This window comes from Aegilops tauschii, chromosome 7 (genome assembly GCF_002575655.3).
Source record: "Aegilops tauschii subsp. strangulata cultivar AL8/78 chromosome 7, Aet v6.0, whole genome shotgun sequence".
Lineage (NCBI taxonomy): Eukaryota > Viridiplantae > Streptophyta > Magnoliopsida > Poales > Poaceae > Aegilops > Aegilops tauschii.
The window spans coordinates 24,524,865-24,660,772 of record NC_053041.3 but is presented as its reverse complement, the minus strand read 5'-3'; the positions used below and the strand labels follow the sequence as shown (position 1 = coordinate 24,660,772).

Here is a 135,908-nt window from a genome sequence, read left to right as displayed (position 1 = left end):
TCCCTAACCTTATGCATGTAGTATTTTAATCCATATATAGAGAAAGCAGATGTGCCCTTATTAGCGCAGAACATACATATATCTCTTTATCATGAAAGAACATCTTGGCCCATTCCACCTTCTCAGGGCTACTGGGAATGAATCAAATCATGGTGGAGTGAAATCCAACAGAAAATTAGTAACAATATAATAGAGAATTATTGGCACGTGAACACAGTCAATACCATGGTAGCAACAACTGGAATTTCTTTAGGAGGAGTTTAAATCCAGATACCAAAGGAAAAAGAATGGAAACTCAAAAAGGATCGTTCGATTCTCAAAAGAATGTCCTGAACGGGTTATGACAAGTGCTTCAGAGAGAGGAGAACGGGTTATTCACTTTAATTGGATGGCCAGAGGAGAATTCAAAGTTAAGTTGCTAATGTATGTACAAAAACTTGAAGTGGGACGAAGGAGTCTTGGTTAGCCAAAATTTGGTTATAGGTACGCGCAAGATATTTCGTCTTCCCCTGAAACCGATGGAAAAAAAGGCCAGCGGGAAAAGCATGAAAAAAATGCTCGAATGCATCAAGTGGTTGATTTTAGTAATTCCTCACAGAGAATTATTGACTCCCCAGCTTGTTGCTTGCGCATTGTGAACAAAAGAAGTCAATACAAGAAGAGAGTCAGAGTAGGCCGTAGGGTGACCGAGATGCTTTTGGCTAGTGCTGGCAAAACTAAGCAAATAGTCACCGATTCTTCTTGTAAATAAGAAATAAATTTCATGGGGTCTAGAGATCATTAGCAATGCATGCAATTATTGATCACCGGAAAACACAATTTCCTTTTCTTTTTTTAGAGCTAGGGCATGAAATAGAGTCACCGAATAAAGCGGATTCATTAACAACTCAATTTACAGATACAAAAAAAAAGCCATTGCATTAGCATCTTCTAGACCTTTTCTAGAACGATCCATTTTTCAAGGAACATGGATAGTATTGGGATATTCTACCCTATTTTTTCTCGGAGACAATGAATTCGTGTAGACTCCTAGTAGAGTCTGGAAGACCATGAATAAATTGGAAAGAAACATAAAGTATTAGACGTAACTGAAGCTTATAAGTGGGGTCACAATAGTGGTGGACATAGCCTGGGCACCGCCACAACTATTTTGAGAAAGTTCTAGTGGCGGATGAAAAAGGCGCATGTCACTGCTAAATGCTCAGCAGTGGCGAGCAGTAGTCGTCACCCGGTGCAAAGTGTCAAGTTTTGAAAAGTGGTGGTTTTCCTAGAGCTATGACATGAAAGTGGTGGTTTTATGCATTTTACTCGTCAATCCCAGAATACTCAGATCACGCGGAACTACGCTACCGAAGAATAACACGAACAGATCTGAGAACAACGTCACAATATGCCTTAGTACATCTAAGCTCCACGACAACGCCCTCAAGAGGAAGAATGACGCAAAGTGTCGCCGCTGCCTAGTCCACAATGGACAAAGGTTTTCATCCGGAACCCAGACACAAGAGGAACACTACGATGGCGTTCAAGAAGAGAGCGGCGCCTGCGAGCATCGCCGTCGGTTGCGGCAAAGCGCTGAGCTTTCCCTCGGCATGCCTCTCATGCCAGCATGAGGACTTTAGGAGAAGCGCGGCAAGTTCAGATCCCCGGATTTGGATCCCACTGCAAGAGACAGAGAGCGCGCCCGAGCTATCCGCCGCTATATCTCTCATCGCCCACATGAAAGAGACATAGCCACCACTGCGGCCGTGATGCCCGCGGGAGAGCCACCCATGCTAGGGGACTACAAAACTCTCAGTCAAATTGCCTACCTAAAAGCACTGAAAAAAATAGCGCGCTATAGCGCCGCTAATAGCACGCTATAGTATATAGAGAATTGACTCGCTAAATAAATAAATGTACAATGCCTTGCTAATAGCACGCTATAGCGCGCTATAGCGCGCTATAGCACGCTAATAGCATATTTTCAGGGGTCACGCTATTTTATATAGCGCGCTATTTTTTTCATTGCTAAAAGCGACGCACCGATTTTTTTCAAACTAATGCATATCCAGGGCACCAATAATAAGAATCCAGGTCGTTTGGAGTCGTGCGCACGTACGTCTACCCTATCTGTCTGTGCGTAGGGTGCAATATATCGATCGAATCCAACAGAACAATTCTTCTTCCGCGGCTGCTCTTTCTTCTTCGGCACGTCAAACATGTTGCGGAAGGACGAGGTGGCCGCGATCCTCTCCGGCGCTGCTTTTGTCTGGTCAGCGTGGAAGTTATACAACGTCGACAATGATCTGTTGCCTCGGTTCCCCTTCAGACTCACCATCTTGGACGCCAACAGTGTTGATCCAGTCATCGGCCGCGACAACGAGATCGACCGCGTCATCTGCATCCTCTGCCGCCGGACCAAGAACTGTGCCGCGCTCGTCGGAGCCGCGGGAGTCGGCAAGACCGCCATCGTCGAGGGCCTCGCCCGACGCATCGCCGCCGGGACCGTCCCCGACCTTCTCCTTGGAGCGCGCGTCGCGGTGCTCGATGTCGGGGCGATGATCGCTGGGACCTCGTTGCGCGGCCAGTTCGAGCAGCGCTTGAAGGAGGCTATCAAGCAGGCCGAGGATGAAAGCAGTAAACTGATCCTCTTCATCGACGAGATGCACATGCTTATTGGCGCAGGCGATGGAAGTGGCACCGCCGACGCCGCTAACATCCTCAAGCCGGCGTTGGCCCGAGGCCGCCTCCGTTGCGTCGGTGCTACCACCTCTCAGGAGTATTACAAGTACATTGAGCAGGATGCTGCGCTTGAGCGGCGGTTCCAGAAGGTCGAAGTCGGAGAGCCGAGCATGCAAACCACCGTTGCCATCCTGCAGGGGCTGAAGCACAAGTACCAAGAGCACCATGGCTTGAAAATCGACGACGAGGCTCTTGTTGCTGCTGTAGAGCTCGCTGCCCGTTATATTACTGGTACGTCCGTGAAATCGTCGAGAATTGGTTTGGTTTATTCTTTTAAATTGGTGCACCTTGAAGAAAATTATTGACCTCTTTTTCTTCGTTCCAGGTCGCAAATTCCCTGATAAAGCAATTGATCTCATGGACGAGGCATGCACTACGGTAAAGTTGCGTGCCAGCAAACAAAGAGAAACAAACGCGCCTGGGGAGGTACTGGTTGGTCAAGGCCATGTCACAGAGGTCATTCCTAATCACATGTCTTACCTAGCTTCTACTATTTCATTATTATTATTATTCTCTTCTCAATTACCATTTTCTAATATTGTTTGAAGATTGTGAGCCGGTGGACTGGAATTCCTATCACTACACTTGATCAAGAGGAGGAAAAACTGACTCATCTAATAGATAGGCTCCATGAGCGAGTTGTTGGTCAGAATGAAACGGTTAGTTTGGTTGCACAAGCAGTGCTACGTTCTAGGGTTGGCATTGATAAATCTGGTCAACCAATATGTTCTTTCCTCTTTTTGGGCTCGATTGGTGTTGGAAAGACGGAACTTGCTAAAGCTCTTGCCGAGAAGCTATTTAACAATGAGAAAATGTTAGTTTGTTTTGACATGTCTGAATATGCTGAGAGTGGATCTTTGTTGCGTCTCATTGGAGGACCTCGAAGGTTTGACTTGTACACTTGTTTAAGTGTTTTTTTTACACTTCATCATCATGTCTCACCTTTTCATTGGACTTCCTAAAGCTATGAAGAAGAGGGACAACTCACCGAGATAGTCAGGCGCCGGCCATATAGTGTTATCCTTTTTAACGAGATGGATAAGGCAAACCCTTCGATACTCAAGCTTTTTGTTCAACTCCTCAATGATGGTATGTTGGTTGATGGCAAAGGAAGAGACGTAGATTTCAAGAATACAATCATTATTATGAGTTCAAATCTAGGATCAGAGCACCTATCTGCTGAAGTGGGAGGAGAAAACACAATGGAAAGTGCACGTGATTTTCTCATGAAACAGGTATGCGAATCAATTCAAACGGTCCCTTGTAATGTCCTCAGTGATTGATCATCATATAATACTTGTTTGTGCAGGTTGAGAAACGTTTCAAGCCTGATCTTATGAACAGATTGAGCGAGATTGTGATATTTGAGCCGCTTTCACACCATGAACTGAGGGAAATTTTGAAAATCCAAATGAAGAGCATTGTCGCTATGATGGCCAAGAAGCGTATTTCTCTATCTGTGGCAGATGCCGCGTTGGAAGTCATTTTGTCGGAATCACACGACAAGGTAAGCATAGCTTCTTACCACAATCAGCGTACGAGAAAGACATAATATCTATTTTTTAACAGGAAAATATTTATTTGAGTATTTGTTAGTATGACTTGTTAATCCATGCATCCTTCATGGATGCTCATAGGTGAACGGTGCGAGGCCTATAAAGATGTGGGTACGAAAGCATGTGGCGACAATTCTTTCAAATATGTTGGTCAATGGAGAAGCATGTAAAGGCTCAACGATTTCCATAGATGCTAGTGACGATAAGAGGGGGTTGAAGTACCGAGTATTGAAGAAGCAGGAGATGGCAGATCCATTAGGCCTGCTACAAGTTATGCTGTAAACGTCAGTTTAAGAACAAAATTAGATGACAAAGAAGATGAACTTGCATATACTTGTATTTTCGCAAAAGTAAAAGACTTGCATATACTTATATTAGCGGGAGCTGATATGTGGGTTGTTAGTGATTTACACAGGTTTATATGTAACAGGACTTTGCTATCTTCCAATCGTTCTGAAATATAGCATTAGATCTGAACGATTGCTTGCATGCATGCAGATACTAGCGCTAGGGCGGTAACTTGTATGCGTGGGTGCCCAGGAGTAGTCATTGTTTAATTAGAAGGGCCTAATTACATGCATGTAGAAAAAAACAAAAGTGATGGTGTCAGCCTTGATTCCCTTTAAAATTGAAATTTCAAAATGTTTTGTAGCTCAAATCATTGGCCCGATTGAAAAATTGTTTTCACATAAAAGATTCATCGTGACAAGACCTTGAAAATTAGATCACATGTTGCTATGTTTCGACATCTTTTTCGGATAAAAACTTACCATGCTTGTGCTACGCAAATTATCACCTTTGTGTTATATAAGTTATCATGTTGTTTATCCAGAAATTACCGGTCACAAAAATGGTTCCACCAAACTTCTTTCCACATGCACATGCATGCATGCACTAGAGGACAAAAATCTAGTAATGTCATTCTAGATGCTTCCATTCCAAAATTTCAAAATGATTTATAAGCTAAACCGCCGGTTCAATCAAAAAGTCGTTTTCACATAAAAATACGTCGCGGTGAGACCTTCAAAACTAGATTCCATATTGATATGTTCCAACGATTTTTTTAATCAAAAAGCTACCAGGCCTGGCTAAAGTGTTTATCAGTTCTGCTGTGCGTATGTTACAATGCTATTCATACATGAGTTATAGGAGTGTTTTTAACATTTTTTTTGGGGTCAGATAATTACCACCCCTGGGCTAAGTAAGTAACCAGCTTTGTTATGCATCTATTACCATGCGCATGAGTTACCGAGGGGTGTTTTTAAATAAATCAATACCCATGTCAAAAGCTATCCTGGTGTTTATATGTGAATTATCAGCTTTGTTGTGCATATAGAACAATGTTATTTACACAGAAATTATAAGGAGGGTCTATGGATAACTAAATTGTTAGAAGGCTGATAACTAGAGGATGAGAAACATGGTAACTTTACCATGATAATGTTGATAACTTCAACATTAGCACCCTCATAACAAATAAGTAGCATGGTAAGGTTGATAACTACATCGTTAGAAGGCTGATTACTACATCGTTCGAACCATGGTACGGTTGATAACTTCAACATTAGCATTCACAAAAAGCATGGTAAGATTGATAGCTACATCGTTAAAGGGTTGATAACTAGAGCGTGAGGGGTATGTTTCCACACCCCCCCCCCCCCCCCCCCCCGGTCAAAGTTACCATGTTATTTTGTATGTAAGTTATCAGGTCTGTGGTGCGTAAAATTACCACGCTACTTACATAGAAACTATCAAAGTTATGTTTCAAGAACATTTTTTGCTCGGGTCAAAGTTACTATGATGTCTATGATGTTTTATAAGTTCATTGCCCATTTAGATGATTTCAAAACAGTGTGCCAAAGCTTTGACACTGCCAAAACTTTTTTGTTTGCCAAAGCTTAGATGAACTAGCTAGTGTTTTTTTTTTTTGCATTCATATACTCTAATTCATCCTCTAGTTCATATATTCTTTTAGTTGCATTCATATACTCTAGTTCATCCTCTAGGCCATCATAGGCATATGTTCTAAAGTGCCAAAAACAGTTCATCCTCTAGTTCATATACTCTAGTTCACATACTCTAGTTCTTCCACTAGTTCATCCTCTAATTGTTGTTATTTTGTAGTTGACGCCGATGAGTACCTACAGGTCTTCTTGCAACTTGGCGTGTTCCGATGTCGACGGAGGCGAAGCGGGCACCAACCAGGCAATTAAGATTCAAAACACACCCATGATCATTGCAAACACATGCATACATCTAACCATTCATGATGATTGCAAACACACATGCATACCTAGCAATTTCAAACATTTGACTTGGTAGGCATACGTGCCGGATCCGATACCTGTCGAGGAGAAGGTATATGATGTCGACATGCTCAACCGCCAGCTGATAGAGTCTCATGGAAGTACCATCAAGGCCCTGAAGGAGGTGAATGCCTCGCTGAAGGCGGAGAGGGATCAGCTGATCACCGAGAAGACTGATCTCTTCAACAAGACTCTTAGGCTGAGAGACCAGAGGGATCATGATGTGACCTTTAATAGCAAAATGAAGGATTCCACATGTGTTATAGGAGCTATGCCACACATTAATCCCGAGAAAAGCGACACATGTTACATGAAGGCCTCTGTACATGCAAATACACAAACTTTAGCTGCGTCACCTGCTAGTCCAAAGAAAGATACGATGAAGCCAAACTTCAGAACTGCTCTAAGATGGTGGTCTAGAGCGTGCCAAGAAATATCTCATTTATCTTTTGATTAGGTACTATGTGATCAATGTGGCCGGAATATTTAATTAGTTTCCTTACAATTAGAGAGTCCTAGAGAGTCTGTACGTGAGCTTTTAAAATCGGGAAAGGGGTATAGGTCCGTTGCTAGATGTTGGCAGGTTTATTTGGATTTGTACGAGTCAAATTAGGAGTTTTCGAGAGTCCAATTAGGAGTCAGCATGAAATATTTAGTCACGTGCTTGTGTGCACTATGAAAAGTATGAGTAAGTCGATCGTGCAAGGGGGCCAGAATAGGTTGAATAAAATACATAAAAAGGCAACGATATGGTTGCGCCAAACATGTTTGCTTGCTGATCCATGAGGGATCCGAGAGTTGCTTGGCGTGGAATTAATCTGCGATTGATTATATGCTAGTGTTTTCTGCACTTTCTTCTTCTAGCGTCCTGCTTGATTCAGAGAGTTGTTCTTCTATTTCTTCATCTATTTCTGCTATTACGAGAATTGTTTGTCGTGGTCCGTCGCTGAATTTTCGTGTACCATGAAAGATTGGACCATCAAATGACTCGTCCTCTAGTAGAAAGCTCATTCCAGAAAGAGGGAGAGAACACAGATACAAGATTCGACAATTGAAGTTAATCCTTGATCAAGAAATGTGATCGACCACCAAGACTAGCTATATATGGATGATGTAATTTGGTTGTTCAACGGTTTGTGAAGTTGAACTAGTTTAATTAGTTCTTGAACTACTAACTTCTGTGAAGTTGAACTAGTTAAGTTGTTGAGTACCTAACTAGTTTGTAGAGTTGAACTAGTTGATATAGTAGTATATCTCAAATTAGTTGATGGTTTACATAGCTGCATATAAATTTTTTATAAGCGAAAAAACAATTTGTTGGCATTGGGCCAACAAGGCACGTTAGTGGTAACATACACTTACTGCTGGCATTGGCCATGCGGCATTGCCATCAATATCTAAAATATTGTTGACATGTGCTCCAACACCATCAGTAAATTTTTTTACTGGCGCCGTTTTGGTGCGGTTGGAACCCAACGCCAGCAAGGCCAATTTTGCCATGCAGTAACTAGGCTTTTCTGCATTAGTGAATGAAATGGGGAAAGAGCAGGGAGAACATTATTCCTACACTGGAACGACACTATCGTCTTGCCATCACAAACCAAACTCAAAGACTCTCTAAAGAAAACATGAAAAAATCACCCATGCCACTGCACGATACGTCTGAGTATGATACTGAGCTCGCCGCCATCCAGGACCATGCACTAGCTCCCTCTTCTTCGATGACTTAGCGAAGTCGGGTCGCCGTTGAAGATCACCGCGCTAGATTACGAATGAAATCGCCGAGCACTGCCTGACGAAGACTGCAACTGGAGCACACATCTCCTTCGCCATCTCGCCGCAACCCTCCAACTCCTCCACAAACAAGCGGCCCCAGGTCAGGATCTCCTTGCTATCATTGGCGCTGCATGGGCTTTGCCGGCTGGCGGCGGCGAGAAGGGAAGTACATGGGGAGGTGGCTAGGTTTTTGGTAGCCCGCCACCTCTCCACGAAACGGTACATCCCTGTTGTGCTCTATTTTCGCGAATTTTACCATCGGGTAGTTTTTGTAGAATTAAAAAAACGTGTGGAATTTGCAATCAAAAAATAACTAGTGCATATTTTTTTTAAGTCTGGCATAGAAATAGGATTTTCGGAAATTAGTACTTACAAATGCTATTCTATGTGCTACTTTTACAAAAGCTTTACATAATGTGTTATTCTATGTTAGGTCCAGCGTCTTGGTTGGGGCGGTGTGGCGGCGGCGATGTCCCTCAGCAGGAATAATGTCTCCCACGTTGTATCCCCGTCCTAATGGTTTGTCTGGCATCATCGGAGGGCGTGTGGAGTTGTGTCCACGTCGGATCTCATGGGATTCAATCGGTGCTGGTCTTCGGTGGATCTGTTTGGATTCGGTCTTCGTTCGTCTCTGTTTGGGTGTTTACAGGTAAGATCCTTCTGTTCTTCATCGGTGATGGTTGCTACTCTGGTGCGCTGGTCCTATGGGGCCTTAGCACGATGACTTCCCTACTGTATATTACAACAAGGTTTGCCTGGCTCCAGCGAGTAAGGGCTGACAACTGCGGCGCGCCTTCGGCTCGCTCTAGTGCATTAGTTATCACTAGGTGGTACACGGACCTGGTTGTAATTTTTATTACCTCTGGTGTTTTTTGTACTGCCATGATTGAAGATTAATAGATTGGAAATTTCTCTCGTAAAAAAATATGAGACAAAAGTAACTTTTTTTAGAGAGAGACAAAAATAACTACCTACACCAAAACAGTTGTTAAGAGTTTTTTTCAGCGAACCAACATGTGGTTGGATGGTTAGGAGGATAGTGGTATTCCCATTCCACTAGAGTTCAAGTCCTAAACTTGATATTGGTGTTCATATTTTCCTGGATTAATTTTAAGTCTTAAAACGATATGCGTGCAGTGGGTCGAGATGTTCTCGTCGATTACAAAGACGTCTATGGCTATCTCGCCAATCTTTTTTTTTTAGAATAGAGTAGAAAGCCTACTCAAAACGGAGCAGTACATTCAGAGATCATTAGAGATCGAAGACTACTCGGGACGTTCGCGATCCAAACCTGCTCTCCTATGCTCCTGGTCAGCGCAGCCAGTCCATAAGCCAAAGTGTTTCTGCTCCTCTTTACATACTGCACACTGCAATCTGAGAAAGCGGCCATGCACTTCTTAATGTATGTGATTAGGCCATAATGAGGCGAGCGTGTAGGCTTCAGTGCTAGCAGTTCGTTCGCGATGATTTGGTTGTCCGTCTCAACAATCACTTGGCCATTGTAATTTCCTTGCATAGCCTGCAGACCTACCAGGATGGCTCGGGCTTCGGCTTCCTCAGCGCTCCGGCACATTGGTAGCCTCTTGCAGACTGACTTCAAGACAACACCACGGTAGTCTCGTCCAACAACTCCAGCAGCACTTTCGCTGATCTCAGCTAGGAAAGATGCATCGGTGTTTATTTTAACTGCACCTCGAACTAGCGGGATCCATTTTTCGTCGAGTCTTTTGGTCATACAGACTGGTTGTGCAGTAGCCCGGGTGCAGTTCCCCTGATCGTTTTCTACAGCCTTCCCCCCATACTGGTCAGCTGAAACCTCTGCCTTTCTTAAATCTTCCTCGTATTGTTTCAGAAACTGCACACACCCTTTGATCGTCTCCCTACCATTATTTCTCAAGCAATCCTCCCTGTGGTGCCAATATCGCCAGAGTAACAGCAGGATTTTGGCGCGCGTTTCCTCGTTCTCTGTGTCCAGTACTACTTGTAGCCAGTTCTCGCCTGTGAACCAGAATTTATTTTCAGCAGGTAGGTTCCAGACCTCTCTCATGGCAGCTCTCAACGCTCTACTCCTTGTACACATAACCACGTGGTGTTCATTTCTATCCCATTTCCACAAATGTTGTAGGTAGCATCCAGTTCAAGTGTTCTTTTCCATTTGTTCTGTTTTGTTGCTAGGGTATCGGTGGCCACCCTCCATCCAAAGATTCGTACTTTCCCAGGCACCTTGGATTTCCAAATTAGGTCCCATATGCTCCGGTCGTTTGGGTCCCTAGCCGAACTTAAGGCATTTCGGGCTAGTTGGGGAAGGCTCATCACAGCAAGTTTGTAGGCGCTTCTCACCGAGAACTCGCCATTTTTCTCGTGATGCCATGCCACGCAGTCCTCCACATCCGAGGACGGAATATGAATTTTGCATATTTCATCTGCATCAATCTTATGATGATGTGTCGCCTTAGTCTTTCGGAGGTGCTCATAAGGGTAAAGTGTGCATGCATGCGTTCATAGGGTTCATTGGAGCGATCGATCGAGCATCACACATTGGAAAGCTCCTTCCATGTAATATCCAAAATTCTCTCCCCCGTGAATTCTAGTGGTAGGGCTAGCATGTACTACTTTCATAAATCTCTCCTACTGAAATCAACACGTGGTCACCCGCAAAAAAAAATTAAAAAAATTCAACGCGTGGTGCGGGCATCTCCTTCCATAAATCTCTCTCGGTCCCTGAATTCTACGGGTGGGGCCCGGCGCATCATTTAATTTTCTCTCACGCTGATTATGTGTAAAAGGAAAGTTGACTTCTGAAGTTTCCTATCAGAAATTGGCCGCTGCAAAGCCAATAGCATCTCCCGTACATATGTATACTAGCATACATGTACTCGTGCAAATGCACGCATTGACTTCGGTCATTACATTGGATCGGCTCTAAAGTCACACTAATGCCAGCTCTAAACTCTAGAGAAAAAAAAACCTCCTCGTTGAGGCGATTAGTGTGCACGTCACCGTAGCTCGGATGCAACGTAATAACATCTTGTTTAGCAATGCATACCATAAAAGGAAAATATCTTAGTCACATTTGTTATTGAAAGACGAATATTTTTATGGTTGCAAAACTTGAAACACGAAAAAAAAAAACAAATCACAGGGTAGAAAAGAATACATTGTTATACACTAATCACAACTTAATAAATGTACTGCCATAAGTGCTATATATTCTCTAAAAAACAGCTATATGACGCACAAACACGTTACAAAGTGATGCCTTGGTACACGTGGAACTTTTCATGCTGACACCATTCTTGCTTTCTGCTTTTGCCAGCTAAAAATAAGAGTATGATAGAGATAGGAGTACAGAAGAAGTCTGGCGTGGCTGCAAACTGTTGTGCTACAGGTCCACGGGCCATGGCCGGCTGGTTTGTTCTGCCTGCGTGGCCAGACATGCAGTGCACCAGCGAGACGTCCGTATACAATAAACAATTCAGAGTGACCAAGATTTCTCTAGAATGAAGTGCAGTTGCCTGGTGGATACTGTAGACGCGAATCCCTCCACTTTGGACCATAGGATTGAGCCCATCAACGGCTGACATTGCTTCTTAGGCTTAGGTTTCAAAATTTTAAAACTCGTACACTATAGAGTAGTATAGATATAGATAGTATAGATGTATGAGTGTCTATGTCTGTACTGTGATAAAAAATTAATCTTTTAGGGTGTCGTCATAGTAAAACTACTAGTAGTAACCTAAGATTTTGTCTAACTTGTTTTACTACCCTCCGTTGTTAAATATAAAATGTTTTGACAGTTCAATTCCTTTCGATTTCATCCACGTCAGCGCATAGGGTAATCCCGTAAACCAAAAATCCCATAACAGGATTAGGTCTTTGAAAAGGTTCATATGACTCCGATCAACCCAATCATTTGGAAGACATTTGAAAAATCCCGTAACTGAAAATATTCCGGTGCACTATTTCACAAGACATTTGGAAAATGGATGCAAGAATTAATTGATGCAGAGATTGGTGTTTTTCCCTTTTAAATTTTTTACATCGCCAACTTTAATATTTTCATGTTTCTCGAAAAAATCTTGAATATTTTCATGAAGTTCACCCTGCTAACTAATATGTGATGCGCAAGGTGATCAAGAAGGAGCCTTAGCTAACGACATCCCAATAGTTGCGTTGTTAATTTAAGGAGATTTGAGAAAGTAATGAGGAATTTTCAACAAAATCTAGAGGACGGAATAGAGTACCAATGTAGTACGAGGAGAGTGCCTATCCCACTCGTATGGTACGGGATAGCCAGCAAATACGATTGTGTTGTTGCTAGAAGCTAAATGGGTCGGCCCAATTTACTAGGTTGAGCCAAAATTGCTTTTAGTTTTTTTAATTTGCAGTTAAATGTTAGTATTTGGTTTAGGAAAAAATATTTGAAAATGTCTCTAAATTTTTGAACAATTTAGGAAAATGTTGGAAAATTTTAGAAGTTCATGAATTTAAAAGATATCCATGAAATTTTAAATACATCTGCACATTAAAAAATGTATATGCATTTTTAAATTTGTTCCTAAACTAAAAAGATGGAAAATATAAAAAATATGATTTTAAAAAATGTAGAAGGTTTTATATTTAAGAGCTTTAAAAGTATTGATAAAATATTGATGAATTTCAAAATGCATATGATGTATTTTTAACAAATTTTAAAAAAATGTGTGGGGATTTGGACGCGTATTAACCGCACACAAACCCGTCGAGTGCCATGTGCCCCGAGATGTTAGACCTACTGGCTACTGACACACTTATGGATCGACTTACGGGCTGATTGGCATATTTTGGTAGGAAATTAGGTAGGAGGAGAGATACTTTCCGCCATGTGTGGTTGGGCAATCCTTAGCTAAAGCTTCTTCTTCTCTTGATATGAAATTTTGAGGTGCCCATGATGCCCTATATCGCGAATGTAAATTTTGAGGCGCATTCTTTATAATTAGCTAAAGCTTCTTCTTCTTCTCTTGATATAGGGCATCATGTGTGGCTGGGGAATCCTCATGAGATTGCATGTTTTATGATGACTTTGAGTGTTGAATAAAGAACTGTGCTAAAGGTGAGCATCTAAACAAAAGGTGGGAGGACCGGAGGAGAGAGTCCGGTAGTTAAAGCCAGGAGGAGTTTTGTCTCAAAGAGAATCAGGAGGACTTTTGTCCTTTCAAAAAAATACGAGGGATACATTTGTCCCTGATAGTACTTTTTTTTATTGAAATCTCTAAAAAAAATCCCTAAAAAAAAGAGAGAGAGGGGCCAACGTGGAAGAATTGGATTGGTGTTTAGGGGAGTGAGGGGCCCACACCCCTGAAAATCAGGGATGGGGAGGTTTAGATTAGGATAGTCCCGTAGAGCTTCTAATTCGCACAACAACATGCAGGACGCACGCATCTTGCCACCACACAACCCTCGTCGTTGTCCGTCTCTTCTGGTCTACCAGTGTGCCTCGTTATCTTTCATACTCAGCTCGGCTGTCCATCCTATTTGCCCATGTATATTAATTCTTGAAGCAGCTTACTGATTTAAATTCATACATGTATATAAATCGGTGTAGAGGGGCGTAAAGAAGCGAGGTGGTACTATTTAATAGAAGCACAAACCCTCTATTGTCTAGGGAATCAGGCATGGCTCAGTAGGATTGTGCCTTCATGACTTGGAGGCAGGTATTGAGTTTGATCCCAACAGAATACGATTTTTTTTGGGCCTAATCTCTTGGGCTGCCAGGGTCTGCTTCGAGAGGTCGAGGCCCACAAAGGTGAACGGAGGCGTATGACGGTAATCAAACATCGGCGGTGTCAGGTGATAGGATTATTAAGACGTTGAAAAGGTTGATACGACTCCGATCGAGACACAATCAGCGGTCGCTCCAAATCGCACGGCGCACGTCGATCGCTCACAAGTTGGGTACGGCGCGCGCCGGCCCTAGCTAGCGAAGATCAATGGAGACGCTGCCGGAGGACGTGGTCGCCGAGATCCTGGTGCGCGTGGCGGGCGTCGCCGCCCTCTTCCGCTGTGCCGCGACGTGCAAGCGGTGGCGCCGCCTCATCGCCGACGCCTCTTTCCTCTTCCGCCGCTGGCCGGAGGGCGCGCTCCACCCGTCCTTCCTCCTCGGCGTCCTCGTCACACCACTGCCCCGTGAAGAACGACCAGCACGAATCATCTCTGCGCCCGCGCCGTCGTTCGCCCTGGTGCCATGGTCGCCCCTCGGAGACCGCTACCGCTTCCTCGGGCATTACATCCGCGGCCTTCCCAAGGATGGTCGCTTGCACACGGTGCCGCTCACCGCGCGTCGTGGCCTTCTTCTCAATCACATCGTCGAACTCGTCTACCCCAACAATCTGACTATCGAGGGAAGCTTCAGTCTGGCATTGTGCGATCCGCTCGCGGGCGTAGGTCGCGTGCTCCCCCCGCTGAAGTACAATGGAAAATTCACGATGGTAGGGTATACCATCCTAACCGATCTTGATTGCTGCTCCGGCAAACGGCGATGGCCAATCTACTCGGTCTCGTTCAAAGTGCTAATCATCAGTGTCGACGAAGGTCAGCCCGGGTACAATCTCCATGTGTTCATGCCCGCTGAGTGGAGCTGGAGCACGCCTAGACAGTTCTTTGGCACTCTGGAGCACGGCGTGCATGTGGCGCCCCAGCAGGCCAACGCCGTCGTGTGCCAAGGCGCGGCACACTGGCTTTTCAGGCGGACGTCAAGCTTTTACACGCTCAGTGTGTGCGCTAAGACTGCCCACATGTCCTTAACAAGGCTCCCAATCACGCCGAACCAAACCGACCTCAACTTGTATAGTGAACCAATGCTTAGTGTCACCAATGACGGGATGCTATCGTTACTTCGTTTGTATAGGAAATTCACCATGCTGGAGATCTGGACATGTCAAGGTGACTATAAAAGTGAGGATGACAACGTGGACCGCTGGTACCGCACAAAGATGATCAAGCTAAAACGACCCACGCAGATTAAGATCGACCTTGTGCGATGCGTGTGTATCGGAGAGATGAGTGGCAAACTGCTGGTCAATGACAATCAAGGTTGTGTGTACATTGCAGACTTCCAAACTGGTGCAATGGAGACGGTCACCGAGTGGTTTCGCGGCAGTGTCCAGAGTGCTATACCCTTTGAGATGGATTGGCCTGCCTACTTCATGTCTAAGTTGGCTGGTGGCAGGATCAAGCGGACTAAACCGGGAGGAGCTATACAGAAAATTGCGAAATCTTTCTGGGGACTAGTAGTTGTGTCAGTAATCTTTGGACCAATTGCTATGAGGTGGGCTTGGGCCTAGTAGGAGCTACAAGAATCTTAGGTTTTTGTGTGGCAGACTTGGTGAACACCTAAGTTAATATACTACGTACGGGCGCAATGGCTACAAACTTTTCCATTGACTTTTTTCATCAGATCAACAGCTTGGAGTTGACATATTCAGATCAATTGCCTCTGCATTCTGTGTTCTGTTTTGATATGTGTTTATCAGGACTGCTTGGTGTGCTTGCTGAACCATTGATGTTCTATATTAAGCAAATCGTAATGATGTTTTAAATGGGTGTTTAAGCTATGTGCATTTCCAGTTCTCCAGTATCTAAGAAGTAAAGTTTCAGTTCTTTAAGATTAAGTATACAGTTAATTGTGATTATAACTGATAGTTCAACTAAACCTGCATGCTATAACACTATATACTGCATGCTGCTTAATTTGTTCATTATTTCATGGCTAAAGTAGAGATCAAGATAAAACTTGTAATTAATGTACTTGACTATGAGAAAAGCATGGCCGAGTAAGCATTTGCAAGGTCCATCAAATTTGAAATATGAAAAATGACTCGATAGCCGCCAATCCATGGATGAATTATTCGGTAATTAAAAAAATTACCTCCAGAAGAAAAATTACCCTTCCCAAAGGATGGATGCATCTCTGGGGTCGCCATGCATCAATTTACCAGCAAATACTCCACACACTTAAACCCAAGCGGATGGCCAACTTGAAATATACTACGTAGAGCTAACTACAATATTGCAAGAGACTCAGGGACGCGGCTTGAGAGTTTCATAAGAAGAAAAAAAAACTTCATTTTTCTAATCAGTCAATCAAAAGCTCTTGGTTGTTGCAGGGGTCAGTCCGCTAATTGGCTTGGATCTCTTTCAACTTAATTATAGACAACTGAAGCACATGACCAGCAATCCAGCATCACAAAATTTTCATTTAGAACACATTAGTAATATTATAACTTTATTTTCTTATTAGCATGTAAAACATGCAAAAACTTGAAATGACATGTGTTGTTGAACAAAGGGAGTACTTAATACAAGTGACATTTAGAAATACACAATACAAACATTGGTCATAATTTGATCACATTTTTTCCATGATAGATACCACATAGTTATATCTGCAGTGTATCAATAACCATCGTTCCCTGAGAGAAATGTTCATACAGCCCGGCAATGTAGTCCTTAACCTTCACTTTCATGTACAGTGCTGGTCTCTTCTCATCAATCAGCTGAGCCGATGGCTCGATTTCTCTCTCATGGTCAACAGAATAGTCTAGAGCCACTGATAGCCTCTCTTTCTTTGCATTTGTCACAACCCTATGCACAGGGCTCTTGAAGAACCCGTTGCTCATTATCTATTAAACAAAACATTTAACTCAATTAGTCCATGACCTTAGAAACTTTTGACAAAATGGTTTTTTAATCCGTAAACCCTGGCATTTAATTTTGATTGTTTTGTTCCATTATGGATATGCTAGCAAAGACTATAAATTTGTTATACCATGGAAGTATTTTTCATGGAAAACACAAACGGTTTCGTTCTGACCTGACCATACAAAATAGTACTTCTAGTTTATAAAGAAAACGCACCTCAGTCTGATCTCCTATAATGACCAGCAGTGTGTGAGGTACGATCGGTACATCCCACCACACCCCATCTCTTAGAACTTGCAAGCCACCGACGCTGTCATCGACCATGAGAAGTGTAAGAACGGTTCCATCGCAGTGAGGCTTGAGACCAAATACAAGCTCTGGCCTTGGACACTCTGGGTAGTAGCTGCATCTCACGTTAGTTTCAGCCTTCTCCCCGAGCTGGTCCACAAAGTAGTTGTCATCGTCAAGCTTCAATAGCTTCGCCATTGCCAGGAGGAGATCGTCCTTCACTCCCCCACATTTTTTCGTGAAGTTGTGCAGAATATCCCTGCAAAGAAAACAATATATGAGCTTATGATACTTAAACCCCAAGCCTGGAAATTTGGAAAGTGATATCTCTGATCAATAGGTGACCCGAAGTTTTCAGGATGTGTTGGCCAGAGGGCAATGCGTCGCTCGTCCTCGGGCTCCACCTTGAGGTAGAGGCGGTCAGACCAGTCTAGGATCTGGTCCGGCGACCTCACCTGGTCGTTCCCGTACCCCTCAAACTGGAATTGCTCACCGCCAATTAGGTTGGTGTACCTCTTCTTGTCTTCGAGTGGCCGCTTGAAAAACTCCCTCGAAGCAATCATCATGCCATCCATCATGGTGGTTTCTATACCATGGTTACTGAGCTGCATGCAGGTACATATATATAAGCAAGATGAATATGAACGTTTGATCTTGTACTAAAATTGTGGAGTACTACTAAGTACCGTGGGCTGATAGGATAGTTACTTACCAGGAAGAGGCCCCATGACTCGAGCGCTGCTCGAAGCTTCGATGCCTCATTAGTGGCTGCACCATCTTCCGTGAAAAGGCTGCGGAGGTCGATGACAGGGATAGGTGCTGCGATGGCTGTGGCGAGCTGCTGGCTGTGGTGCCCGCGCACCACGTACTGGGCTGGCACCTCGGGCTTGCCGAGGACGTTGGCGAGCTCCTGCACCATCATTGCTCGCACTTCTCCCATGCTTCCCATAGTTGCACTTGCACGACCTTCACGTATACTGCATGGGTCTTATAGTAAGAGGGAGTACCAAACAGAAGAATCTGAAATGTATTCTGATTACACTTAAAAATCAGATTGATACTGCAAATCAGACATACGGGTAAACTAGATATGATTTGAACAGTTGCGAGGCAACGTTAAATCTCATGCATTTTCTCGGCTAGCTCATGCATATGAGCTTAGATCAGGAACTGCCAGACGAAATTACCTGCAATAGTGGGAGAGATCTTAGCTAGATGGATCTGTGATCAATATCCTTGACCAATTCCTTGGGTCAGTACTTGTGCTCTACAACAAGTAATGCAACTTAGCTGTGGAAGTACCACAGCATGGTGCCCCGTTTATATAGACTTTGGAGTAACAGGTAGCGCCTCTAACAATTGAAGAATATGACAAAAGAACTTCATAGCCGGCCAGCCATGGATTAATTATTGGGTAAGTACGCTCTCTGTCTGAAAAAGTTTGTCCCTCCCTCGAATGGATGTATCTAGCACCAAGCTTCTTCGGACGGAGGGAGTAGAAGATTACCGCCCACAGAAAATCTAGTCTTCCCAATACACATGCGCTTCCCAAAGGGATCGATGCATCTGGTCACCATGCATCTAAGTTCGAACTGCCAGCAAATACTCCACAATTAACCTAACCCAAGTGGATGGCCAACTTGAAACATACGACGTATGAACTTTGAGGTAACAAATTGAAAATATGACAAATGACTTAATAGCCGCCTAGCCATGGATTAACTATTCGGTAAATTTAAAACTACCACCAAAGGAAAATTTACCCTTCCTAGAGGATCGATGCGTCTGGTCAGTATCCGTCAATCTACCAGTAAATATTCCCCACTTAAAGCCAAGTGGACAGCCAACTTGAAATATACCGTGTATGTGCCACGTAGGAACTTAGAGCTAACAACAATATTGCAAGAGACCCAAGGACGCGACTCGAGAGTTCCTTGAGAAAACTTAATTTCGTATGAACACTTGCTTTGAACGCCGACGTGGAATGAATTCTTTTAATCGGCCGGTCAAGAGCGCTTGGTTGCTGCAGGGGTCAGTCCTAGATTCCTGCGGCTGGCTGGCTTAGATCCGTTTTAGTTTAAATATTGACAACTGAAGCCCATGACCAGCATGTGTACGTCAATTTCAAACTATTTATGCATCGGAGACGTCATTAGTGCTAATTACTATTACGTCAGCAACTGAAGCACAAGCTGCTGCTACGTCGGAGTTAGAGGAACACTTATGTGCTAAGCATCATGTTGATGATTGTTGTTCGAATGTGTGGTATGTTACACCTCCAGCCTTCCTTTTAAAGTGTACTAGAACATGGATGTGCGCTTTACTGCACCCGTCTATCTACAAATGTAATAATATAATACCTGAGAACATTTAGCCGGTAGAAAGGTTCGGGAAAGAAATGAACAATTTAAATGATGTTAGGGTTTAAAGCAGTACATATTTTACATGTTTACATAATTGTTTGTACTTCCTCCGGTCCAAATTAATCAACGCGGTCTCTATACAGCATTGTACAGAGGTTGCGTCAACTAATTCAGTTCAGAGGGAGTAACCAAAATTTGCTAAATAATGTAGCATGCACATTTCAATTTTACTCTATGCTCCAAATATATATTATGCAGATGCCACTAATTTCATTGGTTGAAAATGGGTCATAATTACAATTACCTTTCATGCTCAAATTAATATTGATGAATATCATTCCATACATAAATTTTTCTAATCAGTCTATCAAGAGCGCTTGGTTGTTCCTGGGGACAGTCAGCTAACTGGCTTGGGCCCGTTTCAACTTAATATTAACAACTGAAGCACATGACAACCAATCCAGCATCACGTATTTTTCATTTAGAACACATTAAGAATAAATAACTTTGTTTTTCTTATTAGCATGTGGAACATGCAAAAATTTGAACATGATACAAACATTGGTCATAAAATGATCAAAGTTTTTGCATGACATGCATGATACCACATATTTATATCAGAAGTGTATCAATAACCATCGTTCCTTGAGAGCACAGCCCGGCAATGTAGTCCTTGACATTCACTATCATGTACAATGCTGGTCTCTTCTCAACAATCAGCTGATTCGATGTCTCGAGATATCTCACATGGTCAACATAATAGTCTAGAGGCATCGATGGCCTCTGTTTCTATGCATTTGTCACGACCCTATGCACAGGGCTCTTGAAGAACCCATTGATCATTATCTGTGCAACAAAACATTTAACTTCATCAGCCCAAGACCTTAGAAACATTGAACAAAATGATTTTATGTTTAAAATACCTAGCATGTAACTTTGATTGTTGTGTTATATATGGATATGCTAGGAAAGACTCTAAAGTTTTTATAGTATGAATGTGTTTTCATGAAAAACACAAGCAGTAACTTTCTAACATGACCAAACGAAGTAGTAGTTCATAAAAAAATGCACCTCAGTCTGATTTGCTATAATGATGAGCAGTAATTGAGGTACGGTCAGTACATACCACCACACGTCATATCTTAGAACATTTTTAAATAGACTTTCGCCCTGCTTTATAAATAAAGAGCAACTGTCAGGTCCATACAACAAGTTCAAGTGCAGAAAGTAGAGAAATAGTATGATGTGGCATCAGCACAAATAGGCCCAAAGAAAGCATAAAAAAAGACCACCAAGTTCTAGGAGTCTCGAGCTGCCTGCAACGAGGCAAGTCGGCGAACAACATCAGTCGTCGCTTCTATCATAAGGCCCAGCCGATTGCAATTCGTTGTTTAGACAACAGGTACCAGTGCTGCAAAAGTGCATGGAATTTGAGGATTGAGTCAGAGGCCCGCCTAAGAAAGACTTGTTCAATGACCATCTTGTTGCATGTCGTCCATAGGGTCGAAGCTAGTGACACAAGCAAGAAGAGGTGTCTCCTCCTACCGGTCTGGTTGCCATAGGTTTGAAGGAACCCGGTCAGGTCCAGGGCCTCCCAGTCAGCCCTAGAGCCTCACGGACAAAACTCCAAAGTACTCTCGCCGCCATGCAAGAGAATAGGATGTGGGTCCCAGTCACCGAGACATCACAGAGAGGGCACATCCCATTTCCAGCGACGTGCCACTTGATCACCTTTATCCCTAATGGTAGGCGATCCCGCAACAATTGTCAAACAAAGATTTCAATCTTAAGGGATAAGGGCACTTTCCAGAGCAGAAGAGTCTAGGAAATAGATGGCCTTCGGCACAGGGCATGATATGCCGAGCCGACAGAGAAGTCTCCCGAAGAGGCCAGTTGTCGGGATATGGTATCCGGATAATCTGCAAGCACCGGTGAGAGGGCCGCCCGCAATCCAGCCCACACTGTGTTCTCCCGTGGCCCAAATATCCGTCGGAACAAGATGTTCCACTGGCCATCATAGGCGAACATGGAGACCAATACCATCCAATCCGAGCAAACGATAAACAAGATTGGAAACCTCATACATAATGGTGTCCCGTCCACCCATGGGTCGAGCCAGAATAGGATCCCCTCTCCATTGCCAGTGGAGAAGGACACCCCGGGGGATCTCATGCTTGATCCGTTGGATGGACCTCCAGAATTGGGATCCCTCCCTGTGCCCACTAGTAAGCAGGGGTTGGCCCCTCATGTATTCTGCTTGGGAAAGGCCCACCATACCCCGCGCAGCATAAGGGCCACGTTCATGCGACGAGACGCTAGAATGCCTATCCCTCCCAATTCCTTTGGCATGCATTCTTAGGCAACTTTACTATATGATATTTTTGTCGGCCATCCATCACTTGCCATAAGAATCGGCAAATTTCTTTATCAAATTAGCTCTGAACCCCTTCCAGTAAGATATAAAGCCCCATCATATACATCGGGAGACTAGAGACATTGGAATCTATAAGCATGGTATTACTCCCCTTGGATGAAAAATGTCTGCACCAAGGTTCCACCCTAGATGCTACCCATCCCATAAGAAGGTCAAACTCACTCAAGGGATCCATCCAGTCAGATAGCAGGATCCCCAAGCATGGGCGAATCTACTAGGGGTGGCTTTAACAGGCTCGAGCCCCCCCCCCCTCTCCAGCACCGCAAAATATATTGTTACTACTAGTCTCGAGGCCCGGCCCCGCCACTTCCTAGCCCAGCCCAACCCATGTGCGCATGACACAAGCAACCGAACCCCCCCCCCCCCTATATTTATTTGTAGATTCGCCACTATCCCCAAGTACGCAACGAGGAAGGAGGACAACCTGCAGTTTAAGTTGTCTGCTATACGTTTTTGCTCATCCTCAGAGTAACCTACAACTACCACCTCGCTCTTGTCGAAGTTGATCTTAAGACCATACATGGCCGTGAAACAGAGTAAGATGAACTTGAGATTTATGATGACAAGTTCAGAGCCCTCGACCATAATCATGGTATCATCTGCATCCTGAAGATGGGTGACACCAGCTCTAGGGATAAGATGCCCAACCATCCCAGAGTGCAACCAGCATCCATGCTTTGTCCAGGATGACCGCAAGGGCGTCGACCACAAGGTTGGAGAGAAGAGGGGAAATAGGACCCCCTTGTGTCTTACCCCAAGCTAAGACCTAAAGAAGGGCCAACGTCCCCATTAATATTGATCGATGTGATGTCAATCCTAACCAACTGCATGATCCAGGAGCACTATAGGTCATCAAACCTCCTCCACTCAAGCACCAAGTGGAGGAAGGCCTGGTCAAGGCGGTCATAGTTCTTCTGGAACTCTAGCTTAAGAAAGACACATCTATGGCGGTGTATCCTAACCTCATGGAATATTTCATAAAGAGCTAAGATCCCATCATCAGGGTCAGAGAAGCAGTTGGTAGACTTTCTGACAAAGCCTTTGGGTCGCATCAGGGTCCTCCAGCTATGTGACAAGATTGGAATGCTCAAGATAAGGTAGGCACCACAAGTTTTAGGGGGTGATTGTTAGCAAATAAAACCTTGCTGCGCGTCGGTACTTAATCTGCCATGGCAAGCTATTTTTGCTCGCATGGCAGCGCTTTTATAGGCTACCATGGCAGTGTTTTCTGGCTGATGTGGCAAGTCTTTTTGTTAGAAGTTTTTACGGTTTAGGGATCAACTACTTTGAGCGATTCTTGTGGCGTGATTGGTTTGTTAGTGGGATAGCGTGATCGGTTTGTTCGTGGGATGGCAAAAACCACTCTCTGCATCTTTGTTCTCTTAGGGCATGTACAATGGTGCTATTTTAGGAGTGTTACATAGGATAAATGATGAGGTGGAGGAGAGAGAACTCATAAGAAAAGATTTGTCTTCTCTTATTTAAGAGATAATCTCTTAGCACAATTTATCTCACCACATTTATAGGAATTGCTAGTTATTAAAGATAAATCTAAGAGATAACCCATTGTAGACATCCTTTTATTGTCATCTCTAAATTACATGCAAAGCTTAAGATAACACCGTCTTATCAACCACTGTACACGAGCAAGTGTGAGTTGAGGGCGAAGGGATTCCTAACAGGTAGCCGGCCAGACATGGATTAATTATTGGGCAAATAAAAGATTGTCACCCACTGAAAATCTAGTATTCCCATGCACATGCTCTTCGCAAAGGAGGGATGTATCTGGTCGCCATGCATCTATCGACAAGCAAATACTCCCCATTTAAGCTAACCCAAGTAGATGACCAACTTGGAATATACCACGTAACTATTCTGTAAATTTAAAACTACCACAAAAAAATCTACCCTTCCCAAAGGATCAATGTATCTGGACACTACAACAATCTATCAGCAAATACTCCACATTTAAACCAAGTGGTCGGCCAACTTGAAAATATACTGTGTATATACTTCTTTTTTTGCGGGAGTACTGTGTATATACGATGTATGAACTATGAGCTAACAGAGTAACAGTATTGCAAGAGACCCAAGGACGCGAGTCAGGATTTTTATAAGGAAAAACTTAATTTCGTATGAAGACTTGCTTTGGGCGCCGATGTGGAATGAGTTCTTCTAATCGGTCAGTCAATAGCGCTTTGTTGTTGCAAGGGTCAGTCCTAGATTCCAGCAGCTAGCCGGCTTAGATCCGTTCCAAGTTAATTATTGACAACCAACGCACATGACCAGCTTGTACGTCAATTTCACACTATCGTGCGTCGTCAGCAAGGACGTGGTCAGTGCTTAACTACTAATCACGATTACCTCTGCAGGTGGATTTGGGCTAGTTGTTGTATCATGAAGATCAAGGTCTTTTCGTTGATGATTGTGATGGATAGATTGAACACTCAAGATCTACTTGCAAGAAGGCATTGGAATGTCTGATCCTAATACATGTGTTCGGTGTCCAACTCACACCAAAGAAGACAGGGATCATCTTTTCTTCATGTGCAACTTCAGTTGCAGAATCTGGAATTATTTGCAGATTGATTGGCCATAGGGAGTGGATATGAGGGACAATGCTTTGGTGCCCAGAAGGAATTTTGCTAAACCTTTCTTCACTGAGGTGGTGTTCACTGCATGTTTGAATGTCTGGATCATAAGGAATGCTAGAGTCTTCAGGAATGAAAAGCCTAGCTTCAACAGATGGAGGAATGCTTTCATTCATCACATTTCTCTTCTAGCTCATAGAACTAGCAGAGATATAGAGAGGAGCTAGTTAGATGGGTTTCCTTTACCACCCTGAGGTGAGTCTTGCCGTTTTTTGGTACACATTTCCTTTCTCCTTTGCCTTAGGACGTGTACATACTATATTGTGTTCTCTTTGAAATAAAAATGAGAGGCGGTGGGGTGATTTGCCTCTGGTGTTTATATGTGAATTATCAGCTTTGTTGTGCATATAGAACAATGTTATTTACACAGAAATTATGAGGAGGGTCTATGGATAACTAAATTCTTAGAAGGCTGATAACTAGAGGATGAGAAACATGGTAACTTTACCATGATAATGTTGATAACTTCAACATTAGCACCCTCATAACAAATAAGTAGCATGGTAAGGTTGATAACTACATCGTTAGAAGGCTGATTACTACATCGTTCGAACCATGGTAAGGTTGATAACTTCAACATTAGCATTCACAAAAAGCATGGTAAGATTGATAACTACATCGTTAAAGGGTTGATAACTAGAGCCTGAGGGGTATGTTTCCACCCCCCACCCCCCCCCCCCCCCCCCCGGTCAAAGTTACCATGTTATTTTGTATGTAAGTTATCAGGTCTGTGGTGCGTAAAATTACCATGCTACTTACATAGAAACTATCAAAGTTATGTTTCAAGAACATTTTTGCTCGGGTCAAAGTTACTATGATGTTTTATAAGTTCATTGCCCATTTAGATGATTTCAAAACAGTGTGCCAAAGCTTTGACACTGCCAAAACTTTTTTGTTTGCCAAAGCTTAGATGAACTAGCTAGTGTGTTTTTTTGTTTGCATTCATATACTCTAATTCATCCTCTAGTTCATATACTCTAGTTCATATATGATTTTAGTTGCATTCATATACTCTAGTTCATCCTCTAGGTCATCATAGGCATATGTTCTAAAGTGCCAAAAACAGTTCATCCTCTAGTTCATATACTCTAGTTCACATACTCTAGTTCTTCCACTAGTTCGTCCTCTAATTGTTGTTATTTTGTAGTTGACGCCGATGAGTACCTACAGGTCTTCTTGCAACTTGGCGTGTTCCGATGTCGACGGAGGCGAAGCGGGCACCAACCAGGCAATTAAGATTCAAAACACACCCATGATCATTGCAAACACATGCATACATCTAACCATTCATGACTATAGAGGAGAAGGTATATGATGTCGACATGCTCAACCGCCAGCTGATAGAGTCTCATGGAAGTACCATCAAGGCCCTGAAGGAGGTGAATGCCTCGCTGAAGGCGGAGAGGGATCAGCTGATCACCGAGAAGACTGATCTCTTCACAAGACTCTTAGGCTGAGAGACCAGAGGGATCATGATGTGACCTTTAATAGCAAAACGAAGGATTCCACATGTGTTATAGGAGCTATGCCACACATTAATCATGAGAAAAGCGACACATGTTACATGAAGGCCTCTGTACATGCAAATACACAAACTTCAGCTGCGTCACCCGCTAGTCCAAAGAAAGATACGATGAAGCCAAACTTCAGAACTGCTCTAAGATGGTGGTCTAGAGCGTGCCAAGAAATATCTCATTTATCTTTTGATTAGGTACTATGTGATCAATGTGGCCGGAGTATTTAATTAGTTTCCTTACAATTAGAGAGTCCTAGAGAGTCTGTACGTGAGCTTTTAAAATCGGGAAAGGAGTATAGGTCCGTTGCTAGATGTTGGCAGGTTTATTTGGATTTGTACGAGTCCAATTAGGAGTTTTCGAGAGTCCAATTAGGAGTCAGCATGAAATATTTAGCCACGTGCTTGCGTGCACTATGAAAAGTATGAGTAAGTCGATCGTGCAAGGGGGGCAGAATAGGTTGAATAAAATACAGAGAAAGGCAACGATATGGTTGCGCCAAATATGTTTGCTTGCTGATCCATGAGGGATTCGAGAGTTGCTTGGCGTGGAATTAATCTGTGATTGATTATATGCTGGTGTTTTCTGCACTTTCTTCTTCTAGTGTCCTGCTTGATCCAGAGAGTTGTTCTTCTATTTCTTCATCTATTTCTGCTATTACGAGAATTGTTTGTCGTGGTCCGTCGCTGAATTTTCGTGTACCATGAAAGATTGGACCATCAAATGACTCGTCCTCTAGTAGAAAGCTCATTCCAGAAAGAGGGAGAGAACACAAATACGAGATTCGACAGTTGAAGTTAATCCTTGATCAAGAAATGTGATCGACCACCAAGACTAGCTATATATGGATGATGTAATTTGGTTGTTCAACGGTTTGTGAAGTTGAACTAGTTTAATTAGTTCTTGAACTACTAACTTCTGTGAAGTTGAACTAGTTAAGTTGTCGAGTACCTAACTAGTTTGTAGAGTTGAACTAGTTGATATAGTAGTATATCTCAAATTAGTTGATGGTTTACATAGCTGCATATAAATTTTTTATAAGCGAAAAAACAATTTGTTGGCGTTGGGCCAACAAGGCACGTCAGTGGTAACATACACTTACTGTTGGCATTGGCCATGCGGCATTGCCATCAATATCTAAAATACTGTTGACGTGTGCTCCAACACCACCAGTAAATTTTTTCACTGGCGCCATTTTGGTGCGGTTGGAACCCAACGCCAGCAAGGCCAATTTTGCCATGCAGTAACTAGCCTTTTCTGCACTAGTGAATGAAATGGGGAAAGAGCAGGGAGAACATTATTCCTACACTGGAACGACACTATCGTCTTGCCATCACAAACCAAACTCAAAGACTCTAAAGAAAACATGAAAAAATCACCCATGCCACTGCACGATACGTCTGAGTATGATATTGAGCTCGCCGCCATCCAGGACCATGCACTAGCTCCCTCTTCTCCGATGACTTAGCAAAGTCGGGTCGCCGTTGAAGATCACCGTGCTAGATTACCAATGAAATCGCCGAGCACTGCCTGACGAAGACTGCAACTGGAGCACACATCTCCTTCGCCATCTCGCCGCAACCCTCCAACTCCTCCACAAACAAGAGGCCCCAGGTCAGGATCTCCTTGCTATCATTGGCGATGCATGGGCTTTGCCGGCTGGCGGCGGCGAGAAGGGAAGTACATGAGGAGGTGGCTAGGTTTTTGGTAGCCCGCCACCTCTCCACGAAACGGTACATCCCTGTTGTGCTCTATTTTCGCGAATTTTACCATCGGGTAGTTTTTGTAGAATTTAAAAAAACGTGTGGCATTTGCAATCAAAAAATAACTAGTGCATATTTTTTTAAGTCTGGCATAGAAATAGGATTTTCGGAAATTAGTACTTACAAATGCTATTCTATGTGCTACTGTTACAAAAGCTTTACATAATGTGTTATTCTATGTTAGGTCCAGCGTCTTGGTTGGGGCGGTGTGGCGGCGGCGATGTCCCTCAGCAGGAATAATGTCTCCCACGTTGTATCCCCGTCCTAATGGTTTGTCTGGCATCATCGGAGGGCGTGTGGAGTTGTGTCCACGTCGGATCTCATGGGATTCAATCGGTGCTGGTCTTCGGTGGATCTGTTTGGATTCGGTCTTCGTTCGTCTCTGTTTGGGTGTTTACAGGTAAGATCCTTCTGTTCTTCATCGGTGATGGTTGCTACTCTGGTGCGCTGGTCCTATGGGGCCTTAGCACGATGACTTCCCTACTGTATATTACAACAAGGTTTGCCTGGCTCCAGCGAGTAAGGGCTGACAACTGCGGCGCGCCTTCGGCTCGCTCTAGTGCATTAGTTATCACTAGGTGGTACACGGACCTGGTTGTAATTTTTATTACCTCTGGTGTTTTTTGTACTGCCATGATTGAAGATTAATAGATTGGAAATTTCTCTCGTAAAAAAATATGAGACAAAAGTAACTTTTTTTAGAGAGAGACAAAAATAACTACCTACACCAAAACAGTTGTTAAGAGTTTTTTTCAGCGAACCAACATGTGGTTGGATGGTTAGGAGGATAGTGGTATTCCCATTCCACTAGAGTTCAAGTCCTAAACTTGATATTGGTGTTCATATTTTCCTGGATTAATTTTAAGTCTTAAAACGATATGCGTGCAGTGGGTCGAGATGTTCTCGTCGATTACAAAGACGTCTATGGCTATCTCGCCAATCTTTTTTTTTTAGAATAGAGTAGAAAGCCTACTCAAAACGGAGCAGTACATTCAGAGATCATTAGAGATCGAAGACTACTCGGGACGTTCGCGATCCAAACCTGCTCTCCTATGCTCCTGGTCAGCGCAGCCAGTCCATAAGCCAAAGTGTTTCTGCTCCTCTTTACATACTGCACACTGCAATCTGAGAAAGCGGCCATGCACTTCTTAATGTATGTGATTAGGCCATAATGAGGCGAGCGTGTAGGCTTCAGTGCTAGCAGTTCGTTCGCGATGATTTGGTTGTCCGTCTCAACAATCACTTGGCCATTGTAATTTCCTTGCATAGCCTGCAGACCTACCAGGATGGCTCGGGCTTCGGCTTCCTCAGCGCTCCGGCACATTGGTAGCCTCTTGCAGACTGACTTCAAGACAACACCACGGTAGTCTCGTCCAACAACTCCAGCAGCACTTTCGCTGATCTCAGCTAGGAAAGATGCATCGGTGTTTATTTTAACTGCACCTCGAACTAGCGGGATCCATTTTTCGTCGAGTCTTTTGGTCATACAGACTGGTTGTGCAGTAGCCCGGGTGCAGTTCCCCTGATCGTTTTCTACAGCCTTCCCCCCATACTGGTCAGCTGAAACCTCTGCCTTTCTTAAATCTTCCTCGTATTGTTTCAGAAACTGCACACACCCTTTGATCGTCTCCCTACCATTATTTCTCAAGCAATCCTCCCTGTGGTGCCAATATCGCCAGAGTAACAGCAGGATTTTGGCGCGCGTTTCCTCGTTCTCTGTGTCCAGTACTACTTGTAGCCAGTTCTCGCCTGTGAACCAGAATTTATTTTCAGCAGGTAGGTTCCAGACCTCTCTCATGGCAGCTCTCAACGCTCTACTCCTTGTACACATAACCACGTGGTGTTCATTTCTATCCCATTTCCACAAATGTTGTAGGTAGCATCCAGTTCAAGTGTTCTTTTCCATTTGTTCTGTTTTGTTGCTAGGGTATCGGTGGCCACCCTCCATCCAAAGATTCGTACTTTCCCAGGCACCTTGGATTTCCAAATTAGGTCCCATATGCTCCGGTCGTTTGGGTCCCTAGCCGAACTTAAGGCATTTCGGGCTAGTTGGGGAAGGCTCATCACAGCAAGTTTGTAGGCGCTTCTCACCGAGAACTCGCCATTTTTCTCGTGATGCCATGCCACGCAGTCCTCCACATCCGAGGACGGAATATGAATTTTGCATATTTCATCTGCATCAATCTTATGATGATGTGTCGCCTTAGTCTTTCGGAGGTGCTCATAAGGGTAAAGTGTGCATGCATGCGTTCATAGGGTTCATTGGAGCGATCGATCCAGCATCACACATTGGAAAGCTCCTTCCATGTAATATCCAAAATTCTCTCCCCCGTGAATTCCAGTGGTGGGGCTAGCATGTACTACTTTCATAAATCTCTCCTACTGAAATCAACACGTGGTCACCCACAAAAAAAAATTAAAAAAATTCAACGCGTGGTGCGGGCATCTCCTTCCATAAATCTCTCTCGGTCCCTGAATTCTACGGGTGGGGCCCGGCGCATCATTTAATTTTCTCTCACGCTGATTATGTGTAAAAGGAAAGTTGACTTCTGAAGTTTCCTATCGGAAATCGGCCGCTGCAAAGCCCGAGCACGAAATAGCATCTCCCGTACATATGTATAGTAGCATACATGTACTCGTGCAAATGCACGCATTGACTTCGGTCATTACATTGGATCGGCTCTAAAGTCACACTAATGCCAGCTCTAAACTCTAGAGAAAAAAAACCTCCTCGTTGAGGCGATTAGTGTGCACGTCACCGTAGCTCGGATGCAACGTGATAACATCTTGTTTAGCAATGCATACCATAAAAGGAAAATATCTTAGTCACATTTGTTATTGAAAGACGAATATTTTTATGGTTGCAAAACTTGAAACACGAAAAAAAAAACAAATCACAGGGTAGAAAAGAATACATTGTTATACACTAATCACAACTTAATTAATGTACTGCCATAAGTGCTATATATTCTCTAAAAAACAGCTATATGACGCACAAACACGTTACAAAGTGATGCCTTGGTACACGTGGAACTTTCCATGCTGACACCATTCTTGCTTTCTGCTTTTGCCAGCTAAAATAAGAGTATGAGAGAAATAGGAGTACAGAAGAAGTCTGGCGTGGCTGCAAACTGTTGTGCTACAGGTCCACGGGCCATGGCCGGCTGGTTTGTTCTGCCTGCGTGGCCAGACATGCAGTGCACCAGCGAGACGTCCGTATACAATAAACAATTCAGAGTGACCAAGATTTCTCTAGAATGAAGTGCAGTTGCCTGGTGGATACTGTAGACGCGAATCCCTCCACTTTGGACCATAGGATTGAGCCCATCAACGGCTGACATTGCTTCTTAGGCTTAGGTTTCAAAATTTTAAAACTCGTACACTATAGAGTAGTATAGATATAGATAGTATAGATGTATGAGTGTCTATGTCTGTACTATGATAAAAAATTAATCTTTTAGGGTGTCATCATAGTAAAACTACTAGTAGTAACCTAAGATTTTGTCTAACTTGTTTTACTACCCTCCGTTGTTAAATATAAAATGTTTTGACAGTTCAATTCCTTTCGATTTCATCCACGTCCGCGCATAGGGTAATCCCGTAAACCAAAAATCCCGTAACAGGATTAGGTCTTTGAAAAGGTTCATATGACTCCGATCAACCCAATCATTTGGAAGACATTTGAAAAATCCCGTAACTGAAAATATTCCGGTGCACTATTTCACAAGACATTTGGAAAATGGATGCAAGAATTAATTGATGCAGAGATTGGTGTTTTTCCCTTTTAAATTTTTTACATCGCCAACTTTAATATTTTCATGTTTCTCGAAAAAATCTTGAATATTTTCATGAAGTTCACCCTGCTAACTAATATGTGATGCGCAAGGTGATCAAGAAGGAGCCTTAGCTAACGACATCCCAATAGTTGTGTTGTTAATTTAAGGAGATTTGAGAAAGTAATGAGGAATTTTCAACAAAATCTAGAGGACGGAATAGAGTACCAATGTAGTACGAGGAGAGTGCCTATCCCACTCGTATGGTACGGGATAGCTAGCAAATACGATTGTGTTGTTGCTAGAAGCTAAATGGGTCGGCCCAATTTACTAGGTTGAGCCAAAATTGCTTTTAGTTTTTTTAATTTGCAGTTAAATGTTAGTATTTGGTTTAGGAAAAATATTTGAAAATGTCTCTAAATTTTTGAACAATTTAGGAAAATGTTGGAAAATTTTAGAAGTTCATGAATTTAAAAGATATCCATGAAAATTTAAATACATCTGCACATTAAAAAATGTATATGCATTTTTAAATTTGTTCCTAAACTAAAAAGATGGAAAATATAAAAAATATGATTTTAAAAAATGTAGAAGGTTTTATATTTAAGAGCTTTAAAAGTATGGATAAAATATTGATGAATTTCAAAATGCATATGATGTATTTTTAACAAATTTTAAAAAAATGTGTGGGGGTTTGGACGCGTATTAACCGCACACAAACCCGTCGAGTGCCATGTGCCCCGAGATGTTAGACCTACTGGCTACTGACACACTTATGGATCGACTTACGGGCTGATTGGCATATTTTGGTAGGAAATTAGGTAGGAGGAGAGATACTTTCCGCCATGTGTGGTTGGGCAATCCTTAGCTAAAGCTTCTTCTTCTCTTGATATGAAATTTTGAGGTGCCCATGATGCCCTATATCGCGAATGTAAATTTTGAGGCGTATTCTTTATAATTAGCTAAAGCTTCTTCTTCTTCTCTTGATATAGGGCATCATGTGTGGCTGGGGAATCCTCATGAGATTGCATGTTTTATGATGACTTTGAGTGTTGAATAAAGAACTGTGCTAAAGGTGAGCATCTAAACAAAAGGTGGGAGGACCGGAGGAGAGAGTCCGGTAGTTAAAGCCAGGAGGAGTTTTGTCTCAAAGAGAATCAGGAGGACATTTGTCCTTTCAAAAAAATACGAGGGATACATTTGTCCCTGATAGTACTTTTTTTTATTGAAATCTCTAAAAAAAATCCCTAAAAAAAAGAGAGAGAGGGGCCAACGTGGAAGAATTGGATTGGTGTTTAGGGGAGTGAGGGGCCCACACCCCTGAAAATCAGGGATGGGGAGGTTTAGATTAGGATAGTCCCGTAGAGCTTCTAATTCGCACAACAACATGCAGGACGCACGCATCTTGCCACCACACAACCCTCGTCGTTGTCCGTCTCTTCTGGTCTACCAGTGTGCCTCGTTATCTTTCATACTCAGCTCGGCTGTCCATCCTATTTGCCCATGTATATTAATTCTTGAAGCAGCTTACTGATTTAAATTCATACATGTATATAAATCGGTGTAGAGGGGCGTAAAGAAGCGAGGTGGTACTATTTAATAGAAGCACAAACCCTCTATTGTCTAGGGAATCAGGCATGGCTCAGTAGGATTGTGCCTTCATGACTTGGAGGCAGGTATTGAGTTTGATCCCAACAGAATACGATTTTTTTTGGGCCTAATCTCTTGGGCTGCCAGGGTCTGCTTCGAGAGGTCGAGGCCCACAAAGGTGAACGGAGGCGTATGACGGTAATCAAACATCGGCGGTGTCAGGTGATAGGATTATTAAGACGTTGAAAAGGTTGATACGACTCCGATCGAGACACAATCAGCGGTCGCTCCAAATCGCACGGCGCACGTCGATCGCTCACAAGTTGGGTACGGCGCGCGCCGGCCCTAGCTAGCGAAGATCAATGGAGACGCTGCCGGAGGACGTGGTCGCCGAGATCCTGGTGCGCGTGGCGGGCGTCGCCGCCCTCTTCCGCTGTGCCGCGACGTGCAAGCGGTGGCGCCGCCTCATCGCCGACGCCTCTTTCCTCTTCCGCCGCTGGCCGGAGGGCGCGCTCCACCCGTCCTTCCTCCTCGGCGTCCTCGTCACACCACTGCCCCGTGAAGAACGACCAGCACGAATCATCTCTGCGCCCGCGCCGTCGTTCGCCCTGGTGCCATGGTCGCCCCTCGGAGACCGCTACCGCTTCCTCGGGCATTACATCCGCGGCCTTCCCAAGGATGGTCGCTTGCACACGGTGCCGCTCACCGCGCGTCGTGGCCTTCTTCTCAATCACATCGTCGAACTCGTCTACCCCAACAATCTGACTATCGAGGGAAGCTTCAGTCTGGCATTGTGCGATCCGCTCGCGGGCGTAGGTCGCGTGCTCCCCCCGCTGAAGTACAATGGAAAATTCACGATGGTAGGGTATACCATCCTAACCGATCTTGATTGCTGCTCCGGCAAACGGCGATGGCCAATCTACTCGGTCTCGTTCAAAGTGCTAATCATCAGTGTCGACGAAGGTCAGCCCGGGTACAATCTCCATGTGTTCATGCCCGCTGAGTGGAGCTGGAGCACGCCTAGACAGTTCTTTGGCACTCTGGAGCACGGCGTGCATGTGGCGCCCCAGCAGGCCAACGCCGTCGTGTGCCAAGGCGCGGCACACTGGCTTTTCAGGCGGACGTCAAGCTTTTACACGCTCAGTGTGTGCGCTAAGACTGCCCACATGTCCTTAACAAGGCTCCCAATCACGCCGAACCAAACCGACCTCAACTTGTATAGTGAACCAATGCTTAGTGTCACCAATGACGGGATGCTATCGTTACTTCGTTTGTATAGGAAATTCACCATGCTGGAGATCTGGACATGTCAAGGTGACTATAAAAGTGAGGATGACAACGTGGACCGCTGGTACCGCACAAAGATGATCAAGCTAAAACGACCCACGCAGATTAAGATCGACCTTGTGCGATGCGTGTGTATCGGAGAGATGAGTGGCAAACTGCTGGTCAATGACAATCAAGGTTGTGTGTACATTGCAGACTTCCAAACTGGTGCAATGGAGACGGTCACCGAGTGGTTTCGCGGCAGTGTCCAGAGTGCTATACCCTTTGAGATGGATTGGCCTGCCTACTTCATGTCTAAGTTGGCTGGTGGCAGGATCAAGCGGACTAAACCGGGAGGAGCTATACAGAAAATTGCGAAATCTTTCTGGGGACTAGTAGTTGTGTCAGTAATCTTTGGACCAATTGCTATGAGGTGGGCTTGGGCCTAGTAGGAGCTACAAGAATCTTAGGTTTTTGTGTGGCAGACTTGGTGAACACCTAAGTTAATATACTACGTACGGGCGCAATGGCTACAAACTTTTCCATTGACTTTTTTCATCAGATCAACAGCTTGGAGTTGACATATTCAGATCAATTGCCTCTGCATTCTGTGTTCTGTTTTGATATGTGTTTATCAGGACTGCTTGGTGTGCTTGCTGAACCATTGATGTTCTATATTAAGCAAATCGTAATGATGTTTTAAATGGGTGTTTAAGCTATGTGCATTTCCAGTTCTCCAGTATCTAAGAAGTAAAGTTTCAGTTCTTTAAGATTAAGTATACAGTTAATTGTGATTATAACTGATAGTTCAACTAAACCTGCATGCTATAACACTATATACTGCATGCTGCTTAATTTGTTCATTATTTCATGGCTAAAGTAGAGATCAAGATAAAACTTGTAATTAATGTACTTGACTATGAGAAAAGCATGGCCGAGTAAGCATTTGCAAGGTCCATCAAATTTGAAATATGAAAAATGACTCGATAGCCGCCAATCCATGGATGAATTATTCGGTAATTAAAAAAATTACCTCCAGAAGAAAAATTACCCTTCCCAAAGGATGGATGCATCTCTGGGGTCGCCATGCATCAATTTACCAGCAAATACTCCACACACTTAAACCCAAGCGGATGGCCAACTTGAAATATACTACGTAGAGCTAACTACAATATTGCAAGAGACTCAGGGACGCGGCTTGAGAGTTTCATAAGAAGAAAAAAAAACTTCATTTTTCTAATCAGTCAATCAAAAGCTCTTGGTTGTTGCAGGGGTCAGTCCGCTAATTGGCTTGGATCTCTTTCAACTTAATTATAGACAACTGAAGCACATGACCAGCAATCCAGCATCACAAAATTTTCATTTAGAACACATTAGTAATATTATAACTTTATTTTCTTATTAGCATGTAAAACATGCAAAAACTTGAAATGACATGTGTTGTTGAACAAAGGGAGTACTTAATACAAGTGACATTTAGAAATACACAATACAAACATTGGTCATAATTTGATCACATTTTTTCCATGATAGATACCACATAGTTATATCTGCAGTGTATCAATAACCATCGTTCCCTGAGAGAAATGTTCATACAGCCCGGCAATGTAGTCCTTAACCTTCACTTTCATGTACAGTGCTGGTCTCTTCTCATCAATCAGCTGAGCCGATGGCTCGATTTCTCTCTCATGGTCAACAGAATAGTCTAGAGCCACTGATAGCCTCTCTTTCTTTGCATTTGTCACAACCCTATGCACAGGGCTCTTGAAGAACCCGTTGCTCATTATCTATTAAACAAAACATTTAACTCAATTAGTCCATGACCTTAGAAACTTTTGACAAAATGGTTTTTTAATCCGTAAACCCTGGCATTTAATTTTGATTGTTTTGTTCCATTATGGATATGCTAGCAAAGACTATAAATTTGTTATACCATGGAAGTATTTTTCATGGAAAACACAAACGGTTTCGTTCTGACCTGACCATACAAAATAGTACTTCTAGTTTATAAAGAAAACGCACCTCAGTCTGATCTCCTATAATGACCAGCAGTGTGTGAGGTACGATCGGTACATCCCACCACACCCCATCTCTTAGAACTTGCAAGCCACCGACGCTGTCATCGACCATGAGAAGTGTAAGAACGGTTCCATCGCAGTGAGGCTTGAGACCAAATACAAGCTCTGGCCTTGGACACTCTGGGTAGTAGCTGCATCTCACGTTAGTTTCAGCCTTCTCCCCGAGCTGGTCCACAAAGTAGTTGTCATCGTCAAGCTTCAATAGCTTCGCCATTGCCAGGAGGAGATCGTCCTTCACTCCCCCACATTTTTTCGTGAAGTTGTGCAGAATATCCCTGCAAAGAAAACAATATATGAGCTTATGATACTTAAACCCCAAGCCTGGAAATTTGGAAAGTGATATCTCTGATCAATAGGTGACCCGAAGTTTTCAGGATGTGTTGGCCAGAGGGCAATGCGTCGCTCGTCCTCGGGCTCCACCTTGAGGTAGAGGCGGTCAGACCAGTCTAGGATCTGGTCCGGCGACCTCACCTGGTCGTTCCCGTACCCCTCAAACTGGAATTGCTCACCGCCAATTAGGTTGGTGTACCTCTTCTTGTCTTCGAGTGGCCGCTTGAAAAACTCCCTCGAAGCAATCATCATGCCATCCATCATGGTGGTTTCTATACCATGGTTACTGAGCTGCATGCAGGTACATATATATAAGCAAGATGAATATGAACGTTTGATCTTGTACTAAAATTGTGGAGTACTACTAAGTACCGTGGGCTGATAGGATAGTTACTTACCAGGAAGAGGCCCCATGACTCGAGCGCTGCTCGAAGCTTCGATGCCTCATTAGTGGCTGCACCATCTTCCGTGAAAAGGCTGCGGAGGTCGATGACAGGGATAGGTGCTGCGATGGCTGTGGCGAGCTGCTGGCTGTGGTGCCCGCGCACCACGTACTGGGCTGGCACCTCGGGCTTGCCGAGGACGTTGGCGAGCTCCTGCACCATCATTGCTCGCACTTCTCCCATGCTTCCCATAGTTGCACTTGCACGACCTTCACGTATACTGCATGGGTCTTATAGTAAGAGGGAGTACCAAACAGAAGAATCTGAAATGTATTCTGATTACACTTAAAAATCAGATTGATACTGCAAATCAGACATACGGGTAAACTAGATATGATTTGAACAGTTGCGAGGCAACGTTAAATCTCATGCATTTTCTCGGCTAGCTCATGCATATGAGCTTAGATCAGGAACTGCCAGACGAAATTACCTGCAATAGTGGGAGAGATCTTAGCTAGATGGATCTGTGATCAATATCCTTGACCAATTCCTTGGGTCAGTACTTGTGCTCTACAACAAGTAATGCAACTTAGCTGTGGAAGTACCACAGCATGGTGCCCCGTTTATATAGACTTTGGAGTAACAGGTAGCGCCTCTAACAATTGAAGAATATGACAAAAGAACTTCATAGCCGGCCAGCCATGGATTAATTATTGGGTAAGTACGCTCTCTGTCTGAAAAAGTTTGTCCCTCCCTCGAATGGATGTATCTAGCACCAAGCTTCTTCGGACGGAGGGAGTAGAAGATTACCGCCCACAGAAAATCTAGTCTTCCCAATACACATGCGCTTCCCAAAGGGATCGATGCATCTGGTCACCATGCATCTAAGTTCGAACTGCCAGCAAATACTCCACAATTAACCTAACCCAAGTGGATGGCCAACTTGAAACATACGACGTATGAACTTTGAGGTAACAAATTGAAAATATGACAAATGACTTAATAGCCGCCTAGCCATGGATTAACTATTCGGTAAATTTAAAACTACCACCAAAGGAAAATTTACCCTTCCTAGAGGATCGATGCGTCTGGTCAGTATCCGTCAATCTACCAGTAAATATTCCCCACTTAAAGCCAAGTGGACAGCCAACTTGAAATATACCGTGTATGTGCCACGTAGGAACTTAGAGCTAACAACAATATTGCAAGAGACCCAAGGACGCGACTCGAGAGTTCCTTGAGAAAACTTAATTTCGTATGAACACTTGCTTTGAACGCCGACGTGGAATGAATTCTTTTAATCGGCCGGTCAAGAGCGCTTGGTTGCTGCAGGGGTCAGTCCTAGATTCCTGCGGCTGGCTGGCTTAGATCCGTTTTAGTTTAAATATTGACAACTGAAGCCCATGACCAGCATGTGTACGTCAATTTCAAACTATTTATGCATCGGAGACGTCATTAGTGCTAATTACTATTACGTCAGCAACTGAAGCACAAGCTGCTGCTACGTCGGAGTTAGAGGAACACTTATGTGCTAAGCATCATGTTGATGATTGTTGTTCGAATGTGTGGTATGTTACACCTCCAGCCTTCCTTTTAAAGTGTACTAGAACATGGATGTGCGCTTTACTGCACCCGTCTATCTACAAATGTAATAATATAATACCTGAGAACATTTAGCCGGTAGAAAGGTTCGGGAAAGAAATGAACAATTTAAATGATGTTAGGGTTTAAAGCAGTACATATTTTACATGTTTACATAATTGTTTGTACTTCCTCCGGTCCAAATTAATCAACGCGGTCTCTATACAGCATTGTACAGAGGTTGCGTCAACTAATTCAGTTCAGAGGGAGTAACCAAAATTTGCTAAATAATGTAGCATGCACATTTCAATTTTACTCTATGCTCCAAATATATATTATGCAGATGCCACTAATTTCATTGGTTGAAAATGGGTCATAATTACAATTACCTTTCATGCTCAAATTAATATTGATGAATATCATTCCATACATAAATTTTTCTAATCAGTCTATCAAGAGCGCTTGGTTGTTCCTGGGGACAGTCAGCTAACTGGCTTGGGCCCGTTTCAACTTAATGTTAACAACTGAAGCACATGACAACCAATCCAGCATCACGTATTTTTCATTTAGAACACATTAAGAATAAATAACTTTGTTTTTCTTATTAGCATGTGGAACATGCAAAAATTTGAACATGATACAAACATTGGTCATAAAATGATCAAAGTTTTTGCATGACATGCATGATACCACATATTTATATCAGAAGTGTATCAATAACCATCGTTCCTTGAGAGCACAGCCCGGCAATGTAGTCCTTGACATTCACTATCATGTACAATGCTGGTCTCTTCTCAACAATCAGCTGATTCGATGTCTCGAGATATCTCACATGGTCAACATAATAGTCTAGAGGCATCGATGGCCTCTGTTTCTATGCATTTGTCACGACCCTATGCACAGGGCTCTTGAAGAACCCATTGATCATTATCTGTGCAACAAAACATTTAACTTCATCAGCCCAAGACCTTAGAAACATTGAACAAAATGATTTTATGTTTAAAATACCTAGCATGTAACTTTGATTGTTGTGTTATATATGGATATGCTAGGAAAGACTCTAAAGTTTTTATAGTATGAATGTGTTTTCATGAAAAACACAAGCAGTAACTTTCTAACATGACCAAACGAAGTAGTAGTTCATAAAAAAATGCACCTCAGTCTGATTTGCTATAATGATGAGCAGTAATTGAGGTACGGTCAGTACATACCACCACACGTCATATCTTAGAACATTTTGAAATAGACTTTCGCCCTGCTTTATAAATAAAGAGCAACTGTCAGGTCCATACAACAAGTTCAAGTGCAGAAAGTAGAGAAATAGTATGATGTGGCATCAGCACAAATAGGCCCAAAGAAAGCATAAAAAAAGACCACCAAGTTCTAGGAGTCTCGAGCTGCCTGCAACGAGGCAAGTCGGCGAACAACATCAGTCGTCGCTTCTATCATAAGGCCCAGCCGATTGCAATTCGTTGTTTAGACAACAGGTACCAGTGCTGCAAAAGTGCATGGAATTTGAGGATTGAGTCAGAGGCCCGCCTAAGAAAGACTTGTTCAATGACCATCTTGTTGCATGTCGTCCATAGGGTCGAAGCTAGTGACACAAGCAAGAAGAGGTGTCTCCTCCTACCGGTCTGGTTGCCATAGGTTTGAAGGAACCCGGTCAGGTCCAGGGCCTCCCAGTCAGCCCTAGAGCCTCACGGACAAAACTCCAAAGTACTCTCGCCGCCATGCAAGAGAATAGGATGTGGGTCCCAGTCACCGAGACATCACAGAGAGGGCACATCCCATTTCCAGCGACGTGCCACTTGATCACCTTTATCCCTAATGGTAGGCGATCCCGCAACAATTGTCAAACAAAGATTTCAATCTTAAGGGATAAGGGCACTTTCCAGAGCAGAAGAGTCTAGGAAATAGATGGCCTTCGGCACAGGGCATGATATGCCGAGCCGACAGAGAAGTCTCCCGAAGAGGCCAGTTGTCGGGATATGGTATCCGGATAATCTGCAAGCACCGGTGAGAGGGCCGCCCGCAATCCAGCCCACACTGTGTTCTCCCGTGGCCCAAATATCCGTCGGAACAAGATGTTCCACTGGCCATCATAGGCGAACATGGAGACCAATACCATCCAATCCGAGCAAACGATAAACAAGATTGGAAACCTCATACATAATGGTGTCCCGTCCACCCATGGGTCGAGCCAGAATAGGATCCCCTCTCCATTGCCAGTGGAGAAGGACACCCCGGGGGATCTCATGCTTGATCCGTTGGATGGACCTCCAGAATTGGGATCCCTCCCTGTGCCCACTAGTAAGCAGGGGTTGGCCCCTCATGTATTCTGCTTGGGAAAGGCCCACCATACCCCGCGCAGCATAAGGGCCACGTTCATGCGACGAGACGCTAGAATGCCTATCCCTCCCAATTCCTTTGGCATGCATTCTTAGGCAACTTTACTATATGATATTTTTGTCGGCCATCCATCACTTGCCATAAGAATCGGCAAATTTCTTTATCAAATTAGCTCTGAACCCCTTCCAGTAAGATATAAAGCCCCATCATATACATCGGGAGACTAGAGACATTGGAATCTATAAGCATGGTATTACTCCCCTTGGATGAAAAATGTCTGCACCAAGGTTCCACCCTAGATGCTACCCATCCCATAAGAAGGTCAAACTCACTCAAGGGATCCATCCAGTCAGATAGCAGGATCCCCAAGCATGGGCGAATCTACTAGGGGTGGCTTTAACAGGCTCGAGCCCCCCCCCCCCCTCTCCAGCACCGCAAAATATATTGTTACTACTAGTCTCGAGGCCCGGCCCCGCCACTTCCTAGCCCAGCCCAACCCATGTGCGCATGACACAAGCAACCGAACCCCCCCCCCCCCTATATTTATTTGTAGATTCGCCACTATCCCCAAGTACGCAACGAGGAAGGAGGACAACCTGCAGTTTAAGTTGTCTGCTATACGTTTTTGCTCATCCTCAGAGTAACCTACAACTACCACCTCGCTCTTGTCGAAGTTGATCTTAAGACCATACATGGCCGTGAAACAGAGTAAGATGAACTTGAGATTTATGATGACAAGTTCAGAGCCCTCGACTATAATCATGGTATCATCTGCATCCTGAAGATGGGTGACACCAGCTCTAGGGATAAGATGCCCAACCATCCCAGAGTGCAACCAGCATCCATGCTTTGTCCAGGATGACCGCAAGGGCGTCGACCACAAGGTTGGAGAGAAGAGGGGAAATAGGACCCCCTTGTGTCTTACCCCAAGCTAAGACCTAAAGAAGGGCCAACGTCCCCATTAATATTGATCGATGTGATGTCAATCCTAACCAACTGCATGATCCAGGAGCACTATAGGTCATCAAACCTCCTCCACTCAAGCACCAAGTGGAGGAAGGCCTGGTCAAGGCGGTCATAGTTCTTCTGGAACTCTAGCTTAAGAAAGACACATCTATGGCGGTGTATCCTAACCTCATGGAATATTTCATAAAGAGCTAAGATCCCATCATCAGGGTCAGAGAAGCAGTTGGTAGACTTTCTGACAAAGCCTTTGGGTCGCATCAGGGTCCTCCAGCTATGTGACAAGATTGGAATGCTCAAGATAAGGTAGGCACCACAAGTTTTAGGGGGTGATTGTTAGCAAATAAAACCTTGCTGCGCGTCGGTACTTAATCTGCCATGGCAAGCTATTTTTGCTCGCATGGCAGCGCTTTTATAGGCTACCATGGCAGTGTTTTCTGGCTGATGTGGCAAGTCTTTTTGTTAGAAGTTTTTACGGTTTAGGGATCAACTACTTTGAGCGATTCTTGTGGCGTGATTGGTTTGTTAGTGGGATAGCGTGATCGGTTTGTTCGTGGGATGGCAAAAACCACTCTCTGCATCTTTGTTCTCTTAGGGCATGTACAATGGTGCTATTTTAGGAGTGTTACATAGGATAAATGATGAGGTGGAGGAGAGAGAACTCATAAGAAAAGATTTGTCTTCTCTTATTTAAGAGATAATCTCTTAGCACAATTTATCTCACCACATTTATAGGAATTGCTAGTTATTAAAGATAAATCTAAGAGATAACCCATTGTAGACATCCTTTTATTGTCATCTCTAAATTACATGCAAAGCTTAAGATAACACCGTCTTATCAACCACTGTACACGAGCAAGTGTGAGTTGAGGGCGAAGGGATTCCTAACAGGTAGCCGGCCAGACATGGATTAATTATTGGGCAAATAAAAGATTGTCACCCACTGAAAATCTAGTATTCCCATGCACATGCTCTTCGCAAAGGAGGGATGTATCTGGTCGCCATGCATCTATCGACAAGCAAATACTCCCCATTTAAGCTAACCCAAGTAGATGACCAACTTGGAATATACCACGTAACTATTCTGTAAATTTAAAACTACCACAAAAAAATCTACCCTTCCCAAAGGATCAATGTATCTGGACACTACAACAATCTATCAGCAAATACTCCACATTTAAACCAAGTGGTCGGCCAACTTGAAAATATACTGTGTATATACTTCTTTTTTTGCGGGAGTACTGTGTATATACGATGTATGAACTATGAGCTAACAGAGTAACAGTATTGCAAGAGACCCAAGGACGCGAGTCAGGATTTTTATAAGGAAAAACTTAATTTCGTATGAAGACTTGCTTTGGGCGCCGATGTGGAATGAGTTCTTCTAATCGGTCAGTCAATAGCGCTTTGTTGTTGCAAGGGTCAGTCCTAGATTCCAGCAGCTAGCCGGCTTAGATCCGTTCCAAGTTAATTATTGACAACCAACGCACATGACCAGCTTGTACGTCAATTTCACACTATCGTGCGTCGTCAGCAAGGACGTGGTCAGTGCTTAACTACTAATCACGATTACCTCTGCAGGTGGATTTGGGCTAGTTGTTGTATCATGAAGATCAAGGTCTTTTCGTTGATGATTGTGATGGATAGATTGAACACTCAAGATCTACTTGCAAGAAGGCATTGGAATGTCTGATCCTAATACATGTGTTCGGTGTCCAACTCACACCAAAGAAGACAGGGATCATCTTTTCTTCATGTGCAACTTCAGTTGCAGAATCTGGAATTATTTGCAGATTGATTGGCCATAGGGAGTGGATATGAGGGACAATGCTTTGGTGCCCAGAAGGAATTTTGCTAAACCTTTCTTCACTGAGGTGGTGTTCACTGCATGTTTGAATGTCTGGATCATAAGGAATGCTAGAGTCTTCAGGAATGAAAAGCCTAGCTTCAACAGATGGAGGAATGCTTTCATTCATCACATTTCTCTTCTAGCTCATAGAACTAGCAGAGATATAGAGAGGAGCTAGTTAGATGGGTTTCCTTTACCACCCTGAGGTGAGTCTTGCCGTTTTTTGGTACACATTTCCTTTCTCCTTTGCCTTAGGACGTGTACATACTATATTGTGTTCTCTTTGAAATAAAAATGAGAGGCGGTGGGGTGATTTGCCTCTGGTGTTTATATGTGAATTATCAGCTTTGTTGTGCATATAGAACAATGTTATTTACACAGAAATTATGAGGAGGGTCTATGGATAACTAAATTCTTAGAAGGCTGATAACTAGAGGATGAGAAACATGGTAACTTTACCATGATAATGTTGATAACTTCAACATTAGCACCCTCATAACAAATAAGTAGCATGGTAAGGTTGATAACTACATCGTTAGAAGGCTGATTACTACATCGTTCGAACCATGGTAAGGTTGATAACTTCAACATTAGCATTCACAAAAAGCATGGTAAGATTGATAACTACATCGTTAAAGGGTTGATAACTAGAGCCTGAGGGGTATGTTTCCACCCCCCACCCCCCCCCCCCCCCCCCGGTCAAAGTTACCATGTTATTTTGTATGTAAGTTATCAGGTCTGTGGTGCGTAAAATTACCATGCTACTTACATAGAAACTATCAAAGTTATGTTTCAAGAACATTTTTGCTCGGGTCAAAGTTACTATGATGTTTTATAAGTTCATTGCCCATTTAGATGATTTCAAAACAGTGTGCCAAAGCTTTGACACTGCCAAAACTTTTTTGTTTGCCAAAGCTTAGATGAACTAGCTAGTGTGTTTTTTTGTTTGCATTCATATACTCTAATTCATCCTCTAGTTCATATACTCTAGTTCATATATGATTTTAGTTGCATTCATATACTCTAGTTCATCCTCTAGGTCATCATAGGCATATGTTCTAAAGTGCCAAAAACAGTTCATCCTCTAGTTCATATACTCTAGTTCACATACTCTAGTTCTTCCACTAGTTCGTCCTCTAATTGTTGTTATTTTGTAGTTGACGCCGATGAGTACCTACAGGTCTTCTTGCAACTTGGCGTGTTCCGATGTCGACGGAGGCGAAGCGGGCACCAACCAGGCAATTAAGATTCAAAACACACCCATGATCATTGCAAACACATGCATACATCTAACCATTCATGACTATAGAGGAGAAGGTATATGATGTCGACATGCTCAACCGCCAGCTGATAGAGTCTCATGGAAGTACCATCAAGGCCCTGAAGGAGGTGAATGCCTCGCTGAAGGCGGAGAGGGATCAGCTGATCACCGAGAAGACTGATCTCTTCACAAGACTCTTAGGCTGAGAGACCAGAGGGATCATGATGTGACCTTTAATAGCAAAACGAAGGATTCCACATGTGTTATAGGAGCTATGCCACACATTAATCATGAGAAAAGCGACACATGTTACATGAAGGCCTCTGTACATGCAAATACACAAACTTCAGCTGCGTCACCCGCTAGTCCAAAGAAAGATACGATGAAGCCAAACTTCAGAACTGCTCTAAGATGGTGGTCTAGAGCGTGCCAAGAAATATCTCATTTATCTTTTGATTAGGTACTATGTGATCAATGTGGCCGGAGTATTTAATTAGTTTCCTTACAATTAGAGAGTCCTAGAGAGTCTGTACGTGAGCTTTTAAAATCGGGAAAGGAGTATAGGTCCGTTGCTAGATGTTGGCAGGTTTATTTGGATTTGTACGAGTCCAATTAGGAGTTTTCGAGAGTCCAATTAGGAGTCAGCATGAAATATTTAGCCACGTGCTTGCGTGCACTATGAAAAGTATGAGTAAGTCGATCGTGCAAGGGGGGCAGAATAGGTTGAATAAAATACAGAGAAAGGCAACGATATGGTTGCGCCAAATATGTTTGCTTGCTGATCCATGAGGGATTCGAGAGTTGCTTGGCGTGGAATTAATCTGTGATTGATTATATGCTGGTGTTTTCTGCACTTTCTTCTTCTAGTGTCCTGCTTGATCCAGAGAGTTGTTCTTCTATTTCTTCATCTATTTCTGCTATTACGAGAATTGTTTGTCGTGGTCCGTCGCTGAATTTTCGTGTACCATGAAAGATTGGACCATCAAATGACTCGTCCTCTAGTAGAAAGCTCATTCCAAGGGAGAGAACACAAATACGAGATTCGACAGTTGAAGTTAATCCTTGATCAAGAAATGTGATCGACCACCAAGACTAGCTATATATGGATGATGTAATTTGGTTGTTCAACGGTTTGTGAAGTTGAACTAGTTTAATTAGTTCTTGAACTACTAACTTCTGTGAAGTTGAACTAGTTAAGTTGTCGAGTACCTAACTAGTTTGTAGAGTTGAACTAGTTGATATAGTAGTATATCTCAAATTAGTTGATGGTTTACATAGCTGCATATAAATTTTTTATAAGCGAAAAAACAATTTGTTGGCGTTGGGCCAACAAGGCACGTCAGTGGTAACATACACTTACTGTTGGCATTGGCCATGCGGCATTGCCATCAATATCTAAAATACTGTTGACGTGTGCTCCAACACCACCAGTAAATTTTTTCACTGGCGCCATTTTGGTGCGGTTGGAACCCAACGCCAGCAAGGCCAATTTTGCCATGCAGTAACTAGGCTTTTCTGCACTAGTGAATGAAATGGGGAAAGAGCAGGGAGAACATTATTCCTACACTGGAACGACACTATCGTCTTGCCATCACAAACCAAACTCAAAGACTCTAAAGAAAACATGAAAAAATCACCCATGCCACTGCACGATACGTCTGAGTATGATATTGAGCTCGCCGCCATCCAGGACCATGCACTAGCTCCCTCTTCTCCGATGACTTAGCAAAGTCGGGTCGCCGTTGAAGATCACCGTGCTAGATTACCAATGAAATCGCCGAGCACTGCCTGACGAAGACTGCAACTGGAGCACACATCTCCTTCGCCATCTCGCCGCAACCCTCCAACTCCTCCACAAACAAGAGGCCCTAGGTCAGGATCTCCTTGCTATCATTGGCGCTGCATGGGCTTTGCCGGCTGGCGGCGGCGAGAAGGGAAGTACATGAGGAGGTGGCTAGGTTTTTGGTAGCCCGCCACCTCTCCACGAAACGGTACATCCCTGTTGTGCTCTATTTTCGCGAATTTTACCATCGGGTAGTTTTTGTAGAATTTAAAAAAACGTGTGGCATTTGCAATCAAAAAATAACTAGTGCATATTTTTTTAAGTCTGGCATAGAAATAGGATTTTCGGAAATTAGTACTTACAAATGCTATTCTATGTGCTACTGTTACAAAAGCTTTACATAATGTGTTATTCTATGTTAGGTCCAGCGTCTTGGTTGGGGCGGTGTGGCGGCGGCGATGTCCCTCAGCAGGAATAATGTCTCCCACGTTGTATCCCCGTCCTAATGGTTTGTCTGGCATCATCGGAGGGCGTGTGGAGTTGTGTCCACGTCGGATCTCATGGGATTCAATCGGTGCTGGTCTTCGGTGGATCTGTTTGGATTCGGTCTTCGTTCGTCTCTGTTTGGGTGTTTACAGGTAAGATCCTTCTGTTCTTCATCGGTGATGGTTGCTACTCTGGTGCGCTGGTCCTATGGGGCCTTAGCACGATGACTTCCCTACTGTATATTACAACAAGGTTTGCCTGGCTCCAGCGAGTAAGGGCTGACAACTGCGGCGCGCCTTCGGCTCGCTCTAGTGCATTAGTTATCACTAGGTGGTACACGGACCTGGTTGTAATTTTTATTACCTCTGGTGTTTTTTGTACTGCCATGATTGAAGATTAATAGATTGGAAATTTCTCTCGTAAAAAAATATGAGACAAAAGTAACTTTTTTTAGAGAGAGACAAAAATAACTACCTACACCAAAACAGTTGTTAAGAGTTTTTTTCAGCGAACCAACATGTGGTTGGATGGTTAGGAGGATAGTGGTATTCCCATTCCACTAGAGTTCAAGTCCTAAACTTGATATTGGTGTTCATATTTTCCTGGATTAATTTTAAGTCTTAAAACGATATGCGTGCAGTGGGTCGAGATGTTCTCGTCGATTACAAAGACGTCTATGGCTATCTCGCCAATCTTTTTTTTTTAGAATAGAGTAGAAAGCCTACTCAAAACGGAGCAGTACATTCAGAGATCATTAGAGATCGAAGACTACTCGGGACGTTCGCGATCCAAACCTGCTCTCCTATGCTCCTGGTCAGCGCAGCCAGTCCATAAGCCAAAGTGTTTCTGCTCCTCTTTACATACTGCACACTGCAATCTGAGAAAGCGGCCATGCACTTCTTAATGTATGTGATTAGGCCATAATGAGGCGAGCGTGTAGGCTTCAGTGCTAGCAGTTCGTTCGCGATGATTTGGTTGTCCGTCTCAACAATCACTTGGCCATTGTAATTTCCTTGCATAGCCTGCAGACCTACCAGGATGGCTCGGGCTTCGGCTTCCTCAGCGCTCCGGCACATTGGTAGCCTCTTGCAGACTGACTTCAAGACAACACCACGGTAGTCTCGTCCAACAACTCCAGCAGCACTTTCGCTGATCTCAGCTAGGAAAGATGCATCGGTGTTTATTTTAACTGCACCTCGAACTAGCGGGATCCATTTTTCGTCGAGTCTTTTGGTCATACAGACTGGTTGTGCAGTAGCCCGGGTGCAGTTCCCCTGATCGTTTTCTACAGCCTTCCCCCCATACTGGTCAGCTGAAACCTCTGCCTTTCTTAAATCTTCCTCGTATTGTTTCAGAAACTGCACACACCCTTTGATCGTCTCCCTACCATTATTTCTCAAGCAATCCTCCCTGTGGTGCCAATATCGCCAGAGTAACAGCAGGATTTTGGCGCGCGTTTCCTCGTTCTCTGTGTCCAGTACTACTTGTAGCCAGTTCTCGCCTGTGAACCAGAATTTATTTTCAGCAGGTAGGTTCCAGACCTCTCTCATGGCAGCTCTCAACGCTCTACTCCTTGTACACATAACCACGTGGTGTTCATTTCTATCCCATTTCCACAAATGTTGTAGGTAGCATCCAGTTCAAGTGTTCTTTTCCATTTGTTCTGTTTTGTTGCTAGGGTATCGGTGGCCACCCTCCATCCAAAGATTCGTACTTTCCCAGGCACCTTGGATTTCCAAATTAGGTCCCATATGCTCCGGTCGTTTGGGTCCCTAGCCGAACTTAAGGCATTTCGGGCTAGTTGGGGAAGGCTCATCACAGCAAGTTTGTAGGCGCTTCTCACCGAGAACTCGCCATTTTTCTCGTGATGCCATGCCACGCAGTCCTCCACATCCGAGGACGGAATATGAATTTTGCATATTTCATCTGCATCAATCTTATGATGATGTGTCGCCTTAGTCTTTCGGAGGTGCTCATAAGGGTAAAGTGTGCATGCATGCGTTCATAGGGTTCATTGGAGCGATCGATCCAGCATCACACATTGGAAAGCTCCTTCCATGTAATATCCAAAATTCTCTCCCCCGTGAATTCCAGTGGTGGGGCTAGCATGTACTACTTTCATAAATCTCTCCTACTGAAATCAACACGTGGTCACCCACAAAAAAAAATTAAAAAAATTCAACGCGTGGTGCGGGCATCTCCTTCCATAAATCTCTCTCGGTCCCTGAATTCTACGGGTGGGGCCCGGCGCATCATTTAATTTTCTCTCACGCTGATTATGTGTAAAAGGAAAGTTGACTTCTGAAGTTTCCTATCGGAAATCGGCCGCTGCAAAGCCCGAGCACGAAATAGCATCTCCCGTACATATGTATAGTAGCATACATGTACTCGTGCAAATGCACGCATTGACTTCGGTCATTACATTGGATCGGCTCTAAAGTCACACTAATGCCAGCTCTAAACTCTAGAGAAAAAAAACCTCCTCGTTGAGGCGATTAGTGTGCACGTCACCGTAGCTCGGATGCAACGTGATAACATCTTGTTTAGCAATGCATACCATAAAAGGAAAATATCTTAGTCACATTTGTTATTGAAAGACGAATATTTTTATGGTTGCAAAACTTGAAACACGAAAAAAAAAACAAATCACAGGGTAGAAAAGAATACATTGTTATACACTAATCACAACTTAATTAATGTACTGCCATAAGTGCTATATATTCTCTAAAAAACAGCTATATGACGCACAAACACGTTACAAAGTGATGCCTTGGTACACGTGGAACTTTCCATGCTGACACCATTCTTGCTTTCTGCTTTTGCCAGCTAAAATAAGAGTATGAGAGAAATAGGAGTACAGAAGAAGTCTGGCGTGGCTGCAAACTGTTGTGCTACAGGTCCACGGGCCATGGCCGGCTGGTTTGTTCTGCCTGCGTGGCCAGACATGCAGTGCACCAGCGAGACGTCCGTATACAATAAACAATTCAGAGTGACCAAGATTTCTCTAGAATGAAGTGCAGTTGCCTGGTGGATACTGTAGACGCGAATCCCTCCACTTTGGACCATAGGATTGAGCCCATCAACGGCTGACATTGCTTCTTAGGCTTAGGTTTCAAAATTTTAAAACTCGTACACTATAGAGTAGTATAGATATAGATAGTATAGATGTATGAGTGTCTATGTCTGTACTATGATAAAAAATTAATCTTTTAGGGTGTCATCATAGTAAAACTACTAGTAGTAACCTAAGATTTTGTCTAACTTGTTTTACTACCCTCCGTTGTTAAATATAAAATGTTTTGACAGTTCAATTCCTTTCGATTTCATCCACGTCCGCGCATAGGGTAATCCCGTAAACCAAAAATCCCGTAACAGGATTAGGTCTTTGAAAAGGTTCATATGACTCCGATCAACCCAATCATTTGGAAGACATTTGAAAAATCCCGTAACTGAAAATATTCCGGTGCACTATTTCACAAGACATTTGGAAAATGGATGCAAGAATTAATTGATGCAGAGATTGGTGTTTTTCCCTTTTAAATTTTTTACATCGCCAACTTTAATATTTTCATGTTTCTCGAAAAAATCTTGAATATTTTCATGAAGTTCACCCTGCTAACTAATATGTGATGCGCAAGGTGATCAAGAAGGAGCCTTAGCTAACGACATCCCAATAGTTGTGTTGTTAATTTAAGGAGATTTGAGAAAGTAATGAGGAATTTTCAACAAAATCTAGAGGACGGAATAGAGTACCAATGTAGTACGAGGAGAGTGCCTATCCCACTCGTATGGTACGGGATAGCTAGCAAATACGATTGTGTTGTTGCTAGAAGCTAAATGGGTCGGCCCAATTTACTAGGTTGAGCCAAAATTGCTTTTAGTTTTTTTAATTTGCAGTTAAATGTTAGTATTTGGTTTAGGAAAAATATTTGAAAATGTCTCTAAATTTTTGAACAATTTAGGAAAATGTTGGAAAATTTTAGAAGTTCATGAATTTAAAAGATATCCATGAAAATTTAAATACATCTGCACATTAAAAATGTATATGCATTTTTAAATTTGTTCCTAAACTAAAAAGATGGAAAATATAAAAAATATGATTTTAAAAAATGTAGAAGGTTTTATATTTAAGAGCTTTAAAAGTATGGATAAAATATTGATGAATTTCAAAATGCATATGATGTATTTTTAACAAATTTTAAAAAAATGTGTGGGGGTTTGGACGCGTATTAACCGCACACAAACCCGTCGAGTGCCATGTGCCCCGAGATGTTAGACCTACTGGCTACTGACACACTTATGGATCGACTTACGGGCTGATTGGCATATTTTGGTAGGAAATTAGGTAGGAGGAGAGATACTTTCCGCCATGTGTGGTTGGGCAATCCTTAGCTAAAGCTTCTTCTTCTCTTGATATGAAATTTTGAGGTGCCCATGATGCCCTATATCGCGAATGTAAATTTTGAGGCGCATTCTTTATAATTAGCTAAAGCTTCTTCTTCTTCTCTTGATATAGGGCATCATGTGTGGCTGGGGAATCCTCATGAGATTGCATGTTTTATGATGACTTTGAGTGTTGAATAAAGAACTGTGCTAAAGGTGAGCATCTAAACAAAAGGTGGGAGGACCGGAGGAGAGAGTCCGGTAGTTAAAGCCAGGAGGAGTTTTGTCTCAAAGAGAATCAGGAGGACATTTGTCCTTTCAAAAAAATACGAGGGATACATTTGTCCCTGATAGTACTTTTTTTTATTGAAATCTCTAAAAAAAATCCCTAAAAAAAAGAGAGAGAGGGGCCAACGTGGAAGAATTGGATTGGTGTTTAGGGGAGTGAGGGGCCCACACCCCTGAAAATCAGGGATGGGGAGGTTTAGATTAGGATAGTCCCGTAGAGCTTCTAATTCGCACAACAACATGCAGGACGCACGCATCTTGCCACCACACAACCCTCGTCGTTGTCCGTCTCTTCTGGTCTACCAGTGTGCCTCGTTATCTTTCATACTCAGCTCGGCTGTCCATCCTATTTGCCCATGTATATTAATTCTTGAAGCAGCTTACTGATTTAAATTCATACATGTATATAAATCGGTGTAGAGGGGCGTAAAGAAGCGAGGTGGTACTATTTAATAGAAGCACAAACCCTCTATTGTCTAGGGAATCAGGCATGGCTCAGTAGGATTGTGCCTTCATGACTTGGAGGCAGGTATTGAGTTTGATCCCAACAGAATACGATTTTTTTTGGGCCTAATCTCTTGGGCTGCCAGGGTCTGCTTCGAGAGGTCGAGGCCCACAAAGGTGAACGGAGGCGTATGACGGTAATCAAACATCGGCGGTGTCAGGTGATAGGATTATTAAGACGTTGAAAAGGTTGATACGACTCCGATCGAGACACAATCAGCGGTCGCTCCAAATCGCACGGCGCACGTCGATCGCTCACAAGTTGGGTACGGCGCGCGCCGGCCCTAGCTAGCGAAGATCAATGGAGACGCTGCCGGAGGACGTGGTCGCCGAGATCCTGGTGCGCGTGGCGGGCGTCGCCGCCCTCTTCCGCTGTGCCGCGACGTGCAAGCGGTGGCGCCGCCTCATCGCCGACGCCTCTTTCCTCTTCCGCCGCTGGCCGGAGGGCGCGCTCCACCCGTCCTTCCTCCTCGGCTTCCTCGTCACACCACTGCCCCGTGAGGAACGACCAGCACGAATCATCTCTGCGCCCGCGCCGTCGTTCGCTCTGGTGCCATGGTCGTCTACCGCAACAATCTGACTACCGAGGGAAGCTTCAGTCTGGCATTGTGCGATCCGCTCGCGGGCGTAGGTCGCGTGCTCCCCCCGCTGAAGTACAATGGAAAATTCACGATGGTAGGGTATACCATCCTAACCGATCTTGATTGCTGCTCCGGCAAACGGCGATGGCCAATCTACTCGGTCTCGTTCAAAGTGCTAATCATCAGTGTCGACGAAGGTCAGCCCGGGTACAATCTCCATGTGTTCTTGCCCGCTGAGTGGAGCTGGAGCACGCCTAGACAGTTCTTTGGCACTCTGGAGCACGGCGTGCATGTGGCGCCCCAGCAGGCCAACGCCGTCGTGTGCCAAGGCGCGGCACACTGGCTTTTCAGGCGGACGTCAAGCTTTTACACGCTCAGTGTGTGCGCTAAGACTGCCCACATGTCCTTAACAAGGCTCCCAATCACGCCGAACCAAACCGACCTCAACTTGTATAGTGAACCAATGCTTAGTGTCACCAATGACGGGATGCTATCGTTACTTCGTTTGTATAGGAAATTCACCATGCTGGAGATCTGGACATGTCAAGGTGACTATAAAAGTGAGGATGACAACGTGGACCGCTGGTACCGCACAAAGATGATCAAGCTAAAACGACCCACGCAGATTAAGATCGACCTTGTGCGATGCCTGTGTATCGGAGAGATGAGTGGCAAACTGCTGGTCAATGACAATCAAGGTTGTGTGTACATTGCAGACCTCCAAACTGGTGCAATGGAGACGGTCACCGAGTGGTTTCGCGGCAGTGTCCGGAGTGCTATACCCTTTGAGATGGATTGGCCTGCCTACTTCATGTCTAAGTTGGCTGGTGGCAGGATCAAGCGGACTAAACTGGGAGGAGCTATACAGAAAATTGCGAAATCTTTCTGGGGACTAGTAGTTGTGTCAGTAATCTTTGGACCAATTGCTATGAGGTGGGCTTGGGCCTAGTAGGAGCTACAAGAATCTTAGGTTTTTGTGTGGCAGACTTGGTGAACACCTAAGTTAATATACTACGTACGGGCGCAATGGCTACAAACTTTTCCATTGACTTTTTTCATCAGATCAACAGCTTGGAGTTGACATATTCAGATCAATTGCCTCTGCATTCTGTGTTCTGTTTTGATATGTGTTTTATCAGGACTGCTTGGTGTGCTTGCTGAACCATTGATGTTCTATATTAAACAAATCGTAATGATGTTTTAAATGGGTGTTTAAGCTATGTGCATTTCCAGTTCTCCAGTATCTAAGAAGTAAAGTTTCAGTTCTTTAAGATTAAGTATACAGTTAATTGTGATTATAACTGATAGTTCAACTGAACCTGCATGCTATAACACTATATCCTGCATGCTGCTTAATTTGTTCATTATTTCATGGCTAAAGTAGAGATCAAGATAAAACTTGTAATTAATGTACTTGACTATGAGAAAAGCATGGCCGAGTAAGCATTTGCAAGGTCCATCAAATTTGAAATATGAAAAATGACTCGATAGCCGCCAATCCATGGATGAATTATTCGGTAATTAAAAAAATTACCTCCAGAAGAAAAATTACCCTTCCCAAAGGATGGATGCATCTCTGGGGTCGCCATGCATCAATTTACCAGCAAATACTCCACACACTTAAACCCAAGCGGATGGCGAACTTGAAATATACTACGTAGAGCTAACTACAATATTGCAAGAGACTCAGGACGCGGCTTGAGAGTTTCATAAGAAGAAAAAAAAACTTCATTTTTCTAATCAGTCAATCAAAAGCTCTTGGTTGTTGCAGGGGTCACTCCGCTAATTGGCTTGGATCTGTTTCAACTTAATTATAGACAACTAAAGCACATGACCAGCAATCCAGCATCACAAAATTTTCATTTAGAACACATTAGTAATATTATAACTTTATTTTCTTATTAGCATATAAAACATGCAAAAACTTGAAATGACATGTGTTGTTGAACAAAGGGAGTACTTAATACAAGTGACATTTAGAAATACACAATACAAACATTGGTCATAATTTGATCACATTTTTTCCATGATGGATACCACATAGTTATATCTGCAGTGTATCAATAACCATCGTTCCCTGAGAGAAATGTTCATACAGCCCGGCAATGTAGTCCTTAACCTTCACTTTCATGTACAGTGCTGGTCTCTTCTCATCGATCAGCTGAGCCGATGGCTCGATTTCTCTCTCATGGTCAACAGAATAGTCTACAGCCACTGATAGCCTCTCTTTCTTTGCATTTGTCAGAACCCTATGCACAGGGCTCTTGAAGAACCCGTTGCTCATTATCTATTAAACAAAACATTTAACTCAATTAGTCCATGACCTTAGAAACTTTTGACAAAATGGTTTTTTAATCCGTAAACCCTGGCATTTAATTTTGATTGTTTTGTTCCATTATGGATATGCTAGCAAAGACTATAAATTTGTTATACCATGGAAGTATTTTTCATGGAAAACACAAACGGTTTCGTTCTGACCTGACCATACAAAATAGTACTTCTAGTTTATAAAGAAAACGCACCTCAGTCTGATCTCCTATAATGACCAGCAGTGTGTGAGGTACGATCGGTACATCCCACCACACCCCATCTCTTAGAACTTGCAAGCCACCGACGCTGTCATCGACCATGAGAAGTGTAAGAACGGTTCCATCGCTGTGAGGCTTGAGACCAAATACAAGCTCTGGCCTTGGACACTCTGGGTAGTAGCTGCATCTCACGTTAGTTTCAGCCTTCTCCCCGAGCTGGTCCACAAAGTAGTTGTCATCGTCAAGCTTCAGTAGCTTCGCCATTGCCCGGAGGAGATCGTCCTTCACTCCCCCACATTTTGTCGTGAAGTTGTGCAGAATATTCCTGCAAAGAAAACAATATATGAGCTTATGATACTTAAACCCCAAGCCTGGAAATTTGGAAAGTGATATCTCTGATCAATAGGTGACCTGAAGTTTTCAGGATGTGTTGGCCAGAGGGCAATGCGTCGCTCGTCCTCGGGCTCCACCTTGAGGTAGAGGCGGTCAGACCAGTCTAGGATCTGGTCCGGCGACCTCACCTGGTCGTTCCCGTACCCCTCAAACTGGAATTGCTCACCGCCAATTAGGTTGGTGTACCTCTTCTTGTCTTCGAGTGGCCGCTTGAAAAACTCCCTCGAAGCAATCATCATGCCATCCATCATGGTGGTTTCTACACCATGGTTACTGAGCTGCATGCAGGTACATATATATAAGCAAGATGAATATGAACGTTTGATCTTGTACTAAAATTGTGGAGTACTACTAAGTACCGTGGGCTGATAGGATAGTTACTTACCAGGAAGAGGCCCCATGACTCGAGCGCTGCTCGAAGCTTCGATGCCTCATTAGTGGCTGCACCATCTTCCGTGAAAAGGCTGCGGAGGTCGATGACAGGGATAGGTGCTGCGATGGCTGTGGCGAGCTGCTGGCTGTGGTGCCCGCGCACCACGTACTGGGCTGGCACCTCGGGCTTGCCGAGGACGTTGGCGAGCTCCTGCACCATCATTGCTCGCACTTCTCCCATGCTTCCCATAGTTGCACTTGCACGACCTTCACGTATACTGCATGGGTCTTATAGTAAGAGGGAGTACCAAACAGAAGAATCTGAAATGTATTCTGGTTACACTTAAAAATCAGATTGATACTGCAAATCAGACATACGGGTAAACTAGATATGATTTGAACAGTTGCAAGGCAACGTTAAATCTCATGCATTTTCTCGGCTAGCTCATGCATATGAGCTTAGATCAGGAACTGCCAGACGAAATTACCTGCAATAGTGGGAGAGATCTTAGCTAGATGGATCTGTGATCAATATCCTTGACCAATTCCTTGGGTCAGTACTTGTGCTCTACAACAAGTAATGCAACTTAGCTGTGGAAGTACCAGAGCATGGTGCCCCGTTTATATAGACTTTGGAGTAACAGGTAGCGCCTCTAACAATTGAAGAATATGACAAAAGAACTTCATAGCCGGCCAGCCATGGATTAATTATTGGGTAAGTACTCTCTCTGTCTGAAAAAGTTTGTCCCTCAAATGGATGTATCTAGCACCAAGCTTCTTCGGACGGAGGGAGTAGAAGATTACCGCCCACAGAAAATCTAGTCTTCCCCATACACATGCGCTTCCCAAAGGGATCGATGCATCTGGTCACCATGCATCTAAGTTCGAACTGCCAGCAAATACTCCACAATTAACCTAACCCAAGTGGATGGCCAACTTGAAACATACGACGTATGAACTTTGAGGTAACAAATTGAAAATATGACAAATGACTTAATAGCCGCCTAGCCATGGATTAATTATTCGGTAAATTTAAAACTACCACCAAAGGAAAATTTACCCTTCCTAGAGGATCGATGCGTCTGGTCAGTATCCGTCAATCTACCAGTAAATATTCCCCACTTAAAGCCAAGTGGACAGCCAACTTGAAATATACCGTGTATGTGCCACGTAGGAACTTAGAGCTAACAACAATATTGCAAGAGACCCAAGGACGCGACTCGAGAGTTCCTTGAGAAAACTTAATTTCGTATGAACACTTGCTTTGAACGCCGACGTGGAATGAATTCTTTTAATCGGCCGGTCAAGAGCGCTTGGTTGCTGCAGGGGTCAGTCCTAGATTCGTGTGGCTGGCAGGCTTAGATCCGTTTTAGTTTAAATATTGACAACTGAAGCCCATGACCAGCATGTGTACGTCAACTTCAAACTATTTATGCGTCGGGGACGTCATTAGTGCTAATTACTATTACGTCAGCAACTGAAGCACAAGCTGCTGCTACGTCGGAGTTAGAGGTACACTTATGTGCTAAGCATCATGTTGATGATTGTTGTTCGAATGTGTGGTATGTTACACCTCCAGCCTTCCTTTTAAGGTGTACTAGAACATGGATGTGCGCTTTACTGCACCCGTCTATCTACAAATGTAATAATATAATACCTGAGAACATTTAGCCGGTAGAAAGGTTCGGGAAAGAAATGAACAATTTAAATGATGTTAGGGTTTAAAGCAGTACATATTTTACATGTTTACATAATTGTTTGTACTTCCTCCGGTCCAAATTAATCAACGCGGTCTCTATACAGCATTGTACAGAGGTTGCATCAACTAATTCAGTTCAGAGGGAGTAACCAAAATTTGCTAAATAATGTAGCATGCACATTTCAATTTTACTCTATGCTCCAAATATATATTATGCAGATGCCACTAATTTCATTGGTTGAAAATGGGTCATAATTACAATTACCTTTCATGCTCAAATTAATATTGATGAATATCATTCCATACATAAATTTTTCTAATCAGTCAATCAAGAGCGCTTGGTTGTTCCTGGGGACAGTCAGCTAACTGGCTTGGGCCCGTTTCAACTTAATATTAACAACTGAAGCACATGACAACCAATCCAGCATCACGTATTTTTCATTTAGAACATATTAAGAATAAATAACTTTGTTTTTCTTATTAGCATGTGGAACATGCAAAAATTTGAACATGATACAAACATTGGTCATAAAATGATCAAAGTTTTTGCATGACATGCATGATACCACATATTTATATCAGAAGTGTATCAATAACCATCGTTCCTTGAGCGCACAGCCCGGCAATGTAGTCCTTGACATTCACTATCATGTACAATGCTGGTCTCTTCTCAACAATCAGCTGATTCGATGTCTCGAGATATCTCACATGGTCAACATAATAGTCTAGAGGCATCTATGGCCTCTGTTTCTATGCATTTGTCACGACCCTATGCACAGGGCTCTTGAAGAACCCATTGATCATTATCTGTGCAACAAAACATTTAACTTCATCAGCCCAAGACCTTAGAAACATTGAACAAAATGATTTTATGTTTAAAATACCTGGCATGTAACTTTGATTGTTGTGTTATATATGGATATGCTAGGAAAGACTCTAATGTTTTTATAGTATGAATGTGTTTTCATGAAAAACACAAGCAGTAACTTTCTAACATGACCAAACGAAGTAGTAGTTCATAAAAAAATGCACCTCAGTCTGATTTGCTATAATGACGAGCAGTAATTGAGGTACGGTCAATACATACCACCACACCTCATATCTTAAAACATTTTGAAATAGACTTTCGCCCTGCTTTATAAATAAAGAGCAACTGTCAGGTCCATACAACAAGTTCAAGTGCAGAAAGTAGAGAAATAGTATGATGTGGCATTAGCACAAATAGGCCCAAAGAAAGCATAAAAAAAGACCACCAAGTTGTAGGAGTCTCGAGCTGCCTGCAACGAGGCAAGTCGGCGAACAACATCAGTCGTCGCTTCTATCATAAGGCCCAGCCGATCGCAATTCGTTGTTTAGACAACAGGTACCAGTGCTGCAAAAGTGCATGGAATTTGAGGATTGAGTCAGAGGCCCGCCTAAGAAAGACTTGTTCAATGACCATCTTGTTGCATGTCGTCCATAGGGTCGAAGCTAGTGACACAAGCAAGAAGAGGTGTCTCCTCCTACCGGTCTGGTTGCCATAGGTTTGAAGGAACCCGGTCAGGTCCAGGGCCTCCCAGTCAGCCCTAGAGCCTCACGGACAAAACTCCAAAGTACTCTCGCCGCCATGCAAGAGAATAGGATGTGGGTCCCAGTCACCGAGACATCACAGAGAGGGCACATCCCATTTCCAGCGACGTGCCACTTGATCACCTCTATCCCTAATGGTAGGCGATCCCGCAACAATTGTCAAACAAAGATTTCAATCTTAAGGGATAAGGGCACTTTCCAGAGCAGAAGAGTCTAGGAAATAGATGGCCTTCGGCACAGGGCATGATATGCCGAGCCGACAGAGAAGTCTCCCGAAGAGGCTAGTTGTCGGGATATGGTATCCGGATAATCTGCAAGCACCGGTGAGAGGGCCGCCCGCAATCCAGCCCACTCTATGTTCTCCCGTGGCCCAAATATCCGTCGGAACAAGATGTTCCACTGGCCATCATAGGCGAACATGGAGACCAATACCATCCAATCCGAGCAAACGATAAACAAGATTGGAAACCTCATACATAATGGTGTCCCGTCCACCCATGGGTCGAGCCAGAATAGGATCCCCTCTCCATTGCCAGTGGAGAAGGACACCCCGGGGGATCTCATGCTTGATCCGTTGGATGGACCTCCAGAATTGGGATCCCTCCCTGTGCCCACTAGTAAGCAGGGGTTGGCCCCTCATGTATTCTGCTTGGGAAAGGCCCACCATACCCCGCGCAGCATAAGGGCCACGTTCATGCGACGAGACGCTAGAATGCCTATCCCTCCCAATTCCTTTGGCATGCATTCTTAGGCAACTTTACTATATGATATTTTTGTCGGCCATCCATCACTTGCCATAAGAATCGGCAAATTTCTTTATCAAATTAGCTCTGAACCCCTTCCAGTAAGATATAAAGCCCCATCATATACATCGGGAGACTAGAGACATTGGAATCTATAAGCATGGTATTACTCCCCTTGGATGAAAAATGTCTGCACCAAGGTTCCACCCTAGATGCTACCCATCCCATAAGAAGGTCAAACTCACTCAAGGGATCCATCCAGTCAGATAGCAGGATCCCCAAGCAGGGCCGAATCTACTAGGGGTGGCTTTAACAGGCTCGAGCCCCCCCCCCCCTCTCCAGCACCGCAAAATATATTGTTACTACTAGTCTCGAGGCCCGGCCCCGCCACTTCCTAGTCCAGCCCAACCCATGTGCGCATGACACAGGCAACCGAACCCCCCCCCCCTATATTTATTTGTAGATTCGCCACTATCCCCAAGTACGCAACGAGGAAGGAGGACAACCTGCAGTTTAAGTTGTCTGCTATACGTTTTTGCTCATCCTCAGAGTAACCTACAACTACCACCTCGCTCTTGTCGAAGTTGATCTTAAGACCATACATGGCCGTGAAACAGAGTAAGATGAACTTGAGATTTATGATGACAAGTTCAGAGCCCTCGACCATAATCATGGTATCATCTGCATCCTGAAGATGGGTGACACCAGCTCTAGGGATAAGATGCCCAACCATCCCAGGGTGCAACCAGCATCCATGCTTTGTCCAGGATGACCGCAAGGGCGTCGACCACAAGGTTGGAGAGAAGAGGGGAAATAGGACCCCCTTGTGTCTTACCCCAAGCTAAGACCTAAAGAAGGGCCAACGTCCCCATTAATATTGATCGATGTGATGTCAATCCTAACCAACTGCATGATCCAGGAGCACTATAGGTCATCAAACCTCCTCCACTCAAGCACCAAGTGGAGGAAGGCCTGGTCAAGGCGGTCATAGTTCTTCTGGAACTCTAGCTTAAGAAAGACACATCTATGGCGGTGTATCCTAACCTCATGGAATATTTCATAAAGAGCTAAGATCCCATCATCAGGGTCAGAGAAGCAGTTGGTAGACTTTCTGACAAAGCCTTTGGGTCGCATCAGGGTCCTCCAGCTATGTGACAAGATTGGAATGCTCAAGATAAGGTAGGCGCCACAAGTTTTAGGGGGTGATTGTTAGCAAATAAAACCTTGCTGCGCGTCGGTACTTAATCTGCCATGGCAAGCTATTTTTGCTCCCATGGCAGCGCTTTTATAGGCTACCATGGCAGTGTTTTCTGGCTGATGTGGCAAGTCTTTCTGTTAGAAGTTTTTACGGTTTAGGGATCAACTACTTTGAGCGATTCTTGTGGCATGATTGGTTTGTTAGTGGGATAGCGTGATCGGTTTGTTCGTGGGATGGCAAAAACCACTCTCTGCATCTTTGTTCTCTTAGGGCATGTACAATGGTGCTATTTTAGGAGTGTCACATAGGATAAATGATGAGGTGGAGGAGAGAGAACTCATAAGAAAAGATTTGTCTTCTCTTATTTAAGAGATAATCTCTTAGCACAATTTATCTCACCACATTTATAGGAATTGCTAGTTATTAAAGATAAATCTAAGAGATAACCCATTGTAGACATCCTTTTATTATCATCTCTAAATTACATGCAAAGCTTAAGATAACACCGTCTTATCAACCACTGTACACAAGCAAGTGTGAGTTGAGTGCGAAGGGATTCCTAACAGGTAGCCGGCCAGACATGGATTAATTATTGGGCAAATAAAAGATTGTCACCCACTGAAAATCTAGTATTCCCCATGCACATGCTCTTCCCAAAGGAGGGATGCATCTGGTCGCCATGCATCTATCGACAAGCAAATACTCCCCATTTAAGCTAACCCAAGTAGATGATCAACTTGGAATATACCACGTAACTATTCTGTAAATTTAAAACTACCACAAAAAAATCTACCCTTCCCAAAGGATCAATGTATCTGGACACTAAATCAATCTATCAGCAAATACTCCACATTTAAACCAAGTGGTCGGCCAACTTGAAAATATACTGTGTATATACTTCTTTTTTTGCGGGAGTACTGTGTATATACGATGTATGAACTATGAGCTAACAGAGTAACAGTATTGCAAGAGACCCAAGGATGCGAGTCAGGATTTTTATAAGGAAAAACTTAATTTCGTATGAACACTTGCTTTGGGCGCCGATGTGGAATGAGTTCTTCTAATCGGTCAGTCAATAGCGCTTTGTTGTTGCAAGGGTCAGTCCTAGATTCCAGCAGCTAGCCGGCTTAGATCCGTTCCAAGTTAATTATTGACAACTAACGCACATGACCAGCTTGTACGTCAATTTCACACTATCGTGCGTCGTCAGCAAGGACGTGGTCAGTGCTTAACTACTAATCACGATTACCTCTGCAGGTGGATTTGGGCTAGTTGTTGTATCATGAAGATCAAGGTCTTTTCGTTGATGATTGTGATGGATAGATTGAACACTCTAAGATCTACTTGCAAGAAGGCATTGGAATGTCTGATCCTAATACATGTGTTCGGTGTCCAACTCACACCAAAGAAGACAGGGATCATCTTTTCTTCATGTGCAACTTCAGTTGCAGAGTCTGGTATTATTTGCAGATTGATTGGCCATAGGGAGTGGATATGAGGGACAATGCTTTGACGCCCAGAAGGAATTTTGCTAAACCTTTCTTCACTGAGGTGGTGTTCACTGCATGTTTGAATGTCTGGATCATAAGGAATGCTAGAGTCTTCAGGAATGAAAAGCCTAGCTTCAACAGATGGAGGAATGCTTTCATTCATCACATTTCTCTTCTAGCTCATAGAACTAGCAGAGATATATAGAGGAGCTAGTTAGATGGGTTTCCTTTACCACCCTGAGGTGAGTCTTGCCATTTTTTTGTTCACATTTCCTTTCTCCTTTGCCTTAGGACGTGTACATACTATATTGTGTTCTCTTTGAAATAAAAATGAGAGGCGGTGGGGTGATTTTCCCTACAGTAAGCCGTCAAAAAACAACACATCATGAAAGTTTCCTATTTACTCGGTGCCCTGAAGCGATCCTAGTTACTTCAGCAGTTGATTCAAACAGGGAAGATTCCTATTTTGAAATAATCATGGTGCCTAAGACGTTAAACAATTCCACCAGAGAAATAACATCATAATGCTTCACTGGAACTTACCGACATAGGAGCTATTGTGAAAGACGGTTTGTAATTTGAACGCTTGCATAAGTTGTTTCTGTTCGAGAAACAGGCAATTCCACTCCTCCTGTGAGCCCCTCCAATTCACCCCACATGTCAAGCAGGGAGTTACCCTTGACCATCCTCAAAAGGCAGTTGTTTTCTAGTGATTATCAAAAGAAAATGGCAGACTACTCCCCATGCATTGATCTACCAGCAAGCATTCCCAATTTAAACCCGGGATGGACAGCTTGAAATATACAAATATGGACTTTGAGCTAACAACTTGATGTTCGCAATATCGCAAGAGACTCAAGGATTACGCGACTCTAGTGCGCCTAAGCAAGTTTCCTACCAAAATTTTTAATTCGCTATGAACACTTTGGACGTCGACGTGGAATGACTTTTTTTTAATTGACAATTCATGCACATTAATTGTTGTGGTACACTTGTACAAAGGACTTGAACGATTGCTCTAACTGGATCCCTCGTGAGCGTGAGCCAATGATCATACACATGCACATCATATACAATGTGCACGAAGAAATCTCTATGTATTCGGAATCGTTGTCTGAAAAGGTTCTACGGATACACCAGATTGTCTGTATATAGTCCATGACAAGTTTGGCATGTCCTTCTGCCCCATGGCAAAAAAATGCAACCACGCCCTGGTTGAGGGCCTGTTCGGCAACCCTCTAGCTCCCTCAGATCCTCAACTCCTCAGCTCAACTCCTCCGCCCAACTCCTCGTTGAAAAAACCCAGAGTTCAGAAACGTTTGGCAGCACAGCTTCTCGATCGGGAGCACTGGCGTGGGCTGGCAGCTGATTCGGTTTTGATGTGGCCTAGCTCGAGCGATAAGCTGCAGCGAACCAGTACGCTAGCTCACTTGGCGGTGGCACGCAGCCGTAGTTTCAGTCAACTCTCGCTCCTTTGATTTTTCAGAGCAGTAGATGTCTAGCTCCTCAGCTCCTCGTAAAATACAGTACGCTCCGCTCCCAGCTTCTTTTTCTTAACTCCGGGACTTAACCCGTTCGGCACAGCTCCAAAGCTGGAGTTAGTGGAGTTGGGAGCTGGAGAGCAACCGAACAGGCTCTGAGAACCACATCTCTCATTCTCCTTTTTCCTCTGAATTGATCTGAGCCATCGCTATCTTCTCCCTATTCCTCATACGAGGAGTCGTCGAAAAACTTGTCCACAAGCCTCTTCATATGTGGATTGCATCGGAGTTAAATATGAGCATTGTTGCCTATGAATTTGCTGCATCAATTGAGAAAAAACAAAACAAAACAAAGAGGGGGGGGGGGGGGGGGGGGGGTAGCTCTGGAATAATCTCTCGAGCACCTTGTGGCATGCAGCAACCAGCACATGATGCACGGGGGTGGTCTCGGAAGACAAGGGGGAGGCGTGGACGCGTGAAGAGTCAATTCGAGGCATGGTTTTAAGTTTCAGTTTCAGAAAAAATTTAGCACCAACCGAAATTACCGAAATTCAGTGAATCTCAGTTTCCATTCAGCCAAATGACTGAAATATTCACTCAAATTCAATTGAAAATTTGAAAATTTGGAAAACATTTGAATTCCTGTGTTGTACTGAAATTGCTGAAATATTTTGGCTGAAAGGTAATATTTCAGTGTATACTGAAATTCAGTGAATTTCGTCGGAATCTCACTGAAAGTGAAAACCATGATTCGAGGATAGCGTGCACCGCGCCAACAGGGCATACCACAGCTTGGCTCGGCTGGCAGAGGTGGCCGACATGGGGAGGCGAGGAGGAGTCCGAGAGCTTGGGCACCCCTGCTCCTCACGCTAGTACGCGGAGATGGTTTCGCCCTGTACGAACATAGGCGACGAGCTCGGCTCGGTGCACGGTGAGGTGGTGGCTTCAGCGGGGGGCTAGGGAGGCAGCGGGGCCCTAGTGTGCAAGGGGAGGCAAAAATGCAATCAGCGGGGGGTGCTGGGTGTCGTGGCGGTTGACAGTGGGGACATGGAGAAGATGCGTGCAAATAGCACGACATAGCGCCCCTAATAGTTCCGCCATAGCGTTTTGATAAATGTTTCGCTAAAAAATATATGTACAATATGTCGCTAATAAGAGCATCTCTAGCCGCGCCCCAGGACGGCCCCAGGAGCCATTTTTTAGCACCGGCACTAAAAAAAGTGTCCCAGTCGCATCCCTACAGGCTCGTTTTGTGCCGGATTTAACGAAAGCTACGGCCGGCGCACGCAAGGCAATCCCAGGGAATCAGGGAGCAGCTGGGGGCGCCGGCACTAGTTTTTGGCTGCAAAAGGCCCACTGCCAGCCTCTAATCTCTCTCTCCTTCCTTTTTCTGACTAGGCCCACCACATGTAGTGCAAGCAAGAATCTCCTCTTTCTCCCACATGCCCGCCGCCCCTTCTTCTCCACGCTCCACCAGCCCTCATCCGCCTCGCGGCCTGCGCTGGCTCCGGACGGGCGAGTGCGGCCAGCGAGCGGGCGCGGTCAGGGCTCGCCGCGCCACCCGAGCTCGCCGCCTTTCCGGCCGGATCCCGCGGGCGTGGCCGGCTCACCTCGTTGCTGCTCAACGCGGCAACCGGCCTCTGTCTCCTCACCGCCGCTGGTCGCGGCCGCCTCCTCGCCGCGCGCCGGTCTCTGCCTCCTCACCGCCTCACTCTGCTCACCGCGCGCTGCGCGCCGCCGTCGCCGCCCTGCCCACAGCGCGCCGGCTCGGGCGTGCCGGAGCCCAAGCTGCCTCGCGGCGCGCCCGAGGGCCTCGACTCCAGCGGCGTCTCGCCGCCTCGTCCTCGACTCCAGCAGCGGCGGGCCACGCCGCTCGTCGCCGTCCCCGCCTGCGGCGCCGGGTCCGGCCCCGTCCGCTGACCGGCTCGCCGCCCGTCCGCCTCCTCGCCCCCGCCGGCTCCTCCCTCTGCCGGCCCCGCGTGCCGGCTCCACCCACTCGCCCTCCCGCGGCTTCCTCCGCGCGGGCGTTGCTTCACCCCCGGTCGGGTCTGCTCGCCGCCCCACTCGCCAGCTCGCCCCGTCCGCTCCGCTAGCCACTTGGGCGGTTCGCGTGGTGGTGGTGGCTGGGTACGTGCGTGGGGGGCAACGAGTTGATTTTTTTCCACCCCCAAGCTTAATTTTTCGCCGGCAGCCCCCAAGCGGCGAAAAAAATGCCTCCTGGGGGGCTCAACGGCTGGAGATGCTCTAACACCCTACAGCATGATATACATGCTAAAGGCATCCTCAATGCCGACCCACAAACCTCCCGCAATAGTCGAACTGCGATGTCTATATTGCGAAAGCCATCCAACAACGACCTCCATCGGTCAGCGGGGCGGTCCGGACGTGATTTCTCCCGCAAACCAAAGACAAAAGTGCGCGGGGGGGGGGGGGGGGAGGGGGGTTGCAGGAGTCCGGACCGATCCCAAGCCTGCTTCTGACCGTCCATGCCCACCAAAAAACCCTCCCCACTATCCCGCGTGCCTCTCGGCCGGCGCCAGCTGCCTGCATTCATGCGGCTGTAAGGCGCGTCGATCCGCATTGAAGGCGGCTTAGGGAGGACGCAACCTCTCACTGCCTCCGCCATTGAAGCGGTTCGCCGCCGATGGCGCCACCCGCTACACGCCCGGATGAACACGCCTCCTCGCCGCATTCATACGCCTCCATTAAACCCGCGTGGAAACCAAGAAACCTACTCCGGCTACATGTCCATTCATGAGCGGGTCGGCATTAAACGCAACGCCGGCCGAGCTCCTCCCGTCCGCCCTCTATTTAAACGAGGCTAGACGCCAGACAAGAATCACACTCCATAGCTCCCCATCTCCTCCTTCACCACTTTTCTGATGGCTCCTGAAGAGCAGTTCTCCGGCATACAAGCCGGCTGGGTGGCCCGCCGAGCCCGCCGGATACGAGCGAGGCAGGTCGCTGCTCCACCTCTCGCGCCTGACCTGACAGAGCAAGTTGCCGCCCCAAACCGCCGCGTGGTTCAACAACTCGCCGCGCCAGGCCAACTAGATGAGGAGTGGGGGTTGCTCCACACCGACACGGCGGGAAACACGACGGCTCGGGCATCGCCGCATCCAGTGCATGCGACCGCGCCATCGGCCGTCATCACGCGCGTAGCCGCGCCATACACGCAGAGAAAGAAGATGGATGTGCGGATGTTGACGAGGTGGCGGCCCGCACATCCGCGCCCGCCGCCATCTTCGAGGACAAGTAGAACACGGGAGGCCGCCGCCGCTTGGGTCCCATGAAGGCCACCGCTGAGGCGACTCCGGTGTACACAGCCGGTGTCTTACCCGGCTCTTCTCTTGCGAGGACGTCCGTCGATCCCACACGGGCTTCACAGAAGCGGAGCCGTCGCCTTCCCCTCCCGTTGAAGCATCAGCCGGGGTTCCACTCTGGTGAGCGGTGGGTAAGCGAGCCATCCTTTGCGTTGAATTATATACCTCAGGGGCTCCCGGCAGTCCGGTGATCGAGCTGCCGGACATGAGGAAGACAGAGGGATCGGCGGGCGGCCATTTAGATTAGGTACTACTCCCTCCGTTCCTAAATATAAGTCTTTTTAGACATTTCAAATGGATTACAACATACGGATGTATGTAGACATATTTTAGAGTGTAGATTCACTCATTTTGCTCGGTATGTAGTCACTTATTGAAATCTCTAAAAAGACTTATATTTGGGAACGGAGGGAGTATTATACATCCAGAGCCAGACTAGCACCGTTTAGTTGATGTAAATATACTAAAATCCGTCATGTTTATATGAAAATCCGGCATTTTTATGTGAAATCCGCCATGTTTATATGAAATCCGGCCATGTTTATACGAATTTCGTCCGATTGATTCGAGTTTTTGTGAAAATGTATGCGGCTACAATTGAATGGCGTCCTCCCGCATCCGTGTCCGCGGACTGGTCTTCTCTCCACTTACAGATGCGGGAGGAAATGTGGGGGTTGTCGTTGGAGATGCCATAGTAGCATAATTTTAGTACGACGCTATTTTTTTTATTGCACAAAATGCACGGGTCAGGAGGGGACATGGAGAAGACAAACTCCGCTCCAGAATGCATATTGTGCACTGCATTTGCTCCACATGATAAATGTTAATTAATTATTCTTGATCGGTTAGAGTTATATCTCAACAAACACGAAATCCATAATGCCACTGTGCTAAAAGAAACAAAAGGGGGAGATGAAATCAAGCCTCAGCCTGAGCTGACTTCTCCATGTAGAGCTCGACGATCTTCTCCTGGGAGAAATCCGTGAAGTACCCCTCGCCGACGGCGAGGCCTTCCTCCCCCGCCAGCCGCTCCACCATGCCCTGCACCTCCTCGGCGCCCACGCTCCCCGGGTCGAGCAGGTTGCACGCCACCTCGGCGCCGCCGTCGCCGTGCGCGAGCCCCATGGCCTGCACGGACCGGAGCCCGCCGCCGCGCTCGCTGACCCGGCGCGCGACCCGCCGCACGGCCTCCACGTCGGCCGTGCGCACCGGCACGTTGTAGTTGTCCACCCAGGCCGTCGCCCCGAGCACCAACACGCCCTTGGACGCCGACGCCGCGTCCGGGCCGGCGTCGGGCGCGACGGGGAGCGTCGTCGCCTCGGCCGTGACGGGGAGCGGCCCGTGCCACTCGGCGTTGCTCTGAGGCCTGAAGTAGCCCAGCTGCCTCCTGATGGCCGCCAGCGTCCGGCCCTCCCGGTGCGCCGCGCCGTAGAGGTACGTCGGCACTGCCAACCGACCCCGTCGCCGCACGGGTCTGAACGTCAGCACGCCGCACGGAGTGGCAAGCAAAGGGGGACAAGAACAAGAAACAGAGGAGACTGGTTTACCTTGGAGCCCGTCGCCGATGTCGGCAGCCACGGCGGCGGCGAGCGCGGCGACGTCGCGGAGGGCGGCCCCGGCGAGGGGGTGGAAGCAGACGTGGTCGACGGCGCCGAGCCGCGGGTGCGCGCCGGCGTGGGCGCCCAGGTCGATGGCCCCGAGCGCGGCCTCGACCATGCCGAACACGGCCCGCCGCAGCGGCGTGGCCGGCGCGACGGGGTGCGGGAGGCGGGAGACGAGCGTGTAGCCGACCCGGTTGTAGGCGTCGTCGGCGAAGGTGTTGACAAGGGCGACGGCCGGGTGGTGCCGGCGCGCCGCCTGCTCGACCGCGCGCAGGACGGCCGAGCTCCGGCCCTCGGAGACGTAGAGCTTGCAGCACGCCAGCATCGGCCTCAGCATCCTGCTCCTATACGCAGCCGCCGCATCCAAGATGCAACCACCAACCAAAAAGAACAGAAAATTCTCGTACAAGGAGAGGAAGATGAGGTTGTGGACAGAATTGGGCAGCGAGAGAAGAGACCAAGCGTCCAAGGTCTCAGCCACACAATGGATTCTTCCTCCGTTCAGAGGAACTTGGTTCTCAAAATTGCTCAAATGTTCTTTGTGCCGTGTCGATATGAATTACAAAAACTTCCAGTTAGGAACATCGATATCCACGAGAATCCAGCCATTACAAATATTGGAGTTTGCTGAAAACCATGCAAGTTCCAGAAAGACACAACCACAAGGATGACCACATCCAAAAACTGTCCAAATCCAAACTCTTGAAACCACTGAAAGCAGAACGAGCAAAATTGTTTCGAATGCGGAAGTGTCCCGACCAGCGACATGAATAGACAGTGGCACCGTGTGTTCAGTGTGTCTCTAAAACATAACAAGATCAATCAATTATACAATACAAGATGCCGCCAACCGTCATGCTCATGCCTCACTCTTGGGAGAAGAATACGTGCCAGGCGGCAGGGTGTAGCATTATTTCCCAGCTACAATAACTCGAAACCAAGATCTATGTGTTGCCATGCGAATTCCATGCAACCTAACTATATAACTTAAACCTGCAAATTTCCAGGCAGCATCCTACTCTATCTTGTGGTGTGTGATGAGCTAAACCGCCCATGAAATGCTGGGCGGCTTGGCTCCTAAGACCGGCTATCCTGATGCGCCAGCTGCCTTTTCCGCGTCCTTGTCGTCCTCGCCCTTCTCTTCCTTCTCGAACTCCTCGAGAAGCATGCGCTGTTTCTGCGTCAAATTCCTGCAGGAAATATGTGTGAGAACTACCTGTGACGGCACAGGGCATTGTACACAAGTTTTGCAGGCAACTTACACAGGGATTTTGACATTGAAATGGACATATTGGTCTCCATATGAATACGAGTTTCTTGTCTTGATTCCTGCAGGACACGATGTTTATGATTATATAGGCAAAAGGGAATGCATCAGTTATTCTGTTTTCCTATAATCATTATTAGTATGATGCCATACATAAATCATTTATGTGGTAGTTCAAGCTGAATGTTCACCTAGATGCCAGTTAAAAACGAATCCTGGCATTTTCTTTCAGATCTTACTCCTGGCAATCTAATATACAGGAAGGCAAAAGGAGACAATTTTGCAGGTGCTACAAACTTTGTCTCTTCGTTGCTTATTCATATCCTTATTGCTTCACTTGAAGACTTAAACCCAGATACAGTTTGGCAAATGCCTACTTTTCAATTGTTCCGAAGAAAAGAGTAGATCTTAGCAACTAGTAGTAGTTATACCTAGCAAACACAAGATGTGCTTCAACATAAAAGCACCGACTATAAACTATGTCACTGTATATGCACCTAAGATAAAATGAACCACGAGCAAAAGATAAACAGTCCACTGCAATTTACCTTTTCCTCTCAGAACAACCTTCTGACCAGGTTGAGTACCAGGCTTAACCTACAACAAGAGGAGACCGATGGATAGTTTGCCACTTAATAAACAACTAAAACCTTGCACAATTAAGATAGACCTTTTTGGGCATACCTTTAGAACAACATCTCCAGCGAGAGTTGGCACTTGAACAGTACCTCCCAGAATTGCCTATAAATGACATGAATTATGTCTCATGAGAACAATTATACCTCACATTTCAAGTGCCACTGCAATGTCACAAGTGACTCAGCACAGAACTACTCTTAACATGAGCTGTTGTGATTAATGCGAGGAAGGATTGGTACTTGCTCATTCAAAGGTCATGGGGAAGCTAATAGCATTAGTATCCTATAAGATCAAATTCAGCCAACACGATCAGGATTCGTATTCCTATCAATCAGTGGCTTAGAACAGAGTTTTCATGCTAGCGCACAGAGGTACAATTTCAAAGAAGGGGGATCAATTTTACCACTTTCTTTTAACTGTCCCATGACAAATAAAAATGGTATACCACACAGAGACTGGAACATGCAACAATTACCTGAGTCACGTTTAAGACAGCATCTACATGGATATCACCTTTCTCTCTCCGGAATACTGGATCCTCACGAACCTGGAACGAGAATAGCATTACAAAGGTCAAGTGCCCATCTTCAGCCATCAGCTAACAACAGAAATACCAAACGAGAAGACGGCTGACCTTAATGGCTACATAAAGGTCACCAGCACGAAGACCGTCTGGATCTGCTTGACCTGATCTAAGCACTTTCATGACATCCTCATCATCCGTACCTGCACATGCAGAATCATGTCCAATGGCATATAGTAAACACAGAAGAACATCACGTGGGTACAAGCGATGTCAAAAACTTGGAAGCTTACCAGGCGCTATATCAATAGAGACTGTTTTTATTCCTGGCACAACCTTCTTCCCCCTGCACGACTTGCAGAAATCCTAACAACACAGGCATGGTAATCTTCAGCTCACATCAAGTAATTAGAAATACTCATTGTGCATAATGTACATTGCAGACAAATATGGCAAGACAAAGGGCTTCATAATCATCAGTCTTCACATTAACCACTAATGTATGATAGGAAGCAACATTTACATTAAACAGTAATGTATGATAGGAAGATGCAGATGCACAGTCTCACACGACATTTATTCTAGTCACCTGGTTGGTAATAAATCAGTACACACTAAAGAGTACACCGATATTTGTTCACTATGATGTTGATGTAGATATTTGTAGGTACCAAAAAGTAAGCAGATATTTGCTCATTCCATTTATTCTGGTCATCTGGTTAGAAATAAATCAATACACATTAATAAGTACGCAGATATTTGTTCAAAATAAGAAGCTTCTCTAGTCTAGAACCTTAACGAATGGTCAACTTTCCCAATGATTCATTGGGGGCTTGGTACAGAAATGTGCTACATCGGAAAGCTGTTTTTACTTTATTGCAACTGATAGTTGCTATTACAAAGCGATATCTCACCTTTACAGTCTTGCCAGATCCACCACACTGCGTGCATGTTGATTGCATTCTGAAGGGACCAGTTTGCAGAACCATCTGCCAGCATTAGATGAAAAACAAAAACAAATAAGACACTAATTATATTGGTCAAAGGCATCTTGATAACTAAATAGAATGTGCTGGTGGAAGAACTAACATATCCAGAACCCCTGCAAGCTAGACAAGTTTCGGGTTTGGTTCCCGCAGGTACACCAGCTCCATCTAGAAGAAGCATGATGTTATCAGAAAAGGGAAAATATGATTCAAAGACGACATTTAGTTACCAAAAAAATGCAGTTGGTAAATGGTAAAATACACGTGCATATACATACTGCAGGTTTCGCATGTTACTAAAGTCTGGAAGTTGATTGTCTTTTTGCATCCTTCAACTGCTTCCATAAATGACAACTCAAGCTTAACCTGCAAAAGGATTACATGTAATTGCAATTCAAAGAGCAGAGCTATAACGGTCAAAGAAAATTAAATCTAGAAATAACCTTAACGTCCTGTCCACCAGATTCTCTATCTTTGAAGATGTTCCGGAGGAACTTCACAGCAAACAAAGAAAGCAGAGGTCAGATTAGATATGCTAGATTCATGAGATTTGAATACATGAAGCAACAGAAAATTCATCTGTTCAGTGTCAAGTAAAACAAAAATGTAGAAACGGATCGAGAAATATTCCTATATGCTTAGCAAGCTAACTCGATGAGAGAGAGAGAGAGAGAAACCATCTGTGACATAAGAGGGTATGGCTGGTGCTTTAGGAGAGCATCACAAAAGAACCAGCCATATAAGGGGCTATCTAGTGTGTAATGATTAACACACAAATGCAGATGCTTAGCTCAAAGTAGCTCCGGAAACTGAAAATTGCAAAGATGAAAGATTTTCCAGACGATATAACTATTTCTGCTTAGTCAGAACATACATAATAATGCTAAAAACATGAGATTTGAGAAGAAGCAAAACCACCAAACTGGGACCTAAAATAAAAACAGTAGAAAAGATTAATAACTCAGAAGATGACATACATCATTCATTCCGCCAGTACGACCAGTGCCGAAAATATCCTCAAAAGGATTTCCAAAACCGCCTTCGAATCCGCCAGCTCCACCACCTCCAGCAGCAGCCCTCTCATATTGATCAGGGCCAACCTGTAAAATCAGTCAAAGTTATCAATGTAGATTCCATGTTAGCATGAGATTCTGGCCAAGCTTTTTACACAAGAAGGTTGGTGTTTTAATTTTTAGACAGGTTGATGACCATTGCAAATAGTAAAGGCAAACAAAAATTAGACAATTAGTCAAGTGGTATTTCTGTCTAATTATCTTCATTTTCAAGCAATTAATTATTTGTACCTCATGAACATACAAAAAAAGCCAGCCATTGGCAGTCAAAGGAACGTAGACGTGTATAATCAGAGGAATTAAATTGTACCTGATCATAGACCGCTTTTTTTTCTTCATCCTTCAAAGTCTACAGAGAAGAAGCGAAAATGTATGTATTAATACTATTCAAAGCTGTATATCTTGAAATTGAGCATCTACGCTGAACAAAAATCAAGTACCTCATAAGCTTTCTGAACCTCTTGAAACTTTTTTTCTGCATCGGCATCGCCTTTATTTGTATCTGGATGGAGCTTCTTCGCAAGCTTTTAGAAGAAATCAAGAGTAGAAAATATAAGATGGTGAGGTAAATAACAAATTGCATGCCATTGAAAGTATGAACTATCTTACAGTGTAGCCTATAAAGAAAAGATAACTCAATTGCCACAGATATGATATAATAACTTGCGATTACTTTGTAATTAGGCACCAAGGAGACACCAGCCCCTCCACAAATATCAAACATCCTAAGGCCCTTTACTTCTGCAATCCTGTATGCTTAAAGAGTCCATGTAATTCTTATTTTCCGAAACATTTTTGGAAGTGTTTTTTCAGGTTGTTCAGCAGAGACCTGAACAAGTTTTGACAACACAAAACTCAGACAATATTACCACCGATAACAGGTGAATGGTGATCTGATTTCTGCGCATAAAACACATGATGAACTAATAACAGGTGAACGATGATTCGATTTCTAAGCACGAGCTTTTGCCACCACATTTAGCGCATAATGTGTGTATTTCGCCTGGAGCATCTACCAACTAAAGTAACTACCCACAAGCAGCCTTCAAGTTCAGTCTTAGACAACACTAAGATTACAGTACAAGTGCCACACCCAATTGTACTGAGCCATACCGCGTAATACGCCTTCTTGATCTCGCCCTGGCCGGCGTCCTTCCTCACACCGAGCACGTCGTAGTAGTCCCTCACCGCCACGGGCCTGGTCCCTGCACGCAGCCACAGACCTCAGGGAAAGCTCACCCAACCGGGAACAAACGAGAACCACAACCGCCCATCGCCCTCACCGTGGAAGAACCTGCTCGGCGACGAGAAGGGCGGCCTCCAGGAGGGCGCCGCGCGGGCCGCGTCGCCCCATCTAGCTGCGCGCAAGCACCAAGGGTCAGTTAATCAGGGGGGCGGCGGACTCCGGGAAATCGGGAGCGGCGGACTCACCTCTGTGCGCGCGGGAGGCGTGGAGGGAGGAGGAGCGGGCGGAGGAGGAGGCGGCGGCGGCGGCGGCGGTGGAAAGGGAGCGGCGGGCGAGGAGGAGAGCGAGGCGGGCGCCGCCGGGGAGCCGCATGGTCGTGGGGGCGAGGTCGGTGGCCGTCGGCGTCGCCGCCTCGGGGTTAAGGGGGAGGGGAGGGGGGGAGGGCGCAAGGTAGGGGAACGTTCTGGAATGCGCCGCTCGCTTCGCTGGCCCGCATTCTTCTACCTCGCGGCCCGTTGGGCCTGCCGTGTTCTGCAAGCACGAGGGGGGGGGATGGCTGGCTGGCCCATGCCGAGGCGTTTGCAGCCCGAAATGGTGGATGCTTCGGTCTCTTTTTCCACACGCCTCCTTTACCACTCGTTTGCCACATGTGAACAGATGACATCAGCAAGAATTTTTTTGGTTTTCAGTTTAAAAATATTTTATCTTCTAATTAAAAATCCGTTTTCACCATTAAATCCGTCTCGACGAGATCTTCAAAACTAGACCCATGTTGATATGTTTCGACAAAAAAAAAATTGCCCAAAAATTGCCATGATGTTTACACTGTAGTTGTCATAGTGCTTAAACTAAAGTTGCCATGTGGCAATTTCAGTTTGTCGATCATGGCAATTTTAGTATTTTGATGATGGCAACTCCAGTACTTTGACCATGAAAATTATTTTTTGTATGAACCATGGCAATTTTAAGTGCATGCATCATGGCAATTTTAGTTTATGGTTCATGGCAAGTATATTTTCTTAATTTCCCGTTTTATAAATGTCAAAATTACTTTTAAATGTAGAAAAAAAATAGCTGAAACATATCATGGCAACTTCAGTGTAAATACCATGGCAATTCATGTGCAATAGACATGGCAACTTTAAACCCAAAAAAATTTGTCGAAACATATTGATATGGGATCTAGTTTCGAAGATCTCGTCGCGAGGGATTTAATGGTGAAAACGGATCTTCAATCGGGTTTTTCATTTAAGAGAAAACATTTCAAAAACTGAAAATCCAAAAAGATTCTCACATGCATGCATGCGGTGACGTGGCGCAGTATGTGTGTTATAGAGCGTGTGGGCGTTTTTCGCTCCGACCACACGTGTGGGCGTTATCATTGTCCTTCTTTTTTTGACAATTAAACTATGGACACTTCAGGGTCTTCTCGCTGATGCTACATAAGAGCAACTTTCCCTAAAAAGGAATGTAAGAGCATCTACAAGCCATGAATCTGCCCCCGAACGCCCGGACGGCCTCCCCAGTCATTGTCCGGACGTAAATTGCCACTCAAACGGATGCCTGAACGCAGTCCACACGTTCGGGCTGACCGACAACCCATAACATCCCATAATATAAAGACGCACTCGCCACGTCGGCCCGGCCCACTATGGCCCACCCTCCCCCACATAAATTCATCCCCATCCCCACTTTGGACTAAACCCGAGCCAATCCACCTCACTCCACTCCACCCCCTAGCTTTTCACCGACGAACTCGGGCCATCTCCGACATGGCAGACAGCGGAATCTGACTTCGAGATGTCCGGATTCATCAACTGTGACCTTGTCCTTTGCGGTCTTGAGGAGGAGATGACGGTCTGCGCGGCTCTCTGCCTTTATCTCTACTTTTACAAAAGGAAAAAATGGTTGAATAAAAAAGTTTTGCACTTACTAGAATTATTCTAAAAGCAAAAGTGATGGGGTAAATCAACCACATGGTGTTTTAAACAATAGATCGGTGGTCCGTGCTTTGGGCATTGCTTATATGGAATCGGTATTCCATAGTACTTAAGATTATGTCAAAATCTATTTTTACAATGCATGGCTCTTCAGCTTCTTGCTAGTTCCATGGCCTTGTCACCTTATGTTGATTTATGCCGCGTGGGTGTGACTTCGTCACCTCTCTCGAGTTTATGTTGAGGACTCTGCAGACCAATGAACGACCCACCATAGTTTTGGCTTGGGTTTCGACTATGAGTTTGTTAACGTTCGTAGTGGCAACACTACAAGGAACATTATTCGGTTTTCTCTTGAGAGTGTGTGTATGTGATAATAAAAGACCATCGGTCGCTACTCCCGAAGGAGATACTCATGGTACATAGTATTCAAAGTTAAGCCACAACGGAACCCCCTCATTTGTATATCACCTTTTTGGCATAATCTTGAGAACTTAGACATACCTATTTTGGATGTGCCACTACTGAAGTAAGTGCTTGAGAGTCTTGAGAATATTAGTCGGCAGGAATGAAAATCTCTATATCTTGACTTTTTGACAACTCTCCGTGTTCAAGTTTATTTTAAAGAATAGTAACAAAAAGAAATAAATAAGTTACTAAGTAAGAGGATTCAAGTATATGTTTCCATGCTATATACTTTGACAAGGAGCATAGAAACTTTTGATGAAACTCTAGTAGTTTGGTTATCAAAATATTTTACCTAGCTGAGCATGTGCTACCTTGTACAAATATGATTTATCTTGCTTATATCTTGCATAGAAGACAAGGATATGCCTCTGGGCAACAATACTTATTGATGAGCTAGATGGACAACTTCGGTTTATGAACCTTCTTGCTCGAGAACGAGCAAGGTTTAAACTTGGGGATGTTGATGAGTGGATTTTATGCAGTTTTTGCCAAAATCCCTCATATCATATCCCTCCAACACTTATTCATGTCATCGATGCGCTAATGACTGAACCAAATCTACATGACCAACATCGGTTAGTTTCCGGTATTTACTCGTTTTACCAAGTTCATTGCACAACTTTTATTTCTATTTAGTTTTTCTTTGTTTTGTGGTCTCTGGAGGTATGTTTGAATGTTCATGCACTTGGCACATCAAAAGAACCAAGTTGGGGGGTCAAACCGGAAAAGTTTCAGCCACCAGGTTAAGGCCCTATGGAGTATTTTACGTTTTGACATTTATACAAATGCCTAAACTAAAGATACAAGGCAACTAACGCATCGGGCTTGTCGCTAGCAACCCAACAAGCACAAGAACATCAAAATTGGAGTTCGTATGAAGAAATGGGGACCAAAATACTTAAGTGCTCCAGGAGTCCAGAGTGGAGGATTGTGTGTGGCACAAGCGCGCGGTCATACTGGCGCTCATACCAGAGACTGATGCCAGATTAAATTGGCCACTACTTCCCCTATTTTGCTCTGATTTTGTCCCAGTTTGTTCATATGGGATCCTTGATGACCAAAACTTGTTTTGGGAAAGGATTTGGCTTCCTTAGAGCTCTTGGGTGGAGGAAGAGAGCTACATCAACAATGGAGACCAGATGAGGCATCCTATATATTCACCTCCAACCCTAGTCGTCGGCCATCACCATCTTCATCGTTCCATATACTTCTGTCGCGCCTCCATTATAGTGGCTCCACCATACAGGAAGGGTTGAGACAATGAAGGAGAAGGGAGGAGGCGCCTCCCACGTCCGGCGCCGCCCGAAAGGCCGACGTCCTCTCCATGACCGCTGCCACGCGCCAATCTCCATCTCTAACACCATGTTGAGTTGTAACTCGTCCCTAGCCTCTATGTACTCAATCACCATGTTTGAGTAATTTATTTAATTCTTGTGGAATAAGATGAACTCTAGTTTGTACTAGTACCGAATGTCTTGCGATATATGAAATCCTCTTTTACATGTTTATTTTTAGTATTCTTCTTGATGTTGGGTGAAGCTGACCATCCAACATTTGCCAATTTAGGACATAAGGTCACTATGTACTATTGGTGAGCCGACAGGTTGAGGAGTTAAGTTAGTGACAGGGCCCACCTCACTTCGTCCCAGATCATTGTAACAGGGGATAAATGGAGACCGCTTTTGGTTGTGTCCACAGGAAGACCCTTAATTAGCATTCAGTAACCGGAATGGGGATGAATGGTGGTGGCGTATGTGATATAGGGTTGCTGCATGTATGCAAGTATGTGTACCTCGTTCCATCTACAAAGAGAAACATGAAAAGTGGCTTAGATATTTGTACAATGTACAGGTGATGATGATTCCTAACATCTCGAGAACGCCCTTATTACTCAAGTGCCGCCCCTTTATTTTATTTGGTATTTTATTTATGTTTTTACCTTCGCTTACTTGTTTAGATAAAACTGGCCCTTATTATCGTTTTCGCTAGGAATCGACGAATAGACTATTTTCCAGATAATGCTTTGGGTGAGAAGGTAGACGCGTGAGTGACGGTATAGCTGCGGGGTGAAGGAAATATGCCCTAGAGGCAATAATAAAGTTGTTATTTATATTTCCTTATATCATGATAAATGTTTATTATTCATGCTAGAATTGTATTAACCGGAAACTTAGTACATGTGTGAATACATAGACAAAACTGAGTGTCCCTAGTATGCCTCTACTTGACTAGCTCGTTAATCAAAGATGGTTAAGTTTCCTAGCCATGGACATGTGTTGTCATTTGATGAACGGGATCACATCATTAGGAAATGATGTGATGGACAAGACCCATCCGTTAGCTTAGCATTATGATCGATTAGTTTTATTGCTATTGCTTTGTTCATGACTTATACATGTTCCTCTGACTATGAGATTGTGCAACTCCCGAATACCGAAGGAACACCTTGTGTGCTATCAAACGTCACAACATAACTGGGTGATTATAAAGATGCTCTATAGGTGTCATGGTGTTTGTTGAGTTGGCATAGATCGAGATTAGGATTTGTCACTCCATGTATCGGAGAGGTATCTCTAGGCCCTCTCGGTAATGCACACCACTATAAGCCTTGCAAGCAATGCGACTAATGAGTTAGTTACAGGATGATGCATTACGGAACGAGTAAAGAGACTTGCCGGTAATGAGATTGAACTAGGTATGAAGATACCAACGATCGAATCTCGGACAAGTAAGATACGATGACAAAGGGAAAAACGTATGTTGTTATGCGGTTTGACCGATAAAGATTCATAGAATATGTAGGAGCCAATATGAGCATTCAAGTTCCGCTACTGGTTATTGACCGGAGATATGTCTCAGTCATGTCTACATAGTTCTCGAACCCGTAGGGTCCGCACGCTTAACGTTCGATGATGATTTGTATTATGAGTTATGTGATTTGATGACCGAAGTTTGTTCGAAGTCCCAGATGAGATCACGGACATGACGAGGAGTCTCGAAATGGTCGAGACGTAAAGAATGATATATTGGACGATGTTATTCGGACATTGGAAGAGTTCCGAGAGGTACCGGGTAAAAACGGAGTGCTGGAGGGGTTACCGGAACCCCCCCGGGGAAGTAATGGGCCAACATGGGCCTTAGGGGAGAGAGAGGACATGCCACGAGGAGGTGGCACCCCCCCCATGGGGAGTCTGAATAGGAATAGGGGAGGGGGCGCGGGCCCCCTTTCCCTCTCCCTCTCCCTCTCCCTTCCTTCTTCCCCCTTCCACCAAATGGAATCCTACTAGGACTTGGAGTCCCAGTAGGACTCCTCTCTCCTGGCGCGCCCTACAGGGGCCGGCCGGCCTCACCCTCTCCTCCTTTATATATGGAGGTAGGGGCACCCTAGAACACACAAGATCAATTGTCTTAGCCGTGTGCGGTGCCCCCTTCCACAGTTTACCACCTCGGTCATATCGTCGTAGTGCTTAGGCGAAGCCCTGCGCCGGTAACTTCATCATCACCGTCGCCACGCCGTTGCGCTGACGAAACTCTCCCTCATCCTCAACTGGATCAAGAGCTCGTGGGACGTCATCGTGCTGAACGTGTGCTGAACACAGAGGTGCCGTACGTTCGGTACTTGGATCGGTTTGGATCGTGAAGACGTTCGACTACATCAACCGTGTTACTAAACGGTTCTGCTTTTGGTCTACGAGGGTACGTGGACACAGTCTCCCGTCTTGTTGCAATGCATCTCCTAGATAGATCTTGCGTGATCGTAGGATTTTTTTTTGAAATACTATGTTTCCCAACAGTGATATCAGAGCCAGGTTTATGCGTAGATGTTATATGCACGAGTAGAACACAAAGAGTTGTAGGCGATAATAGTCATACTACTTACCACCAACGTCTTACTTTGATTCGGCGGCATTGTTGGATGAAGCGGCCTGGACCGACATTACATGACCGCGTTCATGAGACTGGTTCTATCGACGTGCTTCGCACACAGGTGGCTGGCGGGTGTCTGTTTCTCCAACTTTAGTTGAATCGAGTTTGACTACGGCCGGTCCTTGTTGAAGGTTGAAACAGCACACTTGACGAAAAATCGTTGTGGTTTTCATGCGTAGGTAAGAACGGTTCTTGCTAGAAGCCCGTAGCAGCCACGTAAAACTTGCAACAACAAAGTAGAGGATGTCTAACTTGTTTTTGCAGGGCATGTTGTGATGTGATATGGTCAAGACGTGATGAGATATAAATTGTTGTATGAGATGATCATGTTTTGTAAAAGTTATCGGCAACTGGCATGAGCCTTATGGTTGTCGCTTTATTGTATGAAATACAATCGCCATGTAATTGATTTACTTTATCACTAAGCGGTAGCGATAGTCGTGGAAGCAATAGTTGGCGAGACGACAACGATGCTTCGATGGAGATCAAGGTGTCAAGCCGGTGACGATGGAGATCATGACGGTGCTTTGTAGATGGAGATCAAAGGCACAAGATGATGATGGCCATATCATGTCACATATTTTGATTGCATATGATGTTTATCCTTTATGCATCTTATTTTGTTTAGTACGGCGGTAGCATTATAAGATGATCCCTCACTTAAATTTCAAGGTATAAGTGTTCTCCCTGAGTATGCACCGTTCACTACAAGAAATATATCAACTTGTGACCATCACTATTGGTCGCTGAAAGGTCATTGTTTTTCATTTGCGACCTTTTTGTGACCAAAAACAGATGGTCAAAAGCTGACGGTCGTAAACTGAAATTCACGACCTTCTTTGTGATATGTAAAAGGTCGTTGGTTCTTTGACCAAATTTTTGGTCACTAGCAGCCTCCCCAGGCCACGTAGGATCCAGCGTGGCAAGCTGACGTGGATAAGAATCAGCCCGGTCCAATTCAGTGTTTATATGGGCCGAGCCCATTAATTCTGCCCATTTATATATATTTTTCCTGACAATTTTTAATAGCTACATGGGCCTAGCACATCAATTCGGCCTTTTTATTTTCTGGGTCATGGCCTTTTTGGCTCAACAATTACTTTTTTTAAAGACGGATCCAATAGTGAGATGGGTCCCAATTGAGTGGGTCCCAATGGTCAGGGTCATATTCTTCAGATTTCAATTTTCTAGTAAATAAAAACAAATATTTAAATCAGAACATACTGAAAACAGAAGTAATACTTCAAACAGATCAAACAACCAAATTTGGTACATTACAATCAAACATAGTTCACACCACGTTTATAATCGAACATACTTCACATCAAGTTTACAACCACCAAGAACACAGCCAAATATCAAAATATAACTATCTATAAAAGTATAACTAGCTCCAATGAGCTAGAACTAAATGCTTCTTCACTTCTTCATCCTGGAGCTTGCGACGAAACATGAACGAATGTCAGCATCTACATGTTATAGAACAAAATGGTTAGGGACAAAATAAAAGCAATCAATGAAACAAAACAAGACTGCACCAATAATATCACAGGAAGTTCCATATGAGCTAGAATATGGCCAACTGCACTATGCACTGCTCTTACATGGATATATGCCTACTAACATCAACATACTGATCTAATACAGAGCAGAGGCATCATGCATACCCTAAGCATATACATACAGATGGTAGGTTGAACAAATACATGAAAAGGCAAATTAAGCAACTCCACATTGGCACATCACGTTTATTCAAGATGATGTGCTGCATATGCAAAATAAATCCAGAAACTACAACAGGGAACAGGAAACAGAGCCTCAAAGTGTTCACTTGTCATGTTTTGTCCGCCATTTTGAGATCGACACACACCATGCAAACAAACATGATTGCTTTATTCCTTTTGGATTAAAACAGGAATATGGTGTCCACCTTATACTACAACATCATCATCCGGATTAAAACAACACATTTATAGTCAGAGTGCTGGATGAGACAAATATCAATTGAAACCAACTAGAGCAGGTGAGCCAGGGATAAGTAGCAGCAGGAAAATAATGGTATATTCACAACTTCAGTTTAGGTAAATATCACCAGATGTATCAGTATACAGGCAGCAATAGTATCATCGAGCACATCAAAACAACAGCTTGAACCATATAAGTCATAGCTCTGAAGAAAGAAAGAAAGAAAGAATAGGTTTAGTAGCTATGTATTCATAGTTGAGAGCTAAGCAATTTGTTTGTTTATGCTGTAACTGACAGACCTAGTACAAGAAACAAGCAAAGTGAAACAGTATTGACTAATTCGATGGCAATACAAGCTTAGCTAGTAGGTGACCATCCAATCCATGATGCAGCAGCAGGTGCAAATATGATATGATGTGAAGAAGAAGCTAGCTGGAGTGGTGGGGGATGAAACCAAAATTACAAACCATAGTCGGACCTCACATCACCACTGTTTTATGGTTTTATAACCAACTGGAAACTATGAAGAGCAGAGCAGGTCGGATAGTAAAAGAATTATCAAGCAGAGCAAAACAGCACTGCGACCATCAAGTCGTAGCCCTGAAGAAAGAAAGAACCAATAGGGTCAACCACATATTTATTAAGAGTTGAGAGTTGAACAATCATCAGAAAACTAAAGGTACTGCTCAGCCAACTAAATAACACATGATTCAGTCACACGGTATAATTCTGACTATAATATAACAAGAGAACTAAAGATACTACATACTTAGAACTCAACTAATAAGTGAGAATGATCAAACTGATGCAAACAACTAATTTTGTTTGTTGATATTACTAAAGAAAATGTCTAAAACAATCTGCAGCAAACAAGCTTTGATTTGCTGCTCCAAATAGAGGACCATGGATGGGGTGCTGATCACATAAGTAAATGGCTAGACAAAAACCTTCCCTTGGCAAATCACAGGAGAGATCAGCCAACAATGTCTCTAAACATAAAGGTCGCAAACTTCGCTGACTGCAACAAGGTGCATCAACAGCCTGGGTGTTCAGTTACGGAAAAGAGTATGCAAGCATCAGTATTTCTACAGTGTAAATTGTGGTTGAAAATGCAGTAAGTTTAGCAGTACACTTACTGTTGAATTACAATTGTAATCTACACTACATTTGAAGTGTAATTAACAGTAGATGCACTAACAGAAGGAAGCGAGCCTAATTAATAGTACTTTACAGTAGATAAACATTTGTTGATGCTAAAAAGACAAAGGCTTGTACCATGACATGTCCAGCAAGCCTAATTAATAGTGTCAAACTGTAGCTATAAATAGCACATAAGCAGCATCATAATACTAATCTGAAACCTTAATTGAAGTCCATGTATCACTGTCCCTAACAATAGCTACTTAGCAATACTATATATGACCTGATGCAAATGGAATGGGAACGTGCAAGCTAGCATAATGGAGGACAGATCGTATGTGTAGTCTTGGCTTGACCTGATGATGTTCACCCCTTTGCTGGTCCTGAACAGCGCAAGCCGGAACTCCTCCTAACATGAATGAAACAACCTGCCACAAATTCAGAACTCAGGGGCGGGATCTTCGGACAAGATAATGACGGAGCTCATGAGATGGATGTAAGGCAATGGTAGGAGCTTAATTACCTTGTGGATGAGACTGTCCTTGAAGATGGAGAAGCTGAGCTTCTTGTAGAGCTCGTACATCGCCTCCACCTCGTTTACCGTGACTGCACGCAAAGTTCAGTCGATTCAGCTACATTCTTACAGAGGAAAGGCAAAGGCAAACTTCTGGAGCTGGGAACGGGGGTGCTCACGCACAGGAGGTCTCGGTGGCGAGGACGACGGGCTCCTCGTACCCCTGGGCACGCTGCTCACGCTTCGGCGGCGACGACGACGAGAATGCGCAGCCCATCTGTCGATCCGCCCTATGCCAGCCGACCGGCGCTGCAGGGGCGCTTCTCTGCAGGGCAGGGCAGGGCAGGCGTTGACCTTCAACCAAAAGCTCAGCAAGAAAGGGGAACACCATTACCAAGCCGAAAACACAATCTACCTGAGACCGCCTCGCCGGTGGGGTCTCCGACGAGGCATTCGGCGACGCGGGTGTGGGCGGAGGGCTTGTCGAGGATAGCGCAGGCGAAGAGGACGCGCGTGGTGAGGTTGTGGCCGTGCGTCTGCGGCAGCAGCTTGTCGATGGTGGTGAAGACGGGCTTGCGCAGCTGCACGGCGGGCTTCGCCGCAGCTGCGGTCAAGGCGGCGGGGGCGTCGAAGACGGCCGCGGCTGTCGAAGATCTGGCGGGCCTTCACGGACTAGATCGTCGCCGCCATGGCCAGAGCTGGTCTCGCGTCCTGTGGCTTGGAGAGGAAGCCGAGATCGAATCGGATCGGAGCGGAGGAGCGAGAGGAGTGGTGTGCCTCGGTGAGCGCGGGGCGCGGGGCGGCGAAGCAAGAGGTGAGGTTGGAGAGGTGGTACTGGAGGAAGGAGGAGGCGGAGGGAAGAGATGGGTGGCGGAGGTGAGGGGAGAGGTGGGCGGCGGAAGGAAGGGGAGGACGGGACGGCGGCGGAGGGATCTGGATCGGGGAGGGGAGTGGGAGCGGGGAGGGATCGGGGAGAGGAGTGGGGGCTAGGGTTCACGCGCGTGAGAGAGAGAGAGGCTGCACTGGGTTGGATCGACGGATGGATTGATGTATGGATGGACGGATGGATGGATGTTTTCTACGTCATCGATCCATGTCACAACGGATTCCACCAATCAGAATTCACCCTATGTTTCTCTTATAGTTTTTATCCTCTTATTTATGGCAAACATGCAACATATTAACCACTTATAGTTTGTTAAAATGAAATAATATTGTGCACATGTGTGTATCTTGTGATGACAAACAATGTTGATCTAGGGTGTTTTCATTTTCATTGCACAAAAAAGGCGTTTTCTATTTTTTGGGTGCCCGAAATGAGTTTTTTTGTGAAGGACCTACCATATATTTGTTGCAAAATTCTACCAAATCAATTTTCTAAAATACTAGGACATATTTCATGCACAATTGACTAAATGGTTGGGTGTAAAAAGTTTTGATCCACCTCTCGTGAAAAAGACAAATTTATGCCGATTCAGGTGGAAGCGGGTCAAATTTGAACTGCAACTGCCTCGTAGTTTGCTCTTTATTTTTTCCAAAAATCATTTATAGGTACATAAGTATCTATTTAATCAGAGAAACATCAAAAGTTTTCCAAGATTCAACCACTAGCTAGGAACGGTCAAGCCCGCCGTTTTGACCGCATTTTGAAACGGGCATAAAAAATTCAAAAAATATCAAAAAATTGGAAAACCTTCGCATTGTGTCATTATATGTGACCAAATTGCCAGAAAAAATATTAAACTTGTAATACGGTAATTATTTTTAAAAAGTGTTCTCAGAAATGAGCTATCATGCGTGAAGAGTCATGGCTTTCAAGCCAAATGATCAATCTTATGCCCACATTCATGGCATAATTTGTTCAAATGATCTCATATTGTGCACAAGGGTGCATCTTGGAATTCCAAACGATGTTTCCTAAGGGAGTTTTCATTTTCTTTGCACGGAAATTTCATTTTCTATTTATCGAGTGCCCGAAATGAGTTTTTTTTGAAGGACCTACCATATATTTGTTGCAAAATTGGACCAAATCATTTTTATAAAATACTAGGCCATATTTAATGCACAATTGACAAAATGGTTGGGTGTAAAAAGTTTTGATCCACCTCTCGTGAAAAAGACAAATTTCTGCTGATTCAGTTGGAAGCGGGACAAATTTGAACTGCAGCTGCTTCGTAGTTTGCTCTTTATTTTTTCCAAAAATCATTTGTAGGTACATAAGTATCTATTTAATCAGAGAAACATCAAAAGTTTTCCATGATTCAACCACTAGCTAGGAACGGTCAAGCCCGCCGTTTTGACCGCATTTTGAAACGGTCATAAAAAATTCAAAAAAATCAAAATATTGGAAAACCTTCGCATTGTGTCATTATATGTGACCAAGTTGCCAGAAAAAAAATAAACTTGTAATACGGTAATTATTTTTAAAAAGTGTTCTCAGAAATGAGCTATCACGCGTGAAGATTCATGGCTTTCAAGCCAAATGATCAATCTTATGGCCACATTCATGGCATAGTTTGTTCAAATGATCTCATATTGTGCAGAAGGGTGCATCTTGGAATTCCAAACAATGTTGCCTAAGGGAGTTTTCATTTTCTTTGCACGGAAATTTCATTTTCCATTTTTTGAGTGCCCGAAATGATTTTTTTGTGAAGGACCAACCATATATTTGTTTCCAGATTGGACCAAATCATTTTTCTAAAATACTAGGCCATATTTAATGCACAGTTGACCAAATGGTTGGGTGTAAAAAGTTTTGATCCACCTCTCGTGAAAAAGATAAATTTCTGCCGATTCAGTGTGAAGCGGGTCAAATTTGAACTGCAGCTGCCTCGTAGTTTGCTCTTTATTTTTTCCAAAAATCATTTATAGGTACATAAGTATCTATTTAATCAGAGAAACATCAAAAGTTTTCCAAGATTCAACTACTAGCTAGGAACGGTAAAGCCCACCGTTTTGACCGCATTTTGAAACGGTCATAAAAAATTCAAAAAAAATTGAAATATTGGAAAACCTTTGCATTGTGTCATTATATGTGACCAAGTTGCCAGAAAAAAATAATAAACTTGTAATACGGTAATTAGTTTTAAAAGGTGTTCTCAGAAATGAGCTATCACGCGTGAAGATTCATGGCTTTCAAGCCAAATGATCAATCTTATGGCCACATTCATCGCATAGTTTGTTCAAATGATCTCATATTGTGCACAAGGGTGCATCTTGGAATTCCAAACAATGTTGCCTAAGGTAGTTTTCATTTTCTTTGCACGGAAATTTCATTTTCCATTTCTCGAGTGCCCGAAATGAGTTTTTTTGTGAAGGACCTACCATATATTTGTTGCAAAATTGGACCAAATCATTTTTCTAAAATACTAGGCCATATTTAATGCATAATTGACCAAATGGTTGGGTGTAAAAAGTTTTGATCCACCTCTCGTGAAAAAGACAAATTTCTGCCGATTCAGTTGGAAGCGGGTCAAATTTGAACTGCAGCTGCTTCGTAGTTTGCTCTTATTTTTTCCAAAAATCATTTATAGGTACATAAGTATCTACTTAATCTGAGAAACATCAATAGTTTTCCAAGATTCAACCACTAGCTAGGAACGGTCAAGCCCGCCGTTTTGACCGCATTTTGAAACGGGCATAAAAAATTCAAAAAATTTGAAAACCTTCGCATTGTGTCATTATATGTAACCAAGTTGCCAGAAAAAATAATAAACTTGTAATACGGTAATTATTTTTAAAAACCGTTCTCAGAAATGAGTTATCATGCGTGAAGATTCATGGCTTTCAAGCCAAATGATAAATCTTATGGCCACATTCAAGGCATAGTTTGTTCAAATGATCTCATATTGTGCACAAGGGTGCATCTTGGAATTCCAAACAATGTTGCCTAAGGGAGTTTTCATTTTCTTTGCACGGAAATTTCATTTTCCATTTTTCGAGTGCCCGAAATGAGTTTTTTTGTGAATGACCTACCATATATTTGTTGCAAAATTGGACCAAATCATTTTTCTAAAACTTTAGGCCATATTTAATGCCCAATTGACCTAATGGTTGGGTGTAAAAAGTTTTCATCCACCTCTCGTGAAAAAGACAAATTTCTGCCGATTTAGTTGGAAGCGGGTCAAATTTGAACTGCAGCTGCCTCGTAGTTTGCTCTTTATTTTTTCCAAAAATCATTTATAGGTACATAAGTATCTATTTAATCAGAGAAACATAAAAAGTTTTCCAAGATTCAACCACTAGCTAGAAACGGTCAAGCCCGCCGTTTTGACCGCATTTTGAAACAGGCATAAAAAATTCAAAAAAAATCAAAAAATTGGAAAACGTTCGCATTGTGTCATTATTTGCGACGAAGTTACCAGAAAAAATTATAAACATGTAATACGGTAATTATTTAAAAAAAGTGTTCTCAGAAATGAGCTATCATGCGTGAAGATTCATGGCTTTCAAGCCAAATGATCAATCTTATGGCCACATTCATGGCATAGTTTGTTCAAATGATCTCATATTGTGCACAAGGGTGCATCTTGGAATTCCAAAAAATGTTGCCTAAGGGAGTTTTCATTTCTTTGCACGAAAATTTCATTTTCCATTTTTCGAGTGCCCGAAATGAGTTTTTTTGTGAAGGACCTACCATATATTTGTTGCAAAATTGGACCAAATCATTTTTATAAAATACTAGGCCATATTTAATGCACAATTGACCAAATGGTTGGGTGTAAACAGTTTTGATCCACCTCTCGTGAAAAAGACAAATTTCTGCCGATTTAGTTGGAAGCGGGTCAAATTTGAACTGCAGCTGCCTCGTAGTTTGCTCTTTATTTTTTCCAAAAATCATTTATAGGTACATAAGTATCTATTTAATCAGAGAAACATAAAAAGTTTTCCAAGATTCAACCACTAGCTAGAAACGGTCAAGCCCGCCGTTTTGACCGCATTTTGAAACAGGCATAAAAAATTCAAAAAAAATCAAAAAATTGGAAAACGTTCGCATTGTGTCATTATTTGTGACCAAGTTACCAGAAAAAATTATAAACATGTAATACGGTAATTATTTAAAAAAAGTGTTCTCAGAAATGAGCTATCATGCGTGAAGATTCATGGCTTTCAAGCCAAATGATCAATCTTATGGCCACATTCATGGCATAGTTTGTTCAAATGATCTCATATTGTGCACAAGGGTGCATCTTGGAATTCCAAAAAATGTTGCCTAAGGGAGTTTTCATTTCTTTGCACGAAAATTTCATTTTCCATTTTTCGAGTGCCCGAAATGAGTTTTTTTGTGAAGGACCTACCATATATTTGTTGCAAAATTGGACCAAATCATTTTTATAAAATACTAGGCCATATTTAATGCACAATTGACCAAATGGTTGGGTGTAAACAGTTTTGATCCACCTCTCGTGAAAAAGACAAATTTCTGCCGATTCAGTTGGAAGCGGGTCAAATTTGAACTGCAGCTGCCTCGTAGTTTTTCTCTTTATTTTTTCCAAAAATCATTTATAGGTACATAAGTATCTATTTAATCTGAGAAACATCAAAAGTTTTCCAAGATGCAACCACTAGCTAGGAACGGTCAAGCCCGCCGTTTTGACCGCATTTTGAAACGGTCATAAAAAAAAATCAAAATATTGGAAAACCTTCGCATTGTGTCATTATATGTGACCAAGTTGCCAGAAAAAATAATAAACTTGTAATACGGTAATTATTTTTAAAAGGTGTTCTCAGAAATGAGCTATCACGCGTGAAGATTCATGGCTTTCAAGCCAAATGATCAATCTTGCCTAAGGGAGTTTTCATTTTCTTTGCACGGAAATTTCATTTTACATTTTTCGAGTGCCCGAAATGAGTTTTTTTGTGAAGGACCAACCATATATTTGTTTCCAGATTTGACCAAATCATTTTTCTAAAATACTAGGCCATATTTAATGCACAATTGACAAAATGGTTGGGTGTAAAAAGTTTTGATCCACCTCTTGTGAAAAAGACAAATTTCTGCCGATTCAATTGGAAGCGGGTCAAATTTGAACTGCAGCTGCCTCGTAGTTTGCTCTTTATTTTTTCCAAAAATCATTTATAGGTAAATAAGTATCTATTTAATCAGAGAAACATCAAAAGATTTCCAAGATTCAACAACTAGCTAGAAACGGTCAAGCCCGCCGTTTTGACCGCATTTTGAAACAGGCATAAAAAATTCAAAAAAATCAAAAAATTGGAAAACGTTCGCATTGTGTCATTATTTGCGACCAAGTTACCAGAAAAAAATTATAAACTTGTAATACGGTAATTATTTAAAAAAAGTGTTCTCATAAATGAGCTATCATGCGTGAAGATTCATGGCTTTCAAGCCAAATGATCAATCTTATGGCCACATTCATGGCATAGTTTGTTCAAATGATCTCATATTGTGCACAAGGGTGCATCTTGGAATTCCAAACAATGTTGCCTAAGGGAGTTTTCATTTCTTTGCACGAAAATTTCATTTTCCATTTTTCGAGTGCCCGAAACGAGTTTTTTTGTGAAGGACCTACCATATATTTGTTGCAAAATTGGACCAAACCATTTTTCAAAAATACTAGGCCATATTTGATGCACAATTGACCAAATGATTGGGTGTAAAAAGTTTTGATCCACCTCTTGTGAAAGATAAATTTCTGCCGATTCAGTTGGAAGCGGGTCAAATTTGAACTGCAGCTGCCTCGTAGTTTGCTCTTTATTTTTTCCAAAAATCATTTATAGGTACATAAGTATCTATTTAATCAGAGAAACATCAAAAGTTTTCCAAGATTCAACAACTAGCTAGGAACGGTCAAGCCCGCCGTTTTGACCGCATTTTGAAACGGTCATAAAAAATTCAAAAAAAATCAAAATATTGGAAAACCTTCGCATTGTGTCATTATATGTGACCAAGTTGCCAGAAAAAATAATAAACTTGTAATACGGTAATTATTTTTAAAAGGTGTTCTCAGAAATGAGCTATCACGCGTGAAGATTCATTGCTTTCAAGCCAAATGATCAATCTTATGGCCACATTCATGGCATAGTTGGTTCAAATGATCTCATATTATGCACAAGGGTGCATCTTGGAATTCCAAACAATGTTGCCTAAGGGAGTTTTCATTTTCTTTGCACGGAAATTTCATTTTCCATTTTTCGAGTGCCCGAAATGAGTTTTTTTGTGAAGGACCTACCATATATTTGTTTCCAGATTGGACCAAATCATTTTTCTAAAATACTAGGCCATATTTAATGCACAATTGACAAAATGGTTGGGTGTAAACAGTTTTGATCCACCTCTTGTGAAAAAGACAAATTTCTGCCGATTCAATTGGAAGCGGGTCAAATTTGAACTGCAGCTGCCTCGTAGTTTGCTCTTTATTTTTTCCAAAAATCATTTATAGGTAAATAAGTATCTATTTAATCAGAGAAACATCAAAAGTTTTCCAAGATTCAACAACTAGCTAGAAACGGTCAAGCCCGCCGTTTTGACCGCATTTTGAAACAGGCATAAAAAATTCAAAAAAATCAAAAAATTGGAAAACGTTCGCATTGTGTCATTATTTGCGACCAAGTTACCAGAAAAAATTATAAACTTGTAATACGGTAATTATTAAAAAAAAGTGTTCTCATAAATGAGCTATCATGCGTGAAGATTCATGGCTTTCAAGCCAAATGATCAATCTTATGGCCACATTCATGGCATAGTTTGTTCAAATGATCTCATATTGTGCACAAGGGTGCATCTTGGAATTCCAAACAATGTTGCCTAAGGGAGTTTTCATTTCTTTGCACGAAAATTTCATTTTCCATTTTTCGAGTGCCCGAAACGAGTTTTTTTGTGAAGGACCTACCATATATTTGTTGCAAAATTGGACCAAACCATTTTTCTAAAATACTAGGCCATATTTGATTTACAATTGACCAAATGATTGGGTGTAAAAAGTTTTGATCCACCTCTTGTGAAAGATAAATTTCTGCCGATTCAGTTGGAAGCGGGTCAAATTTGAACTGCAGCTGCCTCGTAGTTTGCTCTTTATTTTTTCCAAAAATCATTTATAGGTACATAAGTATCTATTTAATCAGAGAAACATCAAAAGTTTTCCAAGATTCAACAACTAGCTAGGAACGGTCAAGCCCGCCGTTTTGACCGCATTTTGAAACGGTCATAAAAAATTCAAAAAAAATCAAAATATTGGAAAACCTTCGCATTGTGTCATTATATGTGACCAAGTTGCCAGAAAAAATAATAAACTTGTAATACGGTAATTATTTTAAAAGGTGTTCTCAGAAATGAGCTATCACGCGTGAAGATTCATTGCTTTCAAGCCAAATGATCAATCTTATGGCCACATTCATGGCATAGTTGGTTCAAATGATCTCATATTATGCACAAGGGTGCATCTTGGAATTCCAAACAATGTTGCCTAAGGGAGTTTTCATTTTCTTTGCACGGAAATTTCATTTTCCATTTTTCGAGTGCCCGAAATAAGTTTTTTTGTGAAGGACCTACCATATATTTGTTTCCAGATTGGACCAAATCATTTTTCTAAAATACTAGGCCATATTTAATGCACAATTGACAAAATGGTTGGGTGTAAACAGTTTTGATCCACCTCTTGTGAAAAAGACAAATTTCTGCGATTCAATTGGAAGCGGGTCAAATTTGAACTGCAGCTGCCTCGTAGTTTGCTCTTTATTTTTTCCAAAAATCATTTATAGGTAAATAAGTATCTATTTAATCAGAGAAACATCAAAAGTTTTCCAAGATTCAACAACTAGCTAGAAACGGTCAAGCCCGCCGTTTTGACCGCATTTTGAAACAGGCATAAAAAATTCAAAAAAATCAAAAAATTGGAAAACGTTTCGCATTGTGTCATTATTTGCGACCAAGTTACCAGAAAAAATTATAAACTTGTAATACGGTAATTATTTAAAAAAAGTGTTCTCATAAATGAGCTATCATGCGTGAAGATTCATGGCTTTCAAGCCAAATGATCAATCTTATGGCCACATTCATGGAATAGTTTGTTCAAATGATCTCATATTGTGCACAAGGGTGCATCTTGGAATTCCAAACAATGTTGCCTAAGGGAGTTTTCATTTCTTTGCACGAAAATTTCATTTTCCTTTTTTCGAGTGCCCGAAACGAGTTTTTTTGTGAAGGACCTACCATATATTTGTTGCAAAATTGGACCAAACCATTTTTCTAAAATACTAGGCCATATTTGATGCACAATTGACCAAATGATTGGGTGTAAAAAGTTTTGATCCACCTCTTGTGAAAGATAAATTTCTGCCGATTCAGTTGGAAGCGGGTCAAATTTGAACTGCAGCTGCCTCGTAGTTTGCTCTTTATTTTTTCCAAAAATCATTTATAGGTACATAAGTATCTATTTAATCAGAGAAACATCAAAAGTTTTCCAAGATTCAACAACTAGCTAGGAACGGTCAAGCCCGCCGTTTTGACCGCATTTTGAAACGGTCATAAAAAATTAAAAAAAAATCAAAATATTGGAAAACCTTCGCATTGTGTCATTATATGTGACCAAGTTGCCAGAAAAAATAATAAACTTGTAATACGGTAATTATTTTTAAAAAGTGTTCTCAGAAATGAGCTATCACGCGTGAAGATTCATTGCTTTCAAGCCAAATGATCAATCTTATGGCCACATTCATGGCATAGTTTGTTCAAATGATCTCATATTGTGCACAGGGTGCATCTTGGAATTCCAAACAATGTTGCCTAAGGGAGTTTTCATTTTCTTTGCACGAAAATTACATTTTCCATTTTTCGAGTGCCCGAAATGAGTTTTTTTGTGAAGGACCTACCATATATTTGTTGCCAAATTGGACCAAATCATTTTTATAAAATACTAGGCCATATTTAATGCACAATTGACCAAATGGTTGGGTGTAAACAGTTTTGATCCACCTCTCGTGAAAAAGACAAATTTCTGCCGATTCAGTTGGAAGCGGGTCAAATTTGAACTGCAGCTGCCTCGTAGTTTTTCTCTTTATTTTTTCCAAAAATCATTTATAGGTACATAAGTATCTATTTAATCTGAGAAACATCAAAAGTTTTCCAAGATTCAACCACTAGCTAGGAACGGTCAAGCCCGCCGTTTTGACCGCATTTTGAAACGGTCATAAAAAATTCAAAAAAATCAAAAAATTGGAAAACCCTCGCACTGTGTCATTATATGTGACCATGTTGCGAGAAAAAATAATAAACATGTAATACGGCAATTATTTTAAAAAAGTGTTCTAACAAATGAGCTACATGCGTGAAGATTCATGGCTTTCAAGCCAAATGATCAATCTTATGGCCACATTCATGGAATAGTTTGTTCAAATGATCTCATATTGTGCACAAGGGTGCTTCTTCGAATTCCAAACAATGTTGCCTAAGGGAGTTTTCATTTTCTTTGCACGGAAATTTCATTTTCCATTTTTCGAGTGCCCGAAATGAGTTTTTTTTGTGAATGACCTACCATATATTTGTTGCAAAATTGGACCAAATCTTTTTTCTAAAATTTTAGGCCATATTTAATGCACAATTGACCAAATGGTTGGGTGTAAAAAGTTTTGATCCACCTCTTGTAAAAAAGACAAATTTCTGCCGATTCAATTGGAAGCGGGTCAAATTTGAACTGCAGCTGCCTCGTACTTTGCTCTTTATTTTTTCCAAAAATCATTTATAGGTACATAAGTATCTATTTAATCAGAGAAACATCAAAAGTTTTCCAAGATTCAACCACTAGCTAGGAACGGTCAAGCCCGCCGTTTTGACCGCATTTTGAAACGGGCATAAAAAATTCAAAAAAAATCAAAATATTAGAAAACCTTCGCATTGTGTCATTATATGTGATCAAGTTGCCAGAAAAAATAATAAACTTGTAATACGGCAATTATTTTTAAAAAGTGTTCCCAGAATTGAGATATCATGCGTGAAGATTCATGGCTTTCAATCCAAATGATCAATCTTACGGCCACATTCATGGCATAGTTTGTTCAAATGATCTCATATTGTGCCAAAGGGTGCATCTTGGAATTCCAAACAATGTTGCCTAAGGGAGTTTTTATTTTCTTTGCACGGAAATTTCATTTTCCATTTTTCGAGTGCCCGAAACGAGTTTTTTTGTGAAGGACCTACCATATATTTGTTGCAAAATTGGACCAAACCATTTTTCTAAAATACTAGGCCATATTTGATGCACAATTGACCAAATGATTGGGTGTAAAAAGTTTTGATCCACCTCTTGTGAAAGATAAATTTCTGCCGATTCAGTTGGAAGCGGGTCAAATTTGAACTGCAGCTGCCTCGTAGTTTGCTCTTTATTTTTTCCAAAAATCATTTATAGGTACATAAGTATCTATTTAATCAGAGAAACATCAAAAGTTTTCCAAGATTCAACAACTAGCTAGGAACGGTCAAGCCCGCCATTTTGACCGCATTTTGAAACGGTCATAAAAAATTCAAAAAAATCAAAATATTGGAAAACCTTCGCATTGTGTCATTATATGTGACCAAGTTGCCAGAAAAAATAATAAACTTGTAATACGGTAATTATTTTTAAAAACTGTTCTCAGAAATGAGCTATCACGCGTGAAGATTCATTGCTTTCAAGCCAAATGATCAATCTTATGGCCACATTCATGGCATAGTTTGTTCAAATGATCTCATATTGTGCACAGGGTGCATCTTGGAATTCCAAACAATGTTGCCTAAGGGAGTTTTCATTTTCTTTGCACGAAAATTACATTTTCCATTTTTCGAGTGCCCGAAATGAGTTTTTTTGTGAAGGACCTACCATATATTTGTTGCAAAATTGGACCAAATCATTTTTATAAAATACTAGGCCATATTTAATGCACAATTGACCAAATGGTTGGGTGTAAACAGTTTTGATCCACCTCTCGTGAAAAAGACAAATTTCTGCCGATTCAGTTGGAAGCGGGTCAAATTTGAACTGCAGCTGCCTCGTAGTTTTTCTCTTTATTTTTTCCAAAAATCATTTATAGGTACATAAGTATCTATTTAATCTGAGAAACATCAAAAGTTTTCCAAGATGCAACCACTAGCTAGGAACGGTCAAGCCCGCCGTTTTGACCGCATTTTGAAACGGTCATAAAAAATAAAAAAATCAAAATATTGGAAAACCTTCGCATTGTGTCATTATATGTGACCAAGTTGCCAGAAAAAATAATAAACTTGTAATACGGTAATTATTTTTAAAAAGTGTTCTCAGAAATGAGATATCACGCGTGAAGATTCATGGCTTTCAAGCCAAATGATCAATCTTATGGCCACATTCATGGCATAGTTTGTTCAAATGATCTCATATTGTGCAGAAGGGTGCATCTTGGAATTCCAAACAATGTTGCCTAAGGGAGTTTTCATTTTCTTTGCACGGAAATTTCATTTTCCATTTTTCGAGTGCCCGAATTGAGTTTTTTTGTGAAGGACCAACCATATATTTATTTCCAGATTGGACCAAATCATTTTTCTAAAATACTAGGCCATATTTAATGCGCAATTGACCAAATGGTTGGGTGTAAAAAGTTTTGATCCACCTCTCGTGAAAAAGACAAATTTCTGCCGATTCAGTTGGAAGCGGGTCAAATTTGAACTGCAGCTGCCTCGTAGTTTGCTCTTTATTTTTTCCAAAAATTATTTATAGTTACATAAGTATCTATTTAATCAGAGAAACATCAAAAGTTTTCCAAGATTCAACTACTAGCTAGGAACGGTAAAGCCCACCATTTTGACCGCATTTTGAAACGGTCATAAAAAATCAAAAAAAAATCGAAATATTGGAAAACCTTTGCATTGTGTCATTATATGTGACCAAGTTGCCAGAAAAAAATAATAAACTTGTAATACGGTAATTATTTTTAAAAGGTGTTCTCAGAAATGAGCTATCACGCGTGAAGATTCATGGCTTTCAACCCAAATGATCAATCTTATGGCCACATTCATGGCATAGTTTGTTCAAATGATCTCATATTGTGCACAAGGGTGCATCTTGGAATTCCAAACAATGTTGCCTAAGGGAGTTTTCATTTTCTTTGCACGGAAATTTCATTTTCCATTTTTCGAGTGCCCGAAATGAGTTTTTTTGTGAAGGACCAACCATATATTTGTTTCCAGATTGGACCAAATCATTTTTCTAAAATACTAGGCCATATTTAATGCACAATTGACAAAATGGTTGGGTGTAAAAAGTTTTGATCCACATCTTGTGAAAAAGACAAATTTCTGCCGATTCAATTGGAAGCGGGTCAAATTTGAACTGCAGCTGCCTCGTAGTTTGCTCTTTATTTTTTTTTTCCAAAAATCATTTATAGGTAAATAAGTATCTATTTAATCAGAGAAACATCAAAAGTTTTCAAATATTCAACAACTAGCTAGAAACGGTCAAGCCCGCCGTTTTGACCACATTTTGAAACGGGCATAAAAAATTCAAAAAAATCAAAAAATTAGAAAACCCTCGCATTGTGTCATTATATGTGACCAAGTTGCGAGAAAAAATAATAAACTTGTAATACGACAATTATTTTAAAAAAGTGTTCTGACAAATGAGCTACATGCGTGAAGATTCATGGCTTTCAAGCCAAATGATCAATCTTATGGCCACATTCATGGAATAGTTTGTTCAAATGATCTCATATTGTGCACAAGGGTGCATCTTGGAATTCCAAACAATGTTGCCTAAGGGAGTTTTTATTTTCTTTGCATGGAAATTTCATTTTCCATTTTTCGAGTGCCCGAAATGAGTTTTTTTTGTGAAGGACCTACCATATATTTGTTGCGAAATTGGACCAAATCATTTTTTAAAATACTAGGCCATATTTAATGCACAATTGACCAAATGATTGGGTGTAAAAAGTTTTGATCCACCTCTCGTGAAAAAGACAAATTTCTGCCGATTTAATTGGAAGCGGGTCAAATTTGAACTGCAGCTGCCTCGTAGTTTGCTCTTTATTTTTTCCAAAAATCATTTATAGGTACATAAGAATCTATTTAATCAGAGAAAATCCAAAAGTTTTCCAAGATTCAACCACTAGCTAGGAACGGTCAAGCCTGCTGTTTTGACCGCATTTTGAAACAGGCATAAAAAATTCGAAAAAAATCAAAAAATTGGAAAACCTTCGCATTGTGTCATTATATGCGGCCAAGTTACCAGAAAAAATAATAAACTTGTAATACGGTAATTATTTTAAAAAAGTGTTCTCAGAAATGAGCTATCATGCGTGAAGATTCATGGCTTTCAAGCCAAATGATCAATCTTAAGGCCACATTCATGGCATAGTTTGTTCAAATGATCTCATATTATGCACAAGGGTGCATCTTGGAATTCCAAACAATGTTGCCCAAGGGAGTTTTCATTTTCTTTGCACGGAAATTTCATTTTCCATTTTTCGAGTGCCCGAAATGAGTTTTTTTTGTGAAGGACCTACCATATATTTGTTGCAAAATTGGACCAAATCATTTTTTAAAATACTAGGCCATATTTAATGCACAATTGACGAAATGGTTGGGTGTAAAAAGTTTTGATCCACCTCTTGTGAAAGACAAATTTCTGCCGATTCAGTTGGAAGCGGGTCAAATTTGAACTGCAGCTGCCTCGTAGTTTGCTCTTTATTTTTTCCAAAAATCATTTATAGGTAGATAAGTATCTATTTAATCAGAGAAACATCAAAATTTTTCCAAGATTCAACCACTAGCTAGGAACGGTCAAGCCCGCCGTTTTGACCGCATTTTGAAACGGGCATAAAAAATTCAAAAAAAATCAAAATATTAGAAAACCTTCGCATTGTGTCATTATATGTGATCAAGTTGCCAGAAAAAATAATAAACTTGTAATACGGCAATTATTTTTAAAAAGTGTTCCCAGAATTGAGATATCATGCGTGAAGATTCATGGCTTTCAATCCAAATGATCAATCTTACGGCCACATTCATGGCATAGTTTGTTCAAATGATCTCATATTGTGCCAAAGGGTGCATCTTGGAATTCCAAACAATGTTGCCTAAGGGAGTTTTTATTTTCTTTGCACGGAAATTTCATTTTCCATTTTTCGAGTGCCCGAAATGAGTTTTTTTTGTGAAGGACCTACCATATATTTGTTGCAAAATTGGACCAAATCATTTTTTAAAATACTAGGCCATATTTAATGCACAATTGACCAAATGATTGGGTGTAAAAAGTTTTGATCCACCTCTCGTGAAAAAGACAAATTTCTGCCGATTTAGTTGGAAGCGGGTCAAATTTGAACTGCAGCTGCCTCGTAGTTTGCTCTTTATTTTTTCCAAAAATCATTTATAGGTACATAAGTATCTATTTAATCAGAGAAAATCCAAAAGTTTTCCAAGATTCAACCACTAGCTAGGAACGGTCAAGCCCGCTGTTTTGACCGCATTTTGAAACAGGCATAAAAAATTCGAAAAAATCAAAAAATTGGAAAACCTTCGCATTGTGTCATTATATGCGACCAAGTTACCAGAAAAAATAATAAACTTGTAATACGGTAATTATTTTAAAAAAGTGTTCTCAGAAATAAGCTATCATGCGTGAAGATTCATGGCTTTCTAGCCAAATGATCAATCTTATGGCCACATTCATGGCATAGTTTGTTCAAATGATCTCATATTATGCACAAGGGTGCATCTTGGAATTCCAAACAATGTTGCCCAAGGGAGTTTTCATTTTCTTTGCACGGAAATTTCATTTTCCATTTTTCGAGTGCCCGAAATGAGTCTTTTTTGTGAAGGACCTACCATATATTTGTTGCAAAATTGGACCAAATCATTTTTAAAATACTAGGCCATATTTAATGCACAATTGAAGAAATGGTTGGGTGTAAAAAGTTTTGATCCACCTCTTGTGAAAGACAAATTTCTGCCGATTCAGTTGGAAGCGGGTCAAATTTGAACTGCAGCTGCCTCGTAGTTTGCTCTTTATTTTTTCCAAAAATCATTTATAGGTAGATAAGTATCTATTTAATCAGAGAAACATCAAAAGTTTTCCAAGATTCAACCACTAGCTAGGAACGGTCAAGCCCGCCGTTTTGACCGCATTTTGAAACGGGCATAAAAAATTAAAAAAAATCAAAATATTAGAAAACCTTCGCATTGTGTCATTATATGTGATCAAGTTGCCAGAAAAAATAATAAACTTGTAATACGGCAATTATTTTTAAAAAGTGTTCCCAGAATTGAGATATCATGCGTGAAGATTCATGGCTTTCAATCCAAATGATCAATCTTACGGCCACATTCATGGCATAGTTTGTTCAAATGATCTCATATTGTGCCAAAGGGTGCATCTTGGAATTCCAAACAATGTTGCCTAAGGGAGTTTTTATTTTCTTTGCACGGAAATTTCATTTTCCTTTTTTTTGAGTGCCCGAAATGAGTTTTTTTGTGAAGGACCTACCATATATTTGTTGCAAAATTGGACCAAATCATTTTTTAAAATACTAGGCCATATTTAATGCACAATTGACCAAATGATTGGGTGTAAAAAGTTTTGATCCACCTCTCGTGAAAAAGACAAATTTCTGCCGATTTAGTTGGAAGCGGGTCAAATTTGAACTGCAGCTGCCTCGTAGTTTGCTCTTTATTTTTTCCAAAAATCATTTATAGGTACATAAGTATCTATTTAATCAGAGAAAATCCAAAAGTTTTCCAAGATTCAACCACTAGCTAGGAACGGTCAAGCCCGCTGTTTTGACCGCATTTTGAAACAGGCATAAAAAATTCGAAAAAAATCAAAAAATTGGAAAACCTTCACATTGTGTCATTATATGCGACCAAGTTACCAGAAAAAATAATAAACTTGTAATACGGTAATTATTTTAAAAAAGTGTTCTCAGAAATGAGCTATCATGCGTGAAGATTCATGGCTTTCAAGCCAAATGATCAATCTTATGGCCACATTCATGGCATAGTTTGTTCAAATGATCTCATATTATGCACAAGGGTGCATCTTGGAATTCCAAACAATGTTGCCCAAGGGAGTTTTCATTTTCTTTGCACGGAAATTTCATTTTCCATTTTTCGAGTGCCCGAAATGAGTTTTTTTGTGAAGGACCTACCATATATTTGTTGCAAAATTGGACCAAATCATTTTTAAAATACTAGGCCATATTTAATGCACAATTGAAGAAATGGTTGGGTGTAAAAAGTTTTGATCCACCTCTTGTGAAAGACAAATTTCTGCCGATTCAGTTGGAAGCGGGTCAAATTTGAACTGCAGCTGCCTCGTAGTTTGCTCTTTATTTTTTCCAAAAATCATTTATAGGTAGATAAGTATCTATTTAATCAGAGAAACATCAAAACTTTTCCAAGATTCAACCACTAGCTAGGAACGGTCAAGCCCGCCGTTTTGACCGCATTTTGAAACGGGCATAAAAAATTAAAAAAAAAATCAAAATATTAGAAAACCTTCGCATTGTGTCATTATATGTGATCAAGTTGCCAGAAAAAATAATAAACTTGTAATACGGCAATTATTTTTAAAAAGTGTTCCCAGAATTGAGATATCATGCGTGAAGATTCATGGCTTTCAATCCAAATGATCAATCTTACGGCCACATTCATGGCATAGTTTGTTCAAATGATCTCATATTGTGCCAAAGGGTGCATCTTGGAATTCCAAACAATGTTGCCTAAGGGAGTTTTTATTTTCTTTGCACGGAAATTTCATTTTCCATTTTTCGAGTGCCCGAAATGAGTTTTTTTTGTGAAGGACCTACCATATATTTGTTGCAAAATTGGACCAAATCATTTTTTAAAATACTAGGCCATATTTAATGCACAATTGACCAAATGATTGGGTGTAAAAAGTTTTGATCCACCTCTCGTGAAAAAGACAAATTTCTGCCGATTTAGTTGGAAGCGGGTCAAATTTGAACTGCAGCTGCCTCGTAGTTTGCTCTTTATTTTTTCCAAAAATCATTTATAGGTAAATAAGTATTTATTTAATCAGAGAAACATCAAAAGTTTTCCAAGATTCAACAACTAGCTAGGAACGGTCAAGCCCGCCGTTTTGACCACATTTTTAAACGGGCATAAAAAATTCAAAAGAATCAAAAAATTGGAAAATCTTCGCATTGTGTCATTATAGGTGACCAAGTTGCCAGGAAAAATAATAAACTTGTAATACGACAATTATTTTAAGAAAGTGTTCTCACAAATGAGCTACATGCGTGAAGATTCATGGCTTTCAAGCCAAATCATCAATCTTATGGCCACATTCATGGAATAGTTTGTTCAACTGATCTCATATTGTGCACAAGGGTGCATCTTGGAATTCCAAACAATGTCGCCTAAGGGAGTTTTCATTTTCTATGCACAGAAGTTTCATTTTCCATTTTTCGAGTGCCCGAAATGAGTTTTTTTTGTGAATGACCTACCATATATTTGTTGCAAAATTGGACCAAATCATTTTCTAAAACTTTAGGCCATATTTAATGCACAATTGACCAAATGGTTGGGTGTAAAAAGTTTTGATCCACCTCTCTCTAAAAAGACAAATTTCTGCCGATTCAGTTGGAATCGTGTCAAATTTGAACTGCAGTTGCCTCGTAGTTTGCTCTTTATTTTTTCCAAAAATCATTTATAGGTACATAAGTATCTATTTAATCAGAGAAACATCCAAAGTTTTTCAAGATTCAACCACTAGCTAGGAACGGTCAAGCCCGTCGTTTTGACCGCATTTTGAAACAGGCATAAAAAATTCAAAAAAAAATCAATAAATTGGAAAACCTTCGCATTATGTCATTATATGTGACCAGGTTACCATGAAAAATAATAAACTTGTAATACGGTGATTATTTTAAAAAAGTGTTCTGAGAAATGAGCTATCATGCGTGAAGATTCATGGCTTTCAAGCCAAATGATCAATCTTATGGCCACATTCATGGCATAGTTTGTTCAAATGATCTCATATTGTGCACAAGGGTGCATCTTGGAATTCCAAACAATGTTGCCTAAGGGAGTTTTCATTTTCTTTGCACGGAAATTTCATTTTCCATTTTTTGAGTGCCCGAAATGAGTTTTTTGTGAAGGACCTACCATATATTTGTTGCAAAATTGGACCAAATCATTTTTCCAAAATACTAGGCCATATTTAATGCACAATTGACCAAATGGTTGGGTGTAAAAAGTTTTGATCCACCTGTCGTGAAAAAGACAAATTTCTGCCGATTTAGTTGGAAGCGGGTCAAATTTGAACTGCGGCTGCCTCGTAGTTTGCACTTTATTTTTTCGAAAAATCATTTACAGGTACATAAGTATCTATTTAATCATAGAAACATCAAAAGTTTTCCAAGATTCAACCACTAGCTAAGAACGGTCAAGCCCGCCGTTTTGACCGCATTTTGAAACGGGCATAAAAAAATCAGAAAAAATAAAAAAATTGGAAAACCTTCGCATTGTGTCATTATATGTGATCAAGTTGCCAAAAAAATAATAAACTTGTAAAACAGCAATTATTTTAAAAAAGTGTTCTCAGAAATGAGCTATCATGCGTGAAGATTCATGGCTTTCAAGCCAAATGATCAATCTTATGGCCACATTCATGGCATAGTTTGTTCAAATGATCTCATATTGTGCCAAAGGGTGCATCTTGGAATTCCAAACAATGTTGCCTAAGGGAGTTTTCATTTTCTTTGCTCGGAAATTTCATTTTCCATTTTCCAAGTGCCCGAAATGAGTTTTTTTGTGAAGGACCTACCATATATTTGTTTCAAAATTGGACCAAATAATTTTTCTAAAATACTAGGCCATATTTAATGCACAATTGACAAAATGGTTGGGTGTAAAAAGTTTTGATCCACCTCTTGTGAAAATGACAAATTTCTGCCGATTCAATTGGAAGCGGGTCAAATTTGAACATCAGCTGCCTCGTAGTTTGCTCTTTATTTTTTCCAAAAATCATTTATAGGTAAATAAGTATCTATTTAATCAGAGAAACATCAAAAGTTTTCCAAGATTCAACAACTAGCTAGAAACGGTCAAGCCCGCCGTTTTGACCACATTTTGAAACGGGCATAAAAAATTCAAAAAAATTGGAAAACCTTCGCATTGTGTCATTATATGTGACCAAGTTGCCAGAAAAAATAATAAACTTGTAATACGGCAATTATTTTAAAAAAGTGTTTTGACAAATGAGCTACATGCGTGAAGATTCATGGCTTTCAAGCCAAATGATCAATCTTATGGCCACATTTATGGATTAGTTTGTTCAAATGATCTCATATTGTGCACAAGGGTGCATCTTGGAATTCCAAACAATGTTGCCTCAGGGAGTTTTCATTTTCTTTGCACGGAAATTTCATTTTCCATTTTTCGAGTGCCCGAAATGAGTTTTTTGTGAAGGACCTACCATATATTTGTTACAAAATTGGAGCAAATCATTTTTCTAAAACTTTAGGCCGTATTTAATGCACAATTGACCAAATGGTTGGGTCTAAAATGTTTTGATTCACCTCTCATGAAAAAGACAAATTTCTCCCGATTCAATTGGAAGCGGGTCAAATTTGAACTGCAGTTGCCTCGTGGTTTGCTCTTTATTTTTTCCAAAAATCATTTATAGGTAGATAAGTATCTATTTAATCACAGAAACATCAAAAGTTTTACAAGACTAGCTAGGAACGGCCAAGCCCGCCGTTTTGACCGCATTTTGAAACAGGCATAAAAAATTCAAAAAAATCAAAAAATTGGAAAACCTTCGCATTGTGTCATTATATGCGACCAAGTTATAAGAAAAAATAATAAACTTGTAATACGGCAATTATTTTTAAAAAGTGTTCCCAGAATTGAGATATCATGCGTGAAGATTCATGGCTTTCAATCCAAATGATCAATCTTACGGCCACATTCATGGCATAGTTTGTTCAAATGATCTCATATTGTGCCAAAGGGTGCATCTTGGAATTCCAAACAATGTTGCCTAAGGGAGTTTTTATTTTCTTTGCACGGAAATTTCATTTTCCATTTTTCGAGTGCCCGAAATGAGTTTTTTTTGTGAAGGACCTACCATATATTTGTTGCAAAATTGGACCAAATCATTTTTTAAAATACTAGGCCATATTTAATGCACAATTGACCAAATGATTGGGTGTAAAAAGTTTTGATCCACCTCTCGTGAAAAAGACAAATTTCTGCCGATTTAGTTGGAAGCGGGTCAAATTTGAACTGCAGCTGCCTCGTAGTTTGCTCTTTATTTTTTCCAAAAATCATTTATAGGTAAATAAGTATTTATTTAATCAGAGAAACATCAAAAGTTTTCCAAGATTCAACAACTAGCTAGGAACGGTCAAGCCCGCCGTTTTGACCACATTTTTAAACGGGCATAAAAAATTCAAAAGAATCAAAAAATTGGAAAATCTTCGCATTGTGTCATTATAGGTGACCAAGTTGCCAGGAAAAATAATAAACTTGTAATACGACAATTATTTTAAGAAAGTGTTCTCACAAATGAGCTACATGCGTGAAGATTCATGGCTTTCAAGCCAAATCATCAATCTTATGGCCACATTCATGGAATAGTTTGTTCAACTGATCTCATATTGTGCACAAGGGTGCATCTTGGAATTCCAAACAATGTCGCCTAAGGGAGTTTTCATTTTCTATGCACAGAAGTTTCATTTTCCATTTTTCGAGTGCCCGAAATGAGTTTTTTTTTTGTGAATGACCTACCATATATTTGTTGCAAAATTGGACCAAATCATTTTCTAAAACTTTAGGCCATATTTAATGCACAATTGACCAAATGGTTGGGTGTAAAAAGTTTTGATCCACCTCTCTCTAAAAAGACAAATTTCTGCCGATTCAGTTGGAATCGTGTCAAATTTGAACTGCAGTTGCCTCGTAGTTTGCTCTTTATTTTTTCCAAAAATCATTTATAGGTACATAAGTATCTATTTAATCAGAGAAACATCCAAAGTTTTTCAAGATTCAACCACTAGCTAGGAACGGTCGAGCCCGTCGTTTTGACCGCATTTTGAAACAGGCATAAAAAATTCAAAAAAAATCAATAAATTGGAAAACCTTCGCATTATGTCATTATATGTGACCAGGTTACCATGAAAAATAATAAACTTGTAATACGGTGATTATTTTAAAAAAGTGTTCTGAGAAATGAGCTATCATGCGTGAAGATTCATGGCTTTCAAGCCAAATGATCAATCTTATGGCCACATTCATGGCATAGTTTGTTCAAATGATCTCATATTGTGCACAAGGGTGCATCTTAGAATTCCAAACAATGTTGCCTAAGGGAGTTTTCATTTTCTTTGCACGGAAATTTCATTTTCCATTTTTTGAGTGCCCGAAATGAGTTTTTTGTGAAGGACCTACCATATATTTGTTGCAAAATTGGACCAAATCATTTTTCCAAAATACTAGGCCATATTTAATGCACAATTGACCAAATGGTTGGGTGTAAAAAGTTTTGATCCACCTGTCGTGAAAAAGACAAATTTCTGCCGATTTAGTTGGAAGCGGGTCAAATTTGAACTGCGGCTGCCTCGTAGTTTGCACTTTATTTTTTCGAAAAATCATTTACAGGTACATAAGTATCTATTTAATCATAGAAACATCAAAAGTTTTCCAAGATTCAACCACTAGCTAAGAACGGTCAAGCCCGCCGTTTTGACCGCATTTTGAAACGGGCATAAAAAAATCAGAAAAAATAAAAAAATTGGAAAACCTTCGCATTGTGTCATTATATGTGATCAAGTTGCCAAAAAAAATAATAAACTTGTAAAACAGCAATTATTTTAAAAAAGTGTTCTCAGAAATGAGCTATCATGCGTGAAGATTCATGGCTTTCAAGCCAAATGATCAATCTTATGGCCACATTCATGGCATAGTTTGTTCAAATGATCTCATATTGTGCCAAAGGGTGCATCTTGGAATTCCAAACAATGTTGCCTAAGGGAGTTTTCATTTTCTTTGCTCGGAAATTTCATTTTCCATTTTCCAAGTGCCCGAAATGAGTTTTTTTGTGAAGGACCTACCATATATTTGTTTCAAAATTGGACCAAATAATTTTTCTAAAATACTAGGCCATATTTAATGCACAATTGACAAAATGGTTGGGTGTAAAAAGTTTTGATCCACCTCTTGTGAAAAAGACAAATTTCTGCCGATTCAATTGGAAGCGGGTCAAATTTGAACATCAGCTGCCTCGTAGTTTGCTCTTTATTTTTTCCAAAAATCATTTATAGGTAAATAAGTATCTATTTAATCAGAGAAACATCAAAAGTTTTCCAAGATTCAACAACTAGCTAGAAACGGTCAAGCCCGCCGTTTTGACCACATTTTGAAACGGGCATAAAAAATTCAAAAAAATTGGAAAACCTTCGCATTGTGTCATTATATGTGACAAAGTTGCCAGAAAAAATAATAAACTTGTAATACGGCAATTATTTTAAAAAAGTGTTTTGACAAATGAGCTACATGCGTGAAGATTCATGGCTTTCAAGCCAAATGATCAATCTTATGGCCACATTTATGGATTAGTTTGTTCAAATGATCTCATATTGTGCACAAGGGTGCATCTTGGAATTCCAAACAATGTTGCCTCAGGGAGTTTTCATTTTCTTTGCACGGAAATTTCATTTTCCATTTTTCGAGTGCCCGAAATGAGTTTTTTGTGAAGGACCTACCATATATTTGTTACAAAATTGGAGCAAATCATTTTTCTAAAACTTTAGGCCGTATTTAATGCACAATTGACCAAATGGTTGGGTCTAAAATGTTTTGATCCACCTCTCATGAAAAAGACAAATTTCTCCCGATTCAATTGGAAGCGGGTCAAATTTGAACTGCAGTTGCCTCGTGGTTTGCTCTTTATTTTTTCCAAAAATCATTTATAGGTAGATAAGTATCTATTTAATCAGAGAAACATCAAAAGTTTTACAAGACTAGCTAGGAACGGCCAAGCCCGCCGTTTTGACCGCATTTTGAAACAGGCATAAAAAATTCAAAAAAATCAAAAAATTGGAAAACCTTCGCATTGTGTCATTATATGCGACCAAGTTATAAGAAAAAATAATAAACTTGTAATACGGTAATTATTTTAAAAAAAGTGTTCTTAGAAATGAGCTATCATACGTGAAGATTCATGGCTTTCAAGACAATGATCAATCTTATGGCCACATTCATGGCATAATTTGTTCAAATGATCTCATATTGTGCACAAGGGTGCATCTTGGAATTCCAAACAATGTTGCCTAAGGGAGTTTTCAATTTCTTTGCACGGAAATTTCATTTTCCATTTTTCGAGTGCCCGAAATGAGTTTTTTTTATGAAGGACCTACCATATATTTGTTGGAAAATTGGACCAAATCATTTTTCTAAAATACTAGGCCATATTTAATGCACAATTGACCAAATGGTTGGGTGTAAAAAGTTTTGATCCACCTCTTGTGAAAGACAAATTGCTACCGATTCAGTTGGAAGCGGGTCAAATTTTAACTGCAGCTGCCTCGTAGTTTGCTCTTTATTTTTTCCAAAAATCATTTATAGGTACATAAGTATCTATTTAATCAGAGAAACATCAAAAGTTTTCCAAGATTCAACCACTAGCTAGCAACGGTCAAGCCCGCCGTTTTGACCGCATTCTGAAACGGGCATAAAAAATTCAAAAAAAAATCAAAAAATTGGAAAACCTTCGCATTGTGTCATTATATGTGATCAGGTTGCCAGAAAAAATAATAAACTTGTAAAACGACAATTATTTTTAAAAAGTGTTCTCAGAAATGAGCTATCATGCGTGAAGATTCATGGATTTCAATCCAAATGATCAATCTTACGGCCACATTCATGGCATAGTCTGCTCAAATGATCTCATATTGTGCACAAGGGTGCATCTTGGAATTCCAAACAATGTTGCCTAAGGGAGTTTTCATTTTCTTTGCGCAGAAATTTCATTTTCCATTTTTCGAGTGCCCGAAATGAGTTTTTTTGTGAAGGACCTACCATATATTTGTTGCAAAATTAGACCAAATCATTTTTTAAAATACTAGGCCATATTTAATGCACAATTGACCAAATGATTGGGTGTAAAAAGTTTTGATCCACCTCTCGTGAAAAAGACAAATTTCTGCCGATTCAGTTGGAAGCGGGTCAAATTTGAACTGCAGCTGCCTCGTAGTTTGCTCTTTATTTTTTCAAAAAATCATTTATAGGTAAATAAGTATCTATTTAATCAGAGAAACATCAAAAGTTTTCCAAGATTCAACCACTAGCTAGGAACGGTCAAGCCCGCCGTTTTGACCGCATTTTGAAACGGGCATAAAAAATTCAAAAAAAAATCAAAAAATTGGAAAACCTTCGCATTGTGTCATTATATGTGATCAGGTTGCCAGAAAAAATAATAAACTTGTAAAACGGCAATTATTTTTAAAAAGTGTTCTCAGAAATGAGCTATCATGCGTGAAGATTCATGGATTTCAATCCAAATGATCAATCTTACGGCCACATTCATGGCATAGTTTGTTCAAATGATCTCATATTGTGCACAAGGGTGCATCTTGGAATTCCAAACAATGTTGCCTAAGGGAGTTTTCATTTTCTTTGCGCAGAAATTTCATTTTCCATTTTTCGAGTGCCCGAAATGAGTTTTTTTTGTGAAGGACCTACCATATATTTGTTGCGAAATTGGACCAAATCATTTTTTAAAATACTAGGCCATATTTAATGCACAATTGACCAAATGATTGGGTGTAAAAAGTTTTGATCCACCTCTCGTGAAAAAGACAAATTTCTGCCGATTCAGTTGGAAGCGGGTCAAATTTGAACTGCAGCTGCCTCGTAGTTTGCTCTTTATTTTTTGAAAAAATCATTTATAGGTACATAAGTATCTATTTAATCAGAGAAACATCAAAAGTTTTCCAAGATTCAACCACTAGCTAGGAACGGTCAAGCCCGCCGTTTTGACCGCATTTTGAAACGGGCATAAAAAATTCAAAAAAAAATCAAAAAATTGGAAAACCTTCGCATTGTGTCATTATATGTGATCAGGTTGCCAGAAAAAATAATAAACTTGTAAAACGGCAATTATTTTTAAAAAGTGTTCTCAGAAATGAGCTATCATGCGTGAAGATTCATGGATTTCAATCCAAATGATCAATCTTACGGCCACATTCATGGCATAGTTTGTTCAAATGATCTCATATTGTGCACAAGGGTGCATCTTGGAATTCCAAACAATGTTGCCTAAGGGAGTTTTCATTTTCTTTGCGCAGAAATTTCATTTTCCATTTTTCGAGTGCCCGAAATGAGTTTTTTTTGTGAAGGACCTACCATATATTTGTTGCGAAATTGGACCAAATCATTTTCTAAAATACTAGGCCATATTTAATGCACAATTGACCAAATGATTGGGTGTAAAAAGTTTTGATCCACCTCTCGTGAAAAAGACAAATTTCTGCCGATTCAGTTGGAAGCGGGTCAAATTTGAACTGCAGCTGCCTCGTAGTTTGCTCTTTATTTTTTCAAAAAATCATTTATAGGTAAATAAGTATCTATTTAATCAGAGAAACATCAAAAGTTTTCCAAGATTCAACCACTAGCTAGGAACGGTCAAGCCCGCCGTTTTGACCGCATTTTGACACGGGCATAAAAAATTCAAAAAAAAAATCAAAAAATTGGAAAACCTTCGCATTGTGTCATTATATGTGATCAGGTTGCCAGAAAAAATAATAAACTTGTAAAACGGCAATTATTTTTAAAAAGTGTTCCCAGAAATGAGCTATCATGCGTGAAGATTCATGGATTTCAATCCAAATGATCAATCTTACGGCCACATTCATGGCATAGTTTGTTCAAATGATCTCATATTGTGCCAAAGGGTGCATCTTGGAATTCCAAACAATGTTGCCTAAGGGAGTTTTTATTTTCTTTGCACGGAAATTTCATTTTCCATTTTTCGAGTGCCCGAAATGAGTTTTTTTTGTGAAGGACCTACCATATATTTGTTGCGAAATTGGACCAAATCATTTTTTAAAATACTAGGCCATATTTAATGCACAATTGACCAAATGATTGGGAGTAAAAAGTTTTGATCCACCTCTCGTGAAAAAGACAAATTTCTGCCGATTTAGTTGGAAGCGGGTCAAATTTGAACTGCAGCTGCCTCGTAGTTTGCTCTTTATTTTTTCCAAAAATCATTTATAGGTACATAAGTATCTATTTAATCAGAGAAAATCCAAAAGTTTTCCAAGATTCAACCACTAGCTAGGAACGGTCAAGCCCGCTGTTTTGACCGCATTTTGAAACAGGCATAAAAAATTCGAAAAAAATCAAAAAATCGGAAAACCTTCGCATTGTGTCATTATATGCGGCCAAGTTACCAGAAAAAATAATAAACTTGTAATACGGTAATTATTTTAAAAAAGTGTTCTCAGAAATGAGCTATCATGCGTGAAGATTCATGGCTTTCAAGCCAAATGATCAATCTTATGGCCACATTCATGGCATAGTTTGTTCAAATGATCTCATATTATGCACAAGGGTGCATCTTGGAATTCCAAACAATGTTGCCCAAGGGAGTTTTCATTTTCTTTGCACGGAAATTTCATTTTCCATTTTTCGAGTGCCCGAAATGAGTTTTTTTTGTGAAGGACCTACCATATATTTGTTGCAAAATTGGACCAAATCATTTTTTAAAATACTAGGCCATATTTAATGCACAATTGACGAAATGGTTGGGTGTAAAAAGTTTTGATCCACCTCTTGTGAAAGACCAATTTCTGCCGATTCAGTTGGAAGCGGGTCAAATTTGAACTGCAGCTGCCTCGTAGTTTGCTCTTTATTTTTTCCAAAAATCATTTATAGGTAGATAAGTATCTATTTAATCAGAGAAACATCAAAAGTTTTCCAAGATTCAACCACTAGCTAGGAACGGTCAAGCCCGCCGTTTTGACCGCATTTTGAAACGGGCATAAAAAATTAAAAAAAAAATCAAAATATTAGAAAACCTTCGCATTGTGTCATTATATGTGATCAAGTTGCCAGAAAAAATAATAAACTTGTAATACGGCAATTATTTTTAAAAAGTGTTCCCAGAATTGAGATATCATGCGTGAAGATTCATGGCTTTCAATCCAAATGATCAATCTTACGGCCACATTCATGGCATAGTTTGTTCAAATGATCTCATATTGTGCCAAAGGGTGCATCTTGGAATTCCAAACAATGTTGCCTAAGGGAGTTTTTATTTTCTTTGCACGGAAATTTCATTTTCCATTTTTCGTGTGCCCGAAATGAGTTTTTTTTGTGAAGGACCTACCATATATTTGTTGCAAAATTGGACCAAATCATTTTTTAAAATACTAGGCCATATTTAATGCACAATTGACCAAATTATTGGGTGTAAAAAGTTTTGATCCACCTCTCGTGAAAAAGACAAATTTCTGCCGATTTAGTTGGAAGCGGGTCAAATTTGAACTGCAGCTGCCTCGTAGTTTGCTCTTTATTTTGTCCAAAAATCATTTATAGGTACATAAGTATCTATTTAATCAGAGAAAATCCAAAAGTTTTCCAAGATTCAACCACTAGCTAGGAACGGTCAAGCCCGCTGTTTTGACCGCATTTTGGAACAGGCATAAAAAATTCGAAAAAATCAAAAAATTGGAAAACCTTCGCATTGTGTCATTATATGCGACCAAGTTACCAGAAAAAATAATAAACTTGTAATACGGTAATTATTTTAAAAAAGTGGTCTCAGAAATGAGCTATCATGCGTGAAGATTCATGGCTTTCAAGCCAAATGATCAATCTTATGGCCACATTCATGGCATAGTTTGTTCAAATGATCTCATATTATGCACAAGGGTGCATCTTGGAATTCCAAACAATGTTGCCCAAGGGAGTTTTCATTTTCTTTGCACGGAAATTTCATTTTCCATTTTTCGAGTGCCCGAAATGAGTTTTTTTTGTGAAGGACCTACCATATATTTGTTGCAAAATTGGACCAAATCATTTTTAAAATACTAGGCCATATTTAATGCACAATTGAAGAAATGGTTGGGTGTAAAAAGTTTTGATCCACCTCTTGTGAAAGACAAATTTCTGCCGATTCAGTTGGAAGCGGGTCAAATTTGAACTGCAGCTGACTCGTAGTTTGCTCTTTATGTTTTCCAAAAATCATTTATAGGTAGATAAGTATCTATTTAATCAGAGAAACATCAAAAGTTTTCCAAGATTCAACCACTAGCTAGGAACGGTCAAGCCCGCCGTTTTGACCGCATTTTGAAACGGGCATAAAAAATTAAAAAAAAAATCAAAATATTAGAAAACCTTCGCATTGTGTCATTATATGTGATCAAGTTGCCAGAAAAAATAATAAACTTGTAATACGGCAATTATTTTTAAAAAGTGTTCCCAGAATTGAGATATCATGCGTGAAGATTCATGGCTTTCAATCCAAATAATCAATCTTACGGCCACATTCATGGCATAGTTTGTTCAAATGATCTCATATTGTGCCAAAGGGTGCATCTTGGAATTCCAAACAATGTTGCCTAAGGGAGTTTTTATTTTCTTTCCACGGAAATTTCATTTTCCATTTTTCGAGTGCCCGAAAAGAGTTTTTTTGTGAAGGACCTACCATATATTTGTTGCAAAATTGGACCAAATCATTTTTTAAAATACTAGGCCATATTTAATGCACAATTGACCAAATGATTGGGTGTAAAAAGTTTTGATCCACCTCTCGTGAAAAAGACAAATTTCTGCCGATTTAGTTGGAAGCGGGTCAAATTTGAAATGCAGCTGCCTCGTAGTTTGCTCTTTATTTTTTCCAAAAATCATTTATAGGTACATAAGTATCTATTTAATCAGAGAAAATCCAAAAGTTTTCCAAGATTCAACCACTAGCTAGGAACGGTCAAGCCCGCTGTTTTGACCGCATTTTGAAACAGGCATAAAAAATTCGAAAAAATCAAAAAATTGGAAAACCTTCGCATTGTGTCATTATATGCGACCAAGTTACCAGAAAAAATAATAAACTTGTAATACGGTAATTATTTTAAAAAAGTGTTCTCAGAAATGAGCTATCATGCGTGAAGATTCATGGCTTTCAAGCCAAATGATCAATCTTATGGCCACATTCATGGCATAGTTTGTTCAAATGATCTCATATTATGCACAAGGGTGCATCTTGGAATTCCAAACAATGTTGCCCAAGGGAGTTTTCATTTTCTTTGCACGGAAATTTCATTTTCCATTTTTCGAGTGCCCGAAATGAGTTTTTTTTGTGAAGGACCTACCATATATTTGTTGCAAAATTGGACCAAATCATTTTTAAAATACTAGGCCATATTTAATGCACAATTGAAGAAATGGTTGGGTGTAAAAAGTTTTGATCCACCTCTTGTGAAAGACAAATTTCTGCCGATTTAGTTGGAAGCGGGTCAAATTTGAACTGCAGCTGCCTCGTAGTTTGCTCTTTATTTTTTCCAAAAATCATTTATAGGTAGATAAGTATCTATTTAATCAGAGAAACATCAAAACTTTTCCAAGATTCAAGCACTAGCTAGGAACGGTCAAGCCCGCCGTTTTGACCGCATTTTGAAACGGGCATAAAAAATTAAAAAAAAAATCAAAATATTAGAAAACCTTCGCATTGTGTCATTATATGTGATCAAGTTGCCAGAAAAAATAATAAACTTGTAATACGGCAATTATTTTTAAAAAGTGTTCCCAGAATTGAGATATCATGCGTGAAGATTCATGGCTTTCAATCCAAATGATCAATCTTACGGCCACATTCATGGCATAGTTTGTTCAAATGATCTCATATTGTGCCAAAGGGTGCATCTTGGAATTCCAAACAATGTTGCCTAAGGGAGTTTTTATTTTCTTTGCACGGAAATTTCATTTTCCATTTTTCGAGTGCCCGAAATGAGTTTTTTTTGTGAAGGACCTACCATATATTTGTTGCGAAATTGGACCAAATCATTTTTTAAAATACTAGGCCATATTTAATGCACAATTGACCAAATGATTGGGTGTAAAAAGTTTTGATCCACCTCTCATGAAAAAGACAAATTTCTGCCGATTTAGTTGGAAGCGGGTCAAATTTGAACTGCAGCTGCCTCGTAGTTTGCTCTTTATTTTTTCCAAAAATCATTTATAGATAAATAAGTATTTATTTAATCAGAGAAACATCAAAAGTTTTCCAAGATTCAACAACTAGCTAGGAACGGTCAAGCCCGCCGTTTTGACCACATTTTTAAACGGGCATAAAAAATTCAAAAGAATCAAAAAATTGGAAAATCTTCGCATTGTGTCATTATAGGTGACCAAGTTGCCAGGAAAAATAATAAACTTGTAATACGGCAATTATTTTAAGAAAGTGTTCTCACAAATGAGCTACATGCGTGAAGATTCATGGCTTTCAAGCCAAATCATCAATCTTATGGCCACATTCATGGAATAGTTTGTTCAACTGATCTCATATTGTGCACAAGGGTGCATCTTGGAATTCCAAACAATGTCGCCTAAGGGAGTTTTCATTTTCTATGCACAGAAGTTTCATTTTCCATTTTTCGAGTGCCCGAAATGAGTTTTTTTTGTGAATGACCTACCATATGATTGTTGCAAAATTGGACCAAATCATTTTCTAAAACTTTAGGCCATATTTAATGCACAATTGACCAAATGGTTGGGTGTAAAAAGTTTTGATCCACCTCTCTCTAAAAAGACAAATTTCTGCCGATTCAGTTGGAATCGTGTCAAATTTGAACTGCAGTTGCCTCGTAGTTTGCTCTTTTTTTTTTCCAAAAATCATTTATAGGTACATAAGTATCTATTTAATCAGAGAAACATCCAAAGTTTTTCAAGATTCAACCACTAGCTAGGAACGGTCAAGCCCGTCGTTTTGACCGCATTTTGAAACAGGCATAAAAAATTCAAAAAAAAAATCAATAAATTGGAAAACCTTCGCATTATGTCATTATATGTGACCAGGTTACCATGAAAAATAATAAACTTGTAATACGGTGATTATTTTAAAAACGTGTTCTGAGAAATGAGCTATCATGCGTGAAGATTCATGGCTTTCAAGCCAAATGATCAATCTTATGGCCACATTCATGGCATAGTTTGTTCAAATGATCTCATATTGTGCCAAAGGGTGCATCTTGGAATTCCAAACAATGTTTCCTAAGGGAGTTTTCATTTTCTTTGCACGGAAATTTCATTTTCCATTTTTTGAGTGCCCGAAATGAGTTTTTTTGTGAAGGACCTACCATATATTTGTTGCAAAATTGGACCAAATCATTTTTCCAAAATACTAGGCCATATTTAATGCACAATTGACCAAATGGTTGGGTGTAAAAAGTTTTGATCCACCTCTTGTGAAAAAGACAAATTTCTGCCGATTCAATTGGAAGCGGGTCATATTTGAACATCAGCTGCCTCGTAGTTTGCTCTTTATTTTTTCCAAAAATCATTTATAGGTAAATAAGTATCTATTTAATCAGAGAAACATCAAAAGTTTTCCAAGATTCAACAACTAGCTAGAAACGGTCAAGCCCGCCGTTTTGACCACATTTTGAAACGGGCATAAAAAATTCAAAAAAATCAAAAAAATTGGAAAACCTTCGCATTGTGTCATTATATGTGACCAAGTTGCCAGAAAAAATAATAAACTTGTAATACGGCAATTATTTTAAAAAAGTGTTCTGACAAATGTGCTACATGCGTGAAGATTCATGGCTTTCAAGCCAAATGATCAATCTTATGGCCACATTTATGGAATAGTTTTTTCAAATGATCTCATATTGTGCACAAGGGTGCATCTTGGAATTCCAAACAATGTTGCCTCAGGGAGTTTTCATTTTCTTTGCACGGAAATTTCATTTTCCATTTTTCGAGTGCCCGAAATGAGTTTTTTTCTGAAGGACCTACCATATATTTGTTACAAAATTGGAGCAAATCATTTTTCTAAAACTTTAGGCCGTATTTAATGCACAATTGACCAAATGGTTGGGTCTAAAATGTTTTGATCCACCTCTCATGAAAAAGACAAATTTCTCCCGATTCTATTGGAAGCGGGTCAAATTTGAACTGCAGTTGCCTCGTGGTTTGCTCTTTATTTTTTCCAAAAATCATTTATAGGTACATAAGTATCTATTTAATCAGAGAAACATCAAAAGTTTTACAAGACTAGCTAGGAACGGCCAAGCCCGCCGTTTTGACCGCATTTTGAAACAGGCATAAAAAATTCAAAAAAAATCAAAAAATTGGAAAACCTTCGCATTGTGTCATTATATGCGACCAAGTTATAAGAAAAAATAATAAACTTGTAATACGGTAATTATTTTAAAAAAAGTGTTCTTAGAAATGAGCTATCATGCGTGAAGATTCATGGCTTTCAAGACAATGATCAATCTTATGGCCACATTCATGGCATAATTTGTTCAAATGATCTCATATTGTGCACAAGGGTGCATCTTGGAATTCCAAACAATGTTGCCTAAGGGAGTTTTCAATTTCTTTGCACGGAAATTTCATTTTCCATTTTTCGAGTGCCCGAAATGAGTTTTTTTTATGAAGGACCTACCATATATTTGTTGGAAAATTGGACCAAATCATTTTTCTAAAATACTAGGCCATATTTAATGCACAATTGACCAAATGGTTGGGTGTAAAAAGTTTTGATCCACCTCTTGTGAAAGACAAATTGCTGCCGATTCAGTTGGAAGCGGGTCAAATTTTAACTGCTGCAGCTTCGTAGTTTGCTCTTTATTTTTTCCAAAAATCATTTATAGGTACATAAGTATCTATTTAATCAGAGAAACATCAAAAGTTTTCCAAGATTCAACCACTAGCTAGGAACGGTCAAGCCCGCCGTTTTGACCGCATTCTGAAACGGGCATAAAAAATTCAAAAAAAATCAAAAAATTGGAAAACCTTCGCATTGTGTCATTATATGTGATCAGGTTGCCAGAAAAAATAATAAACTTGTAAAACGACAATTATTTTTAAAAAGTGTTCTCAGAAATGAGCTATCATGCGTGAAGATTCATGGATTTCAATCCAAATGATCAATCTTACGGCCACATTCATGGCATAGTCTGCTCAAATGATCTCATATTGTGCACAAGGGTGCATCTTGGAATTCCAAACAATGTTGCCTAAGGGAGTTTTCATTTTCTTTGCGAAGAAATTTCATTTTCCATTTTTCGAGTGCCCGAAATGAGTTTTTTTGTGAAGGACCTACGATATATTTGTTGCAAAATTAGACCAAATCATTTTTTAAAATACTAGGCCATATTTAATGCACAATTGACCAAATGATTGGGTGTAAAAAGTTTTGATCCACCTCTCGTGAAAAAGACAAATTTCTGCCGATTCAGTTGGAAGCGGGTCAAATTTGAACTGCAGCTGCCTCGTAGTTTGCTCTTTATTTTTTCAAAAAATCATTTATAGGTAAATAAGTATCTATTTAATCAGAGAAACATCAAAAGTTTTTCAAGATTCAACCACTAGCTAGGAACGGTCAAGCCCGCCGTTTTGACCGCATTTTGAAACGGGCATAAAAAATTAAAAAAAATCAAAAAAATTGGAAAACCTTCGCATTGTGTCATTATATGTGATCAGGTTACCATAAAAATAATAAACTTGTAATACGACAATTATTTTAAAAAAGTGTTCTTAGAAATGAGCTATCATGCGTGAAGATTCATGGCTTTCAATCCAAATGATCAATCTTATGGCCACATTCATGGCATAGTTTGTTCAAATGATCTCATATTGTGCACAAGGGTGCATCTTAGAATTCCAAAAATTGTTGCCTAAGGGAGTTTTCATTTTCTTTGCAGGGAAATTTCATTTTTCCATTTTTCGAGTGCCCGAAATGAGTTTTTTTTGTGAAGGACCTACCATATATTTGTTGCAAAATTGGACCAAATCATTTTTTAAAGTACTAGGCAATATTTAATGCACAATTGACCAAATGATTGGGTGTAAAAAGTTTTGATCCACCTCTCGTGAAAAAGACAAATTTCTGCCGATTTAGTTGGAAGCGGGTCAAATTTGAACTGCAGCTGCCTCGTAGTTTGCTCTTTATTTTTTCCAAAAATCATTTATAGGTAAATAAGTATTTATTTAATCAGAGAAACATCAAAAGTTTTCCAAGATTCAACCACTAGCAAGGAACGGTCAAGCCCGCCGTTTTGACCGCATTTTGAAACGGGCATAAAAAATAAAAAAAAATCAAAATATTAGAAAACCTTCGCATTGTGTCATTATATGTGATCAAGTTGCCAGAAAAAATAATAAACTTGTAATACGGCAATTATTTTTAAAAAGTGTTCCCAGAATTGAGATATCATGCGTGAAGATTCATGGCTTTCAATCCAAATGATCAATCTTACGGCCACATTCATGGCATAGTTTGTTCAAATGATCTCATATTGTGCCAAAGGGTGCATCTTGGAATTCCAAACAATGTTGCCTAAGGGAGTTTTTATTTTCTTTGCACGGAAATTTCATTTTCCATTTTTCGAGTGCCCGAAATGAGTTTTTTTGTGAAGGACCTACCATATATTTGTTGCGAAATTGGACCAAATCATTTTTTAAAATACTAGGCCATATTTAATGCACAATTGACCAAATGATTGGGTGTAAAAAGTTTTGATCCACCTCTCGTGAAAAAGACAAATTTCTGCCGATTTAGTTGGAAGCGGGTCAAATTTGAACTGCAGCTGCCTCGTAGTTTGCTCTTTATTTTTTGCAAAAATCATTTATAGGTACATAAGTATCTATTTAATCAGAGAAAATCCAAAAGTTTTCCAAGATTCAACCACTAGCTAGGAACGGTCAAGCCCGCTGTTTTGACCGCATTTTGAAACAGGCATAAAAAATTCGAAAAAAATCAAAAAATTGGAAAACCTTCGCATTGTGTCATTATATGCGGCCAAGTTACCAGAAAAAATAATAAACTTGTAATACGGTAATTATTTTAAAAAAGTGTTCTCAGAAATGAGCTATCATGCGTGAAGATTCATGGCTTTCAAGCCAAATGATCAATCTTATGGCCACATTCATGGCATAGTTTGTTCAAATGATCTCATATTATGCACAAGGGTGCATCTTGGAATTCCAAACAATGTTGCCCAAGGGAGTTTTCCTTTTCTTTGCACGGAAATTTCATTTTCCATTTTTCGAGTGCCCGAAATGAGTTTTTTTTGTGAAGGACCTACCATATATTTGTTGCAAAATTGGACCAAATCATTTTTTAAAATACTAGGCCATATTTAATGCACAATTGACGAAATGGTTGGGTGTAAAAAGTTTTGATCCACCTCTTGTGAAAGACAAATTTCTGCCGATTCAGTTGGAAGCGGGTCAAATTTGAACTGCAGCTGCCTCGTAGTTTGCTCTTTATTTTTTCCAAAAATCATTTATAGGTACATAAGTATCTATTTAATCAGAGAAAATCCAAAAGTTTTCCAAGATTCAACCACTAGCGAGGAACGGTCAAGCCCGCTGTTTTGACCGCATTTTGAAACAGGCATAAAAAATTCAAAAAAATTAAAAAAATTGGAAAACCTTCGCATTGTGTCATTATATGCGACCAAGTTACCAGAAAAAATAATAAACTTGTAATACGGTAATTATTTTAAAAAAGTGTTCTCAGAAATGAGCTATCATGCGTGAAGATTCATGGCTTTCAAGCCAAATGATCAATCTTATGGCCACATTCATGGCATAGTTTGTTCAAATGATCTCATATTATGCACAAGGGTGCATCTTGGAATTCCAAACAATGTTGCCCAAGGGAGTTTTCATTTTCTTTGCACGGAAATTTCATTTTCCATTTTTCGAGTGCCCGAAATGAGTTTTTTTTTTGTGAAGGACCTACCATATATTTGTTGCAAAATTGGACCAAATCATTTTTAAAATACTAGGCCATATTTAATGCACAATTGAAGAAATGGTTGGGTGTAAAAAGTTTTGATCCACCTCTTGTGAAAGACAAATTTCTGCCGATTCAGTTGGAAGCGGGTCAAATTTGAACTGCAGCTGCCTCGTAGTTTGCTCTTTATTTTTTCCAAAAATCATTTATAGGTAGATAAGTATCTATTTAATCAGAGAAACATCAAAACTTTTCCAAGATTCAACCACTAGCTAGGAACGGTCAAGCCCGCCGTTTTGACCGCATTTTGAAACGGGCATAAAAAATTAAAAAAAAATCAAAATATTAGAAAACCTTCGCATTGTGTCATTATATGTGATCAAGTTGCCAGAAAAAATAATAAACTTGTAATACGGCAATTATTTTTAAAAAGTGTTCCCAGAATTGAGATATCATGCGTGAAGATTCATGGCTTTCAATCCAAATGATCAATCTTACGGCCACATTCATGGCATAGTTTGTTCAAATGATCTCATATTGTGCCAAAGGGTGCATCTTGGAATTCCAAACAATGTTGCCTAAGGGAGTTTTTATTTTCTTTGCACGGAAATTTCATTTTCCATTTTTCGAGTGCCCGAAATGAGTTTTTTTTGTGAAGGACCTACCATATATTTGTTGCAAAATTGGACCAAATCATTTTTTAAAATACTAGGCCATATTTAATGCACAATTGACCAAATGATTGGGTGTAAAAAGTTTTGATCCACCTCTCGTGAAAAAGACAAATTTCTGCCGATTTAGTTGGAAGCGGGTCAAATTTGAACTGCAGCTGCCTTGTAGTTTGCTCTTTATTTTTTCCAAAAATCATTTATAGGTACATAAGTATCTATTTAATCAGAGAAAATCCAAAAGTTTTCCAAGATTCAACCACTAGCTAGGAACGGTCAAGCCCGCTGTTTTGACCGCATTTTGAAACAGGCATAAAAAATTCGAAAAATTCAAAAAATTGGAAAACCTTCGCATTGTGTCATTATATGCGACCAAGTTACCAGAAAAAATAATAAACTTGTAATACGGTAATTATTTTACAAAAGTGTTCTCAGAAATGAGCTATCATGCGTGAAGATTCATGGCTTTCAAGCCAAATGATCAATCTTATGGCCACATTCATGGCATAGTTTGTTCAAATGATCTCATATTATGCACAAGGGTGCATCTTGGAATTCCAAACAATGTTGCCCAAGGGAGTTTTCATTTTCTTTGCACGGAAATTTCATTTTCCATTTTTCGAGTGCCCGAAATGAGTTTTTTTTGTGAAGGACCTACCATATATTTGTTGCAAAATTGGACCAAATCATTTTTAAAATACTAGGCCATATTTAATGCACAATTGAAGAAATGGTTGGGTGTAAAAAGTTTTGATCCACCTCTCTCTAAAAAGACAAATTTCTGCCGATTCAGTTGGAATCGTGTCAAATTTGAACTGCAGTTGCCTCGTAGTTTGCTCTTTATTTTTTCCGAAAATCATTTATAGGTACATAAGTATCTATTTAATCAGAGAAACATCCAAATTTTTTCAAGATTCAACCACTAGCTAGGAACGGTCAAGCCCGTCGTTTTGACCGCATTTTGAAACAGGCATAAAAAATTCAAAAAAAAATCAATAAATTGGAAAACCTTCGCATTATGTCATTATATGTGACCAGGTTACCATGAAAAATAATAAACTTGTAATACGGTGATTATTTTAAAAAAGTGTTCTGAGAAATGAGCTATCATGCGTGAAGATTCATGGCTTTCAAGCCAAATGATCAATCTTATGGCCACATTCATGGCATAGTTTGTTCAAATGATCTCATATTGTGCACAAGGGTGCATCTTGAAATTCCAAACAATGTTGCCTAAGGGAGTTTTCATTTTCTTTGCACGGAAATTTCATTTTCCATTTTTTGAGTGCCCGAAATGAGTTTTTTTGTGAAGGACCTACCATATATTTGTTGCAAAATTGGACCAAATCATTTTTCCAAAATACTAGGCCATATTTAATGCACAATTGACCAAATGGTTGGGTGTAAAAAGTTTTGATCCACCTCTCGTGAAAAAGACAAATTTCTGCCGATTTAGTTGGAAGCGGGTCAAATTTGAACTGCGGCTGCCTCGTAGTTTGCACTTTATTTTTTCGAAAAATCATTTACAGGTACATAAGTATCTATTTAATCATAGAAACATCAAAAGTTTTCCAAGATTCAACCACTAGCTAAGAACGGTCAAGCCCGCCGTTTTGACCGCATTTTGAAACGGGCATAAAAAAATCAGAAAAAATAAAAAAATTGGAAAACCTTCGCATTGTGTCATTATATGTGATCAAGTTGCCAAAAAAATAATAAACTTGTAAAACAGCAATTATTTTAAAAAAGTGTTCTCAGAAATGAGCTATCATGCGTGAAGATTCATGGCTTTCAAGCCAAATGATCAATCTTATGGCCACATTCATGGCATAGTTTGTTCAAATGATCTCATATTTTGCCAAAGGGTGCATCTTGGAATTCGAAACAATGTTGCCTAAGGGAGTTTTCATTTTCTTTGCTCGGAAATTTCATTTTCGATTTTCCAAGTGCCCGAAATGAGTTTTTTTGTGAAGGACCTACCATATATTTGTTTCAAAATTGGACCAAATAATTTTTCTAAAATACTAGGCCATATTTAATGCACAATTGACAAAATGGTTGGGTGTAAAAAGTTTTGATCCACCTCTTGTGAAAAAGACAAATTTCTGCCGATTCAATTGGAAGCGGGTCAAATTTGAACATCAGCTGCCTCGTAGTTTGCTCTTTATTTTTTCCAAAAATCATTTATAGGTAAATAAGTATCTATTTAATCAGAGAAACATCAAAAGTTTTCCAAGATTCAACAACTAGCTAGAAACGGTCAAGCCCGCCGTTTTGACCACATTTTGAAACGGGCATAAAAAATTCAAAAAAATCAAAAAAATTGGAAAACCTTCGCATTGTTTCATTTTATGTGACCAAGTTGCCAGAAAAAATAATAAACTTGTAATACGGCAATTATTTTAAAAAAGTGTTCTGACAAATGAGCTACATGCGTGAAGATTCATGGCTTTCAAGCCAAATGATCAATCTTATGGCCACATTTATGGAATAGTTTGTTCAAATGATCTCATATTGTGCACAAGGGTGCATCTTGGAATTCCAAACAATGTTGCCTCAGGGAGTTTTCATTTTCTTTGCACGGAAATTTCATTTTCCATTTTTCGAGTGCCCGAAATGAGTTTTTTGTGAAGGACCTACCATATATTTGTTACAAAATTGGAGCAAATCATTTTTCTAAAACTTTAGGCCGTATTTAATGCACAATTGATCAAATGGTTGGGTCTAAAATGTTTTGATCCACCTCTCATGAAAAAGAGAAATTTCTCCCGATTCAATTGGAAGCGGGTCAAATTTGAACTGCAGTTGCCTCGTGGTTTGCTCTTTATTTTTTCCAAAAATCATTTATAGGTACATAAGTATCTATTTAATCAGAGAAACATCAAAAGTTTTACAAGACTAGCTAGGAACGGCCAAGCCCGCCGTTTTGACCGCATTTTGAAACAGGCATAAAAAATTCAAAAAAAATCAAAAAATTGGAAAACCTTCGCATTGTGTCATTATATGCGACCAAGTTATAAGAAAAAATAATAAACTTGTAATACGGTAATTATTTTAAAAAAAGTGTTCTTAGAAATGAGCTATCATGCGTGAAGATTCATGGCTTTCAAGACGATGATCAATCTTATGGCCACATTCATGGCATAATTTGTTCAAATGATCTCATATTGTGCACAAGGGTGCATCTTGGAATTCCAAACAATGTTGCCTAAGGGAGTTTTCAATTTCTTTGCACGGAAATTTCATTTTCCATTTTTCGAGTGCCCGAAATGAGTTTTTTTTATGAAGGACCTACCATATATTTGTTGGAAAATTGGACCAAATCATTTTTCTAAAATACTAGGCCATATTTAATGCACAATTGACCAAATGGTTGGGTGTAAAAAGTTTTGATCCACCTCTTGTGAAAGACAAATTGCTGCCGATTCAGTTGGAAGCGGGTCAAATTTTAACTGCAGCAGCCTCGTAGTTTGCTCTTTATTTTTTCCAAAAATCATTGATAGGTACATAAGTATCTATTTAATCAGAGAAACATCAAAAGTTTTCCAAGATTCAACCACTAGCTAGGAACGGTCAAGCCCGCCGTTTTGACCGCATTCTGAAACGGGCATAAAAAATTCAAAAAAAAATCAAAAAATTGGAAAACATTCGCATTGTGTCATTATATGTGATCAGGTTGCCAGAAAAAATAATAAACTTGTAAAACGGCAATTATTTAAAAAAAGGGTTCTCAGAAATGAGCTATCATGCGTGAAGATTCATGGATTTCAATCCAAATGATCAATCTTACGGCCACATTCATGGCATAGTCTGCTCAAATGATCTCATTTTGTGCACAAGGGTGCATCTTGGAATTCTAAACAATGTTGCCTAAGGGAGTTTTCATTTTCTTTGCGCAGAAATTTCATTTTCCATTTTTCGAGTGCCCGAAATGAGTTTTTTTGTGAAGGACCTACCATATATTTGTTGCAAAATTAGACCAAATCATTTTTTAAAATACTAGGCCATATTTAATGCACAATTGACCAAATGATTGGGCGTAAGAAGTTTTGATCCACCTCTCGTGAAAAAGACAAATTTCTGCCGATTCAGTTGGAAGCGGGTCAAATTTGAACTGCAGCTGCCTCGTAGTTTGCTCTTTATTTTGTCAAAAAATCATTTATAGGTAAATAAGTATCTATTTAATCAGAGAAACATCAAAAGTTTTCCAAGATTCAACCACTAGCTAGGAACGGTCAAGCCCGCCGTTTTGACCGCATTTTGAAACGGGCATAAAAAATTCAAAAAAAAATCAAAAAAATTGGAAAACCTTCGCATTGTGTCATTATATGTGACCAAGTTACCATAAAAATAATAAACTTGTAATACGACAATTATTTTAAAAAAGTGTTCTTAGAAATGAGCTATCATGCGTGAAGATTCATGGCTTTCAATCCAAATGATCAATCTTATGGCCACATTCATGGCATAGTTTGTTCAAATGATCTCATATTGTGCACAAGGGTGCATCTTAGAATTCCAAAATTGTTGCCTAAGGGAGTTTTCATTTTCTTTGCAGGGAAATTTCATTTTTCCATTTTTCGAGTGCCCGAAATGAGTTTTTTTTGTGAAGGACCTACCATATATTTGTTGCAAAATTGGACCAAATAATTTTTCTAAAATACTAGGCCGTATTTAATGCACAATTGACCAAATGGTTGGGTGTAAAAAGTTTTGATCCACCTCTCGTGAAAAAGACAAATTTTTGCCGATTTAGTTGGAAGCGGGTCAAATTTGAACTGCAGCTGCCTCGTAGTTTGCACTTTATTTTTTCGAAAAATCATTTACAAGTACAAAAGTATTTATTTAATCATAGAAACATCAAAAGTTTTCCAAGATTCAACCACTAGCTAGGAATGGTCAAGCCCGCCGTTTTGACCGCATTTTGAAACAGGCATAAAAAATTCAAAAAAATCAAAAAAAATGGAAAACCTTCGCATTGTGTCATTATATGTGACCAAGTTGCGAGAAAAAATAATAAACTTGTTATACAGTAATTATTTTTAAAAAGCGTTCTCAGAAATGAGTTATCATGCGTGAAGGTTCATGGCTTTCAAGCCAAATGATCAATTTTATGGCCACATTTATGGCATAGTTTGTTCAACTGATCTCATACTGTGCACAAGGGTGCATCTTGGAATTCCAAACAATGTTTCCTAAGGGAGTTTTCATTTTCTTTGCACGGAAATTTCATTTTCCATTTTTCGAGTGCCCGAAATGAGTTTTTTTGTGAAGGACCTACCATATATTTGTTGCAAAATTGGACCAAATCATTTTTCTAAAATACTAGGCCGTATTTAATGCAGAATTGACAAAATGGTTGGGTGTAAAAAGTTTTTATCCACCTCTCGTGAAAAAGACAAATTTCTACCGATTCAGTTGGAAGCGGGTCAAATTTGAACTATAGCTGCCTCGTAGTTCGCTCTTTATATTTTCCAAAAATCATTTATAGGTAAATAAGTATCTATTTAATCAGAGAAACATCAAAAGTTTTCCAAGATTCAACCACTAGCTAGGAACGGTCAAGCCCGTCGTTTTGACCGCATTTTGAAACAGGCATAAAAAATTCAAAAAAATCAAAAAATTGGAAAACCTTCGCATTGTGTCATTATATGTTACCAAGTTGCCAGAAAAAATAATAAACTTGTTATACGGTAATTATTTTTAAAAAGCGTTCTCAGAAATGAGTTATCATGCGTGAAGATTCATGGCTTTCAAGCCAAATGATCAATTTTATGGCCACATTCATGGCATAGTTTGTTCAAATGATCTCATACTGTGCACAAGGATGCATCTTGGAATTCCAAACAATGTTGCCTAAGGGAGTTTCATTTTCTTTGCACGGAAATTTCATTTTCCATTTTCCGAGTGCCCAAAATGAGTTTTTGTGTGAAGGACCTACCATATATTTGTTGCAAAATTGGACCAAATCATTTTTCTAAAATACTAGGCCATATTTAATGCACAATTGACAAAATGGTTGGGTGTAAAAAGTTTTGATCCACCTCTCCTGAAAAAGACAAATTTCTGCCGATTCAGTTGGAAGCTGGTCAAATTTGAACTGCAGCTGCCTCGTAGTTTGCTCTTTATTTTTTTTTCCAAAAATCATTTATATGTAAATAAGTATCTATTTAATCACAGAAACATCAAAAGTTTTCCAAGATTCAACAACTAGCTAGGAACGGTCAAGCCCGCCGTTTTGACCACATTTTGAAACGGGCATAAAAAATTAAAAAAAAATCAAAAATTGGGAAAACCTTCACATTGTGTCATTATATGTGACCAAGTTGCCAGAAAAAATAATAAACTTGTAATACGGTAATTATTTTTAAAAAGTGTTCGTAGAAATGAGTTATCATGCGTCAAGATTCATGGCTTTCAAGCCAAATGATCAATTTTATGCCCACATTCATGGCATAATTTGTTCAAATGATCTCATACTGTGCACAAGGGTGCATCTTGGAATTCCAAACAATGTTGCCTAAGGGAGTTTTCATTTTCTTTGCACGGAAATTTCATTTTCCATTTTTGAGTGCCCGAAATGAGTTTTTTTGTGAAGGACCTACCATATATTTGTTGCAAAATTGGACAAAATCATTTTTCTAAAATCCTAGGCCATATTTAATGCACAATTGACAAAATGGTTGGGTGTAACAAGTTTTGATCCACCTCTCGTGAAAAAGACAAATTTCTACCGATTTAGTTGGAAGCGGGTCAAATTTAAACTGTAGCTGCCTCGTAGTTTGCTCTTTATTTTTTCCAAAAATCATTCATAGGTAAATAAGTATCTACTTAATCAGAGAAACATCAAAAGTTTTCCAAGATTCAACAACTAGCTAGAAACGGTCAAGCCCGTCGTTTTGAAAACCTTCGCATTGTGTCACTATATGTGACCAAGTTGCCAGAAAAAATAATAAACTTCTAATACGGCAACTATTTTAAAAAAGTGTTGTGACAAATGAGCTACATGCGTGAAAATTCATGGCTTTCAAGCCAAATGATCAATCTAATGGCCACATTCATGGAATAGTTTGTTCAAATGATCTCATATTGTGCACAAGGGTACATCTTGGAATTCCAAATAATTTTGCCTAAGGGAGTTTTCATTTTCTTTGCACGAAAACTTCATTTTCCATTTTTCGAGTGCCCGAAATGAGTTCTTTTTTGTGAATGACCTACCATATATTTGTTGCAAAATTGGACCAAACCATTTTTCTAAAATAGTAGGCCATATTTGATGCACAATTGACCAAATGGTTGGGTGTAAAAAGTTTTGATCCACCTCTCGTGAAAAAGACAAATTTCTGCCGATTCTGTTGGAAGCGGGTCAAATTTGAACTGCAGTTGCCTCGTAGTTTGCTCTTTATTTTTTCCAAAAATCATTTATAGGTACATAAGTATCTATTTAATCAGAGAAACATCAAAAGTTTTCCAAGATTCAACCACTAGCTAGGAACGTTCAAAACCGCCGTTTTGACCGCATTTTGAAACGGGCATAAAAAATTCAAAAAAAATTCAAAAAAAATTCAAAAAATTGGAAAACCTTCGCATTGTGTCATTATATGTGATCAAGTTGCCAGAAAAAATAATAAACTTGTAATACGACAATTATTTTTAAAAAGTGTTCTGAGAAATGAGCTATCATGTGTGATGATTCATGGCTTTCAATCCAAATGATCAATCTTACGGCCACCTTCATGGCATAGTTTATTCAAATGATCTCATATTGTGCACAAGGGTGCATCTTGGAATTCCAAACAATGTTGCCTAAGGGAGTTTTCATTTTCTTTGCACGGAAATTTCATTTTCCATTTTTCGAGTGCCCGAAATGAGTTTTTTTTGTGAATGACCTACCATATATTTGTTGCAAAATTGGACCAAATCATTTTTCTAAAATACTAGGCCATATTTGATGCACAATTGACCAAATGGTTGGGTGTAAAAAGTTTTGATCCAACTCCCGTGAAAAAGACAAATTTCTGCCGATTCAGTTCGAAGTGGGTCAAATTTGAACTGCAGCTGCCTTGTAGTTTACTCTTTATTTTTTACAAAAATCATTTATAGGTACATAAGTACGTAGTTAATCAGAGAAACATCAAAAGTTTTCCAAGATTCCACCACTAGCTTGGAACGGTCAAGCCCGCCGTTTTGACTGCATTTTGTAACGGGCATAAATATTCAAAAAAAATCAAAAAATTGGAAAACCTTCGCATTGTGTCATTATATGTGATCAAGTTGCCAAAAAAAAATAAACTTGTAATACGGCAATTATTTTAAAAAAGTGTTCTTAGAAATGAGCTATCATGCGTGAAGATTCATGGCTTTCAATCCAAATGATCAATCTTACGGCCACATTCATGGCATAGTTTGTTCAAATGATCTCATATTGTGCACAAGGGTGCATCTTGGAATTCCAAACAATGTTGCCTAAGGGAGTTTTCATTTTCTTTGCACGGAAATTTCATTTTCCATTTTTCGAGTGCCCTAAATGAGTTTTTTTGTGAAGGACCTACCATATATTTGTTGCAAAATTGGACCAAATAATTTTTCTGAAATACTAGGCCATATTTAATGCACAATTGACCAAATGGTTGGGTGTAAAAAGTTTTGATCCACCTCTCATGAAAAAGAAAAATTTCTGCCGATTTAGTTGGAAGTGGTTCAAATTTGAACTGCAGCTGCCTCGTAGTTTGCTCTTTCTTTTTTTCCGAAAATCATTCATAGGTACATAAGTATCTATTTAATCATAGAAACATCAAAAGTTTTCCAAGATTCAACCACTAGCTAGGAACGGTCAAGCCCGCCGTTTTGACCGCATTTTGAAACGGGCATAAAAAATTCAAAATAAATTCAAAAACTTGGAAAACCTTCGCATTGTGTCATTATATGCGACCAAGTTACCAGAAAAAATAATAAACTTGTAATACGGTAATTATTTTAAAAAAGTGTTTTCAGAAATGAGCTATGATGCGTGAAGATTCATGGCTTTCAAGCCAAATGATCAATCTTATGGCCACATTCATGGCATAGTTTGTTCAAATGATCTCATATTGTGCACAAGGGTGCATCTTGGAATTCTAGACAATGTTGCCTAAGGGAGTTTTCATTTTCGATGCACGGAAATTTCATGTTCCATTTTTCGAGTGCCCGAAATGAGTTTTTTTTGTGAATGACCAACCATATATTGTTGCAAAATTGGACCAAATCATTTTTATATAAATTTAGGCCATATTTAATGCACAATTGACCAAATGGTTGGGTGTAAAAAGTTTTGATCCACCTCTCGTGAAAAAGACAAATTTCTGCCGATTCAGTTGGAAGCGGGTCAAATTTGAACTGCAGTTGCCTTGTAGTTTGCTCTTTATTTTTTCCAAAAATCATTTATAGGTACATAAGTATCGATTTAATCAGAGAAACATCATAAGTTTTCCAAGATTCAACCACTAGCTAGGAACGGTCAAGCCCGCCGTTTTGACCGCATTTTGAAACGGGCATAAAAAATTCAAAAAAAATCAAAAAATTGGAAAACCTTCGCATTGTGTAATTATATGTGACCAAGTTACCATAAAAAATGATAAACTTGTAATACGGTAATTATTTTAAAAAAGTGTCTCAGGAATGAGCTATGATGCGTGAAGATTCATCGCTTTCAAGCCAAATGATCAATCCTATGGCCACATTCATGGCATAGTTTGTTCAAATGATCTCATATTGTGCACAAGGGTGCATCTTGGAATTCCAAACAATGTTGCCTAAGGGAGTTTTTGTTTTCTTTGCACGGAAATTTCATTTTCCATTTTTCGAGTGCCCGAAATGAGTTTTTTTTGTGAAGGACCTACCATATATTTGTTGCAAAATTGGACCAAATCATTTTTCTAAAATACTAGGCCATATTTGATGCACAATTGACCAAATGGTTCGGTGTAAAAAGTTTTGATCCAACTCTCGTGAAAAAGACAAATTTATGCCGATTTAGTTGGAAGCGGGTCAAATTTCAACAGCAGCTGCCTCGTAGTTTGCTCTTTATTTTTTCCAAAAATCATTTATAGGTACATAAGTATCTATTTAATCAGAGAAACATCAAAAGTTTTCCAAGATTCAACCACTAGCTAGGAACGGTCAAGCCCGCTGTTTTGACCGCATTTTGAAATGGGCATGAAAAATTCAAAAAAAAGCGAAAAATTGGAAAACCTTCGGATTGTGTCATTATATGTGACCAAGTTGCCAGAAAAAATAATAAACTTGTAATACGGCAATTATTTTAAGAAAGTGTTCTAAAAAATGAGCTATCATGCGTGAAGATTCATGGCTTTCAAGCCAAATGATCAATCTTATGGCCACATTCATGGCATAGTTTGTTCAAATGATCTCATATTGTGCACAAGGGTGCATCTTGGAATTCTAGACAATGTTGCCTAAGGGAGTTTTCATTTTCGATGCACGGAAATTTCATGTTCCATTTTTCGAGTGCCCGAAATGAGTTTTTTTTGTGAATGACCTACCATATATTTGTTGCAAAATTGGACCAAATCATTTTTATATAACTTTAGGCCATATTTAATGCACAATTGACCAAATGGTTCGGTGTAAAAAGTTTTGATCCAACTCTCGTGAAAAAGACAAATTTATGCCGATTTAGTTGGAAGCGGGTCAAATTTGAACAGCAGCTGCCTCGTAGTTTGCTCTTTATTTTTTCCAAAAATCATTTATAGGTACATAAGTATCTATTTAATCAGAGAAACATCAAAAGTTTTAAAAGATTCAACCACTAGCTAGGAACGGTCAAGCCCGCTGTTTTGACCGCATTTTGAAATGGGCATGAAAAATTCAAAAAAAAGCGAAAAATTGGAAAACCTTCGGATTGTGTCATTATATGTGACCAAGTTGCCAGAAAAAATAATAAACTTGTAATACGGCAATTATTTTAAAAAAGTGTTCTAAAAAATGAGCTATCATGCGTGAAGATTCATGGCTTTCAAGCCAAATGATCAATCTTATGCCACATTCATTGCATAGTTTGTTCAAATGATCTCATATTGTGCACAAGGGTGCATCTTGGAATTCCAAACAATGTTGCCTAAGGGAGTTTTCATTTTCTTTCCATGGAAATTTCATTTTCCATTTTTCTAGTGCCCGAAATGAGTTTTTTTTGTGAAGGACCTACCATATATTTGTTGCAAAATTGGACCAAATCATTTTCCTAAAATACTAGGCCATATTTAATGCACAATTGACCAAATGGTTCGGTGTAAAAAGTTTTGATCCAACTCTCGTGAAAAAGACAAATTTATGCCGATTTAGTTGGAAGCGGGTCAAATTTGAACAGCAGCTGCCTCGTAGTTTGCTCTTTATTTTTTCCAAAAATCATTTATAGGTACATAAGTATCTATTTAATCAGAGAAACATCAAAAGTTTTCCAAGATTCAACCACTAGCTAGGAACGGTCAAGCCCGCTGTTTTGGCCGCATTTTGAAATGGGCATGAAAAATTCAAAAAAAAAGAGAAAAATTGGAAAACCTTCGGATTGTGTCATTTTATGTGACCAGGTTGCCAGAAAAAATAATAAACTTGTAATACGGCAATTATTTTAAAAAAGTGTTCTCAAAAATGAGCTATCATGCGTGAAGATTCATGGCTTTCAAGCCAAATGATCAATCTTATGCCACATTCATTGCATAGTTTGTTCAAATGATCTCATATTGTGCACAAGGGTGCATCTTGGAATTCCGAAGAATGTTGCCTAAGGGAGTTTTCATTTTCTTTGCACGGAAACTTCATTTTCCATTTTTCGAGTGCCCGAAATGAGTTTTTTTTGTGAATGACCTACCATATATTTGTTGCAAAATTGGACCAAATCATTTTTCTAAAATACAAGGCCATATTTGATGCACAATTGACCAAATGGTTGGGTGTAAAAAGTTTTGATCCACTTCTCGTGAAAAAGACAAATTTCTGCCGATTCAGTTAGAAGCGGGTCAAATTTGAACAGCAGCTGCCTTGTAGTTTGCTCTTTATTTTTCCAAAAATCATTTATAGGTACATAAGTATCTATTTAATAAGAGAAACATCAAATTTTTTCCAAGATTCATCCACTAGCTAGGAACGGTTAAGCCTGCCGTTTTGACCGCATTTTGAAACGGGCATAAAAAATTTAAAAAAATCAAAAAATTGGAAAACCTTCACATTGTGTCATTATATGTGATCAATTTTCCAGAAAAAATAATAAACTTGTAATATTTTAAAAAGTGTTCTTAGAAATGAGCTATCATGCGTGAAGATTCATGGCTTTCAATCCTAATGATCAATCTTATGGCCACATTCATGGCATAGTTTGTTTAAATGATCTCATATTGTGCACAAGGGTGCATCTTGGAATTGCAAACAATGTTGCCTAAGGGAGTTTTCATTTTCTTTGTATGGAAATTTCATTTACCATTTTTCGAGTGCCCGAAATGAGTTTTTTTATGAAGGACCTACCATATATTTGTTGCAAAATAGGACCAAATCATTTTTCTAAATTACTAGGCCATATTTAATGCACAATTGACCAAATGTTTGGGTGTAAAAAGTTTTGATCCACCTCTCGTGAAAAAGACAAATTTCTGCCGATTCAGTTGGAAGGGGGTCAAATTTGAACTGTAGCTGCCTCGTAGTTTGCTCTTTATTTTTTCCAAAAATCATTTATAGGTACATAAGTATCTATTTAATCAGAGAAACATCAAAAGTTTTCCAAGATTCAACCACTAGCTAGGAACGGTCAAGCCCGCCGTTTTGACCGCATTTT

General features: G+C 40.9%; 12 protein-coding genes across 21 annotated transcripts; 4 read left to right on the top strand and 8 right to left on the bottom strand.

Annotated features, from left to right (window-relative positions):
- The first annotated feature begins 2,540 nt into the window (after window positions 1-2,540).
- On the top strand, window positions 2,541-4,562 carry LOC109761325 (chaperone protein ClpB1-like). The gene is made up of 6 exons (XM_073503814.1): window positions 2,541-2,955; window positions 3,050-3,150; window positions 3,273-3,610; window positions 3,689-3,959; window positions 4,034-4,231; window positions 4,362-4,562. Exons 1-6 carry the CDS (start codon window positions 2,541-2,543, stop codon window positions 4,560-4,562), a joined length of 1,524 nt encoding a protein of 507 aa, XP_073359915.1.
- A 5,022-nt stretch (window positions 4,563-9,584) lies between these two features.
- LOC141026683 (uncharacterized) lies at window positions 9,585-10,409 on the bottom strand. The gene has a single exon (XM_073503529.1). The coding sequence runs from the start codon at window positions 10,407-10,409 to the stop codon at window positions 9,585-9,587; it is 825 nt and encodes a 274-aa protein (XP_073359630.1).
- A 3,922-nt stretch (window positions 10,410-14,331) lies between these two features.
- Window positions 14,332-16,224, top strand: LOC141026682 (uncharacterized). The gene has a single exon (XM_073503528.1). The coding sequence runs from the start codon at window positions 14,332-14,334 to the stop codon at window positions 15,682-15,684; it is 1,353 nt and encodes a 450-aa protein (XP_073359629.1). The 3' UTR covers window positions 15,685-16,224.
- Window positions 16,225-16,491: 267 nt separating this feature from the next.
- On the bottom strand, window positions 16,492-17,940 carry LOC141026681 (protein SRG1-like). Its single transcript, XM_073503527.1, has 3 exons — window positions 17,712-17,940; window positions 17,258-17,634; window positions 16,492-17,022 (listed from the first exon to the last, which is right to left on the bottom strand). The coding sequence occupies exons 1-3, from the start codon at window positions 17,938-17,940 to the stop codon at window positions 16,780-16,782; spliced, it is 849 nt and encodes a 282-aa protein (XP_073359628.1). The 3' UTR covers window positions 16,492-16,779.
- Window positions 17,941-33,779: 15,839 nt separating this feature from the next.
- LOC141026680 (uncharacterized) lies at window positions 33,780-35,672 on the top strand. The gene has a single exon (XM_073503526.1). It carries the CDS (start codon window positions 33,780-33,782, stop codon window positions 35,130-35,132), a length of 1,353 nt encoding a protein of 450 aa, XP_073359627.1. The 3' UTR covers window positions 35,133-35,672.
- A 267-nt stretch (window positions 35,673-35,939) lies between these two features.
- LOC120970768 (protein LATERAL BRANCHING OXIDOREDUCTASE 1-like) lies at window positions 35,940-37,364 on the bottom strand. The gene is made up of 3 exons (XM_073503525.1): window positions 37,123-37,364; window positions 36,706-37,039; window positions 35,940-36,470 (listed from the first exon to the last, which is right to left on the bottom strand). The coding sequence occupies exons 1-3, from the start codon at window positions 37,353-37,355 to the stop codon at window positions 36,228-36,230; spliced, it is 810 nt and encodes a 269-aa protein (XP_073359626.1). The 5' UTR covers window positions 37,356-37,364; the 3' UTR covers window positions 35,940-36,227.
- An 11,107-nt stretch (window positions 37,365-48,471) lies between these two features.
- On the bottom strand, window positions 48,472-49,296 carry LOC141026679 (uncharacterized). Its single transcript, XM_073503524.1, has one exon. It carries the CDS (start codon window positions 49,294-49,296, stop codon window positions 48,472-48,474), a length of 825 nt encoding a protein of 274 aa, XP_073359625.1.
- Window positions 49,297-53,222: 3,926 nt separating this feature from the next.
- On the top strand, window positions 53,223-54,451 carry LOC120968601 (uncharacterized). Its single transcript, XM_073503523.1, has 2 exons — window positions 53,223-53,479; window positions 53,521-54,451. Exons 1-2 carry the CDS (start codon window positions 53,223-53,225, stop codon window positions 54,449-54,451), a joined length of 1,188 nt encoding a protein of 395 aa, XP_073359624.1.
- Window positions 54,452-55,535: 1,084 nt separating this feature from the next.
- On the bottom strand, window positions 55,536-56,683 carry LOC120969417 (protein LATERAL BRANCHING OXIDOREDUCTASE 1-like). Its single transcript, XM_040396608.3, has 3 exons — window positions 56,442-56,683; window positions 56,025-56,355; window positions 55,536-55,789 (listed from the first exon to the last, which is right to left on the bottom strand). The coding sequence occupies exons 1-3, from the start codon at window positions 56,672-56,674 to the stop codon at window positions 55,547-55,549; spliced, it is 807 nt and encodes a 268-aa protein (XP_040252542.2). The 5' UTR covers window positions 56,675-56,683; the 3' UTR covers window positions 55,536-55,546.
- Window positions 56,684-69,101: 12,418 nt separating this feature from the next.
- On the bottom strand, window positions 69,102-70,502 carry LOC109761319 (formiminotransferase cyclodeaminase-like protein). Its single transcript, XM_020320120.4, has 2 exons — window positions 69,846-70,502; window positions 69,102-69,743 (listed from the first exon to the last, which is right to left on the bottom strand). The coding sequence occupies exons 1-2, from the start codon at window positions 70,234-70,236 to the stop codon at window positions 69,217-69,219; spliced, it is 918 nt and encodes a 305-aa protein (XP_020175709.1). The 5' UTR covers window positions 70,237-70,502; the 3' UTR covers window positions 69,102-69,216.
- Window positions 70,503-70,689: 187 nt separating this feature from the next.
- Window positions 70,690-76,042, bottom strand: LOC109761318 (chaperone protein dnaJ GFA2, mitochondrial). The gene is made up of 17 exons (XM_020320119.4): window positions 75,819-76,042; window positions 75,671-75,745; window positions 75,501-75,592; window positions 74,828-74,911; window positions 74,698-74,736; window positions 74,292-74,414; window positions 73,758-73,808; window positions 73,593-73,680; window positions 73,418-73,482; window positions 73,243-73,317; window positions 72,622-72,694; window positions 72,440-72,531; window positions 72,281-72,352; window positions 71,851-71,907; window positions 71,715-71,763; window positions 71,162-71,228; window positions 70,690-71,089 (listed from the first exon to the last, which is right to left on the bottom strand). Exons 1-17 carry the CDS (start codon window positions 75,943-75,945, stop codon window positions 70,987-70,989), a joined length of 1,332 nt encoding a protein of 443 aa, XP_020175708.1. The 5' UTR covers window positions 75,946-76,042; the 3' UTR covers window positions 70,690-70,986.
- Window positions 76,043-83,129: 7,087 nt separating this feature from the next.
- On the bottom strand, window positions 83,130-86,548 carry LOC109761320 (calcineurin B-like protein 4). Of its 10 annotated transcripts, none has more exons than XR_002232489.4 (6): window positions 85,940-86,548; window positions 85,708-85,849; window positions 85,534-85,616; window positions 85,367-85,438; window positions 84,338-84,470; window positions 83,130-83,374 (listed from the first exon to the last, which is right to left on the bottom strand). XR_002232489.4 is itself a non-coding variant. In XM_020320121.4 (5 exons), exons 2-5 carry the CDS (start codon window positions 85,799-85,801, stop codon window positions 84,708-84,710), a joined length of 453 nt encoding a protein of 150 aa, XP_020175710.1. In that variant the 5' UTR covers window positions 85,802-85,849; window positions 85,940-86,548; the 3' UTR covers window positions 83,130-84,707. The 10 variants fall into 10 exon arrangements, 6 of the variants coding, with proteins under 6 accessions (XP_020175710.1, XP_020175712.1, XP_045087865.1 ...); XR_002232490.4 differs by having other exon boundaries at window positions 84,349-84,470; XR_006667203.2 differs by having other exon boundaries at window positions 85,367-85,419; window positions 85,940-86,527.
- Between the last annotated feature and the right edge of the window lie 49,360 nt (window positions 86,549-135,908).

What these genes read in the sequence shown, in the direction of transcription:
- LOC109761325 (XM_073503814.1), top strand. Translation starts at nt 2,541, where the DNA reads ATGATCGCTGGGACCTCGTTGCGCGGCCAGTTCGAGCAGCGCTTGAAG. An exon ending in GTGATTTTCTCATGAAACAG is followed by an intron (nt 3,960 to 4,033) that starts GTATGCGAATCA and finishes TTGTTTGTGCAG; the next exon opens with GTTGAGAAACGTTTCAAGCC. An exon ending in TGTCGGAATCACACGACAAG is followed by an intron (nt 4,232 to 4,361) that starts GTAAGCATAGCT and finishes GGATGCTCATAG; the next exon opens with GTGAACGGTGCGAGGCCTAT.
- LOC109761318 (XM_020320119.4), bottom strand. Translation starts at nt 75,945, where the DNA reads ATGCGGCTCCCCGGCGGCGCCCGCCTCGCTCTCCTCCTCGCCCGCCGC. An exon ending in CTTGCAGGGGTTCTGGATAT is followed by an intron (nt 73,318 to 73,417) that starts GTTAGTTCTTCC and finishes TAATGCTGGCAG; the next exon opens with ATGGTTCTGCAAACTGGTCC. An exon ending in GGTTGTTCTGAGAGGAAAAG is followed by an intron (nt 71,229 to 71,714) that starts GTAAATTGCAGT and finishes CGTGTCCTGCAG; the next exon opens with GAATCAAGACAAGAAACTCG.
- LOC141026680 (XM_073503526.1), top strand. Translation starts at nt 33,780, where the DNA reads ATGGAGACGCTGCCGGAGGACGTGGTCGCCGAGATCCTGGTGCGCGTG.
- LOC109761319 (XM_020320120.4), bottom strand. Translation starts at nt 70,236, where the DNA reads ATGCTGAGGCCGATGCTGGCGTGCTGCAAGCTCTACGTCTCCGAGGGC. An exon ending in CATCGGCGACGGGCTCCAAG is followed by an intron (nt 69,744 to 69,845) that starts GTAAACCAGTCT and finishes GTCGGTTGGCAG; the next exon opens with TGCCGACGTACCTCTACGGC.
- LOC109761320 (XM_020320121.4), bottom strand. Translation starts at nt 85,801, where the DNA reads ATGGGCTGCGCATTCTCGTCGTCGTCGCCGCCGAAGCGTGAGCAGCGT. An exon ending in AGGACAGTCTCATCCACAAG is followed by an intron (nt 85,439 to 85,533) that starts GTAATTAAGCTC and finishes AATTTGTGGCAG; the next exon opens with GTTGTTTCATTCATGTTAGG. An exon ending in AAAGGGGTGAACATCATCAG is followed by an intron (nt 84,912 to 85,366) that starts GTCAAGCCAAGA and finishes CTGAACACCCAG; the next exon opens with GCTGTTGATGCACCTTGTTG.
- LOC120970768 (XM_073503525.1), bottom strand. Translation starts at nt 37,355, where the DNA reads ATGATGGATGGCATGATGATTGCTTCGAGGGAGTTTTTCAAGCGGCCA. An exon ending in ACACATCCTGAAAACTTCGG is followed by an intron (nt 37,040 to 37,122) that starts GTCACCTATTGA and finishes TTGTTTTCTTTG; the next exon opens with CAGGGATATTCTGCACAACT. An exon ending in TTATAGGAGATCAGACTGAG is followed by an intron (nt 36,471 to 36,705) that starts GTGCGTTTTCTT and finishes TTTGTTTAATAG; the next exon opens with ATAATGAGCAACGGGTTCTT.
- LOC141026683 (XM_073503529.1), bottom strand. Translation starts at nt 10,409, where the DNA reads ATGAGAGAGGTCTGGAACCTACCTGCTGAAAATAAATTCTGGTTCACA.
- LOC141026682 (XM_073503528.1), top strand. Translation starts at nt 14,332, where the DNA reads ATGGAGACGCTGCCGGAGGACGTGGTCGCCGAGATCCTGGTGCGCGTG.
- LOC141026679 (XM_073503524.1), bottom strand. Translation starts at nt 49,296, where the DNA reads ATGAGAGAGGTCTGGAACCTACCTGCTGAAAATAAATTCTGGTTCACA.
- LOC120968601 (XM_073503523.1), top strand. Translation starts at nt 53,223, where the DNA reads ATGGAGACGCTGCCGGAGGACGTGGTCGCCGAGATCCTGGTGCGCGTG. An exon ending in TCGTTCGCTCTGGTGCCATG is followed by an intron (nt 53,480 to 53,520) that starts GTCGTCTACCGC and finishes GGGAAGCTTCAG; the next exon opens with TCTGGCATTGTGCGATCCGC.
- LOC141026681 (XM_073503527.1), bottom strand. Translation starts at nt 17,940, where the DNA reads ATGCAGCTCAGTAACCATGGTATAGAAACCACCATGATGGATGGCATG. An exon ending in GGAGCCCGAGGACGAGCGAC is followed by an intron (nt 17,635 to 17,711) that starts GCATTGCCCTCT and finishes CCAAATTTCCAG; the next exon opens with GCTTGGGGTTTAAGTATCAT. An exon ending in TTATAGGAGATCAGACTGAG is followed by an intron (nt 17,023 to 17,257) that starts GTGCGTTTTCTT and finishes TTTGTTTAATAG; the next exon opens with ATAATGAGCAACGGGTTCTT.
- LOC120969417 (XM_040396608.3), bottom strand. Translation starts at nt 56,674, where the DNA reads ATGATGGATGGCATGATGATTGCTTCGAGGGAGTTTTTCAAGCGGCCA. An exon ending in ACACATCCTGAAAACTTCAG is followed by an intron (nt 56,356 to 56,441) that starts GTCACCTATTGA and finishes TTTTCTTTGCAG; the next exon opens with GAATATTCTGCACAACTTCA. An exon ending in TTATAGGAGATCAGACTGAG is followed by an intron (nt 55,790 to 56,024) that starts GTGCGTTTTCTT and finishes TTTGTTTAATAG; the next exon opens with ATAATGAGCAACGGGTTCTT.